The sequence below is a fragment of the Salmo salar genome, chromosome ssa16 (assembly GCF_905237065.1).
Source record: "Salmo salar chromosome ssa16, Ssal_v3.1, whole genome shotgun sequence".
Taxonomy (NCBI): domain Eukaryota; kingdom Metazoa; phylum Chordata; class Actinopteri; order Salmoniformes; family Salmonidae; genus Salmo; species Salmo salar.
Genome location: NC_059457.1, coordinates 34,903,173 through 35,025,068, shown reverse-complemented (window position 1 = coordinate 35,025,068; position 121,896 = coordinate 34,903,173). Strand labels below are relative to the sequence as shown.

The 121,896-nt window shown below is 44.3% G+C and overlaps 3 protein-coding genes across 5 annotated transcripts; 2 read left to right on the top strand and 1 right to left on the bottom strand.

Moving 5' to 3' along the window:
• The first annotated feature begins 16,125 nt into the window (after positions 1–16,125).
• On the top strand, positions 16,126–61,879 carry wwp2 (WW domain containing E3 ubiquitin protein ligase 2). Of its 3 annotated transcripts, none has more exons than XM_014148917.2 (24): positions 16,126–16,228; positions 31,494–31,575; positions 32,350–32,503; positions 32,630–32,751; positions 33,091–33,228; positions 39,987–40,068; positions 41,527–41,672; positions 41,793–42,030; positions 42,226–42,315; positions 44,596–44,770; positions 50,740–50,797; positions 53,725–53,806; positions 54,650–54,778; positions 56,051–56,129; positions 56,276–56,347; positions 56,545–56,633; positions 58,920–59,079; positions 59,663–59,796; positions 59,939–60,079; positions 60,257–60,377; positions 60,545–60,649; positions 60,761–60,857; positions 60,946–61,018; positions 61,179–61,879. In XM_014148917.2, exons 2-24 carry the CDS (start codon positions 31,506–31,508, stop codon positions 61,276–61,278), a joined length of 2,655 nt encoding a protein of 884 aa, XP_014004392.1. In that variant the 5' UTR covers positions 16,126–16,228; positions 31,494–31,505; the 3' UTR covers positions 61,279–61,879. The 3 variants fall into 3 exon arrangements, with proteins under 3 accessions (XP_014004392.1, XP_014004391.1, XP_014004393.1); XM_014148916.2 differs by having other exon boundaries at positions 39,978–40,068; XM_014148918.2 differs by lacking the exon at positions 54,650–54,778 and having other exon boundaries at positions 39,978–40,068.
• Positions 61,880–95,997: 34,118 nt separating this feature from the next.
• gabarapl2 (GABA(A) receptor-associated protein like 2) lies at positions 95,998–108,954 on the bottom strand. Its single transcript, XM_014148919.2, has 4 exons — positions 108,714–108,954; positions 105,919–105,974; positions 97,782–97,954; positions 95,998–96,496 (listed from the first exon to the last, which is right to left on the bottom strand). The coding sequence occupies exons 1-4, from the start codon at positions 108,745–108,747 to the stop codon at positions 96,406–96,408; spliced, it is 354 nt and encodes a 117-aa protein (XP_014004394.1). The 5' UTR covers positions 108,748–108,954; the 3' UTR covers positions 95,998–96,405.
• A 513-nt stretch (positions 108,955–109,467) lies between these two features.
• tmem231 (transmembrane protein 231) lies at positions 109,468–113,828 on the top strand. Its single transcript, XM_014148920.2, has 7 exons — positions 109,468–109,947; positions 110,225–110,391; positions 110,479–110,607; positions 110,746–110,889; positions 112,118–112,199; positions 112,332–112,437; positions 113,249–113,828. The coding sequence occupies exons 1-7, from the start codon at positions 109,809–109,811 to the stop codon at positions 113,409–113,411; spliced, it is 930 nt and encodes a 309-aa protein (XP_014004395.1). The 5' UTR covers positions 109,468–109,808; the 3' UTR covers positions 113,412–113,828.
• Positions 113,829–121,896: the final 8,068 nt, after the last annotated feature.

The following is a 121,896-nucleotide window of genomic DNA, read 5'->3' as shown; positions in this document are numbered from 1 at the left end:
ACTTGAAGAGGAAGAGATATGCCAGTACTATGGCAGTTCCGGCTCTGATCATCCCACTGAACCACATCCAGACATTGACATGTTCTGGTACACATTAATATTAAAAGTATATCCAAAAGTCTCCAGATGTTCCCATGATCCCAGTGTTATTGACCGAATAACATGTAGGCTTCATTTTGTCACAATAACATGTTGACTTAACAAACTATAGAGAGATATACAACTGGATCCTTCTGGTGAGACATTCTCTCTGGATACTAAATGAGCTATGCAGGGAAAGAGAAGAGACCAATAGTGTATTTTGTTTGGGTTTTTCCCCTCAGCTCCTGACCCATGCTCACCTGTTCCTGGATAACTTTATACAGTGAGTACATGACACACACACACAATTTGCAATTCATGTGTTTTTTTTTCTTTTTTTTTCTCTGACCTCTTTTGAACAGACATGGCTTCTTAATTGATTTGAGGAAGGTCTTGGAGCACCTTATGGAGGACAATTATGACTGGCCATTATGACTGGCCTCATACTGGGTGAGGCTTTGTCATCCCTGAACTATTGTCAGCTTTGATATACAGTACCCTACCTCAACCAACTGCACAAGGAATATACTGTTAATGAATATGAGTAATAAACTCACTCATCCTTCATGCTTCTCTCACCCTTGCAGCTGCCAATATGTTTGCAATTGCTGCTCTGCTACTTGAGGTGTCTGCATAAGGTGAGACAAGTCTACCCCGACTTTTCAAATAGGAGAGGCTCAGCTATGTGAACTGTCTCACAAAGGTTGATGTGTTGATTCTAGGGAACACTGTCCCCCAGTGCAGGGTGCTGTTTACACCTGGGGCACTTGGGATAACTGACACTTTTTCCTGCTGTCACCATTCTATATGATTATTCAAAATCAACAGGTAAATACCACAAATATGATCTGCACAGATATTGACCTGCACTTAATATTCCAGGTTATGGCTCAGTTGCTATAAATCAGATATACAGTGGCAAGAAAAAGTATGTGAACCCTTTGGAATTACCTGGATTTCTGCATAGTCATAAAATGTATCTGATCTTCATCTTAGTCACAACAATAGACAAGTAGTGTGCTTAAACTAATAACACACAAATTGTATTTTTCTTGTCTATATTGAATACATAATTTAAACATTCACAGTGTAGGTTGGAAAAATTATCTGAACCCTTAGGCTAATGACTTCTCCAAAAGCTAATTGGAGTCAGGAGTCAGCTAACCTGGAGTCCGATAAATGAGAAGAGATTGGAGATGTTGGTTAGAGCTGCCCTGCCCTATTAAAAAAACTCACATTTTGAGTTTGCTATTCACAAGAAGCATTGCCTGATGTGAACCACGCCTCGAACAAAAGAGATCTCAGAAGACTTAAGAATTGTTGACTTGCATAAAGCTGGAAGGGTTACAAAAGTATCTCTAAAAGCCTTGATGTTCATCAGTCCACGGTAAGACACATTGTCTATAAATGGAGAAAGTTCAGCACTGTTGCTACTCTCCCTAGGAGTGGCCATCCTGCAAAGAGGACTGCAAGAGCACAGCACAGAATTCTCAATGAGGTTAAGAATCCTAGAGTGTCAGCTAAAGACTTACAGAAATCTCTGGAACATGCTGAGATCTTTGTTGACGAGTCTACGATACGTAAAACACTAAAGAATGGTTTTCATGGGAGGACACCACGGAAGAAGCCACTGCCGTCCAAAAAAAACATTGCTGCAAGTCTGAAGTTTGTGAAAGTGCACCTGGATGTTCCACATCGCTACTGGCAAAATATTCTGTGGACAGATGAAAGGCACAGCACACCAACATCAAAACCTCATCCCAACGGTAAAGTATGGTAGAGGGAGCATCATTGTTTGGGGTTGCTTTGCTGCCTCAAGGCCTGGACAGCTTGCTATCGTCGACAAAAAAATGAATTCCCAAGTTTATCAAGACATTTTATAGGAGAATGTTAGGCTATCTGTCCGGCAATTGAAGTTCAACCGAAGTTGGGTGATGCAACAGGACAACGACCCAAAACACAGAAGTAAACCAACAGCAGAATGGCTTCAACAGAAGAAAATATGCCTTCTGGAGTGGCCCAGTCAGAGTCCTAACCTCAATCCGACTGAGATACTGTGGCATGACCTCAAGAGAGCAGTTCACACCAGACATCCCAAGAATATTGCTGAACTGAAACAGTTTTGTAAAGAGTGTGGTAAACCGTGGGGTATTGGGTTGAGTGTGCAGAGATTGACAGAGACAGGGAGGCTTTAGTCCGCAAAAACAACTTTACTAACCAGAAAATAAACATAACAAAGAAAATCACTTAGGTTTGGCTCAGTCCTTCTTCTCTACTGTGGCTTGGTGTCGGTCTCTCCCCATTCTCTCTCGCAGTGTGCCACCGTGCTCCTTTTATTTGGCCTCCATGGCTTTCCTCTAATTACCTCCACTTAGAGCTGTCGGTGTCGGGGTGCCCAGCTCCCGTATTCCCAGCAGAGGGAGCCAACGTCGCCTCACATACCTCCCCTCTATTACCATCCCCCGGGGTAGATCTCCTGGGATACCCCACCCCTTAGCATGCCTCCCTCCCAGTCAGGGCTAAGGGCTAGGTTTGCATCCCTCTGGGATAGGGCGTCCGCATTGCTGTGCTGGGCCCCCGAACTGTGGATGACAGAGAAAGAGAATCGCTGTAAGGACAGGAACCAGCGAGTGACACGGTCATTCATGTCCTTACCTCTTTCCATCCACACAAGGGGGGCATGGTCAGTGATCAGGGTGAACTTCCTCCCGAGGTGGTAATACTTGAGGGTGTCCAGTGCCCACTTCACGGTGAGGCACTCCTTCTCGACAATGGAGTATTTCTTCTCCCTCGGGAGGAGTTTCCTGCTGACATACCTGATGGGGTGCTCCTCGCCATCCAGCTCTTGGGACAAAACGGCCCCTACCCCTGTGTCAGACGCATCTGTCTGGACCAGGAGGTTTTTTGAGAAGTCCGGGGTGACAAGTACCGGGTGTGAACATAGCGCATCCTTCAGGGCCTGGAATGCCACCTTTGTGTCCTCTGTCCATCGCACCGACTGGGGTAGTCGTGCCTTTGTTAAGTCTGTGAGGGGAGAAGCTATTGCGGCAAAGTTAGGTACGAATCTACTGTAGTACCCTGCTAACCCCAGGAATGACTTCACCTGCCTCTTGATTCTGGGGACTGGCCATCCCTTAATGGCAGCGATTTTCTTTTCTTGAGGTTTCACATTTCCCCTCCCGATCTGATAGCCCAGGTACTCCACCTCGGCGTAGCCCAGCTTGCACTTGTGGGGGTTCGCGGTCAGACCTGCGTCCCTTAGCGCATCCACCACGGCCTGTAACCTACAAAGATGTGACTCCCAACTGTCACTGCACAATTATGTCATCCAGATAAGCAGCGGCGTACTCACCGTGCGGCCGCAGGACGCGGTCCATGAGTCGCTGAAAGGTCGCTGGTGCCCCGTGGAGCCCGAAAGGCAGAACCCGGTAGTGGTATAGCCCCCCCGGGGTGGAGAAGGCAGTCTTCTCCCGGGAGGCCGCTGCCAGTGGCACCTGCCAGTGCCCTTCATCAGGTCCAAGGTGCTGATGTATCTCGCCATCCCCAAGCGGTCGATCAGTTCGTCCACCTGGGGCATGGGGTAGGCATCGAACTTACGGACTTCGTTCAGGCCCTGGGAGTCATTACAGAAGTGGAAGGTTCCGTCCGGTTTCGGAACCAGCACTATGGGGCTAGACCACTCACTGTGTGACTCCTCCGGGCTTCTGGTATCCGGTATGGCCGTTTACGCACTTTCTCTCCTGGACGGGTGTGGATATGATGTTCCACAAGATCCATGCGCCCGGCACCTCGGAGAACATGGCCTAATTTCGCTGGACCAAATCTGAGCTCTTGTCGTTGGGTCGGGCTGAGGTGTTCCCCCATTGCAACTTCGACCGAGGGTGGACCCTGCTGTGGCCGGATCCACGTTACGCACAGCGCCTCGCGTGCATGCCATTTCTTAAGTAAATTCACATGGTAAAGCTGGAGGGGTTTTCTCTGCCCTGGTTGGCGGACCTTATAGCTAATGTCGCCTACCCGCTCAACGATGTCGTAGGGCCCATGCCGCGTAGCCAGGAATTTACTCTCCATTGTAAGGATCAGCACCAAGACTTTCTTACCTGGTTGGAAATCTCGTGGTTGGGCCCCACGGTTGTAGACACGCTCCTGGGCCCGTTGCGCCTGGGCCATGTGCTCGCTCACCACTGGCCAAATCGCTGTCATCCTCTCCCTCATCTCCTCCACATGTTCTACTATGCTGTGAAGGGGGGGAGGGTCGGCTGCTCTTCTCAGACCTCCTTCACTAGGTCCAGCAGCCCGCGGGGCCGTCGGCCATACAGGAGCTCAAAGGGGGAGAACCCCGTGGATGCTTGGGGTACCTCACGCACTGAAAACATCAGGTGGGGCAGCAGCTGGTCCCAGTTCCTCCCGTCTCTCTCGATGACCTTCTTCAGCATCTGTTTTCAGGTTTTATTGAAGCGTTCCACCAGCCCGTCCGTTTGTGGATGGTACACACTGGTCCTCACCTGTTTTATTCGTAACAGATTGCAGACATCTTTCATTACCCGAGACATGAACGCAGTGCCCTGGTCCGTCAGGATTTCCCGCGGAATACCCACCGGCTAAATAAATGGAAGAGCTCCCGTGCGATACCTTTTGCTGTCGCCATGCGTAGTGGGATTGCCTCAGGATACCGGCATTATCCACGATGACCAGGATGTATTGGTGTCTCTTCACGGTCTTCACCAATGGACCCACCAGATCCATTGCCACCCGCTCGAATGGCACTCCTATAATGGGCAAGGGAACCAAAGGGTTTTGATAATGCACCCGCGGAGCTGTGATCTGGCACTCCGGGCAACTATGGCAGTAGTCCTCCACGGCGCGCTTGACTCCAGGCCAGGGGAAGCGGTTCCAGATCCGCTCCCTGGTTTTCTCCATCCCCAGGTGTGCCCCAAGCAGGTGAGTGTGGGCAAGCTGCAACACAGTCCTAACATACTGGCTGGGTATGAGTAACAAGTCTTTTGTCTCCCCATTATGCTTTACTACCTGATACAATAAATTATGCTTGATTGCGAAGTGGGGGTAGCGCCAATCACTTACCCCAGGTAACAGTACGCCATTCACCACAATCACCTGGCCCCTAGTGTTCTGGAGATTAGGGTCTTCTAACTGGGCCATCCTAAACTGACCCGTGAGGATTCCGGTGTCGGGAGGTCCGTCTAGGGCCTCCACCTCCATAAAGGGGAGCCTGAGGTCTTCCTCGCATGGTGGCTCGCTTGCCGGAGCGGGGTCGTCTCCCTCCTCCGGGTCCGACTAGGGCCCAGTGAACACCTCTCGTGGCGAGGGTTGGGTTGCACAGGCCATTGTCCTTTTCCCTTTTCTTCCTACCTCCTGTGCTTGCCTCCCCAGGTCCCTCCTCCACAGGGCCTGGAAGAGAGGGCAGTCTCGACTGAGGAGAATGGACATGGGTAGGTTAGGAACAGCTCCCACGCGCATCTGGCACTCCCCCTTAGGGTGATTATCCTCACTGGCACCATTGGGTACTTCTTCGTGTCCCCATGTACACAGGACACTGTCACCTGCTCGTCCCCCAGTTCCTCCTTCCCATCTCCTGAGAGCCACTGCGGGTGGGCCAGGGTCACCATGCTGCCGGAGTCCAGCAGAGCGCTGGTGTCGATGCCATCGATTCGTACAGGAACCATCGGAGTGGCCATCTCGGTATGCGCCCAACAGGAGGTGACGTAACTCGCCATCCGGGATACCACAGAGCTGGGGGATGCGGAGGGCATGGCCTCCTCCCGGCCAGGACAACTCCACGTGAGGTGCCCCGGCTCACCGCACTCATAGCAACGTCTAAGATCTGGGTCCAGCAGCCGCTGACGTCGGTTTGGGTCACCCTCCTGCTTCACAGCCTCGGCTGGTTCCGTCCAGGCCCCCCTTCAGCCCCTCGCCTCTCTCTGTGTTGTTCGTCCCCCTCGCTGCGTCTCCTCTCTCCACTCGGGCCCCTCTCAGCAGGTCCTTGTTTTCTGGTGAATTTCTATCACGGTCAGCAATTCCTCCAGGCTCTGGGGGTTCTACATGCTCACCATCTTCTTCATCTCGTATGGCAGGGCCCGAAGGTATTTATCCAGGACGAGCTTGTCGAGCATTGGGAGGGACAGTACTTCCGTCAGTAGCCAGCCCTTGGTCAGGCGCACCAGGTCGCTCATCTGAGCACGGGGGGAAAGGATGGGGTAAAAGGCCCTGTTGTGGACCAGCTGTGCACGGCGTGTGAGATTGAACCCATAACGGCTCAGTATCTCCCGATTGAGTCCCTCATAATTCGCGGCCTGGTCAGTGTTCAAATAAAAGTAGGCCTTCCCAGAGAGGTAGGGTGCCAACAGGCTGGCCCACTTGGGCTTGGGCCATCCTTCCCTCTGGGCTGTCCTCTTGTAGGTGCACAAAAACGACTCCACGTCATCTTTCTCCCTTAACTGAACCAGGAACTGATTCGGGCCAGACTCCTGAGCCCTCCCAACCTTCAACTGGGCTACCTCCGCTATCAGTCTGCGGTTTTGTTGGTGCTGCTTCTCCAGTGCTTGCTCCTGGAGAGCCTGTTGCTTCTGCTGGCTGAGGATGAACTGAGCCACCAGCTCCTCCATGGTAATCTCCGTACGCTCGACCCCACGGCACCCAAAGCTACTGAGATGCCCACATTCTCCACCGTATGTGGTAAAACGTGAGGTGTTGGGTTGAGCATGCTGAGATTGACACAGAGACAGGGAGGCTTTAGTCTGCAAAAACAACTTTACTAACAAACTTTACTAAGAAAATCACTTAGGTTTGGCTCGGTCCTTCTTCTCTACTGTCACGACTTCCGCCGAAGTTGGTCCCTCTCCTTGTTTGGGCGGCGTTCGGCGGTCGCCATCGCCGACCTTATCGCCATCGCCGATCCATTTTTCATTTTCCATTGGTTTTGTCTTGTCTTCCATCACACCTGGTTACAATTCCATCAATTACATGTTGTGTATTTAACCCTCTGTTTAACCTTCATGTCCTTGACCGTAATTGTTTGTTGTATTGCTTGTGCACGGTATGCTGGTAGTTACTGGGTTTTGTTTGACCCATTTTTTTATTATTCTGTTGATGGTGGTTTATGGTTATTAAACACAACCGTTGTAAATCAGTTTCCGCTCTCCTGCGCCTGACTTCTCTGCCGCCAGTAGCATCAAATTACAGAATTACGGACCAATACTATGGAGTCAGCAGGAGCAGGTACCCCGGTTATAGGGGTGGAGTCGCACGTCCGGGAGCACGCAGCAATGCTCCAACATCTTGGCACCGCCATGGACCGCGTTGTCCAGACAATGGACCACTGGGAGAGACAGGGAGTTCTTCCAGCGCCTCCACAAGCACAACCAGGGTTTCCACTGAATGCCCCTCTTCATCCTGGTCCCAGTGGGATTCGTCTCTCCCTGGGAAGGCTGTGAACTGCCAGGGGTTCCTTCTACAACTGGACCTATACCTGGCCACCGTCCACCTTGCTCCATCGGGCCGTGAGAGGGTGTCCGCCCTCATCTCGTGCCTCACTGGGAAAGCCCTGGAGTGGGCCAATGCCGTGCGGAGAGAGGGAGATGCAGCGTTGGACCAGTTTGAGGAGTTCAACCACCGTTTCCGGGCAGTTTTCGACCACCCGCCCGAGGGTAGAGCGGCGGGTGAGTGCCTCTTCCATCTGAGGCAGGAGACGAGGAGCGCCCAGGAGTTCGCCCTGGAGTTTAGGACCCTGGCTGCCAGCGCGGGATGGAACGACAGGGCCCTGATCGACCATTACCACTGCAGTCTGTGCGAGAACGTCCGTCGGGAGTTGGCCTGCAGAGACACTACCCTCATGTTTGACCAGCTGCTGGACCTGTCCATCCGGCTGGACAACCTGCTGGCTACCGCAGACGTTCAGATCGGGGTCTGGTGGTTCCATCCCCCCGCACCTCCTCTCCGATACCTATGGAGCTGGGAGGGGCAATGCGCAGGGAGACTGGAGGGGGTTCCAGCTTGTGCAACATCTGTGGTCGCAGAGGTCACACTGCCAGTCGGTGCCGGGTTGGTTCCTCTGGGGATCGAGGCAGCAGGCAGGGCGCTCTGGCGTCACCCCAGGTGAGCCAGCACCATTCTTACCCAGAGCCCTCTGTTGCCCATATGTTTGTCTATTTTCTGAGTTTTCCCCGCATTCCCAGCATAAGGCGCTCGTCGATTCAGGCGCGGATGGGAACTTTATAGATAGATCGTTCGCCCATAGATTAGGGATCCCCATTGTGCCCGTGGCTGTGCCCTTCCCCGTTCACGCCTTAGATAGTCGACCATTAGGGTCAGGGAGGCCACTGCTCCTCTGGGCATGGTGACGCGGGGGGGCACAAGGAGATAATTAGTCTCTTCCTAATTGACTCTCCTGCGTTTCCCGTGGTGCTAGGCCTACCCTGGTTAGTTTGTCATGACCCCACTGTTTCTTGGCCACAGAGGGCTCTCACGGGGTGGTCGCGGGAGTGCTCGGGGAGGTGTTTAGGGGTTTCCGTTGGTGCTACTACGGTGGAAAGTCCAGACCAGGTCTCCACCATGCGCATTCCTCCTGAATATGCCGATTTGGCTCTTGCCTTCTCTAAAAACTCAATTACTACCCCATCGACGGGGCGATTGTGCAATAAAGCTCCTGGTAGACGCTGCATTTCCCAGGAGTCACGTGTATCCCCTCTCACAGACGGAGACGGAGGCTATGGAAACATATGTCGCCGAATCCCTGCGTCAGGGGTACATTAGATCCTCCACTTCACCCGTCTCCTCAAGTTTATTTTTTGTGAAGAAGAAGGAGGGAGGTCTGCGCCCGTGTATTGACTATCGGGGTCTGAACCAGATCACTGTGAGGTATAGTTACCCACTACCACTCATAGCCACAGCGATTGAGTCAATGCACAGGGCGCACTTCTTCACCACACTAGATCTCAGGAGTGCTTACAACCTGGTGCGTTTCCGAGAGGGAGACGAGTGGAAAACAGCTTTCAGTACCACCTCAGTATGATTACCTCGTCATGCCGTACGGGTTGATGAATGCTCCATCAGTCTTCCAAGCCTTTGTAGACGAGATTTTCAGGGACCTGCACAGGCAGGGTATAGTGGTGTATATTGATGACATTCTGATATACTCCGCTACAAGCGCCGAGCATGTGTCCCTGGTGCGCAGGGTGCTTGGTCGACTGTTGGAGCATGACCTGTACGTCAAGGCTGAGAAATGCTTGTTTTTCCAGCAATCCGTCTCCTTCCTAGGGTATCGCATTCCCACCTCGGGTGGAGATGGAGAGTGACCGCATTTCAGACGTGCGTAATTGGCCGACTCCCACCACGGTAAAGGAGGTGCAGCGGTTCTAAGGGTTTGCCAACTACTACCGGAGGTTTATCCAAGGTTTTGGTCAGGTAGCGGCTCCCATTACCTCATTGCTGAAGGGGGGCCCGGTGTGTTTGCAGTGGTCGGCTGAGGCGGACAGGGCTTTTAGTAACCTGAGGGCTCTGTTTACCTCGGCTCCCATGCTGGCCCATCCGGATCCCTCTTTGGCGTTCATAGTGGAGGTGGACGCGTCCGAGGCTGGGATAGGAGTGGTGCTCTCTCAGCGCTCGGGTATGCCACCGAAGCTCCGCCCCTGTGCCTTCTTCTCGAAGAAGCTCAGCCCGTTGGAGCGAAACTATGACGTGGGGGACCGGGAGCTGTTGGCTGTTGTCAAGGCCTTGAAGGCGTGGAGACATTGGCTTGATGGGGCTAGACACCCTTTTCTCATCTGGACTGACCACCGCAATCTGGAGTACATCCGGGCAGTGAGGAGACCTCGCCAGGCAAAGTGGGCCATGTTTTTCACCCGTTTTGTGTTTACCCTGTCCTACAGACCAGGCTCCCAGAATGTTAAGGCAGACGCATTGTCCCGGCTGTATGACACAGAGGAGCGGCCCATGGATCCCACTCTCATACTCCCCGCCTCCTGCCTGGTGGCGCCGGTAGTGTGGGAGCTGGACACGGACATAGAGCAGGCGTTATGTGCAGAGCCCGCTCCCGTCCAGTGTCCCGCTGGGCGTCTGTACCTCCCGTCTGCTGTTCGTGACCGGTTGATCTATTGGGCCCACACGTCACCCTCCTCTGGTCATCCTGGGATCGGTCGGACAGTGCGCTGTTTGGGCGGGAGGTACTGGCGGCCTACCTTGGCTAAGGACGTGAGGGTTTATGTTTCCTCCTGCTCGGTGTGCGCCCAGTGTAAAGCTCCTAGGCACCTGCCCAGAGGTAAGCTAAACCCCTTACCCGTTCCACAGCGGCCTTGGTCGCACCTGTCGGTGGATTTTCTGACTGATCTTCCACTCTCACAGGGTAACACCGCGATCCTGGTCGTTGTGGATCGTTTCTCTAAGTCCTGTCGTCTCCTCTCTCTGGCCGGTCTCCCTACGGCCCTACAGACTGCGGAGGCCTTGTTTACACACGTCTTCCAGCACTACTGGGTGCCTGAGGATATAGTGTCTGATCGGGGTCCCCAGTTCACGTCTAGGGTCTGGAAGGCGTTCATGGAACGTCTGGGGGTCTCGATCAGCCTTACTTCAGCGTTTCACCCCGAGAGTAATGGGCAGGTGGAGAGAGTGAACCAGGATGTGGGTAGGTTTCTGCGGTGCTATTGCTAGGACCGGCCGGGGGAGTGGGCAGCGTTTGTTCCCTTGTCCGAGATTGCACAGAACTCGCTCTGCCACTCCTCCACTAACCTCTCTCCCTTCCAGTGCGTTCTGGGGTACCAGCCAGTTCTGGCACCTTGGCATCAGAGTCAGACCGAGGTTCCTGCGGTGGACGACTGGTTCGGGCGCGCGGAGGAGACATGGGAAGCCGTCCGTGTCCACCTTCAGCAGCCGTGATGCGCCAAAAGAAGAACACAGATCGCCACCGCAGTGTGTTCGCACCGGGGGACCAGGTCGGGCTCTCGACCCGAAACCTGCCCCTCCACCTGCCCTGCCGGAAGCTGGGTCCGCGGTTTGTGGGGCCATTTAAAGTCCTGAGGAGAGTGAACGAGGTTTGTTATAGGTTACAGCTTCCACCCGATTACCGTATTAACTCCTTGTTCCATGTGTCTCTCCTCAGGCCGGTGGTGGCTGGCCCGCTCCAGGAGTCTGAGGTGTGGGAGGTTCCTCTGCCCCCTCTGGATATCGGGGGGGCCCCGGCGTACTCCGTTCGCTCCATACTGGATCCGAGGCGTCGGGGGAGGGGCCTTCAGTATCTCGTGGAGTGGGAGGGGTACGGTCCGGATGAGAGGTGCTGGGTTCCGGTCGAGGACGTGTTGGACCCTTCAATGCTGCAGGAGTTCCACCGTCTTCGTCCGGATCGCCCTGCGCCTCGCCGTCCGGGTCGTCCCCGAGGCCGGTGTCGACGCGCGGGTCAAGGGGGAGTACTGTCACGACTTCCGCCGAAGTTGGTTCCTCCTTGTTCGATCCATTTTTCATTTTCCATTGGTTTTGTCTTGTCTTCCATCTCATCTGGTTCCAATTCCATCAATTACATGTTGTGTATTTAACCTTCTGTTCCCCCCCCATGTCCTTGTCCATAATTGTTTGTTGTAGTGCTTGTGCACGGTATGCTAGTAGTTACTGGGTTATGTTTGACCCATTTATTTTATTATTCTGTTGACGGTGGATTATGGTTATTAAACACAACCGTTGTAAATCAGTTTCCGCTCTCCTGCGCCTGACTTCTCTGCCGCCAGTAGCATCACATTACATCTACTGTGGCTTGGTTTCGGTCTCTCCCCGTTCTCTCTCGCGGTGTGCCACCGTGCTCCTTTTATTTGGCCTCCATGGCTGTTTGGCACTTTCCTCTAATTACCTCCACTTTGAGCTGTTCGTGTCGGGGTGTCCAGCTCCCGTATTCCCAGCAGAGTGAGCCAACGTCGCCTCACGTACCTCCCCTCTATTACCATCCCCCGGGGTAGACCTCCTGGGATACCACATGAGGAATGGTCCATGGTTTATTGCTGCCAAAGGAGGGTCAACCAGTTATTAAATCCAAGGGTTCACCCTGCACTGTGAATTTTTACACGGTGTGTTCAATAAAGACATGAAAACGTATAATTTTTTGTGTGTTATTAGTTTAAGCAGACTGTGTTTGTCTATTGTTATGACTTAGATGAAGATCAGATAAAATTTTATGACCAATATATGCAGAAATCCAGGTAATTCCAAAGGGTTCACATATTTTTTCTTGCCACTGTAGCTTTGTGCGAATTTGCACCTCAACTTGAGATGTTGACCCTGTCTGGTCAGACTGTTTGACCGTCTACCCATCAGGAGGAACATACTTATCTCTCTGGTCCTACATTGTTCTCGGGCTCAAGCTTAATTCTAACCAAGAAACCAACAGTTGGTGTCGTCAGGGGTCGGTTTCATATTCAGGGATATCAGTTCGAACCAGTTTGTTTTTTACTTTCTAGTGTTACTGGGTACAGTAATTACTGATGGTTGGTTTGATGCTGTTACCACTGATTGTGGGTAGTGGAGGGTGAAGAGAATTATTCTCTGGTTCAAATTAAATTAAATCAAATGTTATTGGTCACATAGACATGTTTAGCAGATGTTATTGCGGGTGTCGCGAAATGCTTGTGTTTCTAGCTCCAACAATGCAGTAATATCAAACAAGTAATATCTAAAACGTTCACAACAATACACATAATAGAAACAATACAATACACACAAATGTAAAGGAAATGGAATTAAGAATATATAAATATTTGGACGAGCATTGTTGGTGCAGCATAGATTAAAATACAGTAGAATAGAATACAGTATATACATATGAGATGAGTAATGTCCACTCCGAATACCTCTTCTCCACCGGCGGTGTTTTGGATCAGCCTCTGGAATCAGTTCAATTGCCCAGGGGGTTTGAACAAAGGATCCAATTCCGGAAAGTTGTATTCCTGCTCGTAATGCTGGTGAGTTACCGCCGCTCTGATATCCAAAAGTTATTTCCGTCTGTATGTAATAACACAAAAACGTTTCTGGGCTAATAATGTAAGAAATAACACATAAAAAACTAAAAACCGCAAAGTTTGAATTCTTGTTGTGGTAAACATCTGTATTCTGCTCCCAACTGGCACAGCGGTCTAAGGCACTGCATCTCAGTGCTAGAGGCATCACTACAGATCCTGGTTTGATTCCAGGCTGTATCACAACCAGCCGTGATTGCGAGACCCATAGGGTGGCGCACAATTGGCCCAGTGTCGTCCGGGTTAGAGTTTGGCTGTGGTAGGCCGTCATTGTAAATAAGAATTTGTTCTTAACTGACTTGCCTAGTTAAAATAGTATATATACGTTTTCCAGGGACTGACAAGTGTATATTACATGAAACAAACAAACACATAGAACACCTGAATATTAAAGGTGAGAACAATTCTTCTTTCTTGGCGTACACAATATCTGCCTGTCTAGTTGAAGACAAATAACACATAGACAGTTAATGATATTGACTTTGCTCTGTGTCAGACCTTTACTTCTTCCTCCTGGCACCCACTCTATGCTACCAGTGAGACTTCCCCTTGACCCCCAGGGTCCAAATCAACGTCCTTTGTGAGAGGCTGGTAAAAATGGTGAGATGAGGGCCACACTATTATCCACCCTCTTAATTTTTGCCTCTTCTTTCAGGTGGTTCTTACTCAAATGATGGTGGTAATCGTGCAGCAGGTGATATGTTTATGTATTAAATGCATGTGTTTGTACTGTGATTGAATAACTGTGATCCTCAACACAGGGGCCCCACAAGTATGTGTGCTCAGCCCCCTCTTGAACTCCCTGTTCAACCATGACTGCGTGGCCAAGCACACCTCCAACTCAATTATCAAGTTTGCAGATGACACAACGGTAGTAGGCCTGATTACCAACAATGACGAGACATGCGCAATAGCGCCTCTTCAACCTCAGGAGGCTGAAGAAATTCAGCTTGGCCCCTAAGACCCTCACAAACTTTTACAGATGCACCATGAAGAGCAACCTGTCAGGCTGTATCACTGTCTGATACGGCAACTGCACCACCCGCAACCGCAGGGCTCTCCAGAGGGTGGTGTCGTCTGCCCAACGCATCACCGGGGGCACACTGCCTGCTCTCCAGGACACCTACAGCACCCAATGTCACAGGAAGGACAAAAAGATCATCAAGGACATCAACCACCCGAGACACGGCCTGTTCACCCCGCTATCATCCAGAAGGTGAGGTCAGTACAGGTGCATCAAAGCTGGGACCAAGAGACTGAATAACAGCTTCTATCTCAAGGCCATCAGACTGTTAAATAGTCATCACTAGCTGGCCTCCACCCAGTACCCTGTAGTGAACTTAGACACTGTCACTAGCCGGCTACCACCCGGTTACTCAAACCTGCACCTTGAGGCTGCTGCCCTATGTACATAGACATAGAATCACTGGTCACTTTAATAATGGAACACTGGTCAGTGGTCACTAATAATGTTTACATATTGTTTTACTCATTTCATATGTATACTGTATTCTAGTCAATGTCATCCTATTTAACTATTGCTGTATATACTATAATATCCTATGTATTCTACAGATACACTAAATATTCTATCCACGTACAGTCCATAATGTCTTTAATGTCTATAAATTCCAGCACATATATATATATTTATACTCCAGATTCCGACATTGCTCATCCTAATATTTATATATTTCTTAATTCCATTCTTTTACTTTTAGATCTGTGTGTATTATTGTGAATTGTTAGATATTACTCAACTGCTGGAGCTAGGAACACAAGCATTTCGCTACAACCGCAATAACATCTGTGTATGTGTATGCAACCAATAGAATTTGATTTGATTTATGTATTAACATTTTGTTTGTTTTGTTGTGCCAGTTATGTCATATCTCTGCCTTTGCACAACTGTCATCTAGGGATCTTCATCATGATGCTCTTTGAGGTGAGTGACACTGAACTACCATACAGTATAGTTCTATATGTGTTCATGCAGTGTGTGTGTGAACAAGCATGTTAACGCCCCCTTCTCTTTCCCTGCACCAGCTCCTGGTAGCTATTTAACTTGGACACTATTTCAGGGGTAACTATGGCAGTGGGCTGGTGTGGCTGTGCTTGCTACTGGGTCCTTCTCTGGCTATGATTATCTATTTCCACGACCACTACATGAGTCACCATGGCCAACATCCTCCTGGACTGTCCGCTGCTGACTGTTTGTCATGATCACTCACTTATACTGACTTTGGATAGGCTCCAGCACTTTTTGATATCTTTGAATGACTACTGTCCAGTTTAGCATTCGTCCATTTGTAGGAAGTCATCACAGCCTTAATTTTTATTTTTTATTTTAGTTGAAAGACCAACAAAATCTACAGAACAGCTATTCACAATTATTTTTTATTTGAATCTTTGGAGCCTGTGTCCTGTCATATTGTGACTCAATCACACATGAAAGATAGGGCTGCTTATTCACTGTTCACAAGTCACCCAACGTTTACTGTAGGTTTATGGATCATAGCCAACTGTTTTCAGACTACTGGTATCTAACTGCCTGGTGAAAACTATTGGGAAACCACACCATGTTGAGTTCAAGCACAGAATGAATTATACAGTGTAGCTTCCAATTGAATCGTGCTGTTAATTCTTTACTGGGCAACCACACCATGTTGAATTCACACACAGTGTGAACGGAGTGAAATACAGTATATAGCTGAATTGTACTTGATACTTTGGCAAGCTTATAAAGCTATAAGAAATATGATAGTTGTGGTGTGCTTGCCCTCTTACCGAGATTTCATAAACTGTCAGGACTTTCTAGGAAGATAATTTCTATTGTATTTATATATTGTTTTGACTTTATTTCAGATAGTTTGTGTATTTGTGATTATCTTTCCAGTACTTGTTCTCCTTTTTGTCACATATAGGTTTGCCGATAAAGGGGGGCAAATGTACTTTTAAATAAACATGCATTGTTATCTTTGGTTTATTATAGCGGTCAAATTACTGTACCTGTATTTGCATGTTGTGAACCACAATTCATTGCGCTAGCCTTTTACCGTGAATCACGTGACCCCATCATTGAGGTAGGCGGAAATGAAAGTTAACCAGCTAGCGGTACCAGAGGACCACAGCTGAAAAAGGTAATTATGAGAAAATAAACGAAATACGTTGCCAGCAATGTCAAGTAAAACAGGGTTGTAGAAAACGTTTCTTCAATAGTACACATTTATCTAACTACGTTTACGAGAAAAGGTGGCTGTCATGTCCTTATGCCCACACAAAGCTGTTGGCTAGCTAGGAGCTATAAGGTTAGCTCACCATCTTCCGTGTTTTGTTTTTTGTGCGCAGAGTATTTAAATATGGAGGCAATGAGCCAATTTGAGTTGTTGATGTGTACAGTTAATCGATGTACATTAAGCTATCAGCAAATAAGATGTCTCACCCTGTGCATCTTACACGCAGTAAATGTTTAGGTTTCCTTTTGTTGGGATCACACCAAAGATGGTGGATAAATGAAGATAGTCACTCCGTTCGTTTACCATTGAAAAAAAATTGTCAAATCAAATTTCATTGGTCACATACACGTGTTTAGCAGATGTTATTGCGGGCATAGCGAAATGCTTGTGTTTCTAGCTCCAACAGTGCAGTAATATCTAACAACAATACACACAAATCTAAAGTAATGGAATGAAGAATATATAAATATTTGGATGAGCAATATTGGAGCGGCATAGACTAAAATACAGTAGAATACAGTATATACATATGAGATTAGTTTTATGCAAACATTATTAATGTGACTAGTGTTCCATTATTAAAGTGGTCAGTGATTTCAAGTCTATGTATATAGGGCAGCAGCCTCTGAGGCGCTAGTGATGGCTATTTAACAGTCTGATGGCCTTGAGATAGAAGCGGTTTTTCAGTCTCTCGGTCCCAGCTTTGATGCACCTGTACTGACCTCGCCTTCTGGATGATAGCTGGGTGAACAGGCAGTGGTTCGGGTGATTGTTATCCTTTTATCTTTTTGGTCTTCATGCGACATTGGGTGCTGTAGATGTCCTGTAGGGCAGGTAGTTTGCCGCCACCGTCTGGAGAGCCCTGCGGTTGCGGGCAGTGCCGTTGCCGTACCAGGCGGAGAAAACAGCACAAAGGGATGCTCTCAATTGTGCATCTGTAAAAGTTTGAGGGTTTTAGGTGCCAAGCCAAATTTCTTCAGCCTTCTTCACCACACTGTCTGTGGGTGGACCATTTCAGTTTGTCAGTGATGTGTTTGCCGAGGAGCAAGTGGGTCGGATCTGATGGCTAGTTAACGGTTTGTTTTTGGGGTAACGTTTATGCTGGACCGAAAAGGTGTATTGTAGGATGTGATAACACCCAGATATGACTAAACTATTCAAGCTACGACTGTCTCCTATGACTATCTCATAGTGCAGGGGTTCCCTAACATTTTCACTCATGCCTCACGCGTGTGGCTTGTCTATTTCTATGGGCACAAGCACTGTTCACACCCCTCTTGTTGGCAGAGAGAAAATGTTGCAGGTTTAAAGCTTGTTTCCTGCAATTCTGCACATTTTGTCATTGGGTGCAGAGAAAATGTTGCTGTTTTAAAGCTCATTTTATTGCAATTCAATAAATTTGCCATGTCTAATGTGTATTCATGTGATATTTGAGTGACTCGAACCTTACTACAAAATATATGGGCTAATAAATCTAGCTAAAAATCATTATCTGACATGGGCTAATTAATCTGGGCATTTCTGACAAGTTTAAAATAGCTCTCTAAAGTATGCAATGACTGACATGATGAGGAAAACTGATGACACACTACGCAATTTCGAAATTGCACCTTGTGCATTTTACCATTACAACTTTCAACAAAGCCAGATTGATAAGTGTTCAATTGGGTTGGGAGCTGGAGACTGAGATTGCCATGGCATATGTTTTACATAGTTTTCATGCTCATCAAACCATTCAGTGACCACTCGTGCCCTGTGGATGGAAACATTGTCATTCTATGGGGGCAAAGACATGGTAGTAAACATTAAAAATGTTTATACATGACCCTAGGCATGATGGGATGTTAATTGCTTAATTAACTCCAGAGCCAAACCTGTGTGAAAGCACCCAGTTCAATGTAACATTGCTAGGTTTAGGCTACTACATGTAGAATGGCGCCGGAGAGGATGGCTGACGTTTTACGTGCTCCTAACAATTGTTTGCATTGTTTGTAACTTATTTTTGAACTTATTTTGTACATAGTGTTGCTGCTGCCATCTCTTATGACCGAAAATAACTTCTGGACATTAGAACAGCGATTACTCACCACAAACTGGTAGAAGCTTTTTCCTTTAAAGAGTCCAACGTGAAGGACATACTGCTTTCCCGGGAACAGGCCCAAATCCCCGTTATTTGCCCGAAGAGAAGATGGTGAAAAAGGAGGCGGAGGTCAGGCTGCCTTCTGAGAATCCACAGGCGAGCGAGTAAACCCCCACTGCCATCCGTTCTGTTGGCAAACATGCCATCATTGGAAAATAAAATAGATGACCTACGAGCAAGATTAAACTACCAACAGGACATTAAAAACGTTAATATCTTATGTTTCACCGAGTCGTGGTTGAATGACAACATAAACAACATACAGCTGGCGGGTTTTACACTGTATCGGCAGGACAGAACAGCAGCCTCTGGTAAGACAAGGGGTGGCGGTCTATGTATATTTGTAAACAACAGCTTGTGAACGATATCTAAGGAAGTCTCAGGTTTTGCTCGCCTGAGGTAGAGTATCTCATGATAAGCTGTAGACCACACTATCTCCCTAGAGAGTTTATCTGTATTTTTCATAGCTGTCTACATACCACAACAGACCAATGCTGGCACTAAGACAGCACTCAATGAGCTGCAAACAGGAAAAGCGCTCCTAGTGGCTGAGGACTTTAATGCAGGGAAACTTAAATCCGTTTTACCAAATTTCCACCAGCATGTTAAATGGGCAACCAGAGGGGGAAAAACTCTAGACCACCTTTATTCCACACACAGAGATGCGTACAAAGCTCTCCCTCCATTTGGCAAATCTGACCATAATTCTATCCTCCTGATTCCTGCTTACAGTGGGGGGGGAAGTATTTGATCCCCTGCTGATTTTGTACGTTTGCCCACTTACAAAGAAAGGATCAGTCTATAATTTTAATGGTAGGTTTATTTGAACAGTGAGAGACAGAATAACAACAAAAATATCCAGAAAAACATGTCAGAAATGTTATAAATTGATTTGCATTTTAATGAGGGAAATAAGTATTTGACCCCCTCTCAATCAGAAAGATTTCTGGCTCCCAAGTGTCTTTTATACAGGTAACGAGCTGAGATTAGGAGCACACTCTTAAAGGGAGTGCTCCTAATCTCAGTTTGTTACCTGTAAAAAAAAGACACCTGTCCACAGAAGCAATCAATCAATCAGATTCCAAACTCTCCACCATGGCCAAGACCAAAGAGCTCTCCAAGGATGTCAGGGACAAGATTGTAGACCTACACAAGGCTGGAATGGGCTACAAGACCATCGCCAAGCAGCTTGGTGAGAAGGTGACAACATTTGGTGCGATTATTCGCAAATGGAAAAAACACAAAAGAACTGTCAATATCCCTCAGGCCTGGGGCACCATGCAAGATCTCACCTCGTGGAGTTGCAATGATCATGAGAACGGTGAGGAATCAGCCCAGAACTACCCGGGAGGATCTTGTCAATGATCTCAAGGCAGCTGGGACCATAGTCACCAAGAAAACAATTGGTAACACACCACGCCATGAAGGACTGAAATCCTGCAGCGCCCGCAAGGTCCCCCTGCTCAAGAAAGCACATATACATGCCCGTCTGAAGTTTGCCAATGAACATCTGAATGACTCAGAGGACAACTGGTGAAAGTGTTGTGGTCAGATGAGACCAAAATGGAGCTCTTTGACATCAACTCAACTCGCCGTGTTTGGAGGAGGAGGAATGCTGCCTATGACCCCAAGAACACCATCTCCACCGTCAAACATGGAGGTGGAAACATTATGCTTTGGGGGTGATTTTCTGCTAAGGGGACAGGACAACTTCACCGCATCATTTGACGGGGCCATGTACTGTCAAATCTAGGGTGAGAACCTCCTTCCCTCAGCCAGGGCATTGAAAATGGGTCGTGGATGGGTATTCCAGCATGACAATGACCCAAAACACACGGCCAAGGCAACAAAGGAGTGGCTGAAGAAGAAGCACATTAAGGTCCTGGAGTGGCCTAGCCAGTCTCCAGACCTTAATCCCATAGAAAATCTGTGGAGGGAGCTGAAGGTTCGAGTTGCCAAACGTCAGCCTCGAAACCTTAATGACTTGGAGAAGATCTGCAAAGAGGAGTGGGACAAAATCCCTCCTGAGATGTGTGCAAACCTGGTGGCCAACTACAAGAAACGTCTGACCTCTGTGATTGCCAACAAGGGTTTTGCCACCAAGTACTAAGTCATGTTTTGCAGAGGGGTCAAATACTTATTTCCCTCATTAACCTCTCTGGGCTAGGCGGGACGAATTCGTCCCACCTACGTAACAGCCACTTGAAGCCTGTGGCGCGATTTTCAAAACCTTAAAAATCCTATTACTTCAATTTCTCAAACATATGACTATTTTACAGCTATTTAAAGACAAGACTCTCGTTAATCTAACCACACTGTCCGATTTCAAAAAGGCTTTACAACGAAAGCAAAACATTAGATTATGTCAGCAGAGTACCAAGCCAGAAATAATCAGACACCCATTTTTCAAGCCAGCATATAATGTCACCAAAACCCAGAAGACAGCTAAATGCAGCACTCACCTTTGATGATCTTCATCAGATGACAACCCTAGGACATTATGTTATACAATACATGCATGTTTTGTTCAATCAAGTTCATATTTATATCAAAAACCAGCTTTTTACATTAGCATGTGACGTTCAGAACTAGCATACCCCCGCAAACTTCCGGGGAATTCGCTAACATTTTACTAAATTACTCACGATAAACGTTCACAAAAAGCATAACAATTATTTTAAGAATTATAGATACAGACCTCCTCTATGCACTCGATATGTCCGATTTTAAAATAGCTTTTTGGTGAAAGCACATTTTGCAATATTCTAAGTACATAGCCCAGGCATCACGGGCTCGCTATTTAGACACCCGGCAAGTTTAGCACTCACCATAATCATATTTACTATTATAAAAGTTTGATTACCTTTTGTTGTCTTCGTCAGAATGCACACCCAGGACTGCTACTTCAATAACAAATGTTGGTTTGGTCCAAAATAATCCATCGTTATATCCGAATAGCGGCGTGGCGCAATTCGTGACAATAAAATTCTAAATATTCCATTACCGTACTTCGAAGCATGTCAACCGCTGTTTAAAATCAATTTTTACGACATTTTTCTCGTAGAAAAGCGATAATATTCCGACAGGGAATCTCCTTTTCGGCAAACAGAGGAAAAAATCCCAAAGGCGGGGGCGGTCGGGTCACACGCCTAAGCCCAGTGTCCCTTGATCGGCCACTTGAGAAAGGCGATAATGTGTTTCAGCCTGGGGCTGGAATGACGACCTTCTGTTTTTTCCCGGGCTCTGAGCGCCTATGGACGACGTGGGAAGTGTCACGTTAGAGCAGAGATCCTTAGTAAATGATAGAGATGGAAAAGAAGTTCAAGAAATGGTCAGACAGGCCACTTCCTGTAAAGGAATCTCTCAGGTTTTGACCTGCCATTTGAGTTCTGTTATACTCACAGACACCATTCAAACAGTTTTAGAAAATTTAGGGTGTTTTCTATCCATATGTAATAAGTATATGCATATTCTAGTTACTGGGTAGGAGTGGTAACCAGATTAAATCGGGTATGTTTTTTATCCAGCCGTGTCAATACTGCCCCCTAGCCCTAACAGGTTAAAATGCAAATCCTTTTAGAACATTTTTGACATGCGTTTTTCTGGATTATTTTGTTGTTATTCTGTCTCTCACTGTTCAAATAAACCTACCATTAAAATGATAGACTGATCATTTCTTTGTAAGTGGGCAAACGTACAAAATCAGCAGGGGATCAAATACTTTTTTCCCCCACTGTACAAGCTAAAATTAAAGCTGGAAGCAACAGTGACTCGGTCAATGAAACAGTGATCAGATGAAGCAGATGCTAAACTACAGAACTGTTTTGCTAGCACAGACTGGAATATGTTCCGCGATTCTTCCGATGGCATTGAGGTGTACACCATATCAGTCACTGGTTTCATCAATAAGTGCATCGATGACGTCGTCCCCACAGTGACTGTAAGTACATACCCCAACCAGAAGTCATGGATTACAGGCAACATGCTCACTGAGCTAAAGGGTAGAGCTGCCTCTTTCAAGGAGCAGGACTCTAACCCGGAAGCTTATAAGAAATCCCGCTATGCACCAGCTGTTTTCGGACAACAGTGGGATCATGCTCTCCGCAGCCGATGTGAGTAAGACCTTTAAACAGGTCAACATTCAGAAGGCCATTCATTGACTACAGCTCAGTGTTCAACAACATAGTGCCCTCAAAGCTCATCAATAAGCTAAGGACCCTGGGACTAAACACCCCCCTCTGCAAATGGATCCTGGACTTCTTGACGGGCCGCCCCAGGTGATAAGGCTAAGTAACAACACATCTGCCACGCTAATCCTCAACGCAGGGGCCCCTCAGGGGTACCTGCTTAGTCCCCTCCTGTACTCCCTGTTTACTCATGACTCCATGGCCAGGCACGACTCCAACACCATCATTAAGTTTGCCGATGACACAACTGTGGTAGGCCTGATTACCGACGAGACGGTCAGAGACTTGGCCGTGTGGTGCCAGGACAACAACCTCTCCCTCAACGTGATCAAGACAAAGGAGATGATTGTGGACTGCAGGAAAAGGAGGACCGAGCACGCCCCCATTCTCATCAACGGGGCTGTAGTGGAGCAGGTTGAGAGCTTCAAGTTCCTTGGTGTCCACATCACCAACAAACTATCATGGTCCAAACTAGGGTTGCACATTTTGGGGAAATTCAGAGGTGGAAACTTTCCGTGGGAATTAACGGAAATATATGCAAATTAATATTAATACCATTTAAATGTAGTTGTTTTTTGCATTGGATATATTTACCATATAATGTGGAGAGACAAACATAAACGTTGGGCCAGTAACCGAAAGGTTGCTAGATCGAATCCCCGAGCTGACAAGGTAAAAGTCCGTTCTGCCCCTGAACAAGGCAGTTAACACACTGTTCCTAGGCCATCATTTTAAATAAGAATTTGTTCTTAACTGACTTGCCTAGTTACAGTTGAAGTCGGAAGTTTATATACACTTAGGTTGGCATCATTAAAACTTGTTTTTCAACCACTCCACAAATTTCTTGTTAACAATCTATAGTTTTGGCAAGTCGGTTAGGACATCTACTTTGTGCATGACACAAGTCATTTTCAAACAATTGTTTACAGATTATTTCACTTATAATTCACTGTATCACAATTCCAGTAGGTCAGAAGTTTACATACACTAAATTGACTGTGCCTTTAAACAGCTTGGAAAATTCCAGAAAATGTGATGGCTCTAGAAGCTTTTGATAGCTAATTGACATAAGTTGAGTCAATTGGAGGTGTACCTGTGGATGTATTTCAAGGCTTACCTTCAAACTCAGTGCCTCTTTGCTTGACATCATGGGAAAATCAAAAGAAATCAGCCAAGACCTCCACAAGTCTGATTCATCCTTGGGAGCAATTTCCAAATGCCTGAAGGTACCACGTTCATCTGTACATACAATAGTACGCAAGTATAAATACCATGGGACCATGCAGCCGTCATACCGCCCAGGAATGAGACGCGTTCTGTCTCCTAGAGATGAATGTACTTTGGTGCGAAAAGTGCAACTCAATCCCAGAACAACAGCAAAGGACCTTGTGAAGATGCTGGAGGAAACAGGTACAAAAGTATCTATATCCACAATCAAACTAGTTCTACATCGACATAACGTGAAAGGCCGCTCAGCAAGGAAGAAGCCACTGCTCCAAGACCGCTATACAAAAGCCAGACTATGGTTTGCAACTGCACATGGGGACAAAGATTGTACTATTTGGAGAAATGTCCTCTGGTCTGATGAAACAAAAATAGAACTGTTTGGCCATAATGACCATCATTATGTTTGGAGGAAAAAGGGGGAGGCTTGCAAGGCGAAGAACATCTCCCATCTGTGAAGGACGGGGTTGGCAGCATCATGTTGTGGGGGTGCTTTGCTGCAGGAGGGACTGGTGCACTTCACAAAATAGATGGCATCATGAGGTATGAAAATTGTGGATATATTGAAGCAACATCTCAAGACATCAGTCAGGAAGTTAAAGCTTGGTTGCAAATGGGTCTTCCAAATGGACAATGACCCCAAGCATACTTCCAAAGTTGTGGCAAAACGGCTTAAGGACAACAAAGTCAAGGTATTGGAGTGGCCATCACAAAGCCCTGACCTCAATGCTATAGAACATTTGTGGGCAGAACTGAAAAAGCGTGTGCGAGCAAGGAGGCCTACAAACCTGACTCAGTTACACCAGCTCTGTCAGGAGGAATGGGCCAAAATTCACCCTACTTATTGTGGGAAGCTTGTGGAAGGCTACCCAAAATGTTTGACCCAAGTTAAAAAATTAAGGCAATGCTACCAAATACTAATTGAGTGTGTGTAAATTTCTGACCCACTGGGAATGTGATGAAAGAAATAAAAGCAGAAATAAATAATTCACTCTACTATTATTCTGACATTTCACATTCTTAAAATAAAGTGGTGATCCTAACTGACCTAAGACAGGGAATTTTCACTTGGATTTAAATGTCAGGAATTGTGAAAACCTGAGTTTAAATGTAGTTTGCTAAGGTGTATGTAACCTTCTGACTTCAACTGTAAATAAAGGTTAAATTAAAAATTCATAAGTAGACATAATTGCAAATGATTAAATCCTTCCAATAGAAATAAAAAAAACTATTTAGTTACAAATTGAACTTGAATTAAATGAGTTGACTCTTCATATGGGATGATTTCACTGAACAACAAAAGAAAGGGAATATTGAATGATCCCCAATGATCCATTGCATCTCCCAGAATCTGTAAAATCATAGTCTAGAAGCTAAAGCTTTGGTTGTCTTCCTCTCAGGCTTCCATGTCTTCTCCCTGGACCTCCTAAATGTCCACTTCTTGAACATCAGACTCTGAGGCGTCATCTTCACTGTCACTTTCCTACCTTGTTGAGGATGGCTTGTTGTCAGGCTCAAAAAGCCTCACATTTGCCTGGATGGCCACCAATTTTTCAACCCTTGTATTGGTCAGCCTGTTGCGTGCTTTGGTGTGTGTGTTCCTAAACAAGGACATGTTGCGCTCGGAGGCGGCTGATGTTGGTGGGATTTGGAGGATGATGAAGGCAACAGGGGAAAGAGCCACAGATCCACAAAGTCCCTTCCACCAGGTGGCTGATGAGATATGTTGGCACGACTGCCATATTGCATCTCCATCCCAAAGCCCTTACTTGGAAGTGTACTTCGCCAGACTGCCAAAAACCTTGCTGTCATCCGCAGTACGGATTTCTTCTCTTACATCTGCAAGCAGAGTCTGAACATCAGACAGGATGGCATTGTCTCCCGCAATCCGTGCAATGGCTACTGCTATAGGTTTCAGGCTGCTTTCCACTCTCTCCCAAAATACATAATCCTGGAGGATCCTCTTGATGGGGCTGTCCATATTGGCAGACTGATATGGCCATTTCTTGGAGAGACGCCTTCCCTTCCAGGAGACTGTCAAACATGATGACAACACCACCCCAATGGGTGTTGCTGGGCAGCTTCAATGTGGTGATCTTATTCTTCTTTGCTTGGTGAAGTAGGTTTCTGCTATAACTTGATGACCCTTCATATACATAACCATTTCCTTGACTCTCTTGTAGAGTCTATCCATTGTTTTCAGTGCCATGATGTCCTTGACGACCAGATTCAATGCATGAGCAGCACAGCCAATGGGTGTAATGTGAGGGTAGGACTCCTCCACTTTAGACCAAGCAGCCTTCATGTTTGCAGCATTGTCTGTCACCAGTGCAAATATCTTCTGTGGTCCAAGGTCATTGACTGCCTTCAGCTCATCTACAATGTAGAGACCGGTGTGTCTGTTGTCCCTTGTGTCTGTGCTCTTGTAGAATACTGGTTGAGGGGTGGCGATGATGTAGTTAATTATTCCTTGCCCACGAACATTCGACCACCCATTAGAGATGATTGCAATGCAGTCTGCTTTCTCTATGATTTGCTTGGCCTTCACTTGAACTCTGTTGAACTCTGCATCCAGCAAATTAGTAGATAAAGCATGTCTGGTTTAAGGGGTGTATGCTGGGCGAAGAACATTAAAAAATCTCTTCCAATACACATTGCCTGTGAGCATCAGAGGTGAACCAGTTGCATACGCAGCTTGAGCAAGACATTCATCAGCATTTCTCTGACTATGTTCCACCATTGAGTAAAAAAAAAAAGATTCCAGGAGGACCATGAGCTGTTGCTATCGATAAGGTGCCTGATTCATCATTTTCACCTCAAATAGAAGTAGAGGGACTTTTGTCAGAGGTTGCTTGTTGTGAGCACCGAGGGAACTTTATACACTTGCCCAGATGATTCTGCATCTTTGTTGCATTCTTAACATATGATTTTGCACAGTATTGCAAATGTACACAGCTTTTCCTTCTACATTAGCAGCAGTGAAATGTCTCCACACATCAGATAGTGCCCTGGCATTTTACTGTAAAGATTAGGAAAAAAATGAGTAAAAAAAACTGAAATACAATTCCATGTACAGATAAATAGTTAAGCAGTTAGATTAAACAACTCCTTTGTAAGATAAATGTTTTAAAATTAAACATGTATGGAAACGGGTGAATTAACACTCCTCAGTTAGCAGGCTCAAGCAAGCTAAAACCCACATGGTAGCAAAAACTAACTAGCAGAAATTCTTAACAAATTAGAAATGATTTAAACACACTTTGCTGTAGGCTACTATTTACTAGTTAACCTGTTATGGCTAGGGGGCAGTATTTTCACGGCTGGATAAAAAACGTACCCGATTTAATCTGGTTACCACTCCTACCCAGTAACTAGAACATGCATATACTTATTACATATGGATAGAAAATACCCTAAAGTTTCTAAAACTGTTTGAATGGTGTCTGTGAGTATAACAGAACTCATTTGGCAGGCAAAAACCTGACAAGGTTTCATGCAGGAAGTGGCCTGTCTGACAAGGTGTCGTTCTTCTTGTCTCTGTTTATTGAAGAGTGAGGATCTTAGCTGTCCCGTGACACTTCCTACGGCTGCCATAGGGTCTCAGAAGGCGGTAAAAAGCTGAATCGTGGCTTTGCAGGCTCTGGCTGAAAAAAAGTAGCACGTTTGGGTAGTGGCTGGTTACAGTACTGTGAGACTCAGGCTCGTGCCCGCGTCGACCGAAAGCTTTGTTTACTTTCCTCTGTTTAGCTAAAAGGAGATTCCCGGTCGGAATATTATCGCTTTTTTACGAGAAAAATGGCATAAAAATGGATTTTAAACAGCGGTTGACATGCTTCGAAGTACGGTAATGGAATATTTAGATTTTTTTTGTCACGAATTGCGCCATGCGCACGACCCTGATTTACCATTTCAGATAGTGTTTGGGACGCACGAACAAAACGCCGCTATTCGGATATAACGATGGATTATTTTGGACCAAACCAACATTTGTTATTGAAGTAGCAGTCCTGGGAGTGCATTCTGACGAAGACAACAAAAGGTAATCAATCTTTTATAATAGTAAATGTGATATTGGTGAGTGCTAAACTTGCCGGGTGTCTAAATAGCTAGCCCGTGATGCCTGGGCTATGTACTTAGAATATTGCAAAATGTGCTTTCACCAAAAAGCTATTTTAAAATCGGACATATCGAGTGCATAGAGGAGTTCTGTATCTATAATTCTTAAAATAATTGTTATGCTTTTTGTGAACGTTTATCATGAGTAATTTAGTAAATTCACCGGCAGTGTTCGGTGGGAATGCTAGTCACATGCTAGTCACATGCTAATGTAAAAAGCTGGTTTTTGATATAAATATGAACTTGATTGAACAAAACATGCATGTATTGTATAACATAATGTCCTAGGGTTGTCATCTGATGAAGATCATCAAAGGTTAGTGCTGCATTTAGCTGTCTTCTGGGTTTTTGTGACATTATATGCTAGCTTGAAAAATGGGTGTCTGATTATTTCTGGCTTGGTACTCTGCTGACATAATCTAATGTTTTGCTTTCGTTGTAAAGCCTTTTTGAAATCGGACAGGTGTGGTTAGATAAAGGAGAGTCTTATCTTTAAAATGCTGTGAAATAGTCATATGTTTGAAAAATTGAAGTTTTTGTATTTTTGAGGAATTTGTAATTCGCGCCATGCCTATCATTGGATATTGGAGCAGGTGTTCCGCTAGCGGAACGTCTAGATGTAAGAGGTTAACAAAATAAATGGATGTCATGTAAAATATATTCACCGCACCCAGTATTGTAATCAAAACTTACCAGAAAGCATGTAGTCCTTGGCTCAGACAGTGTAGTAGTGTGGGCACAATAGCATCTCATTAGATCTTGAGAATCAGCTGTACATGTGATGGAAGAATGCACTGTGCATGCAGAGGGTTGCAATTCCATTGAATTGGGGATAGTTTAACCAAAATATGCTACAAGACATAGAATTGACTTATGTCTATCCCACAAAAAGGTTCACTGTTATAAGCTAACTTTTTTGAAGAATTTAAGCAAAATTCCCCGAATTCCTGGGCTTAACTTCCCATGGAAAATTTCTGGAAAAATTCAGGAAATTAACCGGAAAGTTTCCGACCCTTTGCAACCCTAGTCTTAACACACAAAGACAGTCATGAAGAGGGCACGACAACGCCTATTCCCCCTCAGGAGACTGAAAAGATTTGGCATGGGTCCTCAGATCCTCAAAAGGTTCTACAGCTGCACCATCGAGAGCATCATGACTGGTTGCATCAATGCCTGGTATGGCAACTGCTCGGCCTCCGACCGCAAGGCACTACAGAGGGTTGTGCATACGGCCCAGTACATCACTGGTGCCAAGCTTCCTGCCATCCAGGACCTCTATACCAGGCGGTGTAATAGGACGGCCCTAAAAAATGTCAAAGACTCCAGCCACCCTGGTCATAGACTGTTCTCTCTGCTACCGCATGGCAAGCGGTCCTGGAGTGCTAAGTCTAGGTCCAAGAGGCTTCTAAACAGGTTCTAAGACTCCTGAACATCTAATCAAATGGCTACCCCCCATTTTACACTGCTGCTACTCTCTGTTATTTTCTATGCATTAATCACTTTAATAACTCTACCTACATGTACATATTACTTCAATTACCTTAACTAACCGGTGCCCCCGCACATTGCCACTTCCTGGTACCCCCTGTATATAGCCTCGCTGATGTTATTTTACTGCTGCTCTTTAGTTTTTTGTTACTTTTTCTTAATCGTATTTTTACATATTTTTTTTACATATTTTTTTTAACTGCATTGTTGGTTAGGGCTTGTAAGTAAGCATTTCACTGTAAAGTCTTCACCTGTTTTATTAGGCACATGTGCCAAATAAAATTTGATACTCAAATTTTCCGTATACCCATCATGAGGTTGCTACAACCTAGCCTATGAATGAAAGTTGACAACGTAGGTGCACACAGGTCAAGATAAATATTTGACATGACAGACACCGACACCACTGTGGTCTAAGGCACTGCGTCTCAGTACTAGAGGCTTCATTACAGACCCTGGTTCGATCCCGAGCTGTATCACAACTGTCCGTGATTGGGAGTCCCATAGGGCGGCGCACAATTGTCCCAGCATCGTCCAGGTTAAGGGAGGGTTTGGCATGGGGTAGGCCGTCATTGTAAAATAAGAATTTGTTCTTAACTGACTTGCCTAGTTAAATAAATACATTCAATACCGCCTTGCACACTCTTGCCTGCATCTAGCTGATATAGGTTGTAATCATTAGTCCAACAGTTGCAAACGAGACAAATTCAGGTATTTTTATCCCTGTTTTGTTTGCTTCCGTTTAAGAAATGTTTTTCAACAGAATCGGTGGAATGACTACACCCCTGATCACGCATAAACACAGTTCACTTTCATAGCAGCCACGTTGTATTCCTTCTCGCCTCTATGCACTCTCCTCCTCTCACCTATTCCCTTCGTTTGTGGACTTCAATGAACAACACATCAGCTGTATGTGACCTTGCGAAAAAACCTTTCCAAGCCAAACCATGTCATATCTGATACACAAAGCCTACGTCGTTGTCCCCATATTAGCTAAAGTAACGTTTTAGTCAATATAGCTAATAGAACTAATGCGTTAGTAAACCTGCTACAATCATGCAGTAACATTACAGTGTATAGTCATTAAGCCGTTACACCGGCGGGCACCGGTGGCAATGGCAATACATTTGTTAAACCTAAAGCTTACCTATTACTTGGAAGAGTTCCAGTGTTGTGTTGGATAGTCAAAGCCAGCTAGCTAACATAGCATCCCTCTGTTTGAGCCAGGTGTTTGAGTAACTAAACTGGCCAGCTGCATTTTGCTAGCTAAGTAAGGGAAACTGAAAGTGAAAAAAAATGACCATCTCTTGCTTCTCCTTAATTTTTGAATAAATTAATTTGTTGAAAACTGTTCAATTATTGTCTTAATCTCTTTGAGTCAACTACTCACCACATTTTATACACTGCACTCCTAGCTAGCTGTAGCTTATGCTTTCAGTGCTAGATTCATTCTTTGATCCTTTGATTGGTTGGACAACATGTCAGTTCATGCTGCAAGAGCTCTGATATGTTGGAGGACATCCTCCGGAAGTTGTCATAATTACTGTGTAAGTCTATGGAAGGTGGTAAGAATCAAGAGCCTCCTAGGTTTTGTATTGAAGCCAATATACCAAGAGGAGGGCGGAAGCTTGCTGTCCTCCAGCTACACCATGGTGCTACCCTACAGAGTGCTGCTGAGGCTACTGTAGACCTTCATTGCAGAACAATGTGTTTTAATCAATTATTTGGTGATGTGAATATATTTAGTACAGCTTTATCTAAAAAGGATAACTTTTTCAATGTTGGCAATACAATTTTAATTTTTATGAAATTCACAGAGAAGGATAGTCCTCCCCTTCCTCCTGGGGAGCCTCCACTGTTATGTTGTGGTCCACGGTGTATGTTGGAAAGGAGGTTACGCAGGGGAAATAGATAGCTAGCAATTTTTTTTGCATTGCAGTGTGTAATTCACTTCAGAGTTTGCTGTGTCATGTCAGTTATGTGTGTTCTCAGATTGTGCCTGTGTGTTTCTCAGGGCTGTGATGTCATGGCAGCAGCCAGTGTGACAAGACCCGGCAATGTCCAGACCACAGAGAAATCACAGTTGACCTTGAAAGGTATAAGCAGCTTTTAATTCCTCTCACCTCTCATTCCTCTCACCACCTGCTCTTTGTAACCTACTCTAATACTCATCCTCTTCCCTGTGTCTGTGTACATTTCTCTTAAACTCATGACAACCTGAACCACCCCAAGCTATTATTGTCCCACTTTCATTTTTCAGTCTCCATTGTTATTCCACTTTTCCATTTGTTCTCCCTGCACTTTATTACTCCCTTTCCTCTCTCTTTTCCTCAGTTAATATGGCATGCACTACTATGCTGTCACCCATCACTCACTCCCCCACTCGTATAAGATCAAATGAAAGAAGTTTAATTCACCTTGACAGTTTTAAATAATTGGAACATTTCAGGTCTGTCCTCCCTGTTGAAAAGATTCAGCAGTATCCTAACAGTTATTCGGCCCACGTTTTCCTGAGCAGATATGTAATTCAGTTCAATGTTAATTTTGACATGGATAGCCACAGTAGCCAGAAAGGTTTGACGTTTCGCTGGCCAAGTGAGCATCACAGTAATATGGAACAGTCAACAACACGTTTATGAACAGAAGTACACTGTGCCTAAACGACCACCCTGTTTGCCTGTGACAGCTAGAGGGCGGCATTTGCCTTTTAGTGTTTGCCTGTCATACAGTAACAAATCCAGAGTAGCTGAATAAGTATTTGTATTACAAACTGTAGGTTAGGGATTGGCCGGAGTTGGTGTACCACAGTAGTTTTTTTTTGTATTTTGCTATATGTTCAACAATTGTTTATTTTTTTCTTCTTCACCAAGTGGTCTCAGCAAAGCCTCAGTCACCCAAGCTGCCCACCCGCTCCAGACTCAGCTCTTTTGTGGAGGTGACTGCAGATGGCCTGACTAGTGAAACCAAGAAAACGGGCAAACGTACTGGACACCTTGAGCTACAGTGGAACGAGGACCTCACCCTGTGAGCCCCCCTAATCTCAACCTCACTTACTCTGTTGTTGATGCTTGTATGTTGTTTAGAGTGAGTGTGTGTGTGTGTGTGTAATGTAGGCCTATTTGACTGTGTATCTGATTTTGACTTGTGTAGGAATGTGACGCCTCAGAGCCGGTTAGATCTTAAGTTGTGGAGCTGCCACACTTTGAGGAAGGAGTTACTGGGGACTGCCACCATTGACCTGCTTGACACTCTGCGTACACATGATGGCAAGAGTAAGACAATAAAAGTTCATTTTTATCTAGGTCATTGTCCATGGATATTTAGCAGGCCTCCCAGTCATGCTACCATAGTATTCTATCTACTTTAAAATATTTGTGGTTACCCTCTACCGAACTGCAAGATCAAGTTTACAATTGTGGAAGTGTTATTTATTTTTATTTTTTTTACAAACATGTCAGAAAAAGAGAAAGAACTTTGGTTTTCTATACAGTTGATAGATCACTGCTCTTCAATAACCTATCTTATCATCTATCTTACTTTTCCCAAATCCTTCATTTTCTTTCTCTTTCGTTTTCCATCCCTCCATCCCACACTTCCCCCTCTCCCTCCAGTGGAGAATCTGCAGCTCAGTCTGGTCTTGCAGACTGAGAACAAAGGCTCACTTGTAGCTGGAGGCGAGCTGAACGTCTGTCTGGATGGCCTGGTTGTTGATCTGGGATCTTTGCCCAATGGCAGCACAGCAACAGACAGTGAGTCCCGCCTTGCAACACATGCACACAGACACACACACACACACACACACACACACACACACACACACACACACACACATATTAACACTTACAAAAGAGTACACGCTCTTTTTTTAATGCAAACAAAATCTTCCCACACATTTTCTTTCTCGCATTCTCTCTCTTGCTCTCTGGTATATATTCACACACTTTACAGTTAGTGACTTATGCTTTTCAGACTCCACCCAAGCAAGAAGTGCAGGGCTCATTTGGAGAACGGCAAAGAGTGTACTTTGATGTTGCGGTGGAGTTTTTAATGTAATGTGATTAGAATAGTGATATTTTGAGCCATCATGTTACTAGTGTGCAAGTTTGCACACAGTCTTTCACATGTTGAGAAGAAGACCAAGGAGTTTTATGTGGCTATTTGACAATTTCCACATTTTCATGTAGGCATAGTTGATACTATTGATAAACATCCACTATAACTTGTGAACACAGAAACATAATTAGCTGGTAACTCTTTAGTCTCACCGTGACGCCGGCGCGCTTTGGACTTGTAACCCCTTTAAAACATTGTGTTTGAGCTATAGACTTCTGGGTTGTACTATTGAATTCGTCTAGACCAACAATTAGTCTGTGATTAATGGGGGCTGAGCTAGAGCGCTGTTTGTGAGACAAGGGCGGATCCTGAAGGGGCCCGGGCTGGATCTTTTTACAAAAACCTCTGTAGAGTCCGAATGGTTTGAGCTGCAAACTATTAAGAGATCTCAAAGCTGAGATCTCTCACGAACACGCACATGTAACATGTTTTGCTCTAAAGCTACACAAGAGCCATCAGAAGGTTCTTCTACATAGAAGATCATAGGAAATCCCAGGACGTAGTGTCTGTAATACTGTAATAAGCTCACATTGTTTCTGTCACAAACACCACACAGTTGTCACTGACTAGTTGGGTATTCATTTCCCACTGAGCGAACCATTTCTGTACTTTCAGCATTCATATAAATTCATTTTTATCACGTTTTTGCTTTGTCTGACCTTATTTTTCTTATTGTGACTGTTTATGTGAAATCATTATGTTTATACTTGTTGTCCTGAAAAGAAAATGGCCAAACACTTCATCATGAGGCTAAATGTAAGGGCTGGACATGCAGATAAATGAAAGTCTGATTTTGAAGCAGATTTTTGCTGTGGTTTCGGGGCAGATGGGGTTAACGACAGTGACAGGTTTTATGTGATGTCAATACTTTACTGCACGTATACAAATGAGTGGTGAAAAAGCCCATCCAAACAGTGCAGCAGCGTCTTCTGTTTACAAACAGCAGACAAATATAATTTTGTGAGACAAAGATTGGACTTGCCTCTTGAGTTTGTTAAACGTGGTGTTTTTAATGAATAACAACACATTAAACTGACTTATAGAGGTGGCTTGAATTTCTCAGTTCATGCATCTCTCATCTGTGTATGAAATAACACACAAGCCTTTTCATTCCGAATCACAGAGCCAGAGTGTTTCCTAGTGAATGAACACAGCACAAGTCAGGGTTGGGTTTCTGAGCATATGGTTCATAAATGTGTATCTTTGTGTGTTTAAACAGTACCAGTCAAAAGTTTGGACACACCCACTCATTGAAGGTTTTTTCTTTATTTTTACTATTTTCTACATTGTAGAATAATAGTGAAGACACCAAAACTATAAAATAACACACATGGAATCATGTAGTAACCAAATAAGTGTTAAACAAATCAAAATGCATTTTATATTTGAGATTCTTCCAAGTAGCCACCGTTTGCCTTGATGACAGCTTTGCACACTCTTGGCATTCTCTCAACCAGCTTCATGAGGAAGTCACCTGGAATGAATTTCAATTAACAGGTGTGCCTTGTTAATTTGTAGAATTTCTTTCCTTCTTAATGCGTTTGAGCCAATCAGTTGTGTTGTGACAAGGTAGGGGTGGTATACAGAAGATGGCCCTATTTGGTATAAGACCAAGTCCATATTATGGCAAGAAAAGCTCAAATAAACAAAGAGAAACGATAGTCCATCATTACTTTAACAAGTTAAGGTCAGTCAATACAGAACATTTGAAGAACTTTGAAAGTTTCTTCAAGTGCAGTTGCAAAAACCATCAAGCGCTATGATGAACCTGGCTCTCATGAGGACCGTCACAGGAAAGGAAGACCAATAGTTACCTCTGCTGCAGAGGAAAAGTTCATTATAGTTACCGGCCTCAGAAATTGCAGCCCAAATATGTGCTTCATAGAGTTTAAGTAACAGACACATCTCAACATCAACTGTTCAGAGGAGACTGCGTGAATCAGGCCTTCATGGTCGAATTGCTGCAAAGAAACCACTACTAAAGGACACCAATAAGAAGAAGAGACTTGCTTGAGCCAAGAAACACAAGCAATGGACATTACACTGGTGGAAATCTGTCCTTTGGTCTGATGAGTCAGAATTTGAGATTTTTGCTTCCAACCGTCGTGTCTGTGAGACGCAGAGTAGGTGAACTGATGATCTCTGCATGTGTGGTTCCCACCATGAAGCATGGAGGAGGAGGTGTGATGGTGTGGGGGTGCTTTGCTGGTGACAATGTCAGTGTCACTGTCATTTAGAATTCAAGGCTTATTAACCAGCATGGCTACCACAGCATTCTGCAGCGATACACCGTCCCATCTGGTTTGCACTTAGTCCCACTATCATTTGTTTTTCAACAGGACGATGACCCAACACATTTTTTACATTTTACATTTTAGTCATTTAGCAGACGCTCTTATCCAGAGCGACTTACAGTAGTGAATGCATACATTTCATTTCATACATTTTTTTTTTTTTCCTACTGACCTCCAGGCTGTGTAAGGGCTATTTAACCAAGAAGGAGAGTTATCGAGTGCTGCATCAGATGACCTGGCCTCCACAATCACCCGACCTCAACCCAATTGAGATGGTTTTGGATGAGTTGGACCGCAGAGTGAAGGAACAGCAGCCAACAAGTGCTCAGCATATGTGGGAGGTCCTTCAAGACTGTTCGAAAAGCATTTCAGGTGAAGCTGGTTGAGAGAATGCCTTGAGTGTGCAAAGCTGTCATCAAGGCAAAGGGTGGCTACTTTGAAGAATCTCAAATATAAAATATATTTTGATTTGTTGAACACTTTTTTTTAGGATACTAAATGATTCCATATGTGTTATTTCATATTTTTCATGTCTTCACTATTATTCTTCAATGTAGAAAATAGTAAAAATAAAGAAAAACCCTTGAATGAATAGGTGTGTCCAAACTTTTGACTGGTACTGTATATTGTGTGTGTTTATGCCTGTGCATGAAGGTTAATATTGTTCTTAAATCGATGAATAGGCTTTACAACCCCTGTTCCATTCAGATTTGTTACATTGGTGTTCCCCAAGCGCTCTTTCACACCTGCACGCCGTCATCACGCATAGCCATGCACACGCTTGGGAGTGCTTATGTGGAATTTGTTTCTCAAAATTGCGTAATTGACTCTGGTTTCTGAGTTGTGCAGGACAATCGGCTCCTGTGATCCGGGGGGTTTCCTCTCTGCCTGGCTGGGTAGGGGCTCACTGTGGGACAGGGGGAAGGGAGGGGGAGAAGTGTATTAAGGGAATGAATATGTGCTTTCTGAGGTCTTAGTGTGTGTGTTGCAGGGGGAGTGTTAGTGAATAGAGGTCTGGAGTGTGTGTGCTCTGAGGGCAGGTTTTAAGGGGCTACGTGTATGAAGGTCTGGAGTGTGTGCTTTCTGGCGGGGGGGTGTATAAAGGTTCAAGTGTACGCCGTGTTGCAGGGGGAAGGTGTGTTAAGGCCCTCTGTGTTCTCTCTGAAGGCAGCTCTGTTAGTTTAGTGTTTTCCCTCATTTCCCCTGGCAGTTTTTCTGACACGCTGACACACAGTGCTACCATAAACAGACCTTTGTGCTGCAGCCAGTGAAAAACACATCCAGACCAGACAGAACTCACCTTTACGTATATATAGGCCTAAACGGACAAACACATGCACTCTTATGCATGTGCATTGCACACACTCTTATACATGCAGGCACATAATATAAAATCAACAGACATATAAACTCAGCAAAAAAGAGACGTCCTCTCACTGTCAACTGTGTTTATTTTTAGCAAACTTAACTTGAAAATATTTGTATGAGCATAACAAGATTCAACAACTGAGACAAACTGAACAAGGTCCACAGACATGTGACTAACAGAAATGGAATAATGTGTCCCTGAACAAAGGGGGGGTCAAAATCAAAAGTAACAGTCAGTGTCTGGTGTGGCCACCAGCTGCATTAAGTACTGCAGTGCATCTCCTCATTGACTGCACCAGATTTGCCAGTTCTTGCTGTGAGATGTTGCCCCACTCTTCAACCAAGGCACCTGCAAGTTCCCGGACATTTCTGGGGGGGAATGGCCTTAGCCCTCACCCTCCGATCCAACAGGTCCCAGACGTGCTCAATGGGATTGAGATCCGGGCTCTTCGCTGGCCATGGCAGAACACTGACAATTCCTGTCTTGCAGGAAATCACGCACAGAAAGAGTAGTATGGCTGGTGGCATTGTCATGCTGGAGGGTCATGTCAGGATGAGCCCTGATGGAGGTATTGTGCGTTCATGGTGTAACTCAAGCAGTTGTTGTTGCCATCCTGTTCCTGTCCCGCAGATGTGATGTTCGGATGTACCGATCCTGTGCAGGTGTTGTTACACGTGGTCTGCCACTGCGTGGACGATCAGCTGTCCGTCCTGTCTCCCTGTAGCACTGTCTTAGGCGTCTCACAGTACGGACATTGCAGTGTATTGCCCTGGCCACATCTGCAGTCCTCATGCCTCTTCGCAGTGTGCCTAAGGCACGTTCACGCACATGAGCAGGGACCCTGGGCATCTTTCTTTTGGTGTTTTTCAGAGTCAGTAGAAAGGCCACTTTAGTGTCGTAAGTTTTCATAAGTGTGACCTTACTTCAAATCAAATGTATTTATAAAGCCCTTCTTACATCAGCTGATATCTCAAAGTGCTGTACAGAAACCCAGCCTAAAACCCCAAACAGCAAGCAATGCAGGTGTAGAAGCACGGTGGCTAGGAAAAACTCCCTAGAAAGGCCAGAACCTAGGAAGAAACCTAGAGAGGAACCAGGCTATGAGGGGTGCCCAGACCTCTTCTGGCTGTGCCGGGTGGAGATTATAACAGAACATGGCCAAGATGTTCAAATGTTCATAGATGACCAGCAGGGTAAAATAATAATAATCGCAGTGGTTGTCGAGGGTGCAACAGGTCAGCACCTCAGCAGTAAATGTCAGTTGGCTTTTCATAGCCGATCATTCAGAGTATCTCTAATTGCCTACCGCATGTAAACTGTTAGTGTCTTAACGACCGTTCCACAGGTGCATGTTCATAAATTCTTTATGGTTCATTGAACAAGCATGGGAAACGGTGTTTAAACCCTTTGCAATGAAGATCTGTGAAGTTATTTGGATTTTTACGAAATATCTTTGAAAGACAGGGTCCTGAAAAAGGGACGTTTCTTTTTTTGCTGAGTTTTTGTATGTATGTATGTATGTATACACACACACACACACAGTATGTTCAGAATAATTGTGAAACTGTTGTTAAACCATGTAAATATTGCCAATAACAATAATTGTGAAACTGTTGTTAAACCATGTAAATATTGCCAATAACAAAAGGCAAATAAAATAAACTTTATTGGAGGGATAAGTTGGAGAGGAGGCTAGCTGCTGATGTAGGATTGGCTCTTCAGTTAGATGGATTTTAGGGGAACACGTGGAATCCAAGCCGCTTTGGCTCAACTTGTTGAAACATTGACTTTTGGAGGATTTCAAGTAGCAGTGTTCACCAGCAGATGGTTGCCCCCTTTAACCACTTTCCGACTTACTGTTCCTCCATCTCCGGAAAGTTTAGCTAAGGCAACACAAACAAACAGATCTGTCTCATGTCTCTCAGGGGGTATATGGGGGCAACCGCTAGACTTAGCCATGTCATTGGATGATGCATTCAGGGCAGTATGAGACAGTGGTTTCTCCTCAACTAGACCGTTTATGTTATGTGTCCAATGGAGTCTCACAAGAGGCCCTTTCATATGGGCGAAACAGGCTCACAGGCTTGTTTTTTTCCTGTTTACATGAGGCAGGATCTGAGTTATCTATTAACACATTAAAGCTGCAATATGTAACTTTTTGGCCGACCCGACCAAATTCACATAGAAATGTTAGTTATAGATCTGTCATTCGCATCGATAGCAAGTCTAAGAAGCGGTACATCTGTTCTATGTGTGCGGTTTCTATGCTTCCCGTCCTTCAGTTTAGTTTTTTGCGTCTTTTACTTTCTTTTTTTGTACACCAGCTGAAAATACTATATTAGGGGTTATGGAAAATATATTTCACAGCGTTTTAGATGGTACAGTGATTCTCTACACACTATACTTTCTTGTTTTGTCACATATACTGATTTCTTGGGGGTTAGTTACTGCAGCTCGTGGCCCACTCCTATTGTGTGTCCCTGTTTTATAATGAAAAGCATGTTATTGGGCTGTGGTTTCAGTCAGGGGAGGGAATGAACGTACACTCATTCAGTCACAGACCACATTCTATAGCAGTGAAAATTGGTCTCTTGAAACAGTAACCGTCAAGTGTTCTGTGATTTTTGTTATTCTCTATAGAGATTGGATGGTATATATTATTTTCTTACTAATGGTTATAATGAAGTTTGGTGTATTGATGGTGTGTCCTTTGTCTGTCCTGTTTGTACAGAGATGCTGCAGTCGGACAGATCAAACCTACGCAGGACCCAGAGTGAGGAAACCCCCAATACAGCCTGCAGCCCCCGCGGCAGGTGAGAATGAACAAACATACATACAAATACTTATTTTTACTGACCTGAGCTATTTATACTCGATTCATACCCCTACAGAATACAGGTTGTATGAACAAACCATTTCACACAAATAGATTCACTCATTTCACAGTTTGGATGTATAGAGATTTACTGTATGTTTCTCTAGGCCCTCGTACACATACGTCTGGGCACATACACGGCCTCTCCGAAGTCTTACTTAAAACACAAATATACTCCTTTGAGGGAAATGGTCAATGCAGTGACCCAACACAGAGATGCTTTAATCAGACCAATGATAATGGTCCCGTGTGGCTCAGTTGGTAGAGCATGGTGTTTGCAACGCCAGGGTTGTGGGTTCAATTCCCATGGGGGACCAATATGGAGGAGAAAAATTTGTATGAAATGTATGCATTCACTACTGTAAATCGCTCTGGATAAGAGCGTCTGCTAAATGTAAATGTAAAAATGATAAGTTAAAGATAATGAGCATGCCAAGCGTGAGACACTGCTATACTTCAACACACAGATATATGGTATTGTATGGTATTTCCCTGAAAACATTAGAGGGCATTGCTGTGGACCTTTTTGTTTGGAACACCATTCAACGGCTCCATCCATCAGTCCCTAAAGAGAGGAGTAGAAAGGGAGGTGTAGAGAGAGGCAGAAAGAGAGAAGTGCGGAGTTCTATGCAAAGTTTTTTTGGTGCTTCTGTATTCTCCCATGACGAGATGGGGAAAAAGCCAAAAGGTTTATATGTTCTCCTGTCCTTTTCCAAATGACTGTTCTTCTGTCCCGCTTTTAGTATAGTGAATAGACAACTTTTCAGAACCTTACTCAAGTTTCCATTGATAATGATCCAACTTTGTACTCAGCATTCTGATGTCTGGGGGGTAAAAACCAACATGTTTTCATTGTATAAAAGCACTTGTAGGAAATAACCTATATTTAGCTTTAGGAAAATATGAGTATATTTTGAGAGGGAAAGTACTCACACGGACTCTTCATTGTTCGTGTGTATGCATGCCCTGCCGCCTGTGTGTGAGATGTGTTGAGCTGCTTTTTCAACATTTTCAAGTCAAAGTATCAAACATTTTCTTTATTCTACTCCAAGGTATCAGCCGCAAACATATTCTATATTAACATTTACGTCAGTAGCTTAGCTTTACATCACAAATCTACATTCTGTCCATTGTAGGAGTTGAAGAGAGGTTAAGGGTAATTTTATGTGGTGTGATTGATTTAAAAAAAAAATAATATAATTATTTCACCTTTATTTAACCAGGTAGGCAAGTTGGGAACAAGTTCTCATTTATAATTGCGACCTGGCCAAGATAAAGCAAGCAGTTTGACACATACAACAACACAGAGATACACATGGAGTAAAACAAACATACAGTCAATAATATAGTATTGATCCTGACCCCTCCCCTGTGTCTGTGTACGTGTTCTGGTCAGGACTCACAGACACTCTACAGAGGATTCGCAAGGGGGTTCCCCGGGGGTCGCTCTGGCTAATGGAGAGCTGAGTGAGGAGCAGAGTCCTGGGGCTTCTGGTCGCAACTACTCAGCCAAGAACTCCCACAGCGGCCCTGGGAGTGCAGGTACTATAACCTTGGAGACATGAAACGATTTTTCTGTCACTCTCCATTCACATGACACTAGAATTGATACATTTTTCCCAGTGTGGATCAATCAACTCCTTTACCTGCCCTACCCCACAGGTAAAGTTGAGCTGACTGCCAACGGGCTGGAGAATGGCCGTAGCAGCCTGGCTCGTCATACACCCCCACCATCCTCCCCGCCGGCCCGGTCCCCAGCCCCCAGCAGCAGCAGCCCGTCTCCTGGGCTAGACGGCACAATCCTCCCTCCTCCAACAGAGGCACCTCCTGCTGGAGCTAACCCAGACCCCGTCAACCCAACCACTGCTACAGAGCCTGTTCCAGAGTTACTACCCACTGGGTAAGAGTTTGTGCTTGTGCGTGTCTGACTGGCGTTACGGTCAATCTCCTCACATGTAACTAGACTGACCTAATATGCCTCTCTCTCTCTCTCTCTCTCTCTCTCTCTCTCTCTCTCTCTCTCTCTCTCTCTCTCTCTCTCTCTCTCTCTCTCTCTCTCTCTCTCTCTCTCTCTGCTTCTCTCTCTGCTTCTCAGCTGGGAGCAACGAGTTCTGCCCCATGGCAGGGTGTACTATGTGGACCACAACACAAAGACCACCACCTGGGAAAGACCACTTCCACCTGGGTCAGTCAGCCTACACACTTTGACCTCTGCTCCTCCTCTTCCCCTCTTTTCTCACACTTCCTACCATCAGAGGAGAGTGCTGACAGTTAGCCAGCCCGGTGCATGATGGGAATATATAATTCAATTCAAGGGCTTTATTGGCATGGGAACATCTTAACATTGCCAATTGCCAATATCTCTCTCTGTGAAGGGGAGATCTTGCCCACTCGTGAACATTCCCTGCATGTTTCTCCTTAGCTCAGACTGCTGCCTATATAAACATACAGAGCTGGAGGATCCTAGCAGGGTGGTGTTGGGGTGTGAAGTGGGCCCACAGTCAGGGAGTGGCAGACTCATTCACTGCACAGTAACGTTCCTGGGGGTCTGACTCTGGACAGTCAAATGAACTGAGACTAGTCTTATTTCCTCTGGCTGGAAGAAGCTGACTCCATTAAATATGATAAATGACTGAATAATTGGTTAGTGCCACTCCCCACCCCAACTTAGACTATCCTGTCCATTTAGAGGAGTCCTTTTCTGACAGTAGTAGTGTGTCAGGTCTGTTAGTGTGTGTTTTATGTGTTTGGCCATTTGGTCTCTCATCTCTTTAACAGGCTGTGAATCACCAGCACTGATTGTTTGAGTCTCTGTTGATTTCCAGTGGTGTTTCTCATTGTGTGCTGCGGATCCCAGCTCTCTCTTGTGGTGGTACCAGAGCCTTTTATTGCCATTTTATTTCAGTGAATATTTATTGATTTTCATTTGCGCTGTGTGAGAAGCCTGTTTGAGGTAAAGCTCACTCCTGCCCCATCTTACTTTTTCCACAGGAGGGAACGGTCTGGAGAACAAAAGTCCTTTCTTAGAAAGAACACATGTATGCAGCTCTATTCTGGACCCATATGAGGCTCAATTAGCGTCTCGCCTCTCGGAGGCTGGGCTGGTTCTGACTACAGCTGCCGGGTTTGGTGCTTAGTGCTTGGTACTGGTACCTGGTCTGAGTTAGCATGGCACTGCCGCCCACCCAACCGCCAACCGTAGTGCAGCTCAGATGAAAGGCGTGGTGTGGGCCTGCATTAATGGGTTTTGAGCTGAGCTCTTTTTCTAGCAGTGTAGGGGATTTACTGCTCTCATGTTCCAGACAGTATGGGAGCCACAGTACTGCTCTGTAGGATATGGGAGCCACAGTACTGCGCTGTAGGATATGGGAGCCACAGTACTGCTCTGTAGGATATGGGAGCCACAGTACTGCTCTGTAGGATATGGGAGCCACAGTACTGCTCTGTAGGATATGGGAGCCACAGTACTGCTCTGTAGGATATGGGAGTCACAGTACTGCTCTGTAGGATATGGGAGCCACAGTACTGCTCTGTAGGATATGGGAGTCACAGTACTGCTCTGTAGGATATAGGAGTCACAGTACTGCTCTGTAGGATATGGGAGCCACAGTACTGCTCTGTAGGATATGGGAGCCACAGTACTGCTCTGTAGGATATGGGAGCCACAGTACTGCTCTGTAGGATATGGGAGCCACAGTACTGCTCTGTAGGATATGGGAGCCACAGTACTGCTCTGTAGGATATAGGAGCCACTGTTCTGCTCTGTAGGATATGGGAGCCACAGTACTGCTCTGTAGGATATGGGAGCCACAGTACTGCTCTGTAGGATATAGGAGCCACTGTTCTGCTCTGTAGGATATAGGAGCCACTGTTCTGTGGGGTCTCTCAGGGGAACAGCAACACAGGGAACAGGGAGGGATGTTACGTTGCATCTCTCAAAGCCCCTTTTTGAGGAATTTCTAAGCTGTGTGTGTGTGTGTGTGTGTGTGTGTGTGTGTGTGTGTGTGTGTGTGTTAGCATACGGAAGTATTTGCTGTTTTGTCTTCCAAATGCTGTTCTGGTTTACATTTTACATTTTTAGTCATTTAGCAGACGGTCTTATCCAGAGCGACTTACATACATTTCATACATTTATTTTATTTATTTTTTTCCGTACTGGTCCCCCATGGGAATTGAACCCACAACCCTGGCATGCGAACACCATGCTCTACCAACTGAGCCACACATAGTCAGAGATATGAGAATAGCAGCAGCAGCAGCCTGCACACATAATAAAACACTACTGTACTGAACTGGGAATGTGCTCATGTGTTGGTTTACGTGTGTGTCTGTGGGATAATGCATATCTTAATCTTGTGTTTGCATATCCTAGCTTGTCTATGTCCATAATTACATATGTCTGTCTGTGTACGTCCGTTTGTACATTTTGAATGAGTCTCACTCCTCTCTCTCTGTCCCTGTACAGTTGGGAGAAGCGTGTGGACCAGCGAGGCAGGTTCTACTATGTGGACCACAACACCAGAACCACCACGTGGCAGCGGCCCACAGAAGAATCAGTCCGGAACTATGAGCAGTGGCAGTCCCAGCGCAACCAGCTCCAAGGGGCCATGCACCAGTTCAGCCAGAGGTTCCTCTACCAGGTAACTCAACGTAGAACTACTGTACTGTCTGTACTACTTATTTAGCCCCTTTAGGTGTGGCCCTCTAAAAGCTTCCCCTCAGCATAGAATTCTGGGTAAAACGCAAGGGTACAGAAGGGCATTCGTTGAGGTAAAAATAATAAAGCATTCTGAATGTGAAATGGGCGTTCCATGGTACAGCATATTACTGAAATGAGCTGCAACTCTCATCGGTTTCTATTAAAACCTCCCTGCTCCCACCCACCCAGTCTGCTCGACAAGCTAATTCTGAGCCTCTTTTCAAAATAACATCCACCTCATTGATTATGAGTAACCATGAGTCCCTGAGAACTAGCTGGCAGGTCTGCTGCTGCTGATAGGCGGGTTCTGTTTTGGAATGCCTGCTTTGCTGTTAGCTTGCTTATTTTTAGGCCGGTCTGTGCAAAAATGAGTTGGGGGGGGGGGTGGAATCAGCTGGCTGCTTGGGACTCTGACGGCACTCCTCCCCCCCTCCGCCCCCCATGGCCAGATAAGAGCAGGTTTAGTCCCCATTTTAGGGCACCTGGCCATTTCTATACTTTTAGCTTTGCTCGTTATTTGAGTTAGATCATTCACTTGCATTCTGTTACTTTGTATCAAATGTTACCAGGTTTGAGAACGTTACGTATATGTGCTGGTGCGTTTGTGAGCTGAGCCCATTATAATGTCATGGTCGATTTAAAGTAGACTGGCCCCTGACCCTGACCCTACTCATTGTCACGTGCTAAGGCAGAAATATCACACTTGACTCCCAACATTACAGCTGTGTGAGCACACATGCTTGCTCGCTCATCACTTACACACACACACACATATATGAACGACTATGTGACACAGCACACAATACACACCAAGGCATAGATTAAGTACATAACACAAATACAGGCTGGGCTTTTGTGTGAGTGGGCCTGTGCACATTTGGCCAGTAATTGCAGCTCGTTAGGAACTCCTGAAAGAGCAGTCAGTCATTAACTGCTGTTTCTGCCTCCCAAATTCCCCCTTTTCTACCTCCTGCTTCTTATTCGCTCTGTCCATTCTCACTGAAAGAGGGGCTCATGCACCAGCACCACTGGAACTGGTCCATTGTCTCAATACTCAACTATCTACTTAAAGGCCCAAGGCTGTCAAAATGTGATTTTTCCTGTTTTATATGTAATAATTGATTGTATTTATATAGTGCTTTTCTAGTAACTGAGGTATTCAAAGCGCTTTACAGAGTAGGGGGGAAACTCACCTCATCCATCACGGCGATGCACGGCGATCATTTTTGTGCCAGAACACTCACTAGCTATCAGGTGGAGAGTGATATATGCCAAATAGGAGTGGTTAGGTGGCCATGGTGGAATGGGATCAGGTTGGGCATGAAGCCATATCACCAGGGTTAACATCCCTACTCTTACAATAAGTTCATATTTATTTTTTTAAACCCCTTTTTCTCCCCAATTTAGTGGTATCAATTGCTTGTCACAGTCTTGTCTCATCGAAGGTCAAGAGCCGTGCGTCTTCCGAAACACAACCCAAACAAGCTGCACTACATCTTGACACAATGCCCACTTAACCTGAAAGCCAGCCGCACCGGGAGGAAATACCGTACACCTGGCGACCGTGTCAGCGTACACTACGCCTGGCCCGCCACAGGAGTCGCTGGTGCGAGATGGGACAAGGACATCCCTGCCGGCAAAACCCTCCCCTAACCCGGACGACGCTGGGCCAATTGTGCGCCGCCCCATGGGTCGCGGCCGGCTGCGACAGAGCCTGGACTAGAACCCAGAATCTCTAGTGGCACAGTTAGCACTGCCTTAGACCACTGGATTGGAACCAGAATCTCTAGTGGCACAGTTAGCACTGGCTTAGACCACTGGACTCGAACCCAGAATCTCTAGTGGCATAGTTAGCACTGGCTTAGACCACTGGACTCGAACCCAGAATCTCTAGTGGCACAGTTAGCACTGGCTTAGACCACTGGACTCGAACCCAGAATCTCTAGTGGCACAGTTAGCACTGGCTTAGACCACTGGACTCGAACCCAGAATCTCTAGTGGCACAGTTAGCACTGGCTTAGACCACTGGACTCGAACCCAGAATCTCTAGTGGCACAGTTAGCACTGGCTTAGACCACTGGACTCGAACCCAGAATCTCTAGTGGCACAGTTAGCACTGCCTTAGAACCAGAATCTCTAGTGGCACAGTTAGCACTGGCTTAGACCACTGGATTGGAACCAGAATCTCTAGTGGCACAGTTAGCACTGCCTTAGACCACTGGATTGGAACCAGAATCTCTAGTGGCACAGTTAGCACTGGCTTAAACAACTGTGCCACTCAGGATGCCTACAATACGTTTTATGGGATATTTAATTACTACAGAGAGTCAGGACACCCGTTTAACGTCCCATCTGAAGGTCTGCACCCTATGCAGGGCAATGTCCCCTTCACTGGGGCATTGGGATCTCCTTAGACCACAGGGAAAAGTGAACTCTACTGGTCCCCCAACACTTCCAGCAGAATCTGGTCTCCCATCCAGGGACCGACCAGGACCGACCCTGCTTAGCTTCTAAAGCAAGCTAGCAGTGGGATGCAGGGTGGTATGCTGCTGATATATGAAGTTTCTTTCCAAAACACTATATATCCTTTTGGAGAAATGTTGGTGAATGAGCATTTATTGTTTAAAGGACTTATGAAAGAGATTTGGTGTTTTTTCACTTTCTAATCATGGCATGGGGTTTTTCCATGTCAGACATGTATTTGTTTGAAATCTATCATTTTATAGAGACAAATAATCATGTTATTTTGCAAAACGCTATATATCTGGCTCACTCTCAGAGAATTAAGTAGTACTGCTAGGTTTTACACAGTCAAATGTAACAAATAACTAAACATTTTTATAAATAACTGTACAAATAATACATTTGTGACATCAATATTGTTAAAAAAATAAATAATTATACAGTAATATAAGATCTGTGTGTAAAACATTTACATTTGACATTTAGCTGATGCTTTTATCCAGAGCGACTTACACTTAGTGCATTCATCTTAAAATAGCTAGGTGAGACACCCACGTAACACAGTCAAATATACGCTATACAAAGATTCCATTCCAGCTAAATAATGAATACAGTGCCTTTGGAAAGTATTCAGACCCCTTGACTTTTTTCACATTTCACTATGTTACAGCCTTATTCTAAAATGGATTAACTGAAACAATCAATCTACACACAATACCCCATAATGACAAAGCAAAAACAGGTTTTTAGACATTTTTAGCAAATAATAAAAAAACAGAAATACTTAATTTACGTAAGTATTCAGACCCTTTGCTATGAGACTCGAAATTGAGCTCAAGTGCATCCTGTTTCCATCTTGCATCCTGTTTCCAAAAAATGCCTGCAGCATTGAAGGTCCCCAAGAACACAGTGGCCTCCATCATTATTAAATGGAAGAAGTTTCAACAACCAAGACTTCCTAGAGCTGGCTGCCCGGCCAATCGGAGGAGAAGGGCTTAGGTCAGGGAGGTGACCAACAGTCTGACTAGAGTTGTGTTGTGTGACAAAACTGCACATTTTAGAGTGGCCTTTTATTGTCCCTAGCACATGGTGCACCTGTTTCATCCTGTTTAAATCAGCTTCTTGATATGCCACACCGGTCAGGTGGATGGATTATCTTGGCAAAGGAGATATGGTCCCTAACAGGGATGTAAACACATTTGTGCTCACTATTTAAGAGAAATATCACTTTTTGTGCGTATGGAACTTTTCTGGGATCGTTTATTTCATGTCATGAAACATGGGACCAACACTTTACATGTTGCGTTTATTTTTCTGTTCAGTATAGTTAATAGACCAATAAGAAAGAGAGTTCCAAACCTCTCTGCCAATAACAGCTAATGTTCAGTTTTCCCCTCCCCACTCAGAACACTCGCAGACAGTCCTAGCAAAATTATTGCCTGAGAAATTGCCCTTTGCTAAGAAGCTATTTTGGTTTCTTTTTGACCATTTTAATTGAAAGCTATCACATTAAGGTACTTAATTGTTATTATTACCCAGAAATGATTTGATATTGAAATTAACACGGTTGCATTGGACCTTCTATACACCTTTCTAAGATATTACATTGTTATACAACCTGGTTTAAGCTAATTTGAGTATTTTAGTCACTGTTGAGCATTTTATCAGGGGTCCTACTACCATTGTTTTGCCCCTTTGGGTGAACTTCTTTTAAGACTTTTTTTTCCAGCGCTAACATTAGAGGAACTAAATTAAATTAGTGTGCAATGTAGGTCTATGTGACTTTTCCCACTCATAGTGCCGGTCATTCATATGGTTCTGTCAAGGTTTCCAGTGTTTAGAGACTAACTGGCCTTTTTGTTGTAATTCTCAGCATCCTGAAGCGAGATAGGAGTCTGTTGCAATTTAAATACTTTTATCAAGAATAATATCTCAACTCACATCACCCACTTACCACTCAATCACCATATTTAGTATCTTAGTACATATTTCTCTTTACTATGCTACTTTTTACCACCGCTGCCGCTGCTTTTATTTTTTCACTCTTGTTTTCCCTGTCTTTTCCTCCTCCTTTCTCTCTCTAGCTCTCTTTCACATCCTCTTGGAACTGGCGAGGAACTGAATGGTCAGGGCATAGCAGATGATGTCATGTCTTTATTTCCTTCTTTTTTTAACCTTTTTTAGTCACAGAAACACAGAAGGGTGGGTCTCATACATGGATTGGCTGTAGTTCGAGTGACACACACACATTCCCCTTTAACCACACATGCATCGTCCTCCTCTTTGCACTCTTTACTATCTTATTCCTTCCGTTCTTCTCAAAGTTTCCATGATGAATTCTCATAAATGGGCACAGTATGATTATTCTGGGGAAATGCTGAGTGAAGTTGTGTGGCGTTACCTTCAGTGACACATGGACTGCTTGGAGGGCAGTTTTGCAGACCTGAGGTGAGGAGAATGAATGCATGAATTCGATTTTCATCCAAAGGTACAGCTTTCATACTCAGTCATGGAACCAACAGTCTGTGCACTAACTCCTCACAAACATCTTTCCACTCGGTGGCAAATGCACACACACACACACACACACACACACACACACACACACACACACACACACACACACACACACACACACACACACACACAGATTCAAACACAATCTCTTACACATTCAATCAGTATTTGCTATATACTCATTTTCCGTACAGTGGCACACACTCTCTCTTTCTCTCTGTATGCACAGGCTGAGTAAACCACACTGGTTCCAGTGCAGGGTGAATAAAGGTGCTTTTGTCAGAAGGGGGTGGGCAGTCTGGAACAAGGATGAATGTTCCCTCAGTTCGCTCAGACATCACGCCTCCCTGCTTACTTTCACAGCATATCTAGAAGAGGAGGACCTCTGCAGATGGGTGGGGTAGGGAGGGGTGCAGGGGGGTTGGAAGACGGGGTGGGTCTTAAGGCCAGCCAGTGAGCTCATTGGAACAGTTTGTTTTTTCTCTCCTCCTGAGCGTGTAGTTTTTGGAAGGCATACGAGCTGCGTCTGAGCCTCTCTGTCAGTCTCCTGTTCCAGCTGCATGAGAGAGGTCACCTCAGCCTTCTGGGGTACGCCTTAGCACCCCTCAAAAAAGACTGGACTTCCCTGTGAGACCCCGCTCTCCACTCTGTTCGCTCCTGCTCCGCTAGACTTGAGGTGTTAAACTGTGTGGTTTCTGTGGCGTTTTGAGGCATTTGCTGCATTTATTATTTTTTTCCTGTATGTTTGGTTTTCTGAGTTTTTTTCTACCTCACACCAGTGTGAGAACTCGGTTGAGAGCTTTGTGTACGGACAGAAGAATTTCACACAGAGCCGCTGCAGTGAAGAGAGTGAGAGAAGAAGACCTAAAGGTGGAAGAAGGAGAGGAAAGATTCCTAACTGGAAACGTATTCTCTCTCTTTATCCATCAGTCGTCTGGTGCTCCTGCTGTGGAAAATGACCCTCTCGGTGCTCTCCCTTCAGGATGGGGTAAGTACACCTTCATCTACACCTCTCACCATACTCATACTAGGCCCTGTAGTCAGTGGCCCTCGGTAAGGCTGTGACGATACCAGTATTGCAATGTTTTTTCCATGGCAAAAATTTCAACACAAAGCAGACCAAACTCTTTGGTTAAACATGCTGTACAATATAGTGTGCTATAGCTTGGGAAATAAATAAATGTTACTCTGGATGAGAACATAATGTTTGTTTCCAACATCAGGGCTGTTTTCCTAAAGAAGTGAAATCCACTTCGTGTTTTATTTCCTCACCACAATACTAACGAGTATCTCAATACTGGTATCGTCCCGGCTCTAGCCATCAGTGGTCCCAGGACCTGAGACCAGTGAGATGAGTGAGGGGAAATACTACTGGGTCCAATGGTGCTGGAGAGGCATTGGCTGCATCAACACCTGCACTACTTGTTATGAGAGTGGGTTCTGATGCCTGTATGCCTTTCAAGGGCACAGGACTTTGTTTTTGTGTTGAAGGGGGAGAGTTGGTTTGTTTGTCTTTCACTCTCACACACACACACACACCTGCAGATACACGCCGCTGTGGGCCCAGATGTATTGTTCACTATCTTGTATACACTGTGATATATAGCCTTGTCCTTAATCAAAGAAGCTCATGCTGAAGATCCATTTATTCTTCCATTCAGCATAACTCTCCTTAGTTAGTTATTGGTCAACAACATATGATTTGTTTGAAATGTGGGAGATTTCAGTTTTTTCCCTGCTATTATTGATTAGTTGTTGATTCAAGTGAAATCTCAAGGAATTGGTTGTAATATTCTCTACTTATATATTCCTATAGCTCTCTACACTCATACATTCATTCATTCATATTCTCAAAAGCACATATTTTACCAATATATTCCCACGCAAAAATTATACAGTGTATACACAAAACACTCAAAAGTAATGGTCATTGGCATTTTTCTCTCCACCTCCCATTTTAACATACTTATCACTTACATACACACTCACTCTTATTTTCTTACCATGATTCGTTTTCAACATGTTGCGGCATCGCAGGCAAAAGCCTCAATTATACCTTGGACTTAGTTTTATGGATTTCCTGTAATGTATTTCTGTATGTCATCTGAGGGGCGTAGAAGAGGGGGTTGATTGAAAGAAACTCTTAACAGGAGAAAGAAAAAGGAGAGAATGACTTGACCGAGCGCGGGAACAGTAAAATAAAGGAGGGGATGAATACAGGAGGGAAAGTGGAGAGGGGAGGAAATGAACAAGCTAGTAAGAGTTGCAACATGAGGGCTACTGTTCCTGCGTGCTCCACACACGTCTGCTAATGAGATCAAGATGTCAGAGAGAGAGGAGTGGGGGTGGAGAGAGGGTAGTGGGAGTGGAGTGAGGCGAGTGGGGGTGGAGAGAGGGTAGTGGGGCGAGGCGAGTGGGGGTGGAGAGTGGGAGTGGGGCGAGTTGGGGTGGAGAGAGGATAGTGGGAGTGGGGCGAGGCGAGTGGGGGGCGAGTGGAGAGAGAGAGAGAGAGAGAGGGGAGTAGAGAGAGAGAGAGAGAGAGAGAGAGAGGGGAGGAGAGAGAGAGAGGCGAGTGGGGGTGGAGAGTGAGGCGATAGAGGGGAGTAGGGAGAGAGAGGATAGTGGGAGCGAGGTGAGTGGGGGTGGAGAGCGAGGGGAGTGAAGAGAGAGGCGAGTGGGGGTGGAGAGTGGGAGTGGGGCGAGTTGGGGTGGAGAGAGGGTAGTGGAAGTGGGGCGAGGCGAGTAAGGGTGGAGAGCGAGGCGAGTGGGGGTGGAGAGCAAGGCGAGTGGAGAGAGAGAGGGGAGTGGGGAGAGAGAGGATAGTGGGAGCAAGGCGAGTGGGGGTGGAGAGCGAGGGGAGTGAAGAGAGTGGGGAGTGAAGAGAGAGGGGAGTGGGGGTGGAGGGCGAGTGAAGAGAGAGGGGAGTGAAGAGAGAGGGGAGTGAAGAGAGAGGGGAGTGAAGAGAGAGGGGAGTGAAGAGCGAGGGGAGTGGGGGTGGAGAGCGAGTCGAGTGGGGAGAGAGGAGTGGAGAGAGGAGTTTAGAGAGAGGGGAGGGGGGGTGGAGAGAGAGCGAGAGGGTGGGTGAGGGGAGTGGAGTGGAGAGAGGGTGGGTTGGATGAGGGTGATGGGGGTGGAGAGCGAGAGGAGAGGGAGGGGTGAGGGTGGTGGGGGTAGAGAGAGCGAGAGAGGGATGATGTGGAGGGACCGAGAGAGGGGAGGCGGTGTAGAGAGAAGGGTGGAAGGGGCACCAACTATGGTCAGGAAACTTAAGCAACACAGAGATGTACAAACTTTAACATATTAACTCACACAACACACTCTAGACACATTCTTGGTGGAGGAAGTTGACATGGTTACCATGTTATTATCTTCTATGTTGTCATTGTAGTGCTCTCCTCTCCTGTTTTGTCCTATACTTTTTATTTCATTTATTTTTAATCCCAGCCCCCGTCCCCGCAGGAGGCCTTTTGCTTTTTGGTAGGCCGTCATTGTAAATAAGAATTTGTTCTTAACCGACTTGCCTAGTTAAATATTTTTTTCAATAAAATAATACTTCTACTTTCCCTCACAGTTTAGCGCTTGCCCTTTACACCTCTGCAACATTCTCTCTGAGCCCCATGGCCCGTCTTTCTCCAACACTGTCTCCACCGGAGCCAAGTCAGAAAGTCTGAGGTGGATTGTAGAAAGGTATTTTGGAACAAGCTTGAGAGAAATGCCACTCAGACGCGTCAGTTTGCAATCAGCTTTGCGAAATTCAGCCACCGTTTTTTTCTCTTTCCTCCTCTTCTCTGATTCTCACTCACTATTCACACGTCCCAAGTCCCCACACAGTACAGCCTCTCTGTCAGGTAACAAAAGAATACACTGTTGATCCATCCTGTTTTTAACTGTAGCCACTTCTGTTGGTCCCTGTAGAGAAACGGCAGGACAATGGGAGGGTGTATTTTGTCAACCACAACACACGGACCACACAGTGGGAGGACCCAAGAACCCAAGGGTAAGCCAATCTGTCTGCTCCACTGTGAAAGTGTGAGTGATCATGCTTGAGTGTGTGTTTGTTCTGTATCATTGTGTGTGTGTGTGTGTGTGTGTGTGTGTCCATGTTTGTACACACAGGTGTCTCAGAGAAATGTCTCCATACATTGCGACCATATTTTCACTGATATTACATGAACTAGTGTAAGATAGGGACTGCTTGCTCGAGGGCCCAACACTATGCAGCACAACCACGTTATCATAATCATAGACGTAATTTACAGATCCTTCATATTTTGCAATAATTGGTGAATAGGACAGTGTCCTGTATCAACCCCATAGTAGGCCATGTCACCTCACTAGGGCTGTCCTCTAAGCTGTGTGGGAGGGGTTTAGATTAGTATTGTAAGCTAATTGGTAGAAAGAGAGGCCTAGGGCATCTCTACTCCTGAACTAGTGTGGATGGCATTGCTGTCCCCTCGCAGCAAATTGAACAACAAAACTACAGTAATGGTGAATGGTCGCTTTATCTTAATTTTATTAGGGATTTTTAGATCATTTTACAATGTCATAACATTTTATTCATTCATCATTTAGTTAATTCACTCCCTCATTCATCCCCTCAGTGAACTTGAGTTATATTTTCCCTCGTATTTATATTTTCATGTTGTTTAACATCCGTGTGGTCTTATTATCATCACCACTGAGCTCCGAGGTTCTGAGTCGTGGGCAGGGAGAGCTTCTAGTGGGACGGGAAAGGGCCAGAGCCAGAGCCGGGGCTAGAGCTGGGGCCGGGGGGGACAGGTGTGCCTAGTTTGGGGAGCCTCCGGTTTAGGCTCTGCTCACTGCCCTCTCCCTCTTACAGGATGATCCAGGAGCCCCCCCTGCCCCCTGGCTGGGAAATGAAGTACACCGCAGAGGGAGTCCGATATTTTGTGGATCACAACTCTCGCACCACCAGCTTTAAAGACCCTCGTCCCGGGTTTGAGTCAGGGTAAATATTAATCTGCAGATAAGGGCAGTTACATTTCCTTATAAAAGTTCCTGATAAAAGCACTGTCGACTCATTTCTGTCAGGGATGATGTATGTAGGGTTCTCTTAGCTTACTTTTGTCATCTTTTTTTAAATGTTTCTTTGAACCTAAGCGAATTTAAGTTGACTATCTTTAGGGCATAGATAGCTAGGCTAGATATGGATTCCCTGTGGCTCAGTTGGTAGAGCATGGTGTGTGCAACGCCAGGGTTGTGGGTTCGATTCCCACGGGGGGCCAGTACAAAAAACAAAAAAAAATGAAATGTATGCATTCACTACTGTAAGTCGCTCTGGATAAGAGCATCTGCTAAATGACTAAAATGTAAATGTAAAATACGAGAACCGGGATTTTATATATATATATATATATATATATATAAACATATATACATATATACGTACACACATACACATGCAAGCAAGCACACACTAATATAAACACATGTGTTTTGCCTTGATGCATGGCCCTAATTTTGAAATCTTCCAAAAAAGACAGCCAGGAAAATGAACAGATGTGGGCAACAAATGAAATCCAAAGCAGCCAGCTCTGCTATCTGACTCTGTCTGTGTGTACGTATGGATGTGTGTGATTGAGAGAGAGCAAGTGTTCATGCTGATGTTGAGACATATGAAGGTCTTGGTGTTATATTTTTAGATGAGAGGCCATAGAGGGTTCTTAAACTGTCTAAAATGTTTTACATTTCATACTGCTACAGTCCATATCTGTAGCCAAAGGGTTGCCTCTGTGGTCTGAAACTTCCTAACCAAAACCAAGTTGGGCCTGGCAGCGTTCCACAAAGCGAATCAGCGAGTATTAGAGGCCTCACTCTCTCTCTTTCGTTCGACCTCCATATTTCCCCTTCCTTGCTCTGTCTCTCGCCCTCAGTTTCTCCTCTGCTGACGAGGTACTTATCCAGTATGTCTGTAGTGCTTGTACTAACACAGCTGCACACCTAGGCATACCTCCATCTCTGGGCTTAACCCAGTTCTTTCACTCCTGCTGCACATCAGATCTGACCACCTCCTTAGAATACTGCCCAAAGTCCTCACTGTGCAGCTCCACAGCTGGGCCTATTTTCCAGTCTCTAAAGCATTTGTGCACGGGACAGCCATGACAGCCCTGTCTTTGCCCAGTACAGCTACAATATCCCTCCCCTGACATGCACAAATTTGAAGCCTGGCTTTATTTCTTGCTGGAACAGCAAAAAAGACGCTCCTTTTATTTCTCTGTAGGTCGAGAACGGGTAGTTCTCCCGGGGCCTATGATCGCAGCTTCAGATGGAAGTACCACCAGTTCCGCTTTCTGTGCCATGTAAGTGCTGACTGTCGTTTCTCAGACCTCTGTTATGAGAACAGGGTCTTATCTCAAGTTCTTTTCTACTGTGCCGACTCGAGATCTCTTTGCCTAATGTCTAGCATTGAGGAAATTGATTTTTACACTTCTCTCTGCCTCTCCAGTCCAATGCCTTACCCAGCCATGTGAAAATCTCAGTGTCCAGACAGACTCTATTTGAGGACTCATTTCAGCAGGTAAGGATGACATGGAGTCGGTTTCCCTGCTGAGGATATTCTATTCTAAATGTTATGTAATTAAACATGCATGAGGGTTGCTATTGTTTATCTATTCATTAGTACCACTATTTGTATTTTAACAACTAATGTAGGATCATAGGCTGGCAGTTTCTTTGTTGTGATGTATGTGCTTGTGTTTTGTCCTCTTTCCTCAGATCATGAATGTGAAACCCTATGACTTGCGTAGAAGACTCTACATCATCATGAGGGGAGAGGAAGGTCTTGATTATGGAGGCATTGCTAGGTAAGATGGCCGTCCACTGCCTGCATGCCTGGCCTTCTGCCTCTTACAACAGTTGTCTTTCTTTCTCCTACCTCAGCTATAAGTATTCTTTGTCTACCTTGTGTTCCTCACTTAATTATTCATCATCATTTATCAACTCCCTGTCTCTTGCACTGTCATCTGTTGTCTGTGTGTGTTTTGGTGTTTGTGGACTGGTTGGTGTCAGCGGTGGGATCCCGGGCTTTGCTCCTCCACGTGGTCTGTGTTTGCGTGTGTCTCTGTCTCCGGTGTCGCGCCAGTGGTTTTACCCTATGGTAGGTTACGTCATGCTGTTCTACCACAGGGTAGAACCACGGACGGGATGTTTGGATGTGTCTGCACAGCCCCGGTACGACCCCCGGGACTGGCTGGCCGGCCGTGGGGGCAAAGGTCAGGGGCTTGGTGGTGGCCGGGGCTTCATTCTCTACATGCATTCATGTTCTACATTATACTGCTTGTCTTCGTGGTGCTTTATGGTGTTGTGTGTGTTAGTGAGTATGTATATTTGTATGTCCATGTGCTGACTGTGTAAAGGTAATGATTTTGAATAATCTTTCAGTGATGTCTCTGTGTTAGTTACCATTAGCCAGTAATAGCTGGCTTTTGGCCGATAAAAATCAATAAATATTGAAAATCCGATCAATAAAATTGGCACTGGCCAATTGTTTGGGAGAAGATGAAAAAATCCCATTGCGAAAAATGTTTTTAGCCTATTTATTGATGGAAATACATTTGACTGGTCATGCTTATCAGTCCATAGGTTAATTTGCGAATTTCTTGGAATGAAATTGCCTCGTGTACAGTATATACGTTATGTATCTTATTTATCACACGCGTACAGCATACAGAGCCTTTGAGCTGAAAATCTGTCAGACAGTTGGAGAGCTGCTGCTGTAGCATCTCAAACGGCAACGGAAGGCAGGCTTCATCAGCACATCACACACCGCATCACACACCACTTTGCAATGAGTTAGAGGCAGTATCCATTTTGAAAACATTTACTTCATCGTTTTAAACCTGAACGTTTTAATACATATTATGAGTCTTACCTTGCTTCAAATGAGCCTATTAGATCTCCTCTCTTTCAACATTTCTAATGGATGTTTTCATCTCTGTCACATGAAACCGCCTGCATGTACAGTGCCCTTTTGACAATGGTGTTTTCCTGCTAATTGTATTATGGAAGGAACATTCACGGGTAGCCTACTGCCTTGTGTCCATTACTGCGCTTATAATGTGAAGAACTAATAGTTTATCAACATTTTAAGCTAAATGTACTGATCTGTTGCATCACTCATTGCTTTAAAAAATATATATTATGTAGCCTAGGCCTACTAGTTGTATGAATTTGGGATCTATCGTCCCACAGCTGTCCCAGAGTCTGTTTGGAATAGGATATTTCTCCCTTGACAAGCTGACCAATAGAATAGGTAAACTTTTGTACTATGGAGGATAGTAGATTGACATAGGCTAGTGATTTTGCTGTTTGTTACTCATCTTGTTGGCTGAGGAAAAGTAAACGTGGACAGTTATTCTAACATCTTCAAAGTGCACATCAGAATTCGGTAAGAAGGAAAGCACATCTTTGCATCCTCGACTTGCATGTTCTGTTAATATGAATTACCATAATCGAAATGTGATTTTTGTCATTCTGAGCCCCATGGTTGGACGACCTAATCAGGTTACACACCCAATGCATATGGGTCCGGTAAATGTAAATGTTGACGGTCAAATGTCCAGAAACCCTGGTTAGTTGGACCATTCCTCAGTATGGCAGTTTCTCGTTCATATGTTGCAGATAGAAAGGGGACATTTGGAAGCCATTTTGGAGTTTGGTTATAGCGGTGACATTTTAAAATGTTAGCATAAATTACAGCACTTACTATGGTGATAAATGGAAAAGTCATTACCAGAATAAAACCGATATCACAAATACCTGCTAAATGCAGCTAATAACCTTTGTTATAATTTTGGTATACATATTGAATTATTTGTGAATTTGACATTGTGCTTTTATTCATTAGTTTATTAGTTACTTTTGAGTTACATTTGTTTATTAATTAGCAAGTGTGTGCAGAAACCGGACCCAATTCTGATGAATTATTTTGAAATTATAGCCACTTTTTTGTGCTGTCAAAATGTCTGTTGTTTGCTGTTGTCAAATGTGTGGTTTTGTAATGTATGAGATGTTTTTTATGCTGTATTAGGTAGATTTCCTGTCCCTCTGATAGATATACATGTGTAATGCCCTGTCTCTCCTCCATACAGAGAGTGGTTCTTCCTGTTGTCCCACGAGGTGCTGAACCCCATGTACTGTCTGTTTGAGTACGCTGGGAAGAACAACTACTGCCTGCAGATCAACCCCGCTTCCTCCATCAACCCTGACCACCTCACATACTTCCGTTTCATAGGGCGATTCATCGCCATGGTGAGCAATGCTTAATTGGCAAATTTGGTGCAGATTTGCAACAACAAAAGTAAACTACAGCAATAGTTATGGTTAGAATTGAACATGATGAGGATGTGTTGCACAGAAGGATTTTTAGGAACAGGAGAGGAGAGCACAGTGTATGATGGTCTGTGTATGTGTTCCTTAATCTCTAAATCGTTTTAAAGCCATGTTCCTAAACCAAGTATAGAACCCTCCCCACCCCCACCGCCTAGCTTTCCAAACCCAACTCTCTCTGGGACAATATCCAGAAGCGACAGGCCCCAAAACCAACAGCCCCCCCCCCCATGACCTCACTGCCGAACACAGACCACACCTCTTATCCACCGTTTCACTACTAACTGAATCAATCTTTTCCACACACAGACGGACTTGTAACTTACTCAATGCGTTTTCTGTGTGTGCGTTCTGTTAGTATTGAAACGGTGCGTGTTCTCACTTTACTGTGGTTAGGCTAAATGTGTCTTCATCTATGTGTATCAGCACAGGAGCGAGATGAAGCTTATGACATGTTTTGGTGTAGTACTTATCGTATCCACTCTCTCCTCCCCTCTCCCTCTAGGCTCTGTACCATGGCAAGTTCATCGATACTGGCTTCACTCTGCCGTTCTACAAGCGAATGCTCAACAAGAAACCCACTCTGAAAGACTTGGAGTCTATTGACCCTGAGTTTTACAACTCCATCATGTGGGTGAAGTAAGTACTCCGCCCCTTCATTATGTCTGTTTGATTGTGTCCGCCCTTGTGGCAAATTGTATGAATCTGAAAAGTATGTGACGAGTGTGATGGAAGCTTAAAGCTTCAATAAGTTTACGATGCATCTGTGATCTGTCTACAGAGATAACAGTCTGGAGGAGGGTGGGGTGGAGCTGTACTTTGCTCAGGATATGGAGATTCTGGGGAAGGTGTCCACCCACCAGCTGAAGGATGACGGAGAGGACGAGCTGGTCACCACGGAGAACAAGGAGGAGTACATCAGGTCAGCCATCTCCATCACTACTTTGTCCTTCTAGTCCGTCTCTGTCAGTCACTGTGCTATCCGTCACTGGTGCGCCACAGACTAGCATTCGTCTTGTTTCATCTTGACACTTACGTCAATGAATATCCTTCCTTGTTGCCTAGAAAATGCTATTTTATCATCCCTGTCTCTCTACAGTCTGCTGACAGACTGGCGGTTCACACGTGGGGTGGAGGAGCAGACCAAAGCCTTCTTGGATGGCTTCAATGAAGTCGTGCCTCTTGAGTGGCTTCGCTACTTTGACGAGAAAGAGCTAGAGGTAGGTAATGAGGCTGGAAGAAAATGCAGGAAGTGTGCTCGGTTAGATAGGCGGAGTTAGAGCTTATGGAGCTTTCACAATGACTTAAGTTGGTAGAGGGGACTATTTGTTGCAGATTCCCTTTCTGTGACTGTGGGTTAATGGTATGTTCTCATTCCTCCCTCCAGCTGATGCTATGTGGGATGCAGGAGATAGACCTCAGTGACTGGCAGAAGAACACCATCTATCGGCACTACACCAAGAACAGCAAGCAGATACATTGGTTCTGGCAGGTACAGTACAGTGGCCTCTCTTTACTGCTGGCTGTGTCTCTGTGTGACTGTCTATGTCTCACTATGTGTACGTATTGCCCGTGTCATGAGTCTTACCTGTGTATTGTGTAGGTGGTAAAGGAGATGGACAATGAGAAGCGGATCCGCCTTCTCCAGTTTGTCACAGGAACATGCCGTCTGCCAGTCGGAGGCTTTGCTGAACTCATAGGTGCAGTTCATCCGCCATTCAATAACCACCTTTTTCACTGTCAAATGTATTTTGCCTAAGAATCTAACATAGTCTCTTTTTCCCTTAGGGAGTAATGGGCCACAAAAATTCTGTATAGACAAGGTGGGGAAGGAGACTTGGCTTCCAAGAAGCCACACCTGGTGAGACTGACGTTTTCCTGAATTCCTTTGCCATAGTTGATTTATTGTTGATTATCTGTCCTATGATAATATCAATTAATTTTGTGTCTATGTGTATCCCTACTGAACACAAACTGATCCCTCACTCTTTCTTTTCTCTCCATCTCAATCACTCACACAGCTTCAATCGCCTGGACTTGCCACCCTACAAGAGTCTGGAGCAACTGCGAGAGAAACTTCTGTTTGCCATCGAGGAGACTGAAGGATTCGGGCAGGAATAAGGGAAAAATAATCACATAATGAGTGAGGGAAGGTGGATAGAGAAGGAAGAGTCATTCATTCAAGTAGTTTTTTGTTGTTAATCACAGGAATATGAACTCTCCGATCATCTAGCCCCCACTTCCAGATCATGTGTGGTTGGGAGACCTTATATAACCATCGGACTGTGGGTGCCCACCTGTACCTATCCTCACACTAGGTTGTGGGTACAAGGGAACCAGGGTCAGAGTAGGGAACAGGTGTGTGAGCTGAGGAATGGTCCAGAAAGATTAGTGTTACGATATATAACCCTAAACCCTCTGTCCTGCCTGAAGACGCCAGCCACTAGATCTAGAGCACACCAGAAGCATAAAACAGGATAATGTCTTCAAATAATTGTATCAACTGCAAATCGCAACAACAGCACAGCTACAGCCAGTATATCATATCTATCTAAGAGAAATTAACATTTAAAAATGAGAGCGTGTGTTTGAATGGGAGAGAGAATGGTTATAATTAGTGACTTCTGTTAAGAGGAAAGATTGGTGAGATGTGATTTTCTTTTCTGTTCATTGTGAAATTCATTATTACCTGTACATAGCTAAAATAAATGACTCAAATCTTGAAGTGGGTTGATTGTGATGGTACAAGGAACCAATTTTCTTAACGCCTTGGTTAGAAATGTTTTACCTGAATCTGGTTTTGGTTAGAATGTCATTCTATTGCTAGAACACTGATTTGGTTATCCAGCCAGCCATATTAGTGTGCTAACAGTATTTCTGTGAAACACTGTCAATGACCTCCCATTTCAAACATAAACTTCGACTTCAGATACTGACAGGAGACAATGACAATGTAAGCAAGTAATAATACATAGTTACACATTTTGGGCACATCAAGCATTTCATGATAAAATAAGACTTGTGCTGCTGAAATAAGTCGACATTCAATTTTGACACTAATATTTACATGGATTAATGAATCTCAAAATGTATGCACAGTAGTGCAACAATGGTAAAACATCAATGAAGGTCCAAAACATTGTAATGCTTGGGCCTATGCTGAGATCGAGCTGCCTTGGGCAATGTCTGGAAGCACACAGCCAGGGATGGGCAAAAATGACAAAATACTATTACAAAATACCATAAAGATCAATTTATCAAAATGTATCAAAATAAATTATAGAATATTTTCAAATACAAGTAGCCTGCCCGAACAGCACCAACATTCTCAGTAACTGTTACAGTAATGTTTTACTTGCTATGAGTGTGATATGTGTTGCTTATCTACCTTAGTTGAATGCACTGACTAAATCACTCTGGATAAGAGTGTCTGCTAAATGACCAAAATGTTACATTTGTATGTGAAAATGAACATACCAGAATGAACTGCAAAGCAAATGACAGCAATATTTCCACATATAACTGTCACCATTCCTATTATGTTTCATGTTTCATGAACCTTGAAATAAGCCTAGGCCAAAGTACCAGAGTAGACCTACAGCTATGTAAACTTGAGTGTAGAGTAGGCCTATATCGATGCAGAGTGATGATTTTCCAGAAAAATGTCTAATCAGCCCTGAACATTTGCATTATCAATGGGCATGTGAGGAGCAGGAACACACACAATTTAGAGGCAATACAGAACTTTTGCCTCTGGGGGTGCTCTTTAGCCAAAAGGAGTAAAAAATTGGCTGAAATATTGCACGAACATTTCTGGATTAGACATAATGGTTTATGTTATATCAAATCAGGGGTGCAACTTTCACTGGGAAGGGGGGAATTCTGAAATTCCCTTTTTGTCCCCCCCCAGTTTTATCATTGGAATGTGATGCAAAACGAGGCTAAGGTGTGATTTAGGACATGCGGACGCCTCCGAGCGGTCAGGTTGGCTGTTTGGAGTGATTATCCGACTGGATTAAAAAAAAGAAGTTATACTCCTGTATCAAATCATATGTGAATAATGAACAGTACAGGCTACACTCAAGACAAAATGTGAGGCAAACAATTGGCAAATAAACCTCTGTACAGCCAGTAAGGGCCATGGTGACAATGAACAGCAATTGGTTGATAAATAATTTATGGTTCCATCATTTCCAGTAACATTGTACCATGTTGTTGTTTGACCAGTACTTGATTGACATCTTTTAGAGACCTTCAAACTAAATACTTTCTGGAAGATAAAGTTTATTATGTAGTGTGTATGAATACTAGAATATCCTCATCCATTCATGTCTTGCATAGGTTAAAGGAATAATCCACTCAAAAACTCATGGTATTTCTTTTGGTATTTTTTCATTAGTCCACTGTTGATACAGGGCACATTGATGACGTTATTATCGTGCATGGTGAATCTGACCAAATTAATGGGTGATGGTACTTTTGATTTAATATCTCGACAAAAACAAATTTTTTATGTCGTGATCATGAGATAAATAAGTTGTGATCTTGACATAACAATGGATATATTTTTTCTTCTTTCATATATCCTCTCTGCTCTTATGTAAATATTAGAGAGAGAAGCGGAATGAAAAATGTGCAATGCAATGAATGTATCAGTGAGATACAACTATAATAAAAGAGCATAGTTTTTTTATTTAATTAACTAACCAGCACAGCAGGGGGCTCATGCCACCACAGTTAGCTAGTTGGTTTAAAACTCACTACTATTGCTGCAGTATGTGGGCTACTGATGAGATTTCCCAGCTGTGCTACGAGTGCTTCAGCGAGTTGCCCAAGAGAGGAAAGCCCGAGCCGGGCAGAGAGTGGATGCTGTTGGCCGCGGTAGTAAAAGTTTGCGTCCCTGAAACAAGAGAAAGGTCAAATATAAATGCACCTCATTGACATTGTTTCTTCCCCTTCAGTTCATAATACAAATATCAGAGAAATAACTATATATGTAGGCAACACAAGCAAACTGTACTTGATTTTCTATGAGTGAATGTCAGTACAATAAAGACTTTGTTTTATCTCCACTGTTGCGGAGGTGGTGTCTTTGGGAGCTGGCACCAAGTGTATTTGGCACTTAACCATGAGCTCAAAGGGTTGGTATACCTGCACAGCTCACACTTACACATACACAACTTTTTCTCACACACCTTGCTCTCACCCTTTCACACAAAAACACACACACACGAAGCATAGATACGTAGTGGCTCAGTCACCTTCTCGTCCTATCAGGAGATGTGCTTAATGACCGCCATAAAGAAGTCATTGCCAGGAGGGGCTGCATTAGGTGAGAGCGTGTCCAACCTGGTCTCATAGACTAGACGTAACATAGTAATTGTCAATCCGGGACACTCAAATTAGTACAATATGTTACGTTTGGTATGGTTACATAAGACAGATGGCAAAAACAGAAGTAGGATGGTTGGTTGGTTGGTCGAGGTGGATGGGTGGGCATATAATGTGAACGTTTAGCAGCCCAAAGGATGCGAGTTCGAATCTCATCACGGACAACTTTAGCGAATTAGCTACTTTTCAACTACAGCTGGCGGGTTACACACTGCATCGGCAGGAGAGAACAGCAGCTGGTGCACGATATCTAAGGAAGTCTTGAGATTTTGCTCGCCTGAGGTAGAGTATCTCATGATAAACTGTAGACCACACTATCTACCTAGAGAGTTTTCATCTGTATTTTTCAAGGCTGTCTACATACCACCACAGACCGATGCTGGCACTAAGACCACACTCAAGGAGCTGTATACCGCCATAAGCAACAGGAAAACGCTCATCCTGAGGCGGCGCTCCTAGTGGCCGGAGACTTTAGTGCAGGGAAACTTAAATCTGTTTTACCACATTTATATCAGCATGTTAAATGTGCAAACAGAGGGGGAAAAAAACTCTAGACCACCTTTACTCCACACACAGAGACGCGTACAAAGCTCTCCCTCACCCTCCATTTGGCAAATTTGACCATAATTCTATTCTCCTGTCCTGCTTACAAGCTAAAATTAAAGCAGGAAGCACCAGTGACTCGGTCAATAAAAAAGTGGTCAGATGAAGCAGATGCTAAGCTACTGGACTGTTTTGCTAGAAAAGACTGGAATATTATCTGGGATTCTTCCGATGGCATTGATGAGTACACCACATCAGTTACTGGCTTCATCAATATGTACATTGATGACGTCATCCCCATAGTGACTGTACGTACATATCCCAACCAGAAACCATAAATTACAGGCATCATCTGCACTGAGCTAAAGGGCAGAGCTGCCGCTTTCAAGGAGCGGGACTCTAACCCGGAAGCTTATAAGAAATCCCGCTATGCCCTCTGACGAACCATCAAACAGGCAAAGCTTCAATATACGACTAAGATCGAATTATACTACACCGGCTTCGACGCTCGCATCGCATGTAGAAGGGCTTGCAAATTGTTACAGACTACAAAGGGAAGCACATCCGAGAGCTGCCCAGTGACACGAGCCTACCAGACGGGCTAAATTACTTCTATGCACGCTTCGAGGCAAGTAACACTGAAACATGCAAGCACCAGCTGTTCCGGACGACTGTGTGATCACGCTCTCCACAGCCGATGTGAGTAAGACCTTTAAACAGGTCAACATTCACAAGGCCGCAGGGCCAGACGGATTACCAGCACGTGTACTCCGAGCATGCGCTGACCAACTGGTAAGTGTCTTCACTGACATTTTCAACCTCTCCCTGTCAGTAATACCAACATGTTTCAAACACTAAGGTAGCCTGCCTAAATGACTACCGACCCATAGCACTCATGGCTATAGCCATGAAATGCTTTGAAAGACTGGTCAAGGCTCACATCAACACCATTATCCCAGAAACCCTAGACCCACTCCAATTACCATACCGCCCCAACAGATCCACAGATGATGCAATCTTTATTGCACTCCACACTGCCCTTTCACACCTGGACAAAAGGAACACCTATGTGAGAATGCTATTCATTGACAACAGCTCAGCGTTCAACACCATAGTGCACTAAAGCTCATCACTAAGCTAAGGACCCTGGGACTAAACACCCCCCTCTGCAACTGGATCCTGGACTTCCTGACTGGACGCCCCCAGATGGTAAGGGTAGGTAACAACACATCCGCCACGCTGATTCTTAACACAGGGGCCCCTCAGGGGTGCGTGCTCAGTCCCCTCCTGTACTCTCTGATTCACTCATGACTGCATGGCCAGGCTCCAACACCATCATTAAGTTTGCCAATGACACAACAGTGGTAGGCCTGATCACAAACAACGACGAGTCAGCATATAGGGAGGAGGTCAGAGACCTGGCCGTGTGGTGCCAGGACAACAACCTCTCCCTCAACGTGATCAAGACAAAGGAGATGATTGTGGACTACAGGAAAAGGAGGACAGAGCACGCCCCCATTCTCATCGACAGGGCTGTAGTGAAGCAGGTTGAGCCCTTCAAGTTCCTTGGTCTCCACATCACCAACAAACTATCATGGTCAAAGCACACCAAGACAGTTGTGAAGAGGGCACGACAAAACCTATTCCCCTTCAGGAGACTGAAAAGATTTGGCATGGGTCCTCAGATCCTAAAAAGGTTCTACAGCTGCACCATCGAGAGCATCCTGACGGGTTGCATCACTGCCTGGTGTGGCAACTGCTCAGCCTCCGACTGCAAGGCACTACAGAGGGTAGTGCATACGGCCCAGTATATCACTGGGGCTAAGCTTCCTGCCATCCAGGACCTCTATACCAGGTGGTGTCAGAGGAAGGCCCTAAAAATTGTCAAAGACTCCAGCCACCCTAGTCATAGACTGTTCTCTCTTCTACCGCATGGCGAGTGGTACCGGAGCGCCAAGTCAAGGTCCAAGAGGCTTCTAAACAGCTTCTACCCCCAAGCCATAAGACTCCTGAACATCTAATCAAATGACTACCCAGATTACTTGCATTGCCCCCCCCCCCCCCCCTTTTCGCTGCTGCTACTCTCTGTTATTTTCTATGCATAAGTTTCTTAAATAATTCTACCCACATGCATATATTACCTCAACTACCTTGACTAACCGGTGCCCCCATACATTGACTCTGTACCGGTACCCCCTATATATAGCCTCACTAATGTTATTTACTGCTGCTCTTGAACTATTTGTTACTTTATTTCTTATTTTTGGGGATATTCTTCTTAAAACTGCATTGTTGGTTAAGGGTTTGTAAGTAAGCATTTCACTGTAAGCTCTACACCTGTTGTATTCGGCGCATGTGACAAAGAAATTTGATTTGATTTTGACCTGCAGGGGTCAGTCTACTTCAGTGCAATAGTAGTGGGGAGATATCCATACAGCCATCAGGCCATACAGAGCACTCTGATCACCAGGTGAGCTACTACATATGGGAAAAGTGGAGCGACTGGAGGGGTTTGGAGGGAGGTAGAAGAAAGGAAAGTTCAAGGCTCGGCCTCTCAGCTTGCATGTGATGTTTGTGTGAACCGCCAGCTCTGTGTTTTTAGTTGACGACTCATCTGGTGGCTCATCATGCAATATGGCTTCTCACAATCCTACTGTACAGTATGCCCTGGTGAACTATGAAGGAGCAGAGCCCATAGCCTGTTAATCAGGTCTGGGCTCTGTCCTTTTGGGGGCCCCCCAACCAAACCTTGTGGAAAAAACATTTTAGTGGCCCCTCTCTTGACAATGGAGAGAAACATTTACGTTTTTAAAATACATTCCTACAAATCTACTCATTTTGCCATGGGGAAGAGAGAAAACATTTTCAGTTTTATAGCTTATTTCCTGCAATTCGACCCATTTTGCCATGGAGTCAAGATAACTTTTTGCAGTTTTAAACACCCACAAGAATGGAAATTCCCTTTTTTCAGCTAAAAAAAATCATGCCCATAGCTTACCCATGATGTTCCAAAATTATTTCTAGTCAATAAGACAATTTTAGTCAAAGTATGATATACTTTGGGGTTGAAGGGGGAAATCCGAAGAGGTAACTTTTGATATTTTCCGTGCCAATGCCGTGTGGTTCCCCTATGATATTATGTCCTAATACTTTTCTGTCTATTTTTCTTTTCAGGGCTGGGTTTTAGTTGAATGTTACCACCCACCAGCAAAGCATTGTTTATTATTCAGAAACAGTGTGCTGGGTTGGGACAGGGTAAACAGGTCTGGAGGGGAATCCAAGGGAGTGGTGGTGTGGGGAGTCCAGAACAGGGTAGCAGGGTGGTGAGATGTGGAACAGGAGACAGGAGACAGAGTCAGGGCGGCAAAACTGCAGTGAGAGGATTAACAGCGTCAAGCAGGGAAACAGGTACAGCAGGGTAACAGGATCTAGAATAATAATAATGACTAGAAGCATAAACTGACTGAGCAGAGATTATGATCTGGCAAAGTGGAAGTGACAGAACTGAGTATTTGTAGAGGTCTTGATAATGGAACAAGTTGCAGCTGGTAGGGATCGGCTCTGACTCCAGCACACAATCACACACACACAAACAGAAAGGGAGAGAGAGAGCGAGAATGAGAGAACTTGGGGAATGGCTGCAGGTCAAGCAGACACCGGATGACCACTAGGGGGTGTAGCAGGAGCAGATGTGAAATAGTCTGTATAAAAAAAGATGTATGACCCTTTTATAAATGGTAAAATTGTGTGTAATATGATTGCATTTTGCAACCCCGGTGTTTCGTTTCGTGTCCAATGCACTCAGGATGTTGTTACATATAATTTACGGAGTGCCCCATGAGCAAAGTCATTGTAGCCTATCATTTCACTTCCCCTAGCTATGAGAACCATGGCATGAGCACGGGCTTGGCATTGCTGTAGCGCAGCCTGCCAGAAGCCTACCAAAGGTTGCATTGTGTCCATTACAATGTAGAATCTAGTCCAAACTGTTCGATGGTTAGGCTATTGTAACAATGTGCGCTGAGAGTCGGGAAACAAATTCAAGGAGTGAGTGTTTTAATAAATAAACCTAACATAATACAAAACAAGAAAACACAAACAACGCACAGACATGTCACAGAAACAGAAACAATGACGCCTGGGGAAGGAACCAAAGAGAGTGACATATATAGGGAAGGTAATCAGCGAAGTGACAGAGTCCAGGTGAGCATAACGATGGTGACAGGTGTGCACCATAACAAGCAGCCTGGTGACCTAGAGGCTGGAGAGGGAGCACATGTGACAGTACCCCCTCCCTGATGCGCGGCTCCAGCCGCAGGACGCCGACCAAAATGATGATCCCGGAGATCAGGAGCAGACCGGTCACCTCTGCTGAGGCACGGGAAACCTGTCAGTCCGGCTGAGATACGGGAGCATGGTGACCTAGAGCGCCGGAGAGAGAGCATACGTGACAGTACCCCCTCCCCGGCGCATTCGGCTCCAGCAGCAGGACGCCAACCAATGAGACTGATGCACGGGAGCCTGGTGTTCCGGCTGAGGCATGAGAACATGACGAGCGGGAGGAAGCAGGGGAGCCTGGCGATCCGGTGAAGGCATGAAAGCCCGATGAGCCGGCTGTAGCAGGGGAGCCTGGCGATCCGGCTGAGGCATGAAAGCCCGACGAGCCGGCTGAGGCAGGGTAGCCTGGCGATCCGGCTGAGGCATGAAAGCCCGACAAGCCGGCTGAGGCAGGGGAGCCTGGCGATCCGGCTGAGGCATGAGAGCCTGACGAGCCGGCGGAGGCAGGGGAGATCTGGCTAACGCATGAGAGCCTGTAGCGGCTTCTGGACCCAACGTCATTTACACTGACACAAAAAAAACACTCCATGATGCTTCCCATGGACTGAGACATGATCAGCAGATAATAAACCTGAATTAACAGGGTAAAATGATGAGACAGAGAAACGTTAGTAGGATTCAGTAGTTGGCACTCTCCAAAGTTTATAAAAATATTGTTCTCTTTTGGTAATCTTTTTTTGTTGTCAAAATCACATTTTTTTAAGAATGTTTTTTGTTTCACCTTTATTTAACCAGGTAGGCTAATTGAGAACAGGTTCTCATTTACAACTGCGACTTGGCCAAGATAAAGCAAAGCAGTGTGACACAGACAACAACACAGAGTTACACATGGAGTAAACAATAAACAAGCCAATAACACAATAAACAATTCAATGACACAGTACAAAAAAGAAAGTCTATATACAGTGTGTGCAAAAGGCATGAGGAGGTAGGCAATAAATAGGCCATAGGAGCGAATAATTACAATTTAGCAGATTAACACTGGAGTGATAAATGAGCATATGATGATGTGCACGTAGAAATACTGGTGTGCAAAAGAGCATAAAAGTAAATAAATAAAAACAGTATGGAGAGGAGGTAGGTAGATTGGGTGGGCAATTTACAGATGGACTATGTACAGCTGCAGCGATCGGTTAGCAGCTCAGGTAGCTGATGTTTAAAGTTGGTGAGGGAAATAAAAGTCTCCAACTTCAGCGATTTTTGCAATTCGTTCCAGTCACTGGCAGCAGAGAACTGGAAGGAAAGGCGGCCAAATTATGTGTTGGCTTTGGGGATGATCAGTGAGATATACCTGCTGGAACGTGTGCTACGGGTGGGTGTTGATATCGTGACCAGTGAACTGAGATAAGGCAGAGCTTTACCTAGCATAGACTTATAGATGACCTGGAGCCAGTGGGTCTAGCAACGAATATGTAGCGAGGGCCAGCCGACTAGAGCATACAGGTCGCAGTGGTGGGTGGTATAAGGTGATTTGGTAACAAAACGGATGGCACTGTGATAGACTGCATCCAGTTTGCTGAGTAGAGTAATGGAAGTTATTTTATAGATGACATCGCCGAAGTCGAGGATCGGTAGGATAGTCAGTTTTACTAGGGTAAGTTTGGCGGCGTGAGTGAAGGAGGCTTTGTTGCGAAATAGAGAGATGTTTAATATGAGTCTGGAAGGAGAGTTTACAGTCTAACCAGACACCTAGGTATTTATAGTTGTCCACATATTCTAGGTCGGAACCGTCCAGGGTGGTGATGCTAGTCGGGCGGGCAGGTGCGGGCAGCGAACAGTTGAAAAGGATGCATTTGGTTTTACTAGCGTTTAAGAGCAGTTGGAGGCCACGGAAGGAGTGTTGTATGGCATTGAAGCTCATTTGGAGGTTTGTTAGCACAGTGTCCAAGGAAGGGCCAGAAGTGTACAGAATGGTGTCGTCTGCGTAGAGGTGGATCAGGGAATCGCCCGCAGCAAGAGCGACATCATTGATATATACAGAGAAAAGAGTCGGCCCGAGAATTGAACCCTGTAGTTCCCCCATAGAGACTGCCAGAGGTCCGGACAACATGCCCTCCGATTTGACACACTGAACTCTGTCTGCGAAGTAGTTGGTGAACCAGGCGAGGCAGTCATTAGAAAAACCAAGGCTATTAAGTCTGCCAATAAGAATACGGTGATTGACAGTGTCGAAAGCCTTGACCAGGTCGATGAAGATGGCTGCACAGTACTGTCTTTTATCGATGGCTGTTATGATATCGTTTAGGACCTTGAGCGTGGCTGAGGTGCACCCGTGACCGGCTCGGAAACCAGATTGCACAGCGGAGAGGGGACGGTGGGATTCGAAATGGTCAGTGATCTGTTTATTAACTTGGCTTTCGAAGACTTTAGATAGGGAGGGCAGGATGGAAATAGGTCTGTAACAGTTTGGGTCTAGGGTGTCACCCCCTTTGAAGAGGGGGATGACCGCGGCAGCTTTCCAATCTTTAGGGATCTCGGACGATACGAAAGAGAGGTTGAACAGGCTGGTAATAGGGGTTGCAACAATGGCGGCGGATAGTTTTAGAAAGAGAGGGCCCAGATTGTCTAGCCCAGCTGATTTGTACGGGTCCAGGTTTTGCAGCTCTTTCAGAACATCTGCTATCTGGATTTGGGTGAAGGAGAAGCTGGGGAGGTTTGGGCGAGTAGCTGCGGGGGGGGCATAGCTGTTGGCCGGGGTTGGAGTAGCCAGGAGGAAGGCATGGCCAGCCGTTGAGAAATGCTTATTGAAATTTTCGATTATCATGGATTTATCGCTGGTGACCGTGTTACCTAGCCTCAGTGCAGTGGGCAGCTGGGAGGAGGTGCTCTTGTTCTCCATGGACTTTACAGTGTCCCAAAACTCTTTGAAGTTAGAGGTACAGGATGAAAATTTCTGCTTGAAAAAGCTAGCCTTTGCTTTCCTGACTGACTCCGTGTATTGGTTCCTGACTTTCCTGAACAGTTGCATATCGCAGGGACTTTTTGATGCTACTGCAGTCCACCACAGGATGTTTTTGTGCTGGTAAAGGGCAGTTAGGTCTGGAGTGAACCAAGGGCTATATCTGTTCTTAGTTCTGCATTTTTTGAACGGGGCATGCTTATCTAAGATGGTGAGGAAATTACTTTTAAAGAATGACCAGGCATCCTCGACTGACGGGATGAGGTCAATATCCTTCCAGGATACCCAGGCCAGGTCGATTAGAAAGGCCTGCTCGCAGAAGTGTTTTAGGGAGCGTTTGACAGTGATGAGGGGTGGTCGTTTGACCGCAGACCCATAGCGGATACAGGCAATGAGGCAGTGATCGCTGAGATCCTGATTGAAAACAGCGGAGGTGTATTTGGAGGGCAAGTTGGTCAGGATAATGTCTATGAGGGTGCCCATGTTTACGGATTTAGGGTTTGTACCTGGTGGGTTCCTTGATGATTTGTGTGAGATTGAGGGCATCTAGCTTAGATTGTAGGACTGCCGGGGTGTTAAGCATATCCCAGTTTAGGTCACCTAACAGAACGAACTCTGAGGCTGGATGGGGAGCGATCAATTCACAAATGGTGTCCAGGGCACAGCTGGGAGCGGAGGGGGGTCGATAGCAGGCGGCAACAGTGAGAGACTTATTTCTGGAGAGATTCATTTTTTTAATTAGAAGTTCGAACTGTTTGGGTATAGACCTGGAATGTATGACAGATCTTTGCAGACTATCTCTGCAGTAGATTGCAACTCCTCCCCCTTTGGAAGTTCTATCTTGATGGAAAAAGTTGTAGTTGGGTATGGAAATCTCAGAATTTTTGGTGGCCTTCCTAAACCAGGATTCAGACACGGCAAGGACATCAGGGTTGGCGGAGTGTGCTAAAGCAATGAGTAAAACAAAGTTAGGGAGGAGGCTTTTCGATCACAGAAGTCAACAAATGAGGGTGCCTGGGGACACGCAGGGCCTGGGTTTACCTCCACATCACCTGAGGAACAGAGGAGGTGTAGGATGAGGGTACTGGTCGCCTACTGGACATTTCATATCCAGTATCAAAAAAATTAAAGTTCTCAGGTTCAAAAATGATCACCATACATCTACACATTCACATTATATATAACTCACTGGACTATCAGTGTCAATTTCGAAAAAGCTATAAATTACTGGAGGCCTGTGCTAACCAATGCTACAACCATTACATTATCAACCAATTAACGTGTAAGCTAACACTGACTGAAACCATCTACTCTAGAGCTAACTAGCGCTTAGCCAAGCTACATTTGGTTAGCATCAAGCTAGCGAACTGTTAAACACTGTTTTCGTACAAATATTAAAACTTTAACACATTTTATAGTGACATCACATATTTACATATATTACCTGAACTAAACTGAGCCTTTGAGCATAGAAAATTAAACAAATAGTTTGAGAAATGTTGTTGAAAAAAAGTACAAAATGTTCGAACACCCTAAGAATTGGTTCTTAACTGAGTTGCCTAGTTAAATAAAGGTAAAATAAAAAAATATTTAATCCCTTCTCTTACATGTAAACCATTAGAACCTAGCCAACCTCCATTACTTACAATGGGAAAACACCAACCAGTTTTTCACTCGGTTAAAACTCCTTTCAATTGTCTTCAAACATTACCAAACTCATGGACTATGTAGTTAACCATGTTGCCTCAATATTTTGAGAGTCATATTGCACTTTTACACATTACATACCTGAATTAACAGTGTAAAATGATGAGACGGAGAAACGTTAGTAGTGTTAAGTAGTAAGCTTTCTCAAAGAAAACTCCAAGACCTCACGATCTCAGTAACTCTCCCCATTGATGCCACAGCTTCCCGTAGTGGCAGTAATCATATCCATTACTTTAAATGCAAATAGTATTAGAAAATGATACAAGGGATGGCTATATAAAATGGCAAACGAAACAAAACGTAAAAAATATGACCATACATATTTGTGTGTGTCACATTATGTGTGTTTCTGTTTGATCGTGTGTGAGACAGAGTAGGGAATTAGAACGTGATTAGTGACCCCCACTGTTTAAACAAATTTGAGTACAACTAGAAGTTCCTCTGTGTTTCTCCAGGTGTTCTGTCGTGACAGCCCTGCCTGCTGGCTTCACAGTGCAGCCTCCAGAGCTCCTGCAGTCTAGCCTGGAGTTTGCTCACAGCCAGGCACAGATGGAGCACGGTCAACAGCCAAGCCAGGGCAGAGTCTCACCCTGTGGAGCAAGTGGGAATACTGTTGTTTTACCCCCCTCAGTCACTGTCTCGTTACGCAACACTTGTCCTTCACTCTTCACCCTATTTGTCATCTGTCATCCCATTTCACCTCATGTGCTCTTTATAACTGCCCTAATCTTTGCTCAGCCTAAGGATATTGTCTGGCACACAGCACATGACATCTGTTTATGTGTACATCAGTGTTGGGGAAGCTACTCTGAAAATATAGTTTACCAAACTTCACACTGGAAGATGTTAAGCTACACTAAAGCTACCCTTAAGAAAAATCTAGTTTACTTAACTAAAGTTATTTTGAAAAAGTAGTTTACTACATCCAGACTACTTTGTGATAAATTATCATATCTAATTCTGAAACGTCATAGATTACAAATTGCAGGTACAGATCACTCTGAAGTCAGATGTCCAACAGAATGTGTAATTTAGCCTATTAAACACAAAACTATGTTTTAAGCACCTTAATTGGGGAGAACGGGCTTATGGTAATGACTGGAGCGGAATCAGTGGAATGGTATAAATACACTACCGGTCGAAAGTTTTAGAACACCTACTCATTCAAGGGTTTTTCTTTATTTTTACTATTTTCTACATTGCAGAATAATAGTTAAGACATCAAAACTATGAAATAACACATATGGAATCATGTAGTACAGGCAAGATGGCACCGACAGAGAGGATCGCCTCGCTTCTAGTCCTTAGTAAACTATGCAGTGTTTTTTTTTATGTATTATTTCTTACATTGCTAGCCCAGAATATCTTAATTGTTATTACACACAGCCGGGAAGAACTATTGGGTATAAGAGCGATGTCAACTTACCAGCACTATGACCAGGAATATGACTTTCCCAAAGCGGATCCTATGTTCGAACCACCCAAGGCATTCGAACTGATTCCAGAGGCTGACCCAAAACAACGTCTTCGCAGGAGAGGTAGAAGGAGCGGCCTACTGGTCGGACTTGGAGGTACGCACACCACCCACCGCTTCCGAGTATTTTACTCACTAAACTCAAACAGGATGTACCTGTGACAAGGACCATTCAACGCTGGTCTGACCAATCGGAATCCACGCTTCAAGATTGTTTTGATTACGCAGAGTCGGACATGTTCCGGATAGTCTCAGAGAATAATATAGATTTATACGCTGATAAGGAAGTGCATAGGAGATGTTGTACCCACTGTGACTATTAAAACCTACCCTAACTGGAAACCCTGGATAGATGGCAGCATTTGTGCAAAACTGAAAGCGCAAACCTCCGCCTTTAACCATGGAAAGAAGACCGGGATTATGGTCGAATACAAACAGTGTCGTTTTCCCTCCGCAAGACAATCTAACAAGCGAAATGTCAGTATAGGGACAAAGTGGAGTCGCAATTCAATGACTCAGACACGAAACGTATGTGGGAGGGTCTACAGACAATCACGGACTACAAAAAGAAAATCAGCCACGTCACAGACACCGACGTCTTGCTTCCAGACAAACGAAACACCTTCTTCGCCCGCTTTGAAGATAACACAGTGCCACCGACGCGGCCCGCTCCCAAGGACTGTGGGCTCTCCTTCTCCGTGGCCGACGTGAGTAAGACATTTAAACGTGTTAACCCTCGCAAGGCTGCCGGCCCAGACGGCATCCCTAGCCCCATCCTCAGAGCATGCACAGACCAGCTGGCTGGTGTGTTTACAGACATATTCAATCTCTCCCTATCCCAGTCTGCTGTTCCCACATGCTTCAAGATGGCCATCATTGTTCCTGTACTCAAGAAGGCAAAGGTAACTGAACTGAATGACTATCGCCCCGTAGCACTCGCTTCAGTCATCGTGAAGTGCTTTGAGAGACTAGTCAAGGATCATATCACCTCCACCCTACCTGACACCCTAGACCCACTCTAATTTGCATACCGCCCCTATAGGTGCACAGACGATGCATTCGCCATCACACTGCACACAGCCCTATCCCATCTGGACAAGAGGAATACCTATGTAAGAATGCTGATCATTGACTACAGCTCAGCATTCAACACCATAGTACCCTCCAAGCACATCATTAAGCTTGAGGCCCTGGGTCTCAACCCCGCCCTGTGCGATTGGGTCCTGGACTTCCTGACGGGCCGCCCCCAGGTGGTGAAGGTATGAAACAATGTCTCCACTTCGCTGATCCTCAACACTGGGGCCCCACAAGGGTCTGTGCTCAGCCCTCTCCTGTACAGCCTGTTCACCCATGACTGTGTGACCATGCATGCCTCCAACTTGATCATCAAGTTTACAGACAACACAACAGTAGTAGGCTTGATCACCAACAACGACGAGACAGCCTACAGGGAGGAGGTGAGGGCACTCGGAGTGTGGTGTCAGGAAAACAACCTCTCACTCAACGTCAACAAAACAAAGGAGATGATTGTGGACTTCAGGAAACAGCAGATGGAGCACCCCCTATCCACATCGACGGGACAGCAGTGGAGAAGGAGGAAAGTTTTAAGTTCCTCGGCGTACACATCACGGACAAATTGAAATGGTCCACCCACACAGACAGTATGGTGAAGAAGACGTAACAGCACCTCTTCAACCTCAGGAGGCTGAAGAAATTTGGCTTGTCACCTAAAACCCTCACAAACTTTTACAGATGCACAATTGAGAGCATCCACTGCGTGTATCACTGCCCGGTATGGCAACTGCACCGCCCACATCCGCAGGGCTCTCCAAAGGGTGGTGCTGTCTGCACAATGCATCACCGGGGGCAAACTACCTGCCCTCCAGGACACCTAAAGCACCCGATGTCACAGAAAGGCTAAAAATATCATCAAGGACAACAACCACCCGAGCCACTGCCTGTTCACCCCGTTACCATCCAGAAGGCGAGGTCAGTGCAGGTTCATCAAAGAAGGGACCAAGAGGCTGAAAAATAGCTTCTATCTCAAGGCTATCAGACTGTTAAACAGCCATCACTAACACAGAGAGGCTGCTGCCTACATATATACTTGAAATCATTGGCCACTCTAACAAATAGATCACTAGACACTTTATTAATGCCACTTTAATAATGATGTTTACATATCTTGCATTACTCATCCCATATGTATATATTGTATTTTATACCATCTATTGCATCTTCCCAATGCCAGTCGGTCATTGCTCATCCATATATTTATATGTACATATTCTTATTCCATCCCTTTACTTAGATGTGTGTGTATTAGGTAGTTGTTGTGGAATTGTTAGATTACCTGTTAGATATTGCTGCACTGTCGGAACTAGAAACACAAGTATTTCACTACACTCGCAATAACATCTGCTAACCATGTGTATGTGACCAATAAAATGTTATTTTATATTTGAGATACTTCAAATAGCCACCCTTTGCCTTGATGACAGCTTTGCACACTCTTGGCATTCTCTCAACCAGCTTCACCTGGAATGCTTTTAAAACGGTCTTGAAGGAGTTCCCACATATGCTGAGCACTTGTTGGCTGCTTTTCCTTCACTCTGCGATCCAACTCATCCCAAATCATCTTATTTGGGTTGAGGGTGATTGTGGAGGCCAGGTCATCTGATGCAGCACACCATCAGTCTCCTTGGTCAAAAGCCCTGACACAGCCTGGAGGTGTGTTGGGTCATTGTCCAGTTGAAAAATAAATGATAGTCCCACTACACCCAAACCAGATGGGATGGTGCATCGCTGCAGAATGCTGTGGTAGCCATGCTGGTTAAGTGTGCCCTGAATTCTAAATAAATCACAGACAGTGTCACCAGCAAAGCACCCCCACACCATAACACCTCCTTCTCCATGCTTTACGGTGGGAAGTACACACATGCAGAGATCATCCGTTTACCCACACCGCGTCTCACAAAGACACGGCGGTTGGAACTGAAAATCTCAAATTTGCACTCATCAGACCAAAGGAGACATTTTCACCGGTCTAATGTCCATTGCTCGTGTTTCTTGGCCCAGGCAAGTCTCTTCTTATTATTGGTGTCCTTTAGTAATGGTTTCTTTGCAGCAATTCGACCCGAATATACTTGCCTAGTTAAATATAGGTTAAAAAAATACAAAAATAAAATATGAAGGCCTGATTCACACTGTCTCCTCTGAACAATTGATGTTGAGATGTGTCTGTTACTTCAACTCTGTGAAGCATTTATTTGGGCTGAAATTTCTGAGGCTGGTACAATAGCTTTAATAAACAAATCCTCTGCAGCAGAGGAAACTCTGGGTCTTCCATTCTTATGACGGTCCTCATGAGAGCCAATTTCATCATAGCGCGTGATGGTTTTTGCGACTGCACTTGTGTGTTCCGTATTGACTGAACTTCATGTCTGTAATGTTGGACTGTCATTTCTCTTTGCTTATTTGAGCTGTTCTTGCCATAATATGGACTTTTACCAAATAGGGCTATCTTCTGTATAACCCCCTACCTTGTCACAACACAACTGATTGGCTCAAACTCATTAAGAAGGAAAGAAATTCCACAAATTAACTTTTAAGATTGCACACCTGTTAAGTGAAATGCATTCCAGGTGACTACCTCATGAAGCTGGTTGAGACATTGCCAAGATTGTGCAAAGCTGTCATCAAGGCAAAGGGTGGCTATTTGAAGAATCTCAAATATAAAATACATTTTGATTTGTTTAACACTTTTTTGGTTACTACATGATTCCATGTGTTATTTCATAGTTTTGATGTCTTCACTATTATTCTACAATGTAGAAAATAGTAAAAATAAAGAAAAACCCTAGAATGAGTAGGTGTTCGAAAACTTTTGACCGGTAGTGTACATGAAACACATGGTTTCCAGGTGTTTGATGCCATTCCATTTGCTCCGTTCCGGCCATTATTATGAGCAGTTCTCCCCTCAGTAGCCTCCACTGGTTTCAAGTGAGAATTAGGCAGGTCTGATACTGAAAAAGAAAGGAAAGTATTACCAACTTCACACAAGTATTCATTTAAAAAAAAAAGTTATGTGTCATTCCAGTAGTTAGCTACACTGCCAAATGGCAAAAAAAGTTATCAACTACTGAAAACACTACCAAGATTTGAATTTAGTTCAACTAGCACCAAGCTACTGCAAAATGTTGTTCAATTACTAGTTAAACTGCATGTAGTTCACATCTCCCCAACTGATCTACACTGAGGCATGAATGTCAACTATCTCATGTTTCAGCTGTCAGCTGGTATACTGTGTCAGATCAGCCGCTAGATGTCACTGCTTATGGCTACAAACATGGAGTGACCAAAAAAGCCCAGGACACATCAAAAGCATGGTAACAGAGGCAGGACTTTAAAAAATTGAAATATGCATGTTGTTTAGGCACAAGTTAGAATAATTAAATCTGGCCAGTTCCTTTGTCATGTGAAAACCCGACAATATGCAAAACCTTCTGTGTCCCCTATGTCAATCCGGTGAGGCTGCGGATAGGCTGCCCCTCATCATATGTATTGTGTTAAATCCCCTGAACTTGAGATTGATGGATGTATATATCGTTTCAGGTCTCTTATTAAGGTAATCATCTCCCTGATATAATATTCTGTTCTTGACCATTCATTATGTTTGATTTGTAGATAGCGTGGTGTACATAGTCTGTTTAAAGTGGCAAACATATTCTATAAATACATTTAAGAGGAGTTTCAATTTCCTGCATATGATTTGATAATATACTGAACAAAAATATAAAGACAACATGCAATAATTACAACGATTTTACAGTTCATATATGGAAATCAGTGAATTTAAATAAATAAATTAGACCATAATCTATGCACAGGGGAGGACAGCTGGAATGGCTGGAATGGCTGGAATGGAGTAAATGTAATGGTATCAGACACATGGAAACCATGTGTTTGATGAGTTCGATACCATTCCATTTATTCCATTACAGCCATTACTATGAGCCCGTCCTACCCAATTAAGGTGCCACCAACCTCCTGTGAATCTACGGATTTCACAGGACTGGGCAGGGGCACAGCCATGTGTGGGCCTGGGAGTTTTTCCCCACAAAATTGCGTTATTACAGACAGAAATACTCCTCAGATTCATCAGCTGTCCAGGTGTCTGGTCTCAGACTATCCGACAGGTGAAAATGCCGGATGTGGAGGTCCTGGCTGGCGTGGTTACACATGGTCTGCAGTTGTGAGGTCGGTTGGACGTACTGCCAAATTCTCTAAAATGAGAATTGTGTGCAATTGGCATGCTGACTGCAGGAATGTCCACCAGAGCTGTTGCCAGAGAATTTAATGTTAATTTCTCTACCATAAGCCGCCTTCAACGTCGTTTTAGAGAATTTGTCAGTGCGTCCAACCGACCTCACAACCGCAGACCATGCTTAACCACGCCAGCCAGGACCTCCACATCCCTCAAAGCTTCAGACATCTGAGGCATTCTGTTGTGTGACAAAACTGCACATTTTAGAGTCATCTTTAATTGTCCCCAGCACAAGGTGCACCTGTGTAATGATCATTCTGTTTAATCAGCTTCTTGATATGTCACACCTGTCAGCTGAATGGATTATCTTGACAAAGGAGACATGCTCAATAATAGGGATGCAAACAAATTTGTGCACAAAATTTGAGAGAAATAAGCTTTTTGTGCATCTGCATTTATTTCAGCTCATGAAACATGGGACCAACATTTTACATGTTGTATTTATATTTCTGTTCAGTATAGATCAACGTTGTGTGTGTGTGTGGCTGAGACTTCACTCCCAAAGGAACAGGCACCCTCTGTTCTTCAGCTCTCCACCTGATAACCTGAGCCTACCGCACCCCTCCCCCTTGGCAATCCCTCCTTTGCTTTTCAGCTTCTGTGCCCTCTGAAATAATGACAGGGATTATACAACAAGAAGGCCTGTTAGAAGAACACAACATTTATTATCAAATTTACAGGCAAATAATTTCGGAATCCTAGTCTCCAGACTGTATCTTTGGTGCTAACATTAGCAATGCTAGCTAGCTACCCAGCTAACAACAAACGTTCCCACAACTTGAGAGAACATTCCTTAAGAGTCTCATTTGGTCATTAACTAATGTTTTCATAGGAATGTTCCCGTTATGTGGAAGGAATGTTTCCAAGAGACCATTTCCTTAATGTCAAATTGAACTTACCAAGAACGTGGTTACCAAGTTCTCATAACATAAAATGTTAATGTTCTAGGCAAGTTGAATGCTGATTGGTTAAAACCACATTCCAGCCGATGTCTATTCCACAAGTTACCACCTGCTAAATCTATGATGTTAAAATGTCTATTTACTCTGTTCCATCTGACTACGCAATCCACTGTCTCATCTGCCCAGCCAGCCACTTTATAAACTTGATCTCCACTATAAAAAGAATATAGACATTATCTCACATTTCTTTGTGAGATTTGTAAAAACCTTACTGTCTGTCTCTCCAACATTTGCAACATTGTTTCAATATTCAAATTCGATCTCCGGCTGTCCCATTGTAATGAACATTTCGGGAGTCGGGACAAGACAGACAGGCAGGCAGCGTTTCTCAGCCAGACTAAATCATGAATCATACGTGTATATTTAAAAAATACAATAGAGTTCTTTTGTAGATGCTCAGCTGTATAGAAATGGGTCATTCTTGGGCTCAGGTTATATTATATATATATATATATATATATATATATATATATATATATATATATATATATATATATATATATATATATATATATATATATATATATTCAGTCCCTCTGACTTTTATATATGATATTATTGGGTCACCAAAATAAAATGTTAAAAGATTTTGTATATAAATATAAATTGTCCAGTATAATGAATTGAAATAAATATAGCATTAATTTAAACTTTATTATTAAAAAAATCAAACTAAGAATTGTGTCATGTCCCCCAGGCATTTCACTTAATTTTTACTTGGGAAATTAATATTAAATTATGCACATAATTAATATCTTTTGCCATTAATGCAAAGATATATTTGTGTTATTTTGCTGAGAAAGATTTTTTATCAAATAAATGCATGTATTAGGAATCAAGGTAAGACCCAGATGCAGATGGGCGATACCTGGAGGAGGGTGGAGACAAGCACAAGGACAGGTGAAACAGATCAGGCCGTGACAGCATGATTATTGATTAAAATCATACAATTTAGCTCTGTCCCTCAGTCTACACTCAACCCCGTCACGCCAACCAAACTCCGGCAATAAAAATGGTCTGTCCACCCTTGTGCCATTATTAACAGGAAGTGACATCATTCAACAATTTTCAACTGCATGGTACAGAAACAGGCAAGTAATCACATTATTTTATATCTGTATTTTTATGTATCTTAAGTCGGATGGGGATCGTCGAGCTGACCATCTCAACCCTGTTACATGAAATAAAGATGGAAAACTAGTACTCATCAAAATTATGCTTTAATCCATAAAATAATACAATCTATTCATTTCATGCACACCATGTGGTCTCCTGTCCTTCACCACATGAGGAGCAGAAGCCATTTTGAGCCAAAAAACTCAACCCCGTCACATGTTTCATTGTAATGGGGTTGTAAACCTGTGACAGGGTTGAGTTATTTACTTAATTTATGAATATTTAATCTAAACAAATGAATTTTTCAATATATTATACATTATATATCGTTTATATTCACTTATGAAACATGCTGTAATGTGTTCCATGTGAACAAAACATATACAGTGCCTTGCAAAAGTATTCATCCCCCTTGGCGTTTTTCCTATTTTGTTGCATTACAACCTGTAATTTAAATGTATTTTTATTTGGATTTCATGTAATGGACATACACAAAATAGTCCAAATTGGTGAAGTGAAATGGAAAAAATGACTTGTTTCAAAAAATTCAAAAAAAAAGAAAAGTGGTGCGGGAAAATGTATTCACCCCCTTCGCTACGAAGCCCTTAAATAGATCTGGTGCAACCAATTACCTTCAGAAGTCACATAATTAGTTAAATAAAGTCCACCTGTGTGCAATCTAAGTGTCACATTATCTGTCACATGATCTCAGTAAATAAACACCTGTTCTGAAAAGCCCCAGAGTCTGCAACACCACTAAGCAAGGGGCACCACCAAGCAAGCGGCACCATGAAGACCAAGGAGCTCTCCAAACAGGTCTGGGACAAAGTTGTGGAGAAGTACAGATCAGGGTTGCTTGATAAAAAAATATCAGCAACTTTGAACATCCCACGGAGCTCACTCACAGACCAGGCAAGGAGCGCATTAATCAGTGAGGCAACAAAGAGACCAAAGATAACCCTGAAGGAGCTGCAAAGCTCCACAGCGGAGATTGGCGTATCTGTCCATAGGACCAGTTTAAGCCGTACACTCCATAGAGCTGGGCTTTACAGAAGAGTGGCCAGAAAAAATAAGAAAATTAGCAAACACGTTTGGTGTTCACCACAAGGCATGTGGGAGACTCCCCAAACATATGGAAGAAGGTACTCTGGTCAGATGAGACTAAAATTGAGCTTTTAGGCCATCTAGGAAAACGTTATGTCTGGCGCAAACCCAACACCTCTCATCACCTCGAGAATACCATCCCCACAGTGAAGCATGGTGGTGGCAGCATCATGCTGTGGAGATGTTTTTCATTGGCAGGGACTGGGAAACTGGTCAGAATTGAAGGAATGATGGATGGCGCTAAATACAGGGAAATTCTTGAGGGAAACCTGTTTCAGTCTTCCAGAGATTTGAGACTGGGATGGAGATTCACCTTCCAGCAGGACAATGACCCTAAGCATACTGCTAAAGCAACACTCGAGTGGTTTAATGGGGAAGATTTAAATGTCTTGGAATGGCCTAGTCAAAGCCCAGACCTCAATCCAATTGAGAATCTGTGGTATGACTTAAAGATTGCTGTACACCAGCAGGAACCCATCCAACTTGAAGGAGCTGGAGAAGTTTTGCCTTGAAGAATGGGCAAAACTCCCGGTGGCTAGATGTGCCAAGCTTATAGAGACATACCCCAAGAGACTTGCAGCTGTAATTGCTGCGAAAGGTGGCTCTACAAATTATTGACTTTGGGGGGGTGAATAGTTATGCACGCTCAAGTTTTCAGTTTTTTTGTCTTATTTCCTGTTTGTTTCACAATAACAAATATTTTGGATATTCAAAGTGGTAGGCATGTTGTGTAAATCAAATGATACAAACCCCCCAAAAAATAAATTTTAATTCCAGGCTGTAAGGCAACAAAATAGAAAAAATGCCATGGGGGAGAATACTTTCGCAAGCCACTGTATTTTAAGGCAGGTAGCCTAGTGGTAGGAGAGTTGGGCAAGGCTCTTAACTTCAGTTGTTCCTTTAAGTCGCTCTAGATCCTAAATTACTCAAGGATTATAGTGTGTTCATGTATTCTAAGAATCTTTGATTTAATGTTATCCATGGAAACATCTAGGGAATGATGGCACCCACATCAGCAGCAGAAAGACAAAGGCAGTGTCGAGCACGTCAAATTAGCTGATGGAAACAGCTAATTTGTCTGTGAACTTTCCAAATGTTGACAAAACAATATACACTAGACAAAGTGGGATATTTCTGTCTGTATAATGTATTATGCGAGAAATGGAGGTGGAAACGCTTTTATGACAAAATATTTATATAATAACCATAATATCGAAGTGATGCGATGGCATGTGTGGTCCTTCCACTACGACTCGGGTCCGTTAAATCACGCAGTTTATTAGGCTACAGATTAAATAAATGATGAAGAACTTCAAAGGATGGTGAAAGTGCAAGGTGATGATCTTGATGCTCCTTTCCAATAAATATTGAGGGTCATGATGATCAATACTTGGCTGTCATTTGACATACACAAATATTCTAGCTCTTCTGTCCATAAAAATTGAATCATGTAGGCCAGCGGTTCCCAAACTTTTTATAGTCCCGTACCCCTTCAAACATTCAACCTCCAGCTGCGTACCCCCTCTAGCACCAGGGTCAGCACACTCTCAAATGTTATTTTTTCCCATCGTTGTAAGCCTGCCACACACACACTATACGATACATTTATTAAACATAAGAATGAGTGTGAGTTTTTGTCACAACCCGGATCATGGGAAGTGACAAAGAGCTCTTATAGGACCAGGGCACAAATAATAATATAATAATAATCAATAATTTTGCTCTTTAATTAGCCATCTTACATATAAAACCTTATATGTTCGTCACAAATTGTAAATAACTCACCACAGGTTAATGAGAAGGGTGTGCTTGAAAGGATGCACATAACTCCTCAATGTTGGGTTGTATTGGAGAGAGTCTCAGTCTTAAATCATTTTCCACACACAGTCTGTGCCTGTATTTAGTTTTCATGCTAGTGAGGGCCGAGAATCCACTTTCACATAGGTACGTGGTTGCAAATGGCATCAGTGTCTTAACAGCGCGATTTGCCAAGGCAAGAAACTCTGAGCGCAACCCTATCCAGAAATTTGGCAGTGGCTTCTGATTAAATTCAATTTTCACAGAACCGCTTATTGCAATTTCGATGAGGCTCTCTTGTTCAGATATCGGTAAGTGGACTGGAGGCAGGGCATGAAAGGGATAAGAAATCCAGTTGTTTGTGTCGTCCGTTTCGGGAAAGTACCTGCGTAATTGTGCATCCAGCTCACACAGGTTCTTTGCTATATCACATTTGACACTCTCTGTAAGGTTGAGTTCATTTGCACACAATAAATCATACAATGATGGAATGACCTGTGTGTTGTCCTTGTTAATGCAGACAGAGAAGAGCTCCAACTTCTTATCATAGCCTCAATTTTGTCCCGCACATTGAATATAGTTACGAAGACTCTCTGTAATCCTAGATTAAGATCATTCAGGTGAGAAAAAACATCACCCAGATAGGGCAGTCGTGTCAGAAACCCATCATCTTGCAAGCGGTCAGACAAATGAAAATTATGGTCAGTAAAGAAAACTTAAAGCTCGTCTCTCAATTAAAAAAAACGTGTCAATACTTTGCCCCTTGATAACCAGCGCACTTCTGTATGTTGTAAAAGCGTTACATGGTCGCTGTCCACATCATTGCATAATGCAGAAAATACATGTATCAAGGCACAAGGCGAGACCCAAATGCAGACATAGGACGCCGATGGTTGGAGTCTTACAATGTTTATTAATCCAAAGTGGTAAGCAAGAGAATGGTCGTGGACAGGCAAAAAGGTCAAAACCAGATCAGAGTCCAGGAGGTACAGAGTGGCAGACAGGCTCGTGGACAAGGCAGGCAGAAAGGTCAGGCAGGCGGGTACAAAGTCCAGAAACAGGCAAGGGACAAAACCGGGAGGACTAGAAAAAGGAGAATGCAAAAAGCAGGAGAACGGGAAAACCGCTGGTTGACTTGGAAACATACAAGACGAACTGGCACAGAGAGACAGGAAACACAGGGATAAATACACTGGGGAAAATAAGCGACACCTGTAGGGGGTGGAGACAATCACAAGAACAGGTGAAACAGATCAGGGCATGACAACACGTGAGTTTAGGGGCCTTGCTTTAACAAAGTTAACCATTTTCACTGTAGTGTCCAAAACGTCTTTCAAGCTAGCAGGCATTCCCTTGGCAGCAAGAGCCTCTCGGTGGATGCTACAGTGTACTCAAGTGGCGTCGGGAGCAACTTCTTGCACACTTGTTACCACTCCACTATGTCTCCCTGTCATGGCTTTTACGCCATCAGTACAGATACCAACACATCTTGACCACCAAAGTCCATTTGATGTCACAAAGCTTTCCAGTACTTTAAAAATATCCTCTCATGTTGTCCTGGTTTCCAGTGGTTTCCAGAAGAGGATGTCTTCCTTAATTGACACCCCATAAACGTAACGGACATATACCAGGAGCTGTGCCAGGCCCGCCACGTCTGTTGACTCATCCAGCTGTAACGCATATAATTCATTGGCTTGTATGCGAAGCAGTATTTGTTTCAAAACATCTCCTGCCACGTTAATGAGGCATCGTGAAACGGTGTTGTTTGATGAAGGCATTGTCTGTATAGTTTTTTTGGCCTTTTCTCCAAGCGTTGTCCCAGCCATATTCACGGCAGGAGGAATAATTAAGTCCACAATAGTATGGGGCTTGCCTGTCCTAGCCACTCGGTAGCTCACCATATAAGACACTTCTAGCCCCTTCTTATTAATGGTATCTGTTGCTTTTATACATGTCTTACTACTAGAAAGTCGTCTTTATTCTCGCTCAAAAAGCTACTATGGCTTATTTTTCAAATTGTCATGTTTCGTTTCTAAGTGTCTGCGCAAGAGTGAAGGTTTCCCGCGAGAGAGTAACAGTTAATGTGATTGGATGTTAATTATTTGACTAGGCTACCTCTATTTGACATTGTGTTATTTTGCTGAACACTAGATGGTTACATTTTATTTTTTGCAGTCAAACGAGGCTATTCAGGCGAGAAAAAAACCTCACCCAAAATTAAAGTATGGAAAATATAAATAAAATATAAATGTACTGTTTGAAAATGTGTTTGAATATGTGTTTATTTAAAAAAAATGTGAATCACATTTTTATTTGGCGTACACCTGACGGCATTGCGCATGCCCAGTTTATGAATACCTGATGTAGGCTATTGGCTAGAGCGCACGTGCCAATACCAGAGTGGGCAAATTCGCTATATATCGCAAAATTTTTTGTGACAAAACCATCGGTAGAGTTGAAAATGCAATGGAAAGCCAGAACGTGTATTTTTTTATTGGATATATGAGAATTTAAACACATAAGTTATTTTTATGTGCACTTGTTATCACGCTCAGCCTTTTACCCCCAACAAGTCAATTTGATGGAAATACCTCTTTGTTGGGAAAATTGGCTCATTGTTTTTATGCAGATTTTAGAATATTCACATGAAAATCTGTTGGCAATTGGATGAAAACCTAGCTAATGAGAAACTAATATTAAGTAGATCAGAAATGTGTGTTGTAAGTGTTGCCAAATAATTACATTAACATATTTTGCTTAAGAATCTCGAACCCAGTCCACCAGCACCAATGACTGTCCCAATAAGGGATATCTCTAGGACATGTGCATACTGGGCAAGTATAGTTAGGCCCTGTCCTGTCCAGAAGAAACTCTACCCCCTCCTCCATAGGCACTTGTGAAGATCTGAAACAACTTTATAGGTGTAAGGCTGTAAGCAGTAGGGTGAATGCACTTTGAAGTAAATTTCAGCTCTGTTAAAAGTAGGCTACACCCAAGAAAAACTTTTATTGATCATAGTGATTCAGGAGTATCATTAAAACAGGGTTAACATGCACCACCAGCATTAGACAACTATACTGAAAGCCCTTAAATTGCTGAAGTATGTAAATAAAATCAAAGATGAATATAGTCAGAATAAGCAATTCATTAACCTGGACTCAGGGGTAGACGTAACATAGTGAACATAAATTCAGAACGCTCCAATTAGTATGATATGTTACATATCATATGGTATGTATTAATTTGTGGATGTACATCATCCATTTCATATGATATGTTATGACTTTCAATTCGTACAATATGTTATGAATTTGGAAAACGTATAATATATTAACAATTCCAATTTGTTTTGTCTAACGTTACCTAGGTGGCTAACGTTAATATTAACTAGGTGGCTAATTTAGCTAGGCTAGGGGTTAGGGTTAGGGTTAAGGTTAAGGTTCGGAGTTAGGTTAAAGGGTTAAGGTTAGGGGAAGGGTTAGCTAACATGTAAGTAGTTGCAAAGTACCTAAAAAGTAGTAAGTAGTTGCAAAGTTGCTAATTAGCTAAAGTTGTCTGTGATGAGATTAGAACACACAACCTTTGGGTAGCTAGACATCCACGTTATACCTTTGGGTTGCTAGACATTCGCGTTATACGCCTACCCATCCACCCTGACCAACCACCATAGTTTTGATATTGGCTTAAGTAATTTTATGTCTTATGTAACCATACCAAATGTAACATACTGTATCATACTAATTTGAGTGTCCCGGATTTACTATGTCAAGTCTAGTCTATGAGACCAGGCAGGAAACATGACACAGACATGGTGGCATACGACTAATAAAACACGAAACTGTGTATGTTTGGTGGGACGTTGATGGAATATTCTCCTAACCCTCATAAAACTGGACACATGAATGTTCTTGCAACATTTCCATGAAACATATCTAGAACATTCATATCTTGTGTTCTGAGAACATGGCAACTACGTTCTGGGTATGTTCTGTTTGACATTAACGGAATGTTCTCCTAACTCTAATGCCAAAACATGCTAAAAAGGTTCTCAGTTTGTTTTTGCCAACATAGATAACAGAAAACTTTAGGGGAACATTACGGGTATCATTACAAAAGCTTTCTCTCGCCATAGAATGTTTAGCTGGATAAGTAGCTAAACCTACTGCATCTGAAATAAAGTGTTTTCAACAATTACAGACAAATACAGCCTCAGCGACTGACCAAGCAACCATCCAACAACCATGGAGGCCTATTGGAACTAATAAAAGTATGACGGTTACAAGAAATTCAGTATGAAAACATAGGCTATTTGGAAAGGGCACGAGTGCTGCCAGAGCTGCGACTTCGGTTGGTGATGGGGGGAGTGGTTTTGCAGAATGGAATCATGGGAGTTTGAGCCTTGAACAACTTAAAAATATTTGAGTAAGCTGACTATAAATATCCTTCTGTAGGTTTTTGAGCATCTATTTAAAATATTTAGAGATGTTATTAGACAAAGACAACCACAACAACATATAGCAGGGAGTTCTAATATGATTAGAAATCTACAGATGGGTTATATAGACTGCTGAAAATGACTGTCCATCATTTATTGTGTTAGTCATCCTACGGATCCTACTTGAAAACGTAACAGAAAACCTCCTGTACACTATCGCCATTTAGTTAGGTAATTTAGGAGTTAACCATTCTCTGTCCCATTGGAGTGCAGCTACATTTAATTGTTCATGGGAGCAGTATGCCCAATGAGTGCTTTTGTGAAAGGATCAAGTTACCAGTTAATAAGATTGTGAAAGTTCAAATACATACACCTGCACATACAAACATACACACACACATACACACACTCTGCTGCTGTCAAAGCCTCTCCACTCGAACTCAGACACAGGAAATGAAGCGGTGTCGGCGGGGCATGGAGGAATGAGGTGGATGTCCAGGCTGATGAGATGCAGGGTCTGGGCCTCAGAGACAGAAACACAGAGGACAGGAATCCTAGGGACATGTTTCCACACCCTGGAAATAAATCCTTTATTTCCTCAGTGGTGTAAAAATGGTTCATTCCATAGACATAAACTGATGAATTCTTATTATATGTTTCATTCACCACGTCACCTCATGTCACCTCAGGTCTTGTGATTTAGAAGTTAATGCGTCATGGTAACAGACACTGAATTTCTGTATTTGTTGTTTCTGTTTGTTTGTGTCTGTAGGGGAAAGGAGCTTTCCATCTAACAACAAACGTTCCCACAACTTCAGAGAATGTCCCTAAGAGTCTCATTAGGTTGTTAACTAACAATTTCATAGGAATGTTCCCGTGATGTGCAAGGAATGTTTCCAAGAGACCATTCCTTTAATGTCAAATATAATAGAACTTACCCACAATGTGGTTACCATGTTCTAAGAATTTAAGATATGAATGTTCTAGACAGGTTTCATGGGTCCAATTTTATGAGGGTTAGGAGAATATTCAATCATTGTCTCCCAAAACATACTGTACGCAGGACATGATTGCCATGTTCTCAGAACATATTGAAAAAATTATGTTTCTTGTTTCTGATACACATAAATGTTCCTGCAAGGTTCCCATGAAACGTGTTTAGAACGTATTTCAACATGGCAACATGGCAACCATGTTCTTTGTATGTTTGGTGGGACATTGATGAAATATTTTCCTAACCCTCAGAAAACAGGACACATGAATGTTCTTGCAATGTTCCCATGACACATGACTAGAACATGAATATCTTATGTTCTGAAAACGTGGCAACTATGTTCTGTGTACAGTATATTTGGTGGTACGTTGATGCAATTTTCTCCTAATCCTGAGAAAACTGGACACATGACTGTTCTTGTAACGTTCCCATGAAACCTGTCTATAACATTAATGTCTTATTTTCTGAGGACATGGTAACCACATTCTGGGTAAGTTCTATTTGACATTAAGGCAATGGTCTCTTGGAAATATTCCTTGTACATCACGGGAACATTCTTATGAAAATGTTAGTTAATGACCTAATGAGACTCTTAAAGGAACATTCTCTAAAGTTATGGGAACATTTCTTGTTAGCTGGGGAGGTCCTTTCCCCTACAGACACAAACAAACAGAAACAACAAATACAGAAACCCAGTCACCGTTACCATGACGTATTAACCTGAGGTGACAGGAGGTGAGGTGGTGAATGAACCATTGAATGAGAATGAATCATTCTACTTCTATGGAATGAACCCTTTTTACACTACTGAGAAAACTAAGGATTTATTTCCAGGGTATGGAAACATGTCCCTAGGATTCCTGTGTGTTTCGGTCTCTAGCCAGACATGCATCTCATCAGCCTGCACATCCACCTCATTCCTCCATGCCTGCCAACACCACTTAATTTCCTGTGTCTGAGTTCGAGTGGAGAGGCTTCGACATTAGCAGCAGAGTGTATGTATGTGTGTATGTGCACACATACACACACTGTATGTATTTGAGCTTTCACAATCTTATTAACTGGTAACATGATCCTTTAAAAAAATAAAAATAGAAAGCACTCATTGGGCATACTGCTCCCCTGGACAATTAAATATAGCTGCACTCCAATGGGACAGAGAATGATTTACTCCTAAAGGATGTAAATAAATGGTGACAGTATGCAGGAGATAGTTTGGAGTCTTAAAGGACAACTCTGCGTCTTTTAACATATGGTTTGTTATTATTAAGTATTTAGTGAAGTCCTAAACAGTTTTAGTGTCATTTTATGATTTCATCTTTATTTACTGTTTAGTGATGAGCAAAAACATTTAATTGCTTCTCTGTTATGTTTTCAAGATCCCTGAGATGACTAATACAAGGAAAAAAAGTTCCTTTACATATCACACCTTGTTACTCTTGTCGAACATGTATGTTAAAAGCTGTGTGTGTGTGGGAGTATCCCTGACCTTGCCAATAGACAAAGAGCTATGAATGGATCAGTGGTTCACCAATCAGGGCCTGGATTGTGTTTCAATTTACATATTTGACACTTTGACCTAGTTGATTACATTGTGCATGTTCATTTATACAGTTATTATTATGTCTTCACCTGGGATATGTTCTGTGTATGTTTGGTGGGACGTTGATGGAATATTCTGCCCCACCAACAAAATACAACGATACTTAAAGCCCTTTAATTTCTGAAATAAGTCAATCAAATCAATGATGAGATTAGTCAGATTAACCGATACATGACATGAACATGGTGATGCAGCAGGAAGATCGGTGTACCATGGAACCAAGAGGTTGTGAGTTCAAATCCCAGGTGAATACTGTTAAATATTATTACTGTATAAATGAACATGCATAATGTAATCATGTATGTCAAAGGACATCAAATATGTAAGTTGAAAACACTGTATGTTAAAAACACTGTGTGTGAGTATCACCAACAGACAAAGAGCTATGAATAGATCAGTGTTTCACCAGTCAGGTGAACTGTATTATAAACATTTCTTTGGGACCCTCAGGCAGTGTCCTGACAACTGATACACAGAAATGTTCTTGCAACATTTCCATGAAATGTGTCTAGACCATTCATATCTTATGTTCTGAGAACATGGCAACAATGTTCTGTGTATGTTTGTTGGGACGTTGATAGAAGGAATATTCTCATAACCCTCAGAAAACTGGACAGGAATGTTCTTGCAAGGTTCTCATGAAATGTGTCTAGAACATTAATATCTTATATTCTGAAAATATGGCAACCATGTTTGGTGGGACGTTGATGGAACATTCTCCTAACCCCATAGAAAATTAGACAAATGAATGCTCTTGCAACATTAATATCTTATTTTTTTAGGACATGTCAACCATGTTCTGTGTATGTTTGGTGGGACATTGATGGAATATTATCCTAACGACAAAACATGTTAAAAAGGTTCTCAGAAGGTTTTTGCTAACATAAACCAGGTTTGCATCCAACCTTTTAATGCGCGCAAAGTACATGTCGGATCAAACATTTAATGACTGTCACGACTTCTGCCGAAGTCGGTGCCTCTCCTTGTTCGGGCGGTGTTCGGCGGTCAACGTCGACAGTCTTCTAGCCATCACCGATCCATTTTTCATTCTCCATTTGTTTTGTCTTGTTTTCCCACACACCTAGTTTTCATTCCCTCATTACGTGTTGTGTATTTAACTCTCTGTTCCCCCCCATGTCTTTGTGTGGTATTGTTTATTGTAAGTGCTTGTGCATATTTGTTTGACTGGTGCGCGTCGGGTTATTGTGCCCATATTTTGTATTTTCTTATGCCGTTGGTTTTACTATTAAACTGCTCCAGCTATTACCAAGTTCTGCTCTCCTGCATCTGACTTCCCTGCCACCAGTTACGCACCCCATGACAATGACAGGCCTGATGAAAACAGAACATTTCGGTAAACTTTCCAAATGTCGACAAAACAAAATACACTGGACAAGGTGAGATCTTTTTGTGTCTGTGAAATTAATTATGCGAGAAATGTCGGTTGAAATGCTTTTATGCGCAAATATTGATATAATAACCATCATATTGATGTAAACTTGGAGTCACACGTTGACATGTTTGACTTTTTCTCCCCAATTTCATGATATCCAATTGGTAGTTACCGTCTTGTCCCATCGCTGCAACGCCTCGGGTGAGGAGAAGTTTGAGAACCATGTGTCCTCCGAAACACGACCCTGCCAAGCTGCACTGGGAAAGCATGCAGTTTATTAAGCTACAGATGAAATAAGTTATGATGAACTTCACAGGGTGGTGAAAGTGCAAGGCGATGAGCTCGTTAAGAACGTTGGACTAATAACTGAAAGGTTGCTGGTTTGAATCCTCGAGCCGGCAAGGTAGAAAAATCTGCTGTTCTGCCGTTGAACAATGCAGTTAACCCCCAACAACAACTGCCCCGATGACATTGATTAAGGCAGCCCCCCGCACCTCTCTGATAAATGCTGTTCGGATAAATGGCGTTGGGATAAATGCGGAAGACACATTTTGGTTGAATACCTAGTCAGTTGCAGAACTGAATATATCTCCCTTTCCTTTCCAATACATATTGAGTCTTATTCTGGTGATGACATGATCATCGAGGCTTGGCCTGCCATTTAAACAAATAACATTTTCGCTCCTTTGTCCTTAATAATCTCATCATGTAGGCTATACACGCATTGTATCTGTGAGCTGTTGGCTAGAGCGCACGTGCCAATACCAGCAGGGGCACACTCACTATATAATGCAACATATTTTGTGAGAAAACCATCAATAGAGTTTAAAATGAGATGGAAACCCATTTAACTTTGATTTTTTATTCAGTAAATGGGAATTTAACCACAAAAGGTATTTTTATGTGCACTACCTCATCACGCACAGCCTTTTATTCACAACCAGTCAATTTGATGGAAACACATCTCTGGTGGGAAAATGTTTTTATGCGTATTTTAGAATATTTGCATGAAAATCTGTCACCAACTGGATGGAAACCTAGCTATAGAGAGAATGTCCCCCTAACTAACGGAAAACTGTAGACTCAAACATTAGGGGAATATTACGGGTAACATTACAAAAACGTTCTCCCTCCCTAGAATTGTTAGCTGGGTCCAGATGTACTGGGACTACTAGCAGGCGGCTCTGTCATACCAGCAGGCCTGACTGCAGCTGGGCTCAGAGGCCTTCCCACTGTGGCTCTCCAGTGACCTAAACCTGCTGCTGTTTCACTTAAGCACAGCACGACTTTGTTGCTTACAGCAACAAGGGACTGAGAGACCGGTTTGTACATAATGCTGTGTGATTTTAGAGGGACATTCAAACACAGGTGAAAGCACACAGCCATACACTGTCATGAAGCATTATTGTACTTGCAGATGAGCCAAGGGAACAATGACCAATTTTGTCAGGACATGCAAAGACCTGAGTTTAAAAAGAGTTTGGAGCTCACGTGGTCAGTGTCCCCTTCTAGCCCTTTTGGTTGCTTTGTCTTTATTATTATTACGATTTTAGTTTCATGTGTCTATGGAGAGCTTTGAGGAATATGGTAAACTGGAATGAGGAAAAGTGGTAGATATGTTCATGAGATCTGAGTCAATATATACAGTATGTGTGACAGTCTTTGTTCCTGTATGTGTCCAGAATAATATACGCATCCGTGAATATTTTTCTGTTAAGAAAATTCAATTGTTGTTTTGAATGAGTACAGAGAATAAGAGCCATTTTCTGTGTTTTTATTGGTCCTCAGGCTACCTTACCTTTCATATATTCAAATTATTGGTATATATCATCTTTAAAGATAATAAACAAATCAAACATTGACAAATTAAAAGAAAACCGTTATTACTGTATATCATAGCTGACATTAATATGTTAAACTGCTAATAATAATGCAACAACATTCTTTACCTAAAAGTAATCAAATATACAATTTATAGTTTCAATATAATATGCTATGAGTGATACTAGTAATACAAATACATGATTAGTGTTGAGGTTTCTAACACACTTCTTCCACACATCTTTATTATGATAGCGATACAATCAAGCTTGTCTGCAAGAAATAATGGGATGATTGGGTCAAGTAGGATGCAAGGGTTGTGTCAACTCAACTTTGTGTGAAGGCCTAGAAACCAAATGTGTTTTCGCCACTGTACGCCATGTACAGAAAGCCATCCTCGTCTCTCTCTTTCTCATATAGCTGTCCCATTGTCAGACTGCAGGATAGAGAAAGACATTGGTCACATTTGAACATAGATTTTCTAGAACACACAAAGATTTAAAACAGATGCATCCTCCAACCAGTCACATTTCGAATTCAGAACACAAATGCATGCACATACATTCACTCCTCTATTAGTCTCGCGTTGCCTTCCTATAAGCTGAACATCAAGGTTCCTCCTATACATACCCCACACACAATAAACATTCAGGAACTCATCTGACTTCTGAGTCACCCTGTCACGTCCTGACCAGTAAAGGGGTTATTTGTTATTGTAAGTTTGGTCAGGACGTGGCAGGGGGTGTTTGTTTTATGTGTTTCGGGATTTTTTGGTTAATGTTCTATGTTAGTCTATTTCTATGTCTGTGTCTAGTTATTCTATTTCTATGTTTAGTTTATTGGGTTGACCTTCAATTGGAGGCAGCTGTTCCTCGTTGCCTCTAATTGAAGGTCCTATTTAGTAGGGGTGTTTTTTCATGGGTTTTTGTGGATAGTTGTTCCATGTGTAGCTGTGTGTCTCACAGGACTGTTGTTTCGCCGTTGTTGTTTTGATTAAGTGTTTTGTTTTGTTTTCTTCTCAATAAACAAGAAGATGAGCATACACATTCCTGCTGCGCATTGGTCCCATCTTTACGACGAACATAACACACCCGTGATCTGTTCAAAAATGTTATCTTACATCAGAATGGTATTGTCTATAGACAAACAAGGAAGCTGAGTTTTTAAGAATCTAATTTCAAGGTTTATTCAGTCAAACCCCATAACCATGTGTACAGTCTACCCACATAATGCATTGGTAGGTACATGTATTTTACAGGTTTTTGACAGATAGTACTAACAATCAGACCCAGCTGGAGGGACTGTGATTGGGGTAGATTTGTAGGTGTGATTACGTGAATGTAATTTCTTGTTGGCAGACTACGTAACATAATGTCTGATGTCTGATCAAATTACGTGAGATTTTAGTTCTGTATTAACCAAGATTAGGTGTAAGTGAAGGAGATTGGTGTGGCTATACATCTCTGATTGATTTAACAGAGACTGAAACTGAATGTTCATTGTCTTTAGTTACAGAGATGGACACAAACAAATGCACATACCGACCACATGGGATTAAACCTAGGCTGGTATAAGAATGCAACAGTTCTGTGGATGGTTGTATAACACGGTAGATCATTGGAACAGAGTGAAAAACAATGCACTCAGGACTCATCCAGTGTTTTGAGAAATACTACTCACAGCCCACACCCCTTCCTCCAGTTAAGTCAATTTAATCTCACCTGGACTGGGGAACAGTTTTGTCAACAAAGAGAAAAATAGCTTTCTCCGAGGGCAGCTGGATGCGCTTCCTGATGATCCACATGAACTGGGCCACTGTGATGTCAGAAGGTACCAAGTATTTTCTCTTGTCGATGTCCACTATCTGTGAGCCAGACACTTTCTCCACTATCACCTGAGAAGCAGATAAATAACATATGTAAACACACACACACACACACACCAACAGGGATATGACCTATAACATCCTTTTGTGTTACGACGTACGCACAGCCAAAAACAAACTTCCAAAGTTCCAGAGATTTTACACAATCCAGTGTGCTCAATATTTTATTTATTTAAAATGTATTCAGCCAGGTACATCGTTCCAATAACAACCTTATTGTACATTGACGTATAACATTAAAACAGGTTGTAACGGATTTTCTTAGAGAAGTGGAGGAGTCAGGCGCAGGACACAGGGATGAAGGTAAACAAAACGTGTTTACTAAAATGTATCAATCCATCTTCTCATAAAAAATACATAGTTAGGAGAAACACCTCCAACTACACAAAACAGACAATCACCGACAAGACAAACAGGAAATGCAGAGGTTTAAATAATGAACATAATTAGGGAAACTCAAAACAGGTGTACACAATAAAGACAAAACCAAACGAACAGTGAAACATCGATCGGTGGCAACTAGTAAGCCGGTGATGTCGACCGCCGAACGTCGCCCGAACAAGGAGAGGGGTCGACTTCGGCGGGAGTCGTGACAGTACCCCCCCCCCCCCGACGTGCGGCTCCAGCAGCGCGCCGACACCGGCCTCGGGGACGACCCGGAGGACGGGGAGCAGGGCGATCCGGACGGAAGCGATGAAAATCCTGGATTAACGATGGATCCAGGATGTCTTCCGCCGGTACCCAGCTTCGCTCCTCCGGGCCATACCCCTCCCACTCCACGAGGTACTGAAGGCCCCTCGCCCGACGCCTGGAGTCCATAATGGCTCGTACGGTATATGCCGGGGCCCCCTCGATGTCCAGAGGGGGCGGAGGAACCTCCCGTACCTCCGACAGCTGGAGCGGACCAGTTACCACCGGCCTGAGGAGAGACATGGAACGAGGGGTTAATATGATAATCAGGGGGAAGTTGTAACCTATAACAAACCTCGTTCAATCTCCTCAGGACTTTAAATGGCCCCACAAACCGCGGACCCAGCTTCCGGCAGGGCAGGTGAAGGGGCAGGTTTCGGGTCGAGAGCCAGACCCGATCCCCCGGTGCATAAACCGGGGCCTCACTGCGGTGGCTGTCGGCACTCGCCTTTTGCCGCCTGATGGCTCGTTGAAGACGTACATGGGCAGCGTTCCATGTCTCCTCCGAGTGCCGAAACCATTCATCCACCGCAGGAGCCTCGATCTGGCTCTGATGCCATGGTGCCAGGACCGGCTGATACCCTAGCACACACTGAAAAGGGGTAAGGTTAGTGGAAGAGTGGCGTAAGGAATTTTGGGCCATCTCCGCCCAAGGGATAAATGATGCCCACTCTCCACGCCGGTCCTGGCAATAGGACCGCAGAAACCTACCCACCTCTTGGTTGACTCTTTCCACCTGCCCATTACTCTCGGGGTGGAACCCTGAGGTAAGACTGACCGAGACCCCCAGGCGTTCCATAAACGCCCTCCAGACTCTAGACGTAAATTGGGGACCCCGATCAGAGACTATATCCTCAGGCACCCCATAGTGCCGGAATACATGGGTAAATAGGGCCTCCACAGTCTGTAGGGCCGTAGGGAGACCGGGCAAAGGAAGGAGACGGCAGGACTTAGAAAACCGATCCACAACGACCAGGATCGTGGTGTTCCCCCGTGACGGTGGACGATCCGTCACGAAATCCACCGATAGGTGTGACCACGGTCGTTGCGGAACGGGAAGGGGTTGTAATTTCCCTCTGGGCAGATGTCTAGGTGCCTTGCACTGTGCGTATACCGAACAGGAGGAGACATAAACCCTCACGTCCTTGGCTAACGTGGGCCACCAGTACTTCCCCGTAAGGCAGCGCACTGTCCGACCTATACCAGGATGACCAGAGGAGGGTGATGTGTGGGCCCAACAGATGAAACAATCGCGAACATCAAACGGCACGTAAACGCGCCCAACGGGACACTGGGAGGGAGTGGGTTCTGCACGTGACGCCCGTTCGATGTCCGCGTCCACCTCCCATACCACCGGTGCCACCAGGCATGAGGCTGGAATTATGGGAGTGGGCTCTGTGGACCGCTCCTCTGTATCATACAGCCGGGACAGTGCGTCTGCCTTGACGTTCTGGGAACCTGGTTTATAAGAAAGAGTGAAAGAAAAGCGTGTGAAAAACATGGCCCACCTAGCCTGGCGAGGGTTCAGTCTCCTCGCTGCCCGAATATACTCCAGATTTCGGTGGTCAGTCCAAATGAGGAAAGGGTGTCTAGCCCCCTCAAGACAATGTCTCCACACTTTCAGAGCCCCGACAACAGCTAACAACTCCCTATCCCCCACGTCATAGTTTCGCTCCGCCGGGCTGAGCTTCTTCGAAAAGAAAGCACAGGGGCGGAGTTTTGGTGGGTTACCCGAGCGCTGAGATAGCACAGCCCTTATTCCAGACTCAGATGCATCCACCTCAACTATGAACGCTAAGGAGGGATCAGGATGCGCCAGCACTGGAGCCGTGGTAAACAGAGCCTTCAGGTTACCAAAAGCTCTGTCCGCCTCAGCCGACCACCGCAACCGCACCGGTCCCCCCCTCAGTAAGGAGGTAATGGGAGCCGCCACCTGGCCAAAGCCCCGGATAAACCTCCGGTAGTAGTTGGCAAACCCTAAAAACCGCTGCACCTCCTTTACCGTGGTTGGAGTCGGCCAATTATGCACGGCTGAAATGCGGTCAGTCTCCATCTCCACCCCTGACGCGGACAAACGGTACCCAAGGAAGGAGACGGATTGTTGAAAGAACAGACATTTCTCCGCCTTGACGTAAAGGTCATGCTCCAACAGTCGACCAAGCACCGTATGCACAAGGGACACATGCTTAGCGCGGGTGGTGGAGTATATGAGAATATCATCTATATACACTACTACACCCCGCCCGTGCAGCTCCCTGAAGATCTCATCCACAAATGATTGGAAGACGGATGGAGCATTCATTAACCCATACGGCATGACGAGGTACTCATAGTGCCCAGATGTAGTGCTAAATGCCGTCTTCCACTCATCCCCTCCCCTGATACGCACCAGATTGTACGCGCTCCTGAGGTCCAATTTTGTGAAGAAGCGCGCCCCGAGCAATGACTCTGTCATACTGGCGATCAGAGGTAGCGGGTAACTGTATTTCACAGTAATCTGGTTCAAACCTCGATAGTCAATGCACGGGTGTAAACCTCCATCCTTCTTCTTCACAAAAAAGAAGCTCGAGGAGACAGGTGAAATGGAAGGGCCGAATGTATCCCTGTCCCAGAGATTCAGCGACATATGTTTCCATAGCCGCCGTCTCCTCCTGTGACAGAGGATACACGTGACTCCTGGGAAGTGCAGCCCCCTCCAGGAGATTTATCGCACAATCCCCCGGTCGATGGGGTGGTAATTGAGTCGCCTTCCTTTTACAGAAGGCGATTGCCAAATCGGCATATTCGGGGGGAATGTGCATGGTGGAAACCTGGTTTTGACTCTCCACCGTGGTGGCACCTAAGGAAACACCTAAACACCTCCCTGAACACTGACAGGACCATCCCTTAAGAACCCTCTGTTGCCACGAAATAAGAGGATCATGAGAAGCCAACCAGGGAAGCCCCAATACAACGGGAAACGCAGGAGCGTCAATCAGAAAGAGACTAATACTCTCTTCATGACTCTCCTGCGTCACCATAGCAATGGGAACTGTGACCTCCCTAATCAGCCCAGACCCCAAAGGACGACTATCTAGGGCATGTATAGGGAAGGGAACATCAACGGGAACAATAGGAATCCCTAATCTATTGGCCAAAGACCGATCTATAAAGTTCCCAGCTGCGCCTGAATCTACTAGCGCCTTATGCTGGGAATGCGGGGAAAACCCCGGAAATCTTATAGATAACCACATGTGAGCAACAGGGGAGTCTGGGTGAGTCGTGTGCCTACTCACCTGAGATGAACCACCAGTGTTCCGCCTACCACCTCGACTACCTGGAAAACATCCCCAGCACCGACCAGCAGTGTGTCCTCTGCGGTCACCTCTGGTGCATGGAACGGTTTGCCCTCCGGTCTCCCTAGTACCAGCCCCGCCCAACTCCATTGGTGTTGGGTCTAAGCGACTGGAGGATGGAACCAACGGACCCCGATCCGGACATCCGCGGGAGGCCAGCAGGTTATCCAGCTGGATAGATAAGTCCATCAGCTGGTCCAGGTGGATGGTGGTGTCCCTGCAGGCTAGCTCCCTACGAACGTCCTCTCGCAAACCACACCTGTAGTGATCGATCAGGGCCCGCTCATTCCATCCTGCACCAGCCGCCAGAGTTCTAAAATCCAGTGCAAACTCCCGAGCGCTCCTCATCTCCTGCTTTAAATGGAACAAGCGCTCTCCCGCCGCTTTTCCTTCTGGTGAATGATCAAACACTGCCCGAAAGTGGCGGGAGAAGTCCTCGTAGTTTTCCCGAGTCGGGTCTTCCACCTCCCAGATAGCGTTGGCCCACTCTAGGGCTTTACCAGTCAAACAGGAGATGAGGGCGCTCACTCTCTCGCGTCCCGAGGGCGGCGGCTGGACAGCCGCCAGGTAGAGCTCTAGCTGGAGTAGGAACCCCTGACACCCGGCAGCTGCTCCGTCATACGCTCTCGGGAGCAGGACAGCCTTTCCTCTCCACTCTCTCCATGGTCAGCAGCACGCAATCCATGGCCGTCATTAGATCCTGTATCATTTTAGCCTGCTGCTGAACGTGCTCCTCTAGATGACTAGGAGAACTGGCTGCTCCTGCTGACTCCATTTGTGGTCTGTGATTCTGTAACGGATTTTCTTAGAGAAGTGGAGGAGTCAGGCGCAGGACACAGGGATGAAGGTAAACAAAACGTGTTTACTAAAATTTATCAATCCATCTTCTCATAAAAAATACATAGTTAGGAGAAACACCTCCAACTACACAAAACAGACAAACAATCACCGACAAGACAAACAGGAAATGCAGAGGTTTAAATAATGAACATAATTAGGAAAACTCAAAACAGGTGTACACAATAAAGACAAAACCAAACGAACAGTGAAACATCGATCGGTGGCAACTAGTAAGCCGGTGACGTCGACCGCCGAACGTCGCCCGAACAAGGAGAGGGGTCGACTTCGGCGGGAGTCGTGACACAGGTGTAGAACAGGGTCTCTCTGGTCCTGGATCTTGGACCCGCTACTCAAGCAAGTCCAGGATTCGTTTCAGGCAGGGTTTGTTTGCATTACATACATGCTTTATAGCGCAGATCAGGTTCTAAAACGCTCCAGGATCTGGATCATAAAGGGATATGTGAAAGCGCCCATAGAAATCCTATTAAATTACTAGAGGGGCTATGTCATCAAACCTAAAAGTTACAGAAGGGGGTGAAAATGGCAGGGAAAAATCCAGACCAGTCTACTTGGAATGAATGGCAGTATAGGCGTCAGTTATGCACTTCCTGATTTTACTTGTACAGGAAAATAAAAGTAAGGCATGTGAAGTAGAAGAAATTGTGTAAAATAATTATTGTCGACCTACAATTACATTTACATTTACGTCATTTAGCAGACGCTCTTATCCAGAGTGACTTACAAATTGGTGCATTCACCTTATGATATCCAGTGGAACAACCACTTTACAATAGTACATCTATATCTTTATTTTTTTTTGGGGGGGTTAGAAGGATTACTTAATCCTATCCCAGGTATTCCTTAAAGAGGTGGGGTTTCAGGTGTCTCCGGAAGGTGGTGATGACAATATTGTCATATAATTATAAGTACAGTTTATATGGGTTTTATACACATTTTCTGTATAAACAGCCTCTAAAATATATGTAAACAGACATAAATGTCTGTGCTATTATATGATACAATATCAGTACTTCCTAAATTTACAACTTGTCTAAGTCCTATCGTCAACTGATTTCAGCCAGTGTATGACTATGGATTGACTGTATTGTTTGAACGGAATGTTGGCATATTGGCAGTTAATAACATTTTTGGGGGTGAAGAATTCCTATAAAACTGCCTTGCTAGCTAGCCAACAAAACATACCATGCAGATAAATTCTTCAAATTAATTGTTGTGGGGCTTGCGAAGCAAAAGCCCCAGCATCAATCTTCGACAAACTTCCTTGCAAACAACTGCCGTTTTGACCACTCCCCCAACAAGTCGGACAAAAGCAAAGATGGTATGAAATCTTTCCCTACTTCTCTGCTTTTCAAATCTGATAATGGATTAGGAATAGCATCTACCAATCTGTAGATAGAGCTGTTTTAGAAGCCATCAACTGATCTCTTTCTAGCTGCAGTAAATCAAGTCAGAAGTTAGCAGATTAATTAATTGCCAACAAACAACAGCTACAATTTCCAATAAAACGACATCATGTTTTGAAGTTCACATTCCTTTGCTTCTTCTAACAATACTATCATGAATCTAGCAAATACGTTTTGTGGGACAGAGTGCAGTATTTATACTGAGCAAAAATATAAAACGCAACATGCAAAGTGTTGGTCCCATGTTTCGTGAGCTGAAATAAAATATCCCATACATTTTCCATATGCACAAAAACCTTGTTTCGCTCAGATTTTCTGCACATATTTGATATACATCCCTGTTAGTAAGGATTTCTCCTTTGCCAAGATAATTCATCCGCCTGACTGGTGTGGTATATCAAGAAGCTGATTAAACAGCATGATCATTACACAGGTGCACCTTTTGCTGGGGACAATAAAAGGTACAGTTTTGTCACATAACACCACAGATGTCTCAAGTTTTGAGGGAGCGTGTGAATTGGACTCCTTGTGGCGGGCCGGGCGCCTGCAGGCTGACTTCGGTTGTCAGTTGAAAGGTGTTTCCTCCAACACATCGGTGGAGCTGGCTTCCGGGTTAAGCGTGCGGGTGTTAAGAAGTGCGGCATGGCGGGTCATGTTTCAGAGGATGCATGACTCAACCTTCACCTCTCCCAAGCCAGTTGGGCAGTTGCAGGGATGAGACAAGATTGTAATCATGAAATTGGGGAGAAAAAGTGCGTAAAAATGTCACAACAATGAATAAATAACAATAATTGATCAACTATAACTATACTGAACATAAATATAAATGCAACATGTAACAATTTCAATTTCAAACAATTTCAACGATCAAATTCTCTGCCAACATCTCTGGTGGACATTCCTGCAGTCAGCATTGCAATTGCACGCTCCTTCAAAATTTGAGCCATCTGTGGCATTTTGTTTTGTGACAAAACTGCACATTTTAGAATGGCCTTTTATTCTCCCCAGCACAAGGCGTAAAATAAATACAGCATTTCTTTCTTTCAGGTCTTGACGAGAAAAAAAAACAGTCTGATGTTCTCTTCTGCACTGTTCAACCAATCCAGTATATGTAGATGAGGAGTTAAGATGGAGTGTCACCTTGTTAAAGATATTCTCCAGAACTTTTGTATACTTTTTAGGCAGTAGTTTTGAAAGTAGCGCCCACGAGCCAAAAGTGGTCCCAAAAATTGCGTACTACTTCACAAATGTGCAGATATGTGCACCACGTCATTGCTCTCTCTCTCTCTCTTGCTCTACTTCCTAGCTGTCAATTGGCGAGGGGATGAACCTCATTGGCTGAAACTCTAATTGCTAGGTGGCTGGCCTGTGGAGGTAAATGTAGAGTAAATGGCGATGCACAGCCTTCAAACTAGGTATTTCGTGGCTAATTGAGGTAAAACAGTAATTCTGCTTATAGATTATGCATGTAGGAACTACACATCGACACATCCAGGCCAAAGCGGGACAATAAAAAAAAACGTACTAGTTGCCAAAGTACCGGCGCATGAAAAGCAGAAGTTGCGTCACAGACTAGCTTCAGCTTTCCATTTCCGCTGAAAACCGGATGCACCCGCTGAGGGTGCATAGACACTAACACAGGAAAACACTCTAACCCCTAGGTCGATCCCTTTCATTCACTCACCGGTACCCTGTCAGGATATTTGTTGCGTATTTTGGCAGACTCCACACATCGGTGTTCTGAGAAAGAGAAGAAAAAAGTAGGATTAGATGCACAGGCATAGGTAGTGGCATGATATAGCTACTTACATTAGATTAGATAAATGTATTGTCCTCCTAAAAGGGAATTCCTTTCCACAGCTCCTACATTTACCTCCATTCACTTAAGACAGCAGATAAACAGAAGACTGAGACAGCACAGTAAACAGTAATAGTAGGTAGTAATAGAGTCGTTTTGGAGATGTTCTACTGATGATGTGAGGGAACACACTTGTTCTAAGCATTCCATGTGGAAGCAATGTGCAATGCCAATACAGTGCATTTGGAATGTATTCAGATCCCTTAACTTTTTACACATTTTGTTACATTACAACCTTAATCTAAAATGTATTAAATAGTTTTTTCCCCTCATCAATCTACACACAATACCCCATAATGACAAAGCAAAAACTGTTTAAAAAAAATGTCAAACTGAAATATCATATTTACATAAGTATTTAGACCCTTTACTCAGTACTTTGTTGAAGCACCTTTGGCAGTGATTACAGCCTCGAGTCTTCTTGGGTATGACGCTACAAGCTTGGGACACTTGTATTTGGGGAGTTTCTTATCTGCAGATCCTCTCAAGCTGTCAGGTTAGATGGGGAACAGCTATTTGTCCCAGAGCCACTCCTGTGTTGTCTTGTCTTCACCCCATTCTGAGGTCCTGAGGGCTCTGGAGAAGGTTTTAATCAAGGATCTCTCTGTACTTTGCACCGTTCATCTTTCCATCAATCCTAACTAGTCTCCCAGTCCCTGCGGCTGAAAAACATCCCCACAGCATGATGCTGCCACCACCATGCTTCACCGTAGGGATGGTGCCAGGTTTCCTCCAGATGTTACAGTTGACATTCAGGCCAAAGAGTTCAATCTTGGTTTAATCAGACCAGAGAATCTTGTTTCTCATGGTCTGAGAGTCCTTTAGGTGCCTTTTGGAAAACTCCAAGCGGGCTGTCATGTGTCTTTTACTAAGGACTGGCTTCTGTCTGGCCTGATTGGTGGAGTGCTGCAGAGATGGTTGTCCTTTTGGAAGGTTCTCCCATCTCCACAGAGGATTTTGGAGCTCTGTCAGAGTGACCATCGGGTTCTTAGTCACCTCCCTGACCAAGGCCCTTCTCCCCCGATTGCTCAGTTTGGATTGGTCGACAGCTCTAGGAAGAGTCTTGGTGGTTCCAAACTTCTTCCATTTTAGAATAATAGAGGGCACTGTGTTCTTGGGGACCTTCAATGCTGCAGAAATGTTTTGGTACCCTTCCCCAGATCTGTGCCTTGACACAATCCTGTCTCGGAGCTCTACGGACAATTCCTTTGACCTCATGGCTTGGTTTTTGCTCTGACATGCACTGTTAACTGTGGGACCTTATATAGACAGGGGTGTGCCTTTCCAATCATGTCCAATCAATTGAATTTACCACAGGTGGACTCCAATGAAGTTGTGGAAACATCTCAAGGATGATGAATGGAAATAGGATGCATCTGAGCTCAATTTTGAGTCTCTTGGCAAAGGGTCTGAATACTTATGTAAATAAGGTATTTCTGTTTTTGTTTTTTATACATTACAAAAATGTCTAAAAAACTATTTCCGCTTTGTCATTGTTGGGTATTGTGTGTAGATTGATGAGGATTTGTATTTATTTAATACATTTTAGAATAAGGCTGTAATATAACAAAATGTGGGAAAAGGGGAGGGGTCTGAACACTTTCCGAATGCACTGTACATACACGTATCTCAACACATATGTCTGTCAACTTTCAACTAATGTTTCAGACATAGTAATGATCTAGATAGCTATATAAGTTAATGTTAGATTTACTAGACTAGAGCTCAACCTTTTCCATTATATAGCTGGTTTCTGGCAGCCACGCCATGTCATGCATGCCACTAGAACCCTTTTCCAACTAATGAGGTGAGCCAAGTACAGCCAAGCTGAGCAGTACTGAGCTGTTTACACACCCACCACAGATGCCAAGCTGAAAAGGACTATGTGAAAAGAAAATATCAAAAACCAGAACAGAACAGTTTGAACCGGATTCGACACAAAAACAGTATAAGTGTGAGAATTCCATTGAGGTTCAATGCTGTCAGTTTCATTAGCCTAGATATAAGCCCTATAATTAGACATAATTGAGTAGATCCTTTATCAAGTGATAAGATTAAAATAAGAAAATGGTGTAAAGTACATGAAAAAACATTTAGAATGGGGGACAAAATGTGCATTTTTAGTCATATAACTGGTAGCTTATAACTGCTTATATGTTGGGACAGTTCTCTCTCTCAATTTTGTCTCTTTAAAAAAGATAACTCTCAATGTAATAACCTGCATTAATAAATTCTGTTTATATATATATTTTTAAATAGTGTGCTATTATGTTCCCTATACTTAATTACCTTAATATACATGCATACTATGCATTACTGAGGGAACCAGTAAGGTTCCGGGAGGGTAACGTTGGCCTCATTGTGATTCGAGTAAAAGTTATGATGGTGTTTATAAAATACATTATCTTACGAATAACCTGTAGGCCAGTACGTGAACACATGCACCATATTAGCATTCTGTTCAAGCTCCAAGCTTTATTTCTGTGTTTGTGGCCCAACGTACGACACATGCAATCTATTCTGCTCATGCCATCATCAGCTTGGCACTTCAAAACCGATAACTAAATCTGTACAGGAGATTACACAGGCAATTACATGTGACATAATTAAAATCCCTTTACCGAGGGAATGATCCTCTTTAAACATCCATTTCATTTTTGCAGAATCCTCGCGCTATGACGTGATGTTGAAATTCAAACCTGAACGTGTAAACAGGCAGGTTATTGTCGATTTTATGTAAAACGATACAATGTAACAACTAAAATGTAAACAATGTAGCAGCAACCCTTCGAACGCCTGTCTAGCCCAAGGAGGTGATGGTGATGTCACTGTCTGTTTGTACCATTTCTATTCTGTAGGGGGGCCGGGGAGGGGGGGATTGTCGACTGTAAAACCACAGATGGAACATTGAGACAGATATTTCATCGGATGCATCCGTTTTGCGTGTCCCCTCACTACCAAATATGGTAGTGAGAGGAAGTACACTGGCCGTCGTTGGGAGAAGATGTAACTAGATGGATTTTGGCCGATATTCTGCACGTTTTCTCATCGATTAAACATTTGATTTCAATACAGTTTTATGTTCCCAAAACTAGAATGTGTTATGAACAGAGTGGATTAAGTTTTGTGGACCCTTTGCAAAAGTAAAAAAAAAAATGCGTTGTTTAGGAGCGCAAAGGCGAATAGAGTTATTGCACACGCACACTTCACAGAGTAGGCCTTCCCTAACGGAAATATGCAGACGCGCCAATAGGATCTCGCTAGCTCATGCTTGGCTCTGCCCACCTGGTGCCTTGCTTGGTCTGCCCACTATGACTCGCTCCAATGTGTTCACATTGGAAATGACAGCCCGTGGTCTATCTTGGTTTAGATGTAAAAAATCCTTGGTACAACCAGGATTTGTTGCCAGTAAATCAGCGGCTGCAGCCATGGTAACCTCTGAACGCTAGACAACGGGAAGTAGTTTTAAGCTAGCAAGACAAAGTGGCGCGACTTTTTGGAGAATTCGATTCCAAGTCAATAACACTTTCCTGGAAGGACCTCCTAAACGTGAAACTGCCAACTGTTTTTCTAGAGCTGACTTGTGCTTTTGGATTTAGCTACAAGCCCTAGATTTCTGTTGGAACGCCACGACCTCTCTTGAAAAATAACCACATTAGCCTTGTAGCTACTACTAACTGTAGCCAACAACAACCCTTGCTAAAAAACTATTCGTCATGGCTTTTTATGAAGTCTATTCTCATCCTGCTTCAATTAGATACAAAACAAGCGTTTGCACCAAAGCCACGTTGTTTCTTGGTATTGTTTTGTGTCTCACCTACATCCCACCCCTCCTGGTTGCTTACAGGAGCCAAGGTAACGTCAGTCAATTGCAAAATGTTTTACTTAGGTAGCTAGCTCGAGTTGAACTCGATGATCTTGATATAGCTCGTTATGGAATTATTCAGTTAAGGCTAGCACCTTTCTCAAGGTGATAGAACTCCAGCAAGATAACCGTTCGACACTATCATCGCTATCTAATTGAAATCAATGTATGTTGCAAATCCTCTATTGTTAACCTTAGCTAAATGTTCTCGTTGTTGGTGACACTTTGATTTGATACAATATTCTGGTATTCCCATGCTGTATTTAGGGTTCTGGGTAAAGAGGAGTACATATGAAGAGCAACCTGTTGTTCGGTTCCAGTACCAGGTTCTGATCATTGCAGCAACAAGCACTAGTGGTGACTATGTTGCGTGGAGCACCTTTCCCAATTTTAATAACATGCAAGGGACTAACCTCAGAATTCCTTCTATCTCGGTAAGTATGAATAGTACTATTAAGATGGTGCTTCTTAAGTGACACATAAAGATCACTCACTGATCTCTGGGAATGTTGTGAATGCAGGTGCGAGAGGAAGACCAGAATCAGGATGGGAAGTTGGACCGTTTGAAATTCCGACTTGACCTTCCCCTTCGGTCTGATGAACAAGTGTACAGCATCCAGCTACTACTCACCTTCTCCTACCAGCTGTTTGTATGTCGGCGCCCCCCCCGGCCCCCTCATTCAGTCCGACACAATGTCCAATGCATCCACTATATCCATACAGTTCCTCTCACTACTACAGTCTCTTTTTGTATTTCACTTCCATCTGTCTCTCTTCTCTCTTTGCAGAGAATGTCCACTGTGGTGATGCAGACACTGGCCTTTGTGCAGCATTCCTCCTCAGTTCCTGGCTCTCAGCTCTTCATCAGTGGAGATCTGCGGCTCCAGCAGAGAACCCCACTTCCACACCGTGGTCTACTCACTGTATACAATGTGAGGGAACATTCTCTCTCTGTATCTCTCTCACACACACAGACACACAACACATAAAGTATTGTTCATTGTAGACATGGCCCTTAACCACAGGTTTAGAATAAAATTACCCTGAATCTTTATATTAACCATTAGGTTACCTGACGCTGTATTAGTGGTAGGGGCAACTTTGACCTACTCCTGCTAGGACTTCAATGAGCACATGTAGCAGATGGGGATCTGTGAAGCTCAGTCTGCAGTCTGAAGTTTCTCCACTTGTGCTGCCAAATAGCTAGATTTATGATGGTGCGACTGGGAAAGACGCTTCAGGGTTCATCGGTATCAGCCGAAACAGGTGGAAGTGGCGTGACGTCCTTTACACACATACACCCCAACAGATTGTATAACAAAGTATACACTTAAACAAAGCTCCATCATTGTAATATTGACACTACAAGCATTTACTCCCAAAAGTCAAATATCGGTGTCATACTTCAGTCTACATGAATATGTCATGACAGTGACAAACCTTACGTCGTCCGGGAGTCTTAATCAAATCAAATTGTATTTGTCACATGCGCTGAATACAACAATACAACCTTACAGTGAAATGCTTATTTACAAGCTCTTAACCAACAATGCTTTAAGAAGTTTTAAGAAAAATAAGTGTTAAGTAAAAAAGAGAAGTAAAAAATGTAAAATAAAAGTAACAAATAATTAAACGGAAACAGTAAAATAACAATAGCGAGGCTATATACAGGGGGTACTGGTACAGAGTCAATGTGCGGGGGCACCAATTAGTTGAGGTAATATGTACCTTTTTGGTAGAGTTAAAGTGACTATGCATAGATAATAAACAGAGTAGCAGCAGCATAAAAAGGGGTCTGGGTAGCCCTTTGATTAGCTGTTCAGGAGTCCTATGGCTTGGGGATAGAAGCTGTTAAGAAGCCTTTTGGACCTAGACTTGGCGCTCCGGTACCACTTGCCGTGCGGTATTAGAGAGAACAGTCTATGACTATGGCCTTCCTCTGACACCACCTGGTATAGAGGTCCTGGATGGCAGGAAGCTTGGCCCCAGGGATGTACTGGGCCATACGCACTACCCTCTGTAGTGCCTTGCGGTCGGAGGCCGAGCAGTTGGCATACCAGGCAGTGATACAACCAGTAATCAATGTTTAAATACTGCTTTGTGTACTTAACTTATATTTTGTGTGCTTCTTGACTTATATTGTCCTCTGTTATAATCTAGGTATCAGTAATTGATGGAACAAGTCCGTTTGCAAGCGCATATGATCTTGCCAACATCATTGGATCCTATCAGGATAGAAACTGTAAGTGGGAATTCTCACTTGCCATGTTTCTATAAGTTGATCGCTGTTGAGTTGTATCTGATTACACATAATTAGCCCACTTATGTGTTTGCCTGCTATTTCTTACTCTCACACTTCCTCTTCCTCACACAGTGACAACGTTTCTGTCCTGTCCAAGTCCAGTATGGACTGTGGGCCGAGCTGCTGGTACTCCCTTCCAGATAAATGCTGAAGTCCGCTACCCAGTGGAAGTTGTCAGATATCCTTTATTGTGTGTCTGTGTGTGTATTGAAAAGAATTATGAAAATATACCTTTCACTCTGTTTGTGTTAGATGCAGCCTAACCAGTTTGACAATGCACGTGCTTTGGCGAGTTCACAAAGGCCAGACATCCATGTTTACTTTCCTTATTGTCTCTTTGTCTATATGATTTCTTGCACTGGTATCAATGTTATATTGAATGTTTAGTTTATCTAGGCCTACAAGTGCAGGGAAGACAAATATGATGATGATTTAGATTATTTATTACCATGAATCAAATCAAATTTATTTATATAGCCCTTCTTACATCAGCTGATATCTCAAAGTGCTGTACAGAAACCCAGCCTAAAACCCCAAACAGCAAGCAATGCATGTGAAAGAAGCACGGTGGCTAGGAAAAACTCCAGAGGAAAAACTCCCTAGAAAGGCCAAAAACCTAGGAAGAAACCTAGAGAGGAACAAGGCTATGAGGGGTGGCCAGTCCTCTTCTGGCTGTGCCGGGTGGATATTGTAACAGAACATGGTCAAGATGTTAAAATGTTCATAAATGACCAGCATGGTCAAATAATAATAATCATAGTAGTTGTCGAGGGTGCAACAAGCATGAATGGCAAGGCCGCTGCTGCTAAAGAAACATGAGACAGACAATGATGGCAACATTAACAGTAATATATATATATATATATATATATATATTTATTTTTTAAGTATTAAATTGGCAGAATCAGATTAACCTTTTACATATAGAAAGTAAGGGGGAGGGGGGCATGACAAACACACACACAGTATTTCCTTGACTGAGCCTCCACCTATCGGCCTGGGTTCTGGGAGATGATCAAATTTGCCTGGATCCAGTATGTCAGTGTGCTGCTTATCTTCCTCTGGGTTTTCAACAGGATTCAGACCTTTGTTTTCCAGAATCAGGTGCTGCCGACTGTACCTATACCACTCTTGAAACAGCACCACTTTTGATTCAGTGAAACTGTTCGCCTCCCATACTGAGGTACTGTGGAGGGAAGAGGCCACATCACCAAACAACTTACAGTACAATGGCCAAATGTTCAGAAGATCAACACACACACAGGATACAGTATTTTCCTTGCCTTTACATATACATTTACTTAAACATCACTAGTACACATCGCTACACACAAAAAGCATTCAAATATTCAGCTTCATCCGTCCTTTTACATCTGTTGTGCTAATGAACTGTTATGGAGTGATTGATTTTCAGTTAGCTATGTAACGTTAGCTGGTGCTGTGTAAATGTTGAAAACAGATTTGTGATTATTTGTGAATGTGGAAAAGAAATGTCTAGTTTTTTTATGAATCAGTTTTATTTTGTACATAGCTCTTGGCACTGTTAATAAAGCAGTGGTGGAAAAAGTACCTAATTGTCATACTTCAGTAAAAGTTAAGATACCATATAGAAAATGACTCCAGTAAAAGTGAAAGCCACCTAGTAAAATACTACTTGTGTAAAAGTATTTGGTTTTAAATATACTTAAGTATCAAAAGTAAAACAAAGTATAAATCATTTCAAATTTCTTATATTAAGCAAACCAGACGGCACAATGTTTTTTTAATTTACAGATTACCAGGGGCACACTTGGACACTCAGACATAATTTACAAACAAAGCATTTGTGTTTAGTCAGTCCACCAGATCAGAGGCAGTAGAGATGACAACGGATGTTCTCTTGATAAGTGTGTGAATTCGACCATTTTCCTGTCCTGCTAAGCATTCAAAATGTAATGAGTACTTTGGCGTGTCATGGAAAATGTATGGAGTAAAAAGTACATTATTTTCTTTAGGAATGTAGTGAAGTAAAAGTTGTCCAAAATATAAATAGTAAAGTACAGATACCCCAAAACACTACTAAAGTGTACTTTAAAGTATTTAAAACTTTAAAGTACTTTACACCACTATAATGAAGTTGTATACGTTTGTACTTTTTCTCATTTTCATTCACTGATAAGATCAGAACGTGGGTAGTCTATATAGTCAGAATAAATACACAGAAGGGTGGAACTGAAATGCATTGATCGACGGGGCTGTAGTGGAGCAGGCCGAGAGCTTCAAGTTCCTTGGTGTCAACATCACTAAGGACCTATCATGGTTCAAACACACCAACACAGTCGTGAAGAGGGCACAACAACCCTCAGGAGGCTGAAAAGATTTGGCATGGACCCTCAGATCCTCAAAAAGTTCTACAGCTGCACCATTGTGAGCATCTTGATTGGCAGCATCACCACTTGGTATGGCAACTACTTAGCATCCTACCGCAAGGCGCTACAGAGGGTAGTGCGTACGGCACACTACATCACTGGGGCCTATATAGCAGGGCCAGAGTGTCAGAGGAAGAACCTAAAAATTGTCAAAGACTCCAGCCACCCAAGTCATAGACTGTTCTCTCTGCTACCACACAGCAAACGGTACCGAAGCGCCAAGTCTGGGACCAAAAGACTTCTGAACAGCTTCTACCCCCAAGCTATAAGACTGCTAAACAATTAATCAAATGGCTACCCAGACTATTTGCATTGAACCCCTTTTTTTTGCAATGACATTCTTGCACTGGCTCTATGCACACTCACTGGACTCTACCCACAGTCTCACTACACTGACACTCCAACACACACTCACACACTACATACCCTCACACACACAAAACACACAAATGCATATTAATGCCACACATGGACACACCTTCACACTTCATATACGCTGCTGCTACTCAGTTTATTATCTATCCTGATTGCCCAGTCACTTTTACCCCTACCTACATGTACATATTGCCTCAACTACCTTGTACCCCTGCACATTGACTTGGTACCTGTACTCCTTGTATATAGCCTCGTTATTGTTATTTGATTGTGTTACTATTTCCTTTTTTGTCTTATTTGCTTTATTATTTTTACCTTTTAACTGCATTGTTGGGAAGGTGGTCGTAAGTAAGCATTAAACCTGTTGTATTCGGCGCATGTGACAAATATAATTTGATTTGGTGAAAAGTTTTTGTCAATAGTATTAAGCCTTTTCTGAGTCTAGATCACAGAGAAGATCTAACCAGTAACCTGTAGTGACGTCAGACTGCATTTGTGTAAAGCCACTGTCTGCCACTTGTAGTAGTTGTTATTTGAATGTGTACATTGACAGCTAAAGCTGAAGCTTGTAGTATTCCTGTTCAATTCATAGCTCCACTTTCGTCCCTCTACAATACGCTTACATTTCAAGGTGTATTAACATACCTGTTACAATGTCAGGCAGGGGTGAGGTATCTTTTAATGCCTTCTCAGTTATGTGATATTTTCATCAGAATAGGTTGGGCTCTGCACACTGTCTGTGTGCTTGTGTGTGAGCTTAGTGATAGGTGTTTGGGTGTGTGTTTCTTGAAGGATCATTTAATTCAGTTGACTTGCTTTTGTTACTTCTAGGCTGGACTACTGCAATGCTCTACTTTCCGGCTACCCGGATAAAGCACTAAATAAACTTCAGTTAGTGCTAAATACGGCTGCTAGAATCCTGACTAGAACCAAAAAATTTGATCATATTACTCCAGTGTTAGCCTCCCTACACTGGCTTCCTGTTAAGGCAAGGGCTGATTTCAAGGTTTTACTGCTAACCTACAAAGCATTACATGGGCTTGCTCCTACCTATCTTTTCCGATTTGGTCCTGCCGTACATACCTACACGTACGCTACGGTCACAAGACGCAGGCCTCCTAATTGTCCCTAGAATTTCTAAGCAAACGGCTGGAGGTAGGGCTTTCTCCTATAGAGCTCCATTTTTATGGAATGGTCTGCCTACCAATGTGAGAGACGCAGACTCAGTCTCAACCTTTAAGTCTTTACTGAAGACTTATCTCTTCAGTAGGTCCTATGATTAAGTATAGTCTGGCCCAGGAGTGTGAAGGTGAACGGAAAGGCTGGAGCAACGAACCGCCCTTGCTGTCTCTGCCTTGCCGGTTCCCCTCTTTCCACTGGGATTCTCTGCCTCTAACCCTTTTACAGGGGCTGAGTCACTGGCTTACTGGTGTTCTTCCATGCCGTCCATGGGAGGGGTGCGTCACTTGAGTGGGTTGAGTCACTGACGTGGTCTTCCTGTCTGGGTTGATCCCTCCTGTCTCAGCCTCCAGTATTTATGCTGCAGTAGTTTATGTGTCGGGGGGCTAGGGTCAGTCTGTTACATCTGGAGTATTTCTCTTGTCTTATCCGGTGTCCTGTGTGTATTTAAATATGCTCTCTCTAATTCTCTCTTTCTCTCTTTCTGTCTTTCTCTCGGAGGACCTGAGCCCTAGGACCATGCCTCAGGACTACCTGGTATGATGACTCCTTGCTGTCCCCAGTCCACCTGGCCGTGCTGCTGCTCCAGTTTCAACTGTTCTGCCTGCGGCTATGACCTGTTCACCGGACGTGCTTGTTGCACCCTCGACAACTACTATGATTATTATTATTTGACCATGCTGGTCATTTATGAACATTTTAACATTTTAACATTTTGACCATGTTCTGTTATAATATCCACCCTGCACAGCCAGAAGAGGACTGGCCACCCCTCATAGCCTGGTTCCTCTCTAGGTTTCTTCCTAGGTTTTTGGCCTTTCTAGGGAGTTTTTCCTAGGGAGTTTTTCCTAGCCACCGTGCTTCTTTCACATGCTTTGCTTGCTGTTTGGGGTTTTAGGCTGGGTTTCTGTACAGCACTTTGAGAATATCAGCTGATGTACGAAGGGCTATATAAAAATAGATTTGATTTGATTTGACTTGTTTTAGGTAAGTGTGTATTTATGTGTGATTAATGCCAAGCTACAGTTGAAGTCAGAAGTTTACATACACTTAGGTTGGAGTCATTAATACTCGTTTTTCAACCACTCCACAAATTTCTTGTTAACAAACTATAGTTTTGGCAAGTCGGTTAGGACATCTACTTTGTGCATGACACAAGTCATTTTTCCAACAATTGTTTACAGACAGATTATTATCACTTATAATTAATTCACTGTATCACAATTCCAGTGGGTCAGAAGTTTACATACACTAAGTTGACTGTGCCTTTAAACAGCTTGGAAAATTCCAGAAAATGATGCCATGGCTTTAGAAGCTTCTGATAGGCTAATTTACAACATTTGAGTCAATTGGAGGTGTACCTGTGGATGTATTTCAAGGCCTATATTCAAACTCAGTGCCTCTTTGTTTGACATCATGGGAACATCAAAAGAAATCAGCCAAGACCTCAGAAAAAAATTGTAGACCTCCACAAGTCTGGTTCATCCTTAGGAGCAATTTCCAAACGCCTAAAGGTACCACCTTCATCTGTACAAACAATAGTACGCAAGTATAAACACCATGGGCCCACGCAGCCGTCATACTGCTGAGGAAGGAGACGCGTTCTGTCTCCTAGAGATGAACGTACTTTGGTGCGAAAAGTGCAAATCAATCCCAGAACAACAGCAAAGGACCTTGTGAAGATGCTGGAGGAAACAGATACAAAGTATCTATATCCACAGTAAAATGAGTCCTATATCGACATAACCTGAAAGGCCTCTCAGCAAGGAAGAAGTGTCACGACTTCCGCCGAGGTCGGTCCCTCTCCTTGTTCGGGCGACGTTCGGCGGTCGACGTCACCGGTCTTCTAGCCATCGCCAATCCATCTTTCATTTTCCATTTGTTTTGTCTTGTTTTCCCGCACACCTGGTTTGCATTCCCTCATTACTCGTCTTGCATATAACCCTCTGTTTCCCCCCATGTCTGTGTGTGGAATTGTTATATGTAAATGTGCACTCCAGGCTGGTTTGCGCCGGGTTATTGTAACCCGTGTGTGTTTAGTTGTCTGAGTGCCGTGTTTTGTTCGCCTCAATAAAGGGCTCCGTTTGCTACCCATTTCTGCTCTCCTGCGCCTGACTTCCCTGCAGCCAGTTTCTCAGTCCTTTACAGAATTCCACACCCGTATTATGGAGTCAGCAGGAGCAGGTACCCCTGGTAGCGGAGTCGAGGAGCGTGTGCAGCGGCACGCGGCGATGCTTCACCATCTCGGCGCCACCATGAATCGCGTCGACCAGACGATGGACCGCTGGGAGAGACAGGGAGTCCCTCCAGCGCCCCCACCAGCACAACAGGGGTCTCCACTACTCACCCCCTCCGCACCCGGTTCCAGTGGGATTCGTCTCGCACTTCCCAGGGAGTACGATGGGACGGCCGCACGCTGCCAGGGTTTCCTGCTGCAGCTGGATTTATACCTGGCGACCGTTCACCCGGCTCCCTCGGGTCGTGAGAGGGTGTCCGCCCTCGTCTCGTGCCTCTCGGGGAAAGCTCTGGAGTGGGCCAACGCTGTGTGGGGAGAAGGAGATGCGGCGCTGGACCACGTCTCTTCCACCTGAGGCAGGGGATGAGAAGCGCCCAGGAGTTCGCGATGGACTTTCGGACCCTGGCCGCCGGCGCGGGATGGAACGACAGGGCCCTGATCAACCACTATCGCTGGAGTTTGCGCGAGGACGGCTGTCGGGAGTTGGCCTGCAGGGACACCACCCTCACCTTTGACCAGCTGGTGGACCTGTCCATTCGGCTGGATAATGTAACGATCGTCGTCGGGTGACAAGGCAGCGGACCAAAACGCAGCTGGGAGCGAACACATGTTTATTCTTTACACTGAAATAAACACGTACACAAAATCAAGAAAATGCCGATACGTTAACTGCTCAAACACAAGAGGCAACACCCCACAAACAGCGTGGGGGAAAAAGGAACTTAAATGTGATCCCAATCAGAGACAACTAGCGACAGCTGTCTCTGATTGGGAATCGACAGAACCCAACATAGAAATAAACCAGATAGAGCTAACACAAGGCTATACCGCAAACATAGAAAACAAACCAAGGAAAAATACCCAACATGACACACCCTGACCCAAAATACCCGAGTTCACCTGGTCAGGGTGTGACAGATAACCTGCTGGCTACCCGCGGACGTCTAGATCGGGATCTGTCGGTTCCATCCCCCAGCACCACCGCTCTGATACCCATCGAGCTGGGAGGTGCTGCGCTCAGGGAGACCGGAGGAGGTTCCTTCACGTGCACCATCTGTGCCGTAGAGGTCACACTGCCGGTCGGTGTCGGGTTGATTCCTCTGGGGGTCGAGGCAGCAGACAGAGCACTCTGGCATCACCCCAGGTGAGCCGGCACCATTCTCACCCAGAGCCCTCTGTTGCACACCTGTTTTTGCATGTTACTTTTCCTGAGTTTTCCCCGCATTCCCAGCATAAGGCGCTCATCGATTTCATAGACAGGTCATTCGCCCATAGTTTAGGGATCCCCATTGTTCCAGTGGCTATGCCCTTCCCAGTTCACGCCTTAGACAGTCGGCCAATAGGGTCAGGGTTAATTAGGGAGGCCACCGCTATCCTGGGAATGGTGACGCAGGGGGTCACAAGGAGAGAATCAGTCTCTTCCTCATTGACTCTCCTGCGTTTCCCGTGGTGCTAGGTCTACCCTGGTTAGCTTGTCATGACCCCACTGTTTCATGGCAACGGAGGGCTCTCACGGGGTGGTCGCGAGAGTGCTCGGGGAGGTGTTTAGGGGTTTCCGTTGGTGCTACTATGGTGGAAAATCCAGACCAGGTCTCCACCATGCGCATTCCCCCCGAATATTCCGATTTGGCTCTCGCCTTCTCCAAGAAGAAAGCGACTCAATTACCACCCCATCGTCGGTGGGATTGTGCGATAAACTTCCTAGGATACCGCATTTCCACCTCAGGGGTGGAGATGAAGAGTGACCGCAGCCGTGCGTAATTGGCCGACTCCCACCACGGTAAAGGAGGTACAGCGGTTTCTAGGGTTTGCCAATTACTACCGGAGGTTTATCCGGGGTTTTGGTCAGGTAGCGGTTCCCAATACCTCACTGCTAAAGGGGGGTCCGGTTTGGTTGCAGTGGTCGGCTGAGGCGGATAGGGCTTTTTGTCACCTAAGGGATCTGTTTACCGTGCGCCCCTGCTGGCCCATCCGGATCCCTCTTTGGGGTTCACGGTGGAGGTGGACGCGTCCGAGGCTGGGATAGGAGCCGTGCTCTCTTTCACCCGTTTTGTGTTCACCCTTTCTTACAGACCAGGTTCCCAGAATGTGAAGGCAGACGCACTGTCCCGGCTGTATGACACAGAGGAGCGGCCCATGGATCCTACCGCCATACTCCCGGCCTCCTGCCTGGTGGCGCCGGTAGTATGGGAGCTGGACACGGACATAGAGCAGAGCCCGCTCCCCTCCAGTGTCCCGCTGGGCGTCTGTACGTTCTGTCTGCTGTCCGTGACCGGCTGATCTATTGGGCTCACACGTCACCCTCCTCTGGTCATCCAGGGATCGGTTGGACAGTGTGCTGTTTGAGTGGGAAGTACTGGTGGTCCACCTTGGCTAAGGTTTATGTTTCCTCCTGCTCTGTGTGCGCCCAGTGTAAGGCTCCTAGGCACCTGCCCAGAGGCAAGCTACACCCCTTACCTGTTCCACAACGGCCTTGGTCGCACCTGTCGATTGATTTTCTTACCAATCTCCCCCCTCACAGGGTAACACCACGATCCTGGTCGTTGTGGACCGTTTCTCTAAGTCCTGCCGTCTCCTCCCTCTGCCCGGTCTCCCTATGGCCCTAGAGACTGCGGAGGCCTTGTTTACGCACGTCTTCCAGCACTACGGGGTGCCTGAGGATATAGTGTCTGATCGAGGTCCCCAGTTCACTTCGAGGGTCTGGAGGGCGTTCATGGAACGTCTGGGGGTGATGAAATGCCTTCGTATGTTATGTTGTGAATTTGAACATGAATTATGCCCCTATTTAAGATTACTCTGATGTTTTTCGTACGATGTACCCAATGATTAATGAAAACTTGTTTTGTAGGTCTATGTCCTCATTGTAGTTTTACAGATGTGTTTAATACGTCTTATTTACACACTTTATTCGAATATTTATGAAATGCATATTGTTATATTTGTTAACACTTATTTGTTTTTCCTTCGCCTCCAACCCCTTTCGATGCGTGGAACGGATGTGGATGGGGCTAGGTCTACATAAGGGTGCTTTTAAAGTACAAAAGCTCTGACGAAGGCCATGAGGCCGATACATAAGCTTATTAAAGATCAGTGATACTATCAAGAGCAGTGTGCGGTTTCCTTTTTCTTTCATCTACTAAAGAATGCCTCTCTCTCTCTCAATTCAAATGGGCTTTTTTGATATGGGAAGTGGTGTAAAGTACTTCAGTAAAAAGTATTTAAAGTACTACTTAAGTACTTTTTTGCGGTATCTGTACTTTACTATTTATATTTTTGACAACTTTTACTTTTACTCTACTACATTCCTTATAAAAATGATGTACTTTTTACTCGTTACATTTTCCCTGACACTCAAAAGTACTTGTTACATTTTGAATGCTTAGCAGGATAGAAAATGGTCCAATTCACTCACTTATCAATAGAACATCCCTGGTCATCC

Bases quoted from the DNA above. Each gene is read 5' to 3' on its own strand.
- wwp2 (XM_014148916.2), top strand. From the start codon at position 31,506: ATGGCAGCAGCCAGTGTGACAAGACCCGGCAATGTCCAGACCACAGAG. The intron at 50,798-53,724 runs GTAAGTACACCT...TGGTCCCTGTAG, and splicing joins TGCTCTCCCTTCAGGATGGG to AGAAACGGCAGGACAATGGG. The intron at 59,797-59,938 runs GTAAGTACTCCG...ATCTGTCTACAG, and splicing joins AACTCCATCATGTGGGTGAA to AGATAACAGTCTGGAGGAGG.
- gabarapl2 (XM_014148919.2), bottom strand. From the start codon at position 108,747: ATGAAATGGATGTTTAAAGAGGATCATTCCCTCG. The intron at 105,975-108,713 runs GTAAAGGGATTT...TCTCTTTCTCAG, and splicing joins TAAAGAGGATCATTCCCTCG to AACACCGATGTGTGGAGTCT. The intron at 97,955-105,918 runs GTGAGTGAATGA...TCTGCTTCTCAG, and splicing joins AATATCCTGACAGGGTACCG to GTGATAGTGGAGAAAGTGTC.
- tmem231 (XM_014148920.2), top strand. From the start codon at position 109,809: ATGGCTTTTTATGAAGTCTATTCTCATCCTGCTTCAATTAGATACAAA. The intron at 110,392-110,478 runs GTAAGTATGAAT...TTGTGAATGCAG, and splicing joins TCAGAATTCCTTCTATCTCG to GTGCGAGAGGAAGACCAGAA. The intron at 110,890-112,117 runs GTGAGGGAACAT...GTTATAATCTAG, and splicing joins GTCTACTCACTGTATACAAT to GTATCAGTAATTGATGGAAC.